The sequence below is a fragment of the Canis lupus genome, chromosome 26, assembly GCF_048164855.1.
Source record: "Canis lupus baileyi chromosome 26, mCanLup2.hap1, whole genome shotgun sequence".
Lineage (NCBI taxonomy): Eukaryota > Metazoa > Chordata > Mammalia > Carnivora > Canidae > Canis > Canis lupus.
Genome location: NC_132863.1, coordinates 29360525 through 29496136, shown reverse-complemented (window position 1 = coordinate 29496136; position 135612 = coordinate 29360525). Strand labels below are relative to the sequence as shown.

General features: G+C 46.7%; 2 protein-coding genes across 5 annotated transcripts; both read right to left on the bottom strand.

Moving 5' to 3' along the window:
• Positions 1-41948: 41948 nt before the first annotated feature.
• Positions 41949-107805, bottom strand: DHX35 (DEAH-box helicase 35). 4 transcript variants are annotated; one of them, XM_072801018.1, is made up of 22 exons: positions 107661-107805; positions 103071-103204; positions 98904-98996; positions 91687-91764; positions 85782-85886; positions 83634-83695; positions 82770-82839; positions 80553-80612; positions 74379-74491; positions 73350-73446; positions 72318-72476; positions 70441-70651; positions 66146-66270; positions 63355-63409; positions 60046-60141; positions 58282-58376; positions 56052-56129; positions 54553-54682; positions 51284-51365; positions 49333-49404; positions 46814-46925; positions 41949-43157 (listed from the first exon to the last, which is right to left on the bottom strand). In XM_072801018.1, the coding sequence occupies exons 1-22, from the start codon at positions 107698-107700 to the stop codon at positions 43113-43115; spliced, it is 2112 nt and encodes a 703-aa protein (XP_072657119.1). In that variant the 5' UTR covers positions 107701-107805; the 3' UTR covers positions 41949-43112. The 4 variants fall into 4 exon arrangements, 3 of the variants coding, with proteins under 3 accessions (XP_072657119.1, XP_072657118.1, XP_072657120.1); XM_072801017.1 differs by lacking the exon at positions 41949-43157 and adding an exon at positions 43164-45944; XR_012018582.1 differs by lacking the exon at positions 41949-43157 and adding an exon at positions 47100-47256.
• Positions 107806-113469: 5664 nt separating this feature from the next.
• FAM83D (family with sequence similarity 83 member D) lies at positions 113470-135009 on the bottom strand. The gene is made up of 4 exons (XM_072801016.1): positions 134518-135009; positions 122298-122465; positions 117240-117364; positions 113470-114884 (listed from the first exon to the last, which is right to left on the bottom strand). The coding sequence occupies exons 1-4, from the start codon at positions 134992-134994 to the stop codon at positions 113900-113902; spliced, it is 1755 nt and encodes a 584-aa protein (XP_072657117.1). The 5' UTR covers positions 134995-135009; the 3' UTR covers positions 113470-113899.
• Between the last annotated feature and the right edge of the window lie 603 nt (positions 135010-135612).

Here is a 135612-nt window from a genome sequence, read left to right as displayed (position 1 = left end):
GGTGCACACTTGGACAGAAGGGGAGATTTTTCCCTCATCCTCTTCCTAGGAGGCTACCTATCCTATTGGATTAGGAGCCCACCTTTATGACCTCTTTTCACCTTAATTATCTCTTAAAGGCTCCATCTCCAAGAACAGTCACATTGAGGGTTAGAGCTTCCCCATATGAATCTGGGGAGGCAGGATTCAGTCCATAGTACCTCTAAGCCAGAGCCATGGATTAGATGAGGCTTGTGAAGTGCAGCTCCTCCTGCCCCCCAGCACGAGCCAGCATGTAAAGGTGAAAGCGGGGCAGGCTATCCACAGGAGACACTCCCAACCAGAAGGGAGAGTCCTTGGTTCTTAGCCATACTACAATCTAGCCAGGCATGTGTTCCCAATTCCCTCTGTCTCTGCGGGCAGAGAACAGCCCCTAATTAGGAGCCAGTTGAGCTCCCTAGGAGTAATTCCCTAGTGCGAAAGAAGGATGATAAAGACAGGAGCATCAAGAGTTCTCTGTGGCTCTTGGCTTTCCTTTCTGAATTCTTGAGTCTCCCCCTTCTTTATCATCCTTCTTCTTCCTCCAGAAATGGCTGGTATTTGCAGCTCAATAGTTTTCTCAGCCAGCTTCATGTTCATAGAAAGTTGGGGACTCAAAGGACTATTTTCGTTTTGAGCAAGTACGGGCACTATATAAGCCCAAGCTTGCAGTGTTTTCACTGATACAGCACTCTTAAAAACTATATGGGTTTCCTATGTAGCTTCTGAGGTTCACTCCAGTTGAGACGGGTTTCTCTCCCCCTCCCTCCAGCTCTTCCTCTCTCTTTCCCTCTCTCCTTCCCTCTCTTTCGGGGCCCTTAAGATTCTTAAAAGCCACTTTCTCTCACCAAGAAGGTTTATCAGTACCACCTTATCTTTCAGATCCCTTAACAAGGGAACTTATAGCCGCATCATTGACTCTATCTTTTTTTTAAGATTTTATTTGTTTATTTGAGAGTGTGTGCATGCAGGATGAGGAGCAGAGGAAGAGAGATAAGCAGACCCCCACACTAAATGCAGAGCCGGAGGTGGGGCTCAATCCCACGACCCTGAGATCATGACCGGAGCTGAAACCCAGAGTCAGATGCTTAACCGACTGAGCCATCCAAGGACCCCAAGGGTCTGCTACTTTTGATTTTCTCTGTGCCCTGAACACTCCAAGGCCAGAAAAAAAGCCCACAACAGGTGTTTGCAAAAAGCGGCCTTTGACCTATGAAGGCGACTATGATTAGAGGAGGAGCCAGCAATCTCTACTGCACTCAGAGAAGTAGCTTACATGCATTTATTGGATAGGGCGGGACTAAGAAGGATTTGAATCTGGCTCTGCCAGCCTCCAAAGTGCTCCATCTGGACCACACTATTGGGATGTGGAGGTTTGTATTCCAGGGCAAAGGAGGGGTGGGACCACCCACCAGAACCAGGGCTGACCCCTGGGGGAGCAAGGCCAGAGCACCTCCTTCAGAGCGAGGTGCAGGGAGCAGGGGAGGCCAGCTTTCCAGGGAGCATCTGGAGTGAGGGGCAGAGACTTGGGTTGAGCAGAAGAAGGGACATCCCAGTGCTCAGGGGCCATGGAGGATGCTGGCAATTACACCTCCGGCCATTGCCAGGCCCCAGGCGGATGCACCTGTCCAGTGTCATCTTCACAGCAGCTCTGAAGAGGAACTGTCACCCTCATCCTACAGGTGAGGACATTGAAGCTCAATGAGACGGTCTGGACTCACAAAGCCGGTAATTGCCAGCGCTGGAGTGTGAACCCTTTCTTTCCTACCGGGAGGAAATGTTTGTTGAGCTGCTCCGGAGTGCTATTCTGAGCACGGGGCACACAGCAGCAAACAGAAGCGACAACTCCCTGCCCTCATGGAGTCCACAGTCCAGGGAGGGAGACAGATCATCGTAAGTAAACAAATAAATGGGATGTCAGACGGTGACTGGTACTAAAACAATAATTAATAATAGTAAGGTGGAGTGAGGGTGACCATGTGTGGCAGGCAGAGGCTGGGGCACAGGCATAGAGCTGTTGCCATTGCTTTTTTTAAAGATTTTATTTATTTATTTATGAGAGACACAGAGAGAAAGGCAGAGACACAGGCAGAGGGAGAAGCAGGCTCCATGCAGGGAGCCCGATGTGGGACTCGATCCCAGGACCCCAGGATTACACCCTGGGCAGTTGCTGTTTCACCCCATCTCCTCTCTGACACCTGATCCGCAGAAGGGAGAGCTCCGAGCAGGTACCTAGGAAAGGTCCAGGTGGAGGTAGAGCCAGGGCAAGGGCCCAGAGGCCCTTGAGAAAGAGCAAGCAAGTGAGTTGGCTAGAGTGGGGCATGGGGGGGGGGTGGCATTCCTGGGGGGGCAGGTCAGAGAGGAGATGGGGTTGGTGAAGAGGCTTAGGAGGGTCCCAAAGAGAAATCTGACGGGGACTGAGCTTACCCGGAATGGGCACAGTGAGGCACGGTCCATCCTCACAGGCCTCCTCTGCTTCTTCTCCCTGTGGGCAGGGTCCTCTGGGCCAGGGTGCGGGGGAGCCTGCGAAGACAGGAAGGAAGGCCCACCTCCCTCCCCAGCCTCACGGGGCTCCCAGCCCCCTGCAGCTCTCTCTCCGCCCCCCAGCCCCTCGGCCACCCTCCCTCCTCCTCCCCCGGAGCCACTCACTTCCCAAGACAAATGGCAGCCTCTTCCTGCCCATCCATCACTGCTCCCGGGCCCATCCATTAGCGGCCGCTCCCCGTCCTGCCCCCAGCCCCACCGTCCTTGCTCAGGGACGGGGTCCATTGATCAGAGGCCCATCTGCCGCTTGTCACATCCTGGCAGCCCTGACAGCAGGAGACAGAGCTGTTGCGGGCTGGGCCAGCCTGAGGCCAAGGAAGAGATGAAACTGCCTCACCCCGAGGCCTGGACCTGAGGCCAGGGCCAAGCCGGGCGGCCGCTGCAGGGTCAGGGTGAGGCCCCCCCAGCCAGACGCTGCTGTCCGGAGTCCGCCAGGGCCAACTGGAAAGTGGCTTCCACGGGACAGACCTGCGGAGGCCCCCAGACCCCTCCCACGCCCGGGTCCGCCCCAGCCCCAGCCCAGGGGTGCAAGCCGGGAGGGACCCGAACAACACGTTGAGAGGCCCCCCCAAATCCAGCTCTTCCCAGACTTCTCCATCTGCCTGAAACGGCCAGCCCCGACCGAACATACCCCAACCTGGCCCTCCTTCGGATTCCCCCCAGAAGCCCTCGGACCCCACAGGTCCTGTCGCCAGCCGCGTCCTCACTCCCCTAGGTGACCGAGGAGAGTGACCTACCTGGAGGCACCTCTTGCCCTCTGGCTTCTGGCTGGATTCAGATTGCAGGAGGCACTGGCAGGAGACCTGGGGGCAGGGAGGAGAGAGGCTGGGGTATTGATTCCTGGCCCCTGCCCTGCGGGATCCCTGATGGTCAACGTGGGTCCACCCAAGGCCCCAGCTCTGCCAAGGAGCCCTCTCCATCCCCCCAAGCAACCACTCCCCTTCACCCCAGCCCTGCCGGTCTGGGGTCTGGGGATGGGCGCCGCACCCACCCCGCGGCTCCCTCAGCCTGCCTGCGCGCCAGTGGCCCCTTCATTAACTGGTCTGAAAATGCACCAGGTTCCTGGGGTCTTGCTCGACAGGATTCATACACCTGCGCTTCTCTCTCTCCTCACCCAACACCCAGGGTGCATGCTGGACACTCCTGTCCCTCACCCACCATCCCAACCCCACCAATCTTCTCCCCACGCCTCCATCATCCAACTGTCCCCCTTCTCAAGGCCATTCCCCAAGTGCCAGCATCCCTCCCGTGTCCCCACACAGCCCCCACACTCCACTATCACCCCACCTGATGCTGTCAGCCCTCTGCTGCCACACTGCCTGACTCCCCACCACCCACACAGCAAGTGTCCCTCCTCACCCGCCTCTCTGTGGGGCCCACGCCCCTGTACCCTTTTCTCTGCCACTTCTTCCTTTTGCCCCATGTTCTCCTGCCTCAGGGCCTTTGCACATGCCATGCCCTCCGCGTGGACCGCCTTTCCCGCCTCTCAGGATGTGTAAAAAGTATACCTGCTTGCATTAGAAAATGAGCTGCCTGCCGAGGAAGAAAAGGAGACTTTTCTGAGGGAGGAGAGGAAAGTCCCCTTGGGTGCAGGAGGGGGTGCTGCAGCTGAATGTGCTGCTGGGGGAGGCAGCGGGACCCATAACCCCCCTTCCTACACTTGCAGCTGCATCCGTGATGCCGCATCTGGGTGGCTGGGACCCCCAGGCTCCCTCTCCATGAGACCAGCCCCCCAGTGCCTCCCTCCCAGATCTGTTCCTTGAACAAACTGGAACAGCCACTGCCTTTCCCTTCACACCCCATGTCCCTTGGCATCAGTTCTACTCCTGGACCCAGGCCCCCATCTCTCCAGTCTCATCCTCCACTTGGGGAGTCCATGGGACCAACAGGTCATGCTTTCTGGGAACCCATGCCCTGCTCCCCAGACCATGTTCCAGGTATCTGCACCCCAGAATTCTCTGCTCAGGTGGTTTCACGCTCACTTCCAGGGTCTACATGGGCCTTTCTCCCAGGTCGGTTCTCAAGACAGACATGCTCCTAGCCTGGGGGGCGGGGGGGCCCAGAAGAGCAATCTGGAGGTATAGACGGAGGTTGGATTTGGGGCTGGGGCATCCACACCCATGCAAAGAACACTGTTCACTGTGCAGTGCAGTCTGTGGTTATGTTTGTACTCTTGCTCTAGGCCCTACATGGTGAGCCTACCCAGGGTCACAGGTTGGGGTGAGCCCCTCCACCCCCCAAAGCTGCTCCCAAGCTCTCCCACTCCTCCACCTCCGTGTACAAGTCTCCGCACCCTTGTGGTCCTTCACCCGTCTCTGTCATCAAGGCCGCCTATGTGCTTTGCAGAGCCTGGTGCTAGAAGAAAAGGTGAGGCCCCTTGTTCAGAAAGCAAGAAAAATGTGCCACTCAAAGTACTAAAATATAAAACTTCTTCCTTCCTTCCATGGGCGCTCTCTGTCTCCACCTGTCGTGGCGTTGTGATTTGCTATTCAGTGCTCTCCTCCTGCAGGCACAGGGACCCTGGCTGGGCAAGTGCAGACTCTCAAGCACATGCACAGCCCAGCAGCCACCAAGGGCCTCATCCTGCCAGCCGCTGGACCCAGACACATGCCCTGCTGGGGTGGGGACGTCAGGCTCCCATTCCCAAAGGCCCGCTGCCTTAGCCCACGCTGGAAATACCGTCAGTGGATATTATTATTATTGCTGCTGCTGTTTGCTGGAGCTCAGTGGTTTCCAAACAGGGGCAGTTCAGTCCCTGGCGAAGTCTGGAGATAGTTTTGGTTGTCCCCTGCAGGGAGGAGTGCTACCTAAGGAGTAGAGGCCATGGATGTTGCTAAACATTCTAGTTTGCAAAGATAACCCCTCCCTCAACAAAGAACCATCAGGCCTAAAATGTCATTAGTGCAAAAGTTGAAAAGCTGCTGGAGTTCAGACTGTTTAAACCCTCCCCTCTACCAAAAGAAGCTTCCAGCTCCCACTCCTACAACTCCGCAGTTTCTACCACAAGGTGGCACTTGAGCTAGCACGTCTCTATACTTGGTGGATAATTCTGAGCCTGTATTAACAAATTATTCTCCTCTGTTAGGCTTTTCGATCAAAAACCATCTTCCTAAAATAGCAAACTATATTCAAAAACCTATATGGAGCGGGGCGCCTGGGTGGCTCTGTGGGTTAAGCGTCTGCCTTCCACTCAGATCATGATCCTGTGGGGTCCTGGGATCAAGTCCCTCATCCGGCTCCTCTCCCTCTCCCTCTGCCCCTCCTCCTGCTTGGGCTCTCTCTCTCTCACTCTCTCCTCTCTCTCAAATACATAAAATCTTTTTTAAAAAATCTATATGGAGCTTCCTCTTCATGTAGCATATTACGGAGCACATCCATCCACGTCCTCTCCTTTGTTCCTCAAAACGTTTCTACTTATTAGACCCATTTGACAGAGGAGGAAACTGAGGCTTACAGGAGCAATTCTCTTCTCAAACCAAGTGCCTCCCTAATGGTGGTTGGCTGGGGCCTCCCTGACCCTGGAATTCTGGTTCCAATTGATCTGAAGCCCCAAATAATTCTGAGTCCAGAAACATCCCAGCCTTTGGGAGATGCCCCAGAGCTGACCCACCCTGGCTTCTCCCTGCCTTTGTGCCCCTGCATTCATCCACCAGGACTGCTGGAGGCTCATCACCTGAACCGGATGGTTCTCGAAACACTTTTGCACATTGGAATACCCAGAGGAGCTAGAGAAAGTTCTGGTCCCTCTGTCCCATCCCAAGATTGTGAGTTCATCGGGAGTGCCTCAAAGATCACCAAGTGATTCCACTGTGCAGGTAAGTCTGGGAAACAGCCTTTACTGGCAGCCTTTGAAATAAATCCTCTTCTTTTTCAAGAAGAGGATTTTAATTTTTAATTAAAATCTTTTTAATTTTCCTGAACAGTTGAGGGGAAGGGGCAGGAGGTCTTCCTCTGTCTCTGGGCCCCACAGGCTTACATTTGTTCCCACAAGCAGGAAGCAGGTCCATCTCTGCCTCATTCTACAGAAGTGTTCAACATCCCCCCCCCCACCGCCGGCCCGCCACCCCCAGTCTCAGGCTCTGTCACAGACAGGCTTGTCAAGGAAGTTTCTTTTTCCACAAAAATGCAGTGCTCTTCCCAAAAAGAATTCTGACAAATCGGATTTCTTCATTTTGTCACAATTCTTTGTAAAACAAAGCACTGTGCACAATAGAGGCCCTCAAACTTGGCTGCACATGAGCATCACTGGTTTTAAGAAGACCCCCAATGCTAGGCCATGTGCCAGACCAATCCTTCAGAATCTCTAGGTATTGTCAAAGCCACTGCAAGCAATTCAAAGTAAGGTCACATTTGAAAACCAGTGGTCAAGACCCTGCTATTTTAAGTGTGGCCCCTGGGCTCACTGCATCAGCATCACCCGGGAGCTGCTTAGAAAAGCCACATCCCAGGCTGCACCCCAGGCCTACTGCATTTAGGATTTGCATTTTAACAAGATGATTCCTGTGCACATCAGAGTTCCAAAAGCACCACTGTAGAACCAAAAACAAGTCAGTGCACACACCTGGTTCAACCTGCCCCCTTCTCCACACCTACAGCCCAACCAGTTGAAGTTCTCCACCTGCCCTCCTCACACCCTGACCCCCTCCTGGAAACATACTTTTTGAGGACCACTAGTTTTTTTGGGAGCTCAGGGGAGGGGAGGCATGCTTTCCAAAAGCCACAACATTTTCCAGCCACTTTATTTCAATCATTTGTTCTCACTCAATTTGTTTATATCGAGTGTCTTCCATGCACCAAGTGCTAGGTGCTAGGTGCTAGGTGCTGGGCGTGCCATGGAAGGATACGCCTGTCCTCAAGGTGCTTACCTTCCAAAGGACATTGGGCAAAATACAAGTGAGCAATCAACTCAGCTGTTTAAAACTCACAAGTTCTGAGGAGTGCTGAAGAGGAGACAAGACTGAGAGAAAGAATAAAAGGGGGGGGCTCTCTTCACAACTCTTCGATTTGACCCAATTCAAATTTGATTTTCAAATTGATTTTTGCTCCAAAAATGTTATTTATTTATTCATGAGAGACACAAAGAAGCAGAGACAGAGGCAGAGGGAGAAGCAGGCTCCCCATGGGGAGCCTGATGTGGGACTCGATTCCAGGACCCTGGGATCATGCCCTGAGCCAAAGGCAGATGCTCAACCACTGAGCCACCCAGGTGTCTCTCAAATAAACTCAAAAACAATTTTTTTTTAAAGGAATAAAAGAGGCATGCACAGCCCGAGACAGTGGCCGGCCAGGGTCACTCTGAGGAGAGTTGGACAGAAGCAGGACACAGCCCATGGAGTGCAGGACATGAGCTCTGGAGGCAGAGACCCTCGCCCCTGCCACCACACAAGTGTGGAGTGTTCTGGAAACATTAACAAGGCCAATAGGGCTGACCCAGAGTGATCCAGGAGGCGGGGGACGAGACGATTGGAGAGCCAGGCAAGGAGCAAGACCTAGAAGGAGTAAAGATTTTACCATACATGCAAATGGAAGCCTCCGAAGGCTTCTGAACTTGGGCGGTGTTGGGATTTCAGTGATGTCTCAGAAAGCTCCTTCTGGCTGCTGGGGAGAGAATGGGCTCGGCTGGAGGCAACCAATGTCCAGGGGACCAGTGACAGACTTCGAAGCCAGGCCACCTGGGAGCAAGGGGCCTCCTGGTGCACCAGATGCTGCTGTGTGCACATTGGCAAAGCCCAGTGGGGTATAGAGGAGAAGTAGGAAACCTTGCTCACATTTTCAAAGGCTTCACAGAATATCTGCTACATTCTCTAAATGCTAAGTTAAACAAATAAAATCGAAAGGTCTGCCTCTTTGGAGGCTCTGTTTCCTTACCTGAGCCGGACAGCCAGAAACAGCTTTTTTGAAGACATGCGCTCACTCACCTGCAAACAGTGGGCAGAGCGCTGATGTTTCGAAGCCTGCAGAAGGATCTCAGGTGGGCGCTCTTCTCCTCTCTCCCTGCAGAACCTCATCTCTGCCCTGCCTCTGGGCAAGTGCCCCAGAAAGCTCCAACAGGCAAGGGCTGCGGCTCTGTAGCCGGGGGCTCTGGCCCACTGCTGCACACTGTTCCCCTGGAAGCCCACGTCGGGTGGCGCCCCCTGAAGTTGATGACTGGACCCAGAGCTGCTAGTAAGACATGGGTTCCAGCCGAAGAAGGGGACAGGGAAGCCAAGCCAATGTGTTTGCCAACCGGATGGCACAGGAGGGAGCTTCATGTCTCGAGGGCAGTCTAAAGAAAGTGGACCGTGGGAGGGACCGGTGAGGCTGGCGTTTGGAGAGGGCTGGAGAGGGACGGGAGAGAGACTTTCTTGACATTGGGAGGGTCTTGAGAATGTCTAGAGGCTGGTGGGGGAGGATCTCAGAGAATCCTCAATAAATCCAGAGAGATGAGAAAAGCTAGCACATCATTGGGACTTTCGTTTGTATTTCTCTGATGATTAGTTCACTAGTCAGTGTTGTCCTGAGAAATAGAACCGATAGGATATGGAAATACATATAAAACAAGACTTATGGGACACCTGGGTGGCTCAGCGGTTGAGCGTCTGCCTTTGGTTCGGGTCCTGATCCTGGATTCCTGGGATCGAGTCCCGCATCAGGCTCCTTGCATGGAGCCTGCTTCTCCCTCTGCCTGTGTCTCTGCCCCTCTCTCTGTGTCGCTCATGAATAAATAAATAAAATCTTTATTTAAATAAATAAATAAATAAATAAAATCTTTATTTTAAAAAAATAAATAAATAAAATAAAACAGGATTTATTATAAGGAATTGGCCCACATGATTATGGAGGCTGACAGGTCCCAAGATCTGCAGTCAGCCCGTTGGAGCCCCAAGAAAGCCAATGGTGTAGTTCTAGTCTGAAAGCCAGCAGGCTCAAGACCCAAGAAAAGCCAGTATTTTAGTTTAAGTCCAAAGGTGGAAGGGGAGGAGGGGGGAGACATATTTCCCAGCTCAAAGGCTGTCAGGCAGATGTTCTCTCCTACTCATTGGAGAGTCAGCCTTTTCATTCCATTCAGGCCTTCAACTGATTGGATGAGGCCCACCCACATTGGGAAAGGCAATCTGCTTTACTCTACCAATTCAAATGTTAATCTCATCAGAAACACCCTCACAGACACACTCCAGAATAATCTTTGACCATGTCTTGGGAAGTCCATGGCCCAGTCAAACTGACACAAAATTAACCATCACAACTATTATGGTTGGAAATGTTCTTTATGCTTTCTTCTTCAATGCACTATATGATTTTATCCTTTGCCTATTCTATTACGTGCCAGTGATCTTCTTTATGAATTTACAGACATTAACCTTTGCTGTCACATATGTCAAAAAACATTTTGTCGCTTTGACTTTTGACCTTTATTTAGGGGCTATGTCTTGAAAATATAGGCATATAAATGTCTTCAAAGCTCAATCTGTCCATCCTCTTCCTTGGCAGTTCTACTCAAGGTCAAGGATAAACCCTCCTCAGCTAGAGATCAAATAATTCTCTTTTTATAGTTTCTTCTAGACTTTTATTGTTTTATTTTTTACCTTCAACCATTTCAACCACCTAGTTTTTATTTTTTTGGACTCTAGAATGAGATGAAATTCTAAATTGACTGTTTTCCAAATAACCAGATTTACAGGTAGCATTTACTGAATAATCCATCCCTCTTCTGCTGGTACGTGACCTTTCATTTTTCACACACCCAGTTCTTATTCAGGGCTATCTATTTCATTTCATTGATTTGTCCATCTAGTCTTACGCCAGTAACATACTGGTTTTATTATTGTAGCTTTATAATGCATTTTAATACTTGGTAAGGCCAGCTTTTTCCAAATCGATTTAGCTATTCTCATCTTGTCGGGTTTGTTTTTTTTTAACATGTGTTTTAGAATCTATTTTCATCACCTTTTTCACTGGTCGCCACAGGGATGTGACTTTGACATCTGCAAGGGGAGACATGCTCAGCGGCCCTGAGGGGGTCCCTAACCTGGGCTGTCCTCCCCAGCGGTGAAGAGCTGGCGTGGGGCTCACACAGGCTCAGAGGGAAATCCGGGCTGTTGGGGCAGAAACATGTGTTCCTTCCCTCCTACTACTTTAGTGTTTCTGCTAAATAAAAGTCCATTTTTATTCTTGGAGGAGCTGAGCTGGAAGATGTTTTACACCCTGGTTCTCACCCGTCGTGATCTATGTCCCTTTTACAAACTTATCTCTGGGTTTTTGCTCAGTTTATAAGCTAGGGGCAATCTTTCTTCCCTAAAGCCTCCTTCCGCCACAGTCTGGAGGAACCTTGAGATTTCCTGCCGATGATTTAAAGGACTATAACACTCGCAGGCTAGATTTGTTTTAGTGTCCATAAAACTCAAAAATTTCATAAAACAATTGGTGAAAATAAAATTACCAAAAAATGATATAGTGCCAGCAGACTGTATAATAGTTACGGGAGAAATGGAGACCATGATTCACTGGGGGATGAAAATGACAACGTATTTATTGCAGTGCAGTGACAAGAAACTAATTTGTCCCTTTTACTTTTGAGACAGGGCAAGAATTCCGATTTTTCTCTTCTTGCTCCGACTCTGACAGGGGAGCAGAAGGTGATAGCAAATGGTTCTTGGCTTCAGGGGCTGTGCGCATGTGTGTGCGTGTGTGTGTGTGTGTGTGTGTGTGCACTAACATGAAGGGATTTTTTCTTTTTTTTTTTAAAGATTCTATTTATTTATTCATGAGAGACACAGGGAGGTAGAGACAGAGGCAGAGGGAGAAGCACGCTCCCTGTGGGGAGCCTGATGTGGGACTCAATCCCAGATCCTGGGTTCACAACCTGAGCCAGAGGCAGACGCTGCACCACTGAGCCACCCAGGCGTCCCTAACATGACGGGTTTTGATAAAAAACAGAACTATGGTTTTTGCCTTATCTTGGTTTAAGTCTCTTTGAGCCTCACAAAAGTTTCCTCGACCTAAAATATATGTGTGAGTGCATGCGCAAATGTGTGTATTGCGTGTGTGTGTGCATGTGTGTGTAGATGTGTGTAGGTGCACAGTTGTGCTGTATCTGGCCATTATCCACAACAGTTTGAGAAGGGAGATGGTAGAAAAATGTGCCTTGTTTTTACCCAGGGGGTGTGTGCCCCAAAGCAAAAGAGGAAGAAGAATCGTACCAGCAAAAATAAAAGTAAATGAAAACTTAAGCTGAGGCAAAGTGATTGAAATCAGATCAGCAGTTGTTTGAGGGTGAGGCGGTGGTTGGGAGGTTGCACGAAGGGGTCCAGGGAACCTTCCAGAGTCATGGAGATGTTCTCTGCCTTGACTGTGTGGAGGTTGCACAGCTGTATACATTATAAAAGTTAAAAGTCACTAACCTATAAACATAAAATGTATGCGTTCAGGAGTGCCTGGGTGGCTCAGTGAACCATCCGACTCTTTATTTTGGCTCAGGTTATGATCTCAGGGTCCTTGGATCCAGCCCCATGCTGGGCTCTGTGCTCAGCTTGGAACCTGCTTGGGATTCCCTCTCTCTCTCCCTCTGTCCCTCCCGGCACCTCCACCCCACTCGCCCATATGCACACTCTAAATAAATAAATAAATAAAATATTTTAAAAATAAATAAAGTATATGCGTTTTATTTTATGTAAATCGTGCCTCAATAAAGTTGATTTTTTTTTAATCCTTAGATGGAAGACAGGAAAAAAGGGAAAGAAATTGCTTCCAACCTGATGGATAAGAGTCAAACACACAGTCTGGCACCCAGAGAGTGGTCCCTGAGTGAGTGAGCGAGTGAGTGAGTGAGCGGCCAAACTTAATTCTCTCCGAAGACAGAGTCCTCTGTCTTACGTCAAATAAAGTAAGCTCTGGAGAAGGGCCTCTGGGAATGTGTTGTGATGCCCTCTTTAGAGATGAGGTGGGTGAGGCTCAGAAATTTCACCCGGCTTGACTTGTGCCAAGTCACACAACTAACAAGAGGTAGTGAAAAAGGAAGATGACCCAAGCCTGGGTGGCTCAGTGATTGAGTGTCAGCCTTTGGCTTAGGGTGTGATCCCAGGGTCCTGGGATCAAGTCCCACATCAGGCTCCCCACAGGGAGCCTGCTTCTCCCTCTGCCTGTGTCTCTGCCTCTCTCTCTGTGTCTCTCATGCATAAATAAATGAAATGTTAAAAAAGAAGAACAAGAAGGAGGAGGAGGAGGAAGAGAAGGAGAAGGAGAAGGAGAAAGAAGGAGAAGGAGAAGAAGAAAGAAGAAGAAGAAGAAGAAGAAGAAGAAGAAGAAGAAGAAGAAGAAGAAGAAGAAGAAGAAAGAAGAAGAAGAAGAAGAAGAAGAAGAAGAAGAAGAAGAAGAAGAAGAAGAAGAAGAAGAAGAAGAAGAAGAAGAAGAAGAAGAAGAAGAAGAAGAAGAAGAAGAAAGAAAGAAAGAAAGAAAAAGAAGAAGAAGAAGAAAGAAAAAGAAGAAGAAGGAGGTGACCAAGGCTCAGGTCCGGCTCCAGTTCATCATCACAATGCAGGGGGGTGAGATTAGTTTAAAATGTGGGGCTGATTAGAGGGTTTTCCAGAGTAGAAAGCACTAACACACATGGCCATGCCTGGGGTGCAGGCAGGAGGGGAACAGCCCCCCACAGGCCACGACCTTCTCCCCAGCTTGGCTCTCCAGAGGAAGCCTGTCCTCAGCACACTCCACTGGGATTCTGAGGAGACATGATGAGGGGAAGGAGGACAGGTGTGTGGGCAGGAGTGAGGGCGCCAGACATACAGTGGTGTCAGCAAGAGCCCTTCTGGTCCCTGCACCTGAGGGGTGAGAAGAGGTGGGAGCAGCACCCCCATGAGGGGGGCCACAGGTACAGGAAGGAGCAGTCCTTCTAACCCCAGAAGCCAGACTGCAGGGAGCCCCAGGATCATGGTTCAGGGGGCTCAGCCTTCCCTGGCACACAGAACAGGGGCGAGATGGCTGACAATGCTGAGGCACATGCAGAAAATCTAGAAACAGGCCTTCCTTGGGCCCCCCAGCTCTCCACTTAGGCCTTGATAAAAATAAAGACATTATTTAGGGGTGAGATACAGGCAAATGAGCCGCCATACAACCTGCTCAGAGGTGGTCATGAAGGTTGTTCTGGGCACAGAGGATGTCCTGTCAGCGTTCCGACTCAGCCCAGCCCTCCGGCCTGTCTCAGACCTGGCCTTATAGAGTCAGAGCTAACCTTCTTGGTATCTTCAGTGGTTAATTCTTTGTATCAACTTGGCTGAGCCATAGAGCACCCAGACACCTGGCCAAACAGCATTCTGGGTGTTTCTCACTTAACATTTGAACTGGTAAACTGAGTAGAGCTAATTGACCTCCCTAGTGTGGGTGGGCCTCATCCGATCAGGTGAAGGCCTGAACAGAACAAAAAGGCTGACCTTCCCCCATATAAACAAGAATTCTTCCTGCCCGATGGCCTTGGGACTGGGACATCAGCTTTTCTCCTGCCTTCAGACTCGAACTGAAATAGTGTCTCTTCCTGGGGCTTGAGCCTGCTGATCTTCAGACTGGAACTACCCCATGGGCTCTCCTAGGGCTCCAGCTTACACATTCAGCCTATAGATCCTGCAACTTATCAGCCTACATAATAGTATGAACCAGTTCCTTATAATAAATGTCTTTATATATTATATGCACATATCATATATAAATTAGCCATATATACGCATCCCATCTCTGCTTCTCTGGAGATCCCTAATACGGTGCTCCTTGGTAGCTGGGATGCGAACAGGGCTTGAGGAGCCTAATGCAAAATTTCCTACTCCAGACAATCAACCAAAGAAAGGTGTCAGGGCAAACAGGAGGCTGTGTTCGTGGGTGAGCTCCCGATCCTGGAAGTCAGGGACACTGGCAGGAAGGCAGGGACAGGGTGAGGTCAGCCTGCCCACTTCCATCCCTCTTTGCTCTGTCTGGCTCCAGCACCGGTTCTATGAGATGTCATGTGGTTTGAGCCTGGGCCTCATGACCCAGCACACCTTCCGTGTGAGCACTTACACATGCCTGGCCGGGTAGGTTGCACACTCTGTCTGACTCATGGTTCACACACTCGCAGAGTCAGTCCTGGGAAAGTTTCTGGAACTATGCTGAAATTTTAAAAATCGTCTCTGCCCTGGGTTGCTGAACAGGGAAGGTGTCAGTCTCGCCCTCTAGTAGCCATTTTGACAGAGAAGAACAGAGAAAGGAAGGAAGCAGTGACAGGTGAAGCAGGGCAGATTCCCGATGCCACTGGTCAAAGCCCTGGATCCAGCCCTTCCTGAAGGCGGACCTATCTCTAGATAGCATAGTTATATAAGTCAACAACAACCTGACAGTACAGAGTTCAGAGCTTGGGAGCAAAGCAGAACAGGACTGAAGCAAAGGGCAGAGATGAGGGGCGCAGAGGAGGTGGGGGGCAGGGATCAGTCCTGAGAGATGATCTGAATAAGTCAGGGCTTGGGGAGAAGAGTGGAACATGGGCTGTCCCCCTAGAGTCCAAGGAAGCCCAGCTTCCTAGAGAGACAGTGAAGGGGACACACTCTGGCACTCTTCTCGAAAGCCACCTCTCCGCCGCCAAGGCCCTGCCTGCCTTCTGGAAGCTCAGTGCGCAGGTGTCAGCAGCTCCTGGGAGCCAGCCTCCCAACCCCAGACCGGGGACTAAAGCCCCTACACTCGTTAGTCAAATGCCAGGGGTGCTCGTTATCCTCAGTGAACTTTGCAGAAGAGATGCCATCTCGTTAATTCCTCCTGCGCCGTCTCCTCCCCCAGCCCCCACATTACTCCCTCCAGCTCGACTTCACAGATGTCTCCCAGAATCCCGCATTTCTCCCGGTCCCCACTGCGTCCCGGGAGCACACACCTCTGTCCTCTTTCCTGGACTCCCTAACCCGTCTCCCAGCTTCCACCCTGGTCCCTGATGCTCCAGGGTGAGCTTCCTGATAGGAAAGTCGAAACATGGTATTTAAAAAAGAAAAGAAAAGAAACATGGTATTGGTATTTGCCTGTTACACATCACCCACCCCCCATCCACTGCTCCCAGGAATGTTCCAGCAACTTTTTAAAATTTTATTTATTCATGAGAGATACAAAGAGAGAGGAAGAGACACAATCAGAGGGAGAAGCAGGCTCCCTACAGGGAACCCGATGCGGGACTCGATCCCAGGACCCCGGATCACACCTTGAGCCAAAGGCAGATGCTCAACCACTGAGCCACCCAGGCGTCCCTGTTCCAGCAGTCTTAATCTGCCCTGACAGCCCTAGCGTGAGCTAGTCCCTGCTGATGCACCAGCCAGCGCCACCTGTCACCTTCCCCGTCCCACCACGCCCCAGCACCCCACTGTTTTATTCTCTCTAGTGTGGCTTTTTGTCCTGCACATTTTTATCCAAGTACAGCTTACATAGAGAAAAGGGCAAAAGCTATGTGCAGTTTCCCAAAGTGACTCATCAGTGAAACCAGCACTCGGATCTAAGGGGGGATGCCCTTTGGGGGTACCCATACTCCAAATCCCTCACACCTTCTTGCAGCCCTACGTCCCCACCCCTTAGAGAGTAAACGCTTTCCCACTTTCCGGCCATAGATTACATGGCCTGCTTTGGGAAGCTGACACAAATGTACTCACACAGCTTAGCACCTTTTGTTTCTGGCTTGTTCGGCTCGACATTATGTCCATGAGATTCATCGCGCTGCGTGTGGCAGTACTTCATTTTCACTGCTGCGTAGCATTCCGGTGAATGAACCGGCCACCGTTTAGCCATCCTACTGTTGATAGACCTTAGGACTGTTTTCCAGTTGGGGTTATTACAGATAAAGCTGCTATGAGCATCCACGTGTGTCTGCTTTTTTTTTTTTTTTTTAAGATTTATTTATTTATTTATTTATTTATTTATTTATGATAGACATAGAAAGAGACTGAGAGGCAGAGACACAGGAGGAGGGAGAAGCAGGCCCCATGCCGGGAGCCCGACGTGGGACTCGATCCCGGGACTCCAGGATCACGCCCTGGACCAAAGGCAGGTGCTAAACCGCTGAGCCACCCAGGGATCCCCGTGTGTCTGCTTTTTGACAGACACCAGCATCTGTTTCTCCTGAGTCCTGGAGCTGAGGCCACTTTGCCTGGAAAGGAAGCCCCCCCTCCCCTGCTTAGGACCTCCCAACCCGGGCTCCGGACAGTGTGCCTGAAGGTGAGGAGGGGCGGGGATCCTCAGGCTCCCAGGGAGGAGGAGCCCTCAGCCCACGGAGGCTGCCGGTGAGCTCACGAGAGGCATCCGGGGGAGCCCTGCCCTAATCTCCCACCCACGGGACCGCTGAGATAACTGTTTGCAGAGTTAAGCCTCCTAATCGGGGGATAACTTCTTGCACAGCAATAGGTAACTCACTAGTAATCCTGGTGCCCAGAGCTACCCATGCCGTGTGCCTACGTGCCGTGGACGCTTCCGTGGGGGTAGCCGGCGATGTGCCCAGACCGGCCTTCTACTTCTCAGCAGGTGTGTATGGCCACCGCAAGGCTGCATAGCAGATCCCGCTGATCCCCAAAGACCTAAAACAGCCACTCTTGCTCACGGGCCCGTGGGCCAGCTGTGCCCACTCGCGCCCCTGCGGTCAGCTCTGCTGGCCTGGGCTGGGCCTCTCCTGGGTCCGCAGGGACCGTGGCTATGAGACGATCTAGGACGGCCTCAGCTGGGGTAACTGGGTTCCTCTGCGTCTGGCCTCCAGGGCCCCTCGGCCCCGGCGGCCTGGCTCAGGCTTGTTCGTGTGGCAGCTGTCCTGAGACGGCCAGTGGAAGCTACCAGGCATCCAGAGGCCTCGGCTGGGGACAGGTTTGCCGCCCCTTCCACGTCACTGTGTCCAAAGCCAAGTCTCAAGTCCAGCGGGTTCAAGGGGGCGGGGAAACACACTTCACCTTCCATTAGGAGAAACCACGAAGTCACATGCAACGGACGTGCATTCAAGCAGAAGCAAAGGAGTGAGAATGTTTTTGCGATCTATCCCAGCCACCCAAAGGTGAAGTGTGCGAACCTATTCAACGCCTCTGTCTGCATCTCAGGGGTCCCTGGCACAGGGGCAGCACCCCGACAGAAGGGCCTGTTTTTTGGGTTCTCCTAACAACGTGTACAGCAGATTCGCACGCAGGCAAGCAGCCAGCCTCCAGCCTCTGAGGACAAGCCGTGTGTGAAAACAGTACACACTGACACACGCAGGTTTGCTAGCGATGTAGCCGACGTGTGCCCGTGCTGATGGGCATGCACAGGCAGCTGTTCCTTGCTTTGTCTGCAACGTGCACCCCCACACGCTACCACACGAATGCAGGCAACCAGGTACGCCTAGTTCAGAAAGCACGGTAGGAAGGGTGCACGCACAAGCAGGCACACACAGGTGCATGCACACATAGCTTCGCGAGCCGTGCAGTGAGACCACGATAACCACACACACCCCCGGTCTCATGGCCACAAGGGGTCTGCTGGCTCTGCAGGCACCATGCACACATCCTTGCACACATCCACGTGCACACACATTCCAGGTGGGTGACTCCCGACCAGTGTGTGAACACACAAACCGATCCACACGGAAACTGTTGAATTTGTCTCCATTGGCTGTTTTCTGCTTCCAGAAAGATGAATGTCCTCCTCTCAAAGATGAGCTGCCGACCCCACAAATCACTGCTCCTCGGCTCCTGTGCCCTCCCACCCTCCGACCCTCCCCCATTACTCATCCAAAGGGAAAATGCAAAGAGTAATAATAATTAGACAAGGACAAATCACTGGGCTGAGTTGGGGATGGCTCCACTCAATAAAGGGCCGTTTCCCTGGCAACCAGGGCAGGTGCTGGGAGGCTGGGAGCCTTGGGAAGCCCACAAGGGGTGGGTGTGGGGAGCTGCAGGCCAGGGTTCAGCCCCTGCGCATGTCCAGCAGAAGTTTCGAGAATCTTGGCTCTAGGGGACCAGGCAAGTCCAACCCCAATCCCAGGCACACTCATAAATTTTTCTTTTGAAGCACACATGCAGTGAAAGGGAGATTGATGAAGACCTGTCACGTCTTATATTCGACATTAAATGGTGCAAATCTTATCATTTTTTTTTCAAATGCCTATCTTTTGCTTCCAAAGAGTTAAAATTTTTAAGAAAAATACTTTAAACCATTATTTTATGTACTAAATGCTTGTTTTTTAAAAATGTAAATAATAGGAAAGAATATAAAATAAAAAGTGAAAGTCTCTCTCTTGTTAGCCCAGCTCTCCTCCCCTGAGATCAATACTCTGGCCCTTTCTACAGGCATGACACCCTGCAGCAGAGTAGCTCATCCTACACAGCACTCGCGATGCGCCGCACACTGTTCCAAGCACTTCATGTCCATGAGCTCACCTAGTATTCCCAATAACCCTATAAGGTAGACACTATTATACTCCCATTTTTCAGAGAAGAAAGTTGAGGCACAGAGTCCAACAAGTAGCACAACCAGGATCCAAACCCAGGGAGTCTGGCCCAGAATCCAAACTCTTTTATCTATGACACCCTTATTGCCTCTTGTAATCCCTAAGACACTAATCTCCTTCCTGTTTTCTGCCTTTCTGTACACACTCCTTACGGATGATAGAACTGGATGGTCTGGAGGGTTAGGGCTCCAAGGCTCCCAGAGGAGGAGGCAGAGGAAGAGGAGAGAGAGCTGCACCCTGGCAGGGAGGGCCGGGGAGTGCCCAGGATGAGACCTAACAGGACCCTAACTGCCGTCACCTCAGGGCCCTGGCTTGGCACAGCGCTGCCCGTCGTCACATGACCACACCGTTCAGGAATATCGAAAGGGCCCATCTTCCCATCCCACTGTCCCCTGTCAGCCGGTGGGTTGGGGAGGGTCGAGTACATTCCCAGGGGAGGGTGGACTCCTGACTCCCTGATGGACTGGAATGGGGGCTGTGAACCAGTCACAGCCGCTGGTTGCCTGTGTGCATCTCCCTCCCATCCGTCTCCGCACCCCACCCCCGGCCCTGCTTGGCCCCAGGAAGCAGGGTGGCACCCTGAGGGCCCTTCCCCAGGCCAGCAGGAGGCCCTGGCAGGAAACCAAGGGGCAGTGGGGGGATCAGAGAGGGGTCCATGCTCCAGCTCCACCTCTGCCTTCCCCTTGGTCTGTCTGTCTGCTCCCTGCCCCCACCCCAGGCCCTTTGGGCTCAAGAGAGGGGCAGTGACACACCCAAGGTTGCACCTTTGGTTGCACCCAAAGGTTCTCAGGGAGCAAAAACCTCACTTGTGACAATGGTTTGTGACCCCCCACTCCAAAAAAGAGCCACAGCACAAAAACAGACACACAGTAAGTATATCCATGGCATTGATATTTCACCGGGACAATGTGGGAGTCATTGGGGAAAACAAATGTCTCAAAAGTCTCCTTGCTGGGAAGCGGTGCATTTATTTCCTAGGTTGCCATAACAAAGCCACACTGAACAACTGAAGGATCTCCTCTCTCCTTTCTGAAGGCCAGGAGTCTGGAAGCCTGGTGTCCGCAGGACCACACTTGTTCTGAAGGCTCTAGGGAGACTCCTTCCTTGCCTCTCCTGGCGTGCCTCAGCTGGTGGGACCGTCCCTCTGGCCCCTGCTCCGCTCCCTGTGTTTCTATGTCCTAGAAGGACACCGATCGTTGGATGAGGGTCCACCCCAATCCAGTATAGCTTGTTACAGAAGAATGTTTGTGTCCTCCAGCAAGCCCTACAGGGAAGCCCAATGTCCGACGGAATGGTGTTGGGAAGTGAGATCTCTGGGAAGTACTTAGGTCCAGCTTAGGTCAAGAGGGGATTAGTATCCTTATCAGAAGAGGAAGACTGAGTAATCTCTCCCTGTCTCTCCATGTGCATACACAGCCAGGAGGCTGCCATCTACAACCCAAGAAGTGAGCCCTCACCACACACCAAATCTGCCATCACCCTGATTTTGGACTTTTCACCTCCAGAACTGCTAGAGGTAAATGTCTGCTGTGGTCTTTTTGTGCTTTTGTTAGAGCAATCCAAGTGACTCATACAGATCTCACCCTAACTCGATTCCATCTGCAAAGACCCTATTTCCAAATAAGGTCACAGATCAGCTTGAACAGATGGGAGGTGGGAAGGGGAGCACAGATCAACCTACACCTGGGCAGTGAGGAAAACTAGCGGAGAAGCATGGCTCTGCACCCACAGCTCCTGGGAGCGCCCACTTCCTCTCCTGTCTCCTGGCTGGGGCACAGCCTGGGGTGTGACAGCTCCCCTGCGGTCACTAGTGCCTGGTGCCTGGACAGCCCACCTGCCTCTAAATAGTCTCTTTATTAGATTCTCCAAAATTAAGCCCTGCCGCTCTTCTAAGCATTTCATGTACTTCTCTTTCCCACCAGGACCTTGATTCATTCAATTCAATTTCAAAAACCAGCCAGCCGTGTGGTGCACTGGGAATGCTCGGGGACTGCAGCTCGGGCTGTAAGTGGGTGCAACCACTTTGGAAAACAGTCTGGCTTTGCCCCGTCAGGTTGAAGATATGCAGACAGTGTGATCCAGACGTCCTTTCCTGGAAACTTGCCCTACAGAAGTGTGGTCTGGGTACTTTGGGAGACCTGTAGTAAGAATGCTCCTGGAATAATTGTTTGCAGTCGCCCCAAACTGGAAATAACCCCTAAGCCCATCGAATGCAAAATGCTTCAATTACAGCCATTGTCTTGTTACAATTACAGTACCCTATAGCCAGACAGCGGAATAATATTCAGCACAGAAAAAGAACCGTGGGACGCCTAAGTGGCTCAGTGATTGGGCATCTGCCTTTGGCTCAGGGTGCGATCCCTGGTCTGGGGATTGAGTCCCACATCGGGTTCCCTGCATGGAGCCTGCTTCTCCTCTGCCTATGTCTCTGCCTCTCTCTCTGTGTCTCTCACAAATAAATAAATAAAATATTTTTAAAAGAAAGAAAGAAAGAAAGAAAGAAAGAAAGAAAGAAAGAAAGAAAGAAAGAAAGAAGAAAGAGAAAGAAGAAAGAAAGAAAGAAAGAAAGAAAGAAAGAAAGAAAGAAAGAAAGAAAGAAGAAAGAGAAAGAAGAAAGAAAGAAAGAAAGAAAGAAAGAAAGAAAGAAAGAAAGAAAGAAAGAAGAAGAAAAGAAAGAAAGAAAGAAAGAAAGAAAGAAAGAAAGAAAGAAAGAAAGAAAACCGTGACTACACACAAAAACACAGATGAATCCCCCAAACATGCAGTTAAAGAAGGAAGCTAGACATAAAAGAATATACATGATGGAATTCCACTGATGTAAAATCCAAAACAGGCCAAACTCAACTATGATGTTCAAGGATACATACTTAGGAAAGGAACTCTTTTTCATAAAGAAAAGCAAGGATTCTACAAAATTTCTGACCAGTCCTCTTCACAAGGGTCAAGGTTATGAAGGATAAGAAAAGACTGAGAAACTTTCAAAGACTGGAGGAGACCAAGGAGACACAACAACCAAATGCAATGCAGGATGTTAGGCTGGATCCCGGAACCAAAAATGAACATTAGTGGGAAAAGTATTGAAATAACACCTATAGCTGAGTTGATGGCATTGTTCCAACGTGATGCCCTTCACTGGGTCCACACATCGTGCCTATGGAAGATGTCATCTAGAAAGGAAGCTGGGGGACACCTGGGTGGCTCAGTGGTTGAGCATCTGCCTTTGGCTCAAGTCGGGATCCCAGGGTCCTGGGATCGAGTTCCACATTGGGCTTTCTGCAGGGAGCCTGCTTCTCCTTCTGCCTGTGTCTCTGCCTCTCTCTCTGTGTATCTCTCATGAATAAATAAATAAAATATTTTAAGAAAGAAAGAAAGAAAGAAAGAAAGAAAGAAAGAAAGAAAGAAAGGAAAGAAAGCAAGCAAGCTGGGTGAGGGGTATAAAGGAACTCTCAGTATTCTTTCTGCAATTATCTTGTCAATCTAAAATTATTGCCCCCCCAAAAAAATTTAAAAAATAAATAAATAAAATAAAATTATTGTCCAACCTTCGTGCATTGTTGTTGGGCATGCAAACCAGTGCAGCCACTCTGAAAAACAGTGTGGAGCTTCCTCAAGAAGTTAAAGATAGATACCCTTTGACCCAGTAATTGCACTACTGGGTATTTACTCAAAGAATGCTAAAACACGAATTCAAAGGGATACGTGCACCCTGATAGTTATAGCAGCGTCATCTACAATAGCCAAGATAACGGAAGCAGCCCAAGTGTTCACCGGTAATAAATGGATAAGGATGACGTAGTCTATATATACAATGGACTATTACTCAGTCATCAGAAAGAATGAAATCTTGCCATTTGCAGCAACGTGGATGGAGCTAGAGTATTACGCTAAGCAAAAATAAGTCAGTCAAAGACAAATACCATATGATTTCACTTACAGGTGGAATTTAAAAAACGAAACAAAATGAGTAAAGCGGGAAAGAGAAGAGAGAGAGGCAAGTCCAGAACAGACTCTTACAATAAAGAACATACTATACTGATGGTCACAGAGGGGAGGTGGCTGGGGGGATTGGGGAAATGGAGGATGGGGATTTAAGGAGGGCACCTGTGATGAGCACTGGGTGTCCTATGGAAGTGTTGAATCACTATAGTGCACACCTGAAACTAATATTACACCGTACGTTAACTAACTGGAATTAAAATAAAAGCTTAAGAACAGATTTTTTGAAATAGTCCCCCCAAAGATTAAACAAACAAACAAACAAACCAGTGTCGATTCCTATAACACGAAGCATAGCAGTTACGTCTCGGAGAAATTAACTCAAGAGAAGAACGTTAGGGTGTTAGCAAGGTTTGACTTCTTGACCTGGGTGTTGGGTCCCTGGGCGTTGGGTTCCCGCGTGTTTGCTTTATACGCCTGCGTTAAACCAAACATTTTACTCTCTTTTCTGTATGTGAGCTATTAATTGTGATTTTTTTTAATGTTAAAAGAAAAGAGCAAAGATTATCATGCACTTCAGGGATGGGAGAATAGAAGCCCACCGAAAGAGGGCAGCCCGCTTGGCTCAGCAGTTTAGCACTGCCTTCAGCCCAGGACCTGATCCTGGAGACCCGGGATCGAGTCCCATGTCGGGCTCCCTGCATGGAGCCTGCTTCTCCCTCTGCCTGTGTCTCTGCCTCTCTCTCTCTGTGTCTCTCATGAATAAAATCTTTAAAAAAAAAAGAAAGGAAAAAGCTCAGTGGGGGTAAATGAAACCTTTGGTAGAGAGAGAGAAGGGAGGAGGGCAGGAGGGAGTTAACACTGCCTTTACCTCACACATGGAGCAAGTGCATCCCGGTTGCATACGTAGGGGTGTTTCTGCACAAGCAGGGCACTAACGGCGCACACGACCCTGCTCCCCAGACGCCGCATCCTGGGCCTCTTTCGTGTGGACGCCTGCTGGGAGCCGGGCTCCGTCTTTCTCCTGCTGCACACACAGCCTCCTGAGTGTGCCTCCACCAGGATTCAGCGCCCCCGGCCCCCCATGGATACGCACACTGTCCCCAGTGGCTCACTTGGCACAGGCTGGCCCGCAACCTGCCTCCTCACCTGCGACCCTGTACACCTTGGCAGGGCTTTCCCTAGACTCAGTTCCCCAAGTGCAACATCTGCTTGGGGTCAGAAAGCTGTTGTCAAGTATGAATCAAGATTGGATTTTTCTGCCCTGTTTTTTGTTTTCTTTTACTTATTTTTTTAAAGATTTTATTTATTTATTTGACAGATAGAGTGAGCAAGAGAGAGAGAACACAAGCAGGAGGTACAGCAGAGGGAGAAAGAGAAGCAGGCTCCCCGCTGAGCAGGGAGCCCCATGTGGGGCTCGATCCTGGGACCCTGGGATCATGACCTGAGCTGAAGGCAGGCGCCCGACCAACTGAGCCACCCAGGCGCCCCAGTATTGCTTATTTTTATTGTGAACTATGTATAATGTAACATGTGCTATCTTGGCCATTTCTAAGTGTACAACTCAGTGGCGTTTAGTACGTCGGTGTCATTGTGCCGCCATCACCAATATCCGGCTCCGAAAGTGTTTTTGCCACCCCACACAGAACTCTGTACCCTTTAAGCAGTAACTCCCCATTCCCCTCTCCCAACCCAACCTCTAATCCACCTTCTGTCTCTGTGATTTTGCCTCTTCTAGATATTTCAGAACAGTGGAACACAAAGGCCAAATGTCATGTCAATCCTGTTGCTTTTTGCCCTCTCCCCATTCAGGCACCAGGCTACCACGGGGGGGCGGGGGGGTTGCGGGGAGCGAATGGAACAGAAGAGAACAGAGCAAAGCCAGAGAAATTCTGGCTTTTAGGTTTAAGATGTAAGATTCAGAAGAGTGTGTGTAGAAGGAGCTGTCCTTCCTGCAAAGAGGGAATTAAAACCAGGAAGACTTGGAGAGTTGGGGAGGTGGAGAGTAAGACACTGATGCTGACAGCCTCCAGGAAAAGGTATCATGTGGCACCTGCTCAGGGTTCGTGCTAGGTATAGGACGGGGAAGGAGCACTGGTACCTCAGATGAGACTGGGGATCTGACAGTGGAGGTGACCTGGACCCCCTTGCCACCTGCACCCCTCGTCACGCCAGCAACAATAGCAGAGGGAGATACACAGCCCCAAACCACAACATTCTTGCCACTCAGAATGTCTCTGTGGTTCTGAAAAGTTCAGAGAAGTGAGCTAAGATACCACAAGGAGCTCTCAGCATCATGTGGCGATGAGCAAATGCAGCCAACAAATCCAGGGCAAGTCCATAGGCACCTCCAAGGACAGCATTGGGAATGAGGGCTCATGACCCAGCAAGGACCTACCACATAAGCACCTACCACCCCCAAGTGCAGCACCCTCCCTGCCCAGGAAAAATTGGTAAGAGGAGAAATTTTAATTGGCTGAGAAGCCTCTCAAGTGGTGAGTTCATCTTGAATTATTCTTTTGTTGTTGTTCATCTTGAATGAGTTTGATTTCATTACCTGCCAGAGGGTGAAAGGTATGTGAAAGGGAGCAGGAGGTACTGAGACAGAAACCAAGTTCATGAAAAAATAACCAAAACTTGTATTTCCTGCCCAGCCGAGTTTTGAAGACTAAGAATCCCAAACCACCGCTCACATTTTGTACCTCAATGGCATTTTCAAACCTTTCTGTGTAAGACCTATGCCTGTTCGTGCTCCCCAGATGAACAGGTAAGTGTGCTGTTTCCCCACACCCACGCCAACATCCCCTGCCAATCCGAAAGGGACACTCAAAACAAAATTCAGATCCTTCCTTTACGACCAAGCAATCCGTTACACGCATCAGTCCGTGACATTACGAATTCTGTCCACACCAGCTCCTGGCACCGAAGGGGAAGAGAATATCGAAGCCGTGTTAATGAACTTGGAATCAGCTTCTTGGCTGGGAAAATACTGGGGCTCAGTGAGAGATGCTGTTCCTTTGGGGTTTGTGAACATCACGTCCAAGGCAACATCCACACGGGAGACTTTATCAGAAGATAGTGGGACGGGGCACTGCAGGACGGTCAGTGAGGCTCACTGAGGTTCACTGAGGTGGGAGATGCCACTGCCCGTCCAGCAGCCAAGCTCAGCATCCTCCTCTGCCACAGACCCATTTCTCTTCCAGCCACCTTCTCCAACTCCCAGGCTCCCAGACACCAAGCTGGGCGTCTACTCTTGGTTCTCTGTCAACAATCAGGCTTTTTTTACCTCCTTTTTTGCACCAATGCCTAGATTCTTAGGGCTCGGGAACACCTCAAGGCTGCCAAGTTCAACAACGTAACTGATGCTTTAACTCCCTTCTGGCTCCATCAGTGATGGAGAGCTCCTTCCTTCTCAGCACAGCCCGTTCCATCCTGAACCCCCTGGGTATAGAAAGTCCTCGTTGGTCATCAGGAGCTGGAAGCCAGATATCCTTAAGTTCCACCTTCCTCCAGGAACGCACAGAGTGAGCGCAACCCCCTTTCACATACCAAGACTCATTTCCTCCAGAACAGCATCCTACCCAACCCACCCCCACCCATGTTCCTAGGGCTGACATAACAAATTACCCAAAACATGATGGTTTAAAACAACAGAAAATAATTCTCCCACAGTTCTAGAGGCCAGTGTGAAGGCAAGGTGTTGCAGAATTGGTTTCTTCTGGAGCGCCTGAGGGAGAATCTGTCTGTTCCAGGCTTCTCCAAGCTTCTAGCAGCTGCCGGGGATCTTTAGGATTCCTTGGCTTCTGGATGCCTCACTACAATCTGCACCATTGTCTTCCCATGCCTTTCTCCTCTGTGTTTCTCCTCCTCTGTTTTTCTCTTCCTATTAGGACACTGGCCACAGGATTAAGAGCCCACCCAGATAATCCAGAGTGATCTTATCTTGAGATCCTTGCCTTCTACTACATCTCCAAAGGTCCTCTCCCAGATAAGGTTATATATTCCTCCATTCGGGCTGCCATTAACAAAACACTACAGACCGAGTAGCTTACAAACAATAGAAATTTGTTTCTCACGGTTCAGGAGGCCAGAAGCTCAAGATCAAGGTGCTAAGCAAAGTCACGTGAGGGCCTTCTTCCTGAGTTTATAGCCAGCATCTTTTTGCTATGTCCTCACATGGTAGAAGGGGTGGGGAGCTCTGTGCGGTCTCTTTCAGGAGGCCACTGATCCCATTCAGAAGGGCTCTACCCGAATGACCTCCCAAGGGCCCCACCTTCTCATACCATCACCTTTGGGGGTTAGGATTTCAACATGAATTTGGGGGGCGGATATAAACATTTAGACCATAGCAGATCACATTCACAAGTTCCAGGCCGACGTATCTTTGGGGGCTCCATTACTTAAGCCAATACATCCTCCAAGTTCTTTATTTTGCCAAAAGATAGCCTATCTTCATACCATCCTTCAGATGGCAAAAGCTCAAGTCTGTTCTATTCCCTTTGAAGTAAAATGGGGTATGCCTACACGTACATATGTGTATATACACACATATTTTTCACAAAGTTGTCATCATCTTGTTCTCTCTGAATTTATAATCTATATTTATAGTTATATTTGGAAATCATGATTTAGTAGAAACCTACGGAAAACAAAAACAAAACCAAATGTCTGACAAAGAGGCAGAAAATGGTTTTCTTTCTTTATCTCTCCAATCCTGTACACCCTGGCCTGAAGGGAGCCAAGACCTGAGACTCTCACCTACGTCTGTTTTATCATTTTTTAATTCTGTGAGATGTGCCTGTGGACAATGTAGTTACAGACGGTTGACTTGTAGGCCTTCCCATTTCCAAACTCTTGACAGGCAAGGACAGATGAAAAGATCATAAATGTGAATACACCATGTGACATATAAAACATAATGCATGATACATCCTGCTGTGTATAATTTATTTATATATAAAGTTTTAGCTAGCCATCCATACAGTGAAAATAAATAATAAATCATAAAGCCAGGTAAGGGGATTGAGAATGAAAGAGTGTTATTTTAGGTAAGACAGGCAGGAGAGATATCCCCAGGAAGATCACATCTGTTCCTAAAGGAGTCCAAGTGTGAGCCAAGGGAGCCCTGAGGGACAGCACGTCACCTAAAGAAGAGCAAGTGCAAAGGTCAAATTAGAATGTCCACAGCGTGGGACACCTGGGTGACTCAGCCGTTAAGTGTCTGCCTTCAGCCCAGGGCGTGATCCTAGGGTCCCGGGATCGAGTCCCACGTCGGGCTCCCTGCATGGAGCCTGCTTCTCCCTCTGCCTGTGTCTCTGCCTCTCTCTCTTTGTGTCTCTCATGAATAAATAAATGAAATATTTTTTAAAAAAGAAAAAAAAAAAAAAGAATGTTCACAGTGATTATTCAAGACGGTCTTTTAAATACAGATCCATGGCCCAGTCCCAGCCACAGAGATTCTGGTTAAGCAAGTCTGGGAGGGACCCAGTTATCCCTTTGTTCATCAACACAGGTGGTCCAAGGACCATATTTTGAGATCATGTGATTCTACATTTCTCCCATGGTTTATTTAGATCCCCCAGTGAATCTGTTCTATGCTTTTATAAAACCCCCATAGCTGCAGGGTTTGAGTCCTACACATGTTAGTTAAAGTCAGCTACCAGAGCACAGAGGGTCCTCCCAACACCCTCCTCTGCACCCACATGGCCTTCAGCAATACCCAAGAAGATGGGGCCCATCTGGGGGCTCTGGGATGAAGGGGCCAAAGGTGGGACAGGCTGTAATTCCTGATTGAAGGGTCTGAATGGTGTGCAAGTCAAATGCTCTGCCCTTCACACCAGCATCCTGCTCTCTGAATTCAGGGCAAGGTACAAGGATGAGAAATGCCCCCTCCTCCAGATGTAGACTTGGTCTACCTACTGGGTCCCTGGGCATCCACACTGTACCCCTCAAGGACTCTGAAATAACGACCGAGCAGCAGTAAATTCCAGGCCCACCCCTTGCTGGCCCATGACTTAAGCAAGTGATTATACCTCTGAGCAACAATGAACCCATCTAGAAAATGGAAATAAAAGTAATTCCCATCCCTGAGGGCTGAGGGCTAGTAGGAGAGGACACATGGAAAGGTCTTGGTACACTCTCTGTGCCACAAAGGCGTCCCATAAAATGTGAGCCTCAATGTGAATGATTTCATTATTTTTTTAAGATTTTATTTATTTACTCATGAGAGACATGGAGAGAGAGGCAGAGACACAGGCAGAGGGAGAAGCAGGCTCCATGCAGGGAGCCCGACGTGGGACTCGATCCCAGGATCCCAGGATCATGACCTGAGCTGAAAGCAGATGCTCAACCACTGAGCCTCCCAGGAGTCCCTGAGTTCATTATTTAACCCAAATAAATCCGCTGTCCCACAAGCCCGGTTCTCAGTATGGCGGCACATTAAACAAAACACAGTCCAACACTCAGAAGGTTCCTGGAGGTCATCCGACTCCTTATCTGCTCCCATCCCCAGGGGGGTCAAAGGATGCCAAAAGCACTACCCCTCCCTCACACCACTTCTTAGTATGCCATTTGCACATCCTTTTATCCTTTGACTTTCTCCCCAAGCAGCTACCCTAGCACCCCTCCCGGTCCCCAAACTCCTCTCTCTCAACTCCTGGCCAAAACACTCTTTACCGCCCACCCACACACCCTCCCAATTTTCTCCTCTCCTTCTTCCTTTCCACGTCCACACGCACAGTCTCTCTCTCTACTGTACATCTCAGCCTTTCAGATACAATTTCCCAATCCCCACTTGCCCCTCCCCTCGCCCCGTAATAACCATGACTGTCATTACAAGTGTTGCATCTTTGGAGCTACAGGCAGAGGAAGTGGTGATGTTCGAGGAAAAAATGAAGAGTTTAACCCACAAGCACACATGCTCCTCCCCCAAATGCAAGTGGTGTGAGCTGTAGTCCGAGCACACGGAGGCACACATGCAAGGCACATTTTTGCATCCATGTGCAAATCCACATGTGTGCATGCGTGTCGCATGACCATGGGATGTGCTTGCCATGCTGGCTGTAGTGTGTGCGCATGTGCCCACACACAGGTTGTGGGTAAACAGTGTGAGCTGCAGCGAGTGCACACGCCCAGACACACACTCACACGCACACACGCCCCGTGGGCTCCCGGGTTCCACTGACCAGACCAGCAGTCGGGTCAAGAAACGCTGGCCAAACAGCAGCCAAGCCAGGCCTCGCCCCAGCCAGCCCTCCCTCCCACTGGCCTCAAGAAACAAAGACAGTTTAGCAAGAAGTCCCCAGCTAAGCGGTTTTTTTAAGACCTTCAGCCAGCAGTCGCCTGGCTTAGCTGAACGTCTCACTTTATTAGTGAGTTTGGCCTTGGGTGTCTGGCTGTTTGATCAATCCTGCCGGGGGTCAGTGATATTTCCTCCGGGCCCCCCACCCCCGTGCCTGCGTCTCCACGCACCTGATGAACAGCGGTGCCCCTGGACCGCTGATCGCCTATTGATTTTCTAGCTGGAGGCTGCATCCGCCGCCAGCTGCCATCTCCAGCCCTGTCACCGGGACCACTTGGTGACTAACTGATCCCCCCCGGGGCCCCTTCCCAGCCCCCCCACTACAGACCCCACTCTCCTTCCCGCCGGCTCAGCCTGCCTGTCTCTGTCTGTGTCCAGCCCCTACCCTGACTCTCAGGGCTGAGCGCTAGGGCCACGGACACCAACGCTGAGGTCCTTTCTCAGTAACCACCCCCTTCTCCAGGTGGCCCGGCTTTGAACCCCCGCTGCATGACCTTGGGCAAGTCCCTTCAACCCCCTGGGCCTCGGTGCATCACTTGGAAAGCTGGGCCATATGAGAACCTACTCAGGGAGTATATAAGGCAGCAGTTTCCAAAGTATGATCTGGGGACTTCTGCAGTTCCCTGAGACCCTCCCCGAGTGTCCATTACCATTAAAACTTCATAATAATGAATAATATGCTCATAATAATATGTTCATAATAATGCTCATATATGTTCATAATAATATGAAGATGCTATTTGTCATTTTTGCTCTCAGTGAAAGATTTTTTTTTAACACTCGGTGGAGTGATCCATGGACTACATGACATGTGAGATCTCAAAAACTTGAATGCAAACGCAGCTAGGAAAACGCAGCTGTTTTCTATGAAGCCTGACGTGATAGAGATTTGCAAAAATGTGAAACAATGCCACACTGCCTTCTCCCTACATTTTTTGTGTTAGGAAATGTAGTTATTTTCTGTAAGATGTTTATGTTAACATGTAATGCATTTATTATTGTGATTTTAAATAAATTATAAACCAATATGGTTATAGTTTCTCAGTTTTAACTCTTCACACGGTACATATGACCCACAGTAGCAAGAATTCTGAGATCCTCAGTAATGTTTAAGAGTATAAGGAGCTCCTGAGGCTAAAAAAGTTTGAGAATGGATACAAAGTGCTAACAACACAGTGCCTGGTCACTGGAAGCACTTTGTATTATCATTAGACGTAATAATCAATGGACAATCTCCCCACTTGAGCTGAGGGCTCTCAGGGGTGGGGGGACAGGAGGGCAGGGGTGGGAGGTATTGCCAGAGACCCTGATTGGGGATTTAGTCCCTGCAGCCAAATGGCAGGGGTTGGGGGGCAGTCTCCCCTGGTGGCTTCTAGAGCCCTCCTTGCCTGGCACTCACAGGCAGCTTGGACGTTCAGCGCTCCTGCCAAGCACGGGAGCACTTGGCTGACCTTGGCCCAGGCACCTGGCACTGGCTGCTTCTCGCGATGCATGCGTGCTCAGAGTCACCCAGAGGGAGGCCGTTGGTACCAACCGCACAGAGGAGATGTCCTCATTACGGGTACTCCTTGTTTAACAGCTAAACAGTCACGTTGTAAGCACTTCAGAAAAGTTAAGTCATCTGATTCCTGCAACAAACTCACGCCATTGTTCTAAAATGTACTTGGGATTTTGTTGTAATCGAGTAGAGTAAGATGACAACGGTCTTGAAAAAAGAGACTTTTACTGACAATTGGGAAGAGCAAGGAGCTAGGGACACCAGGGAGGGCCCCCTGGAGAAGAGCAGAGGCCTCGGCAAGCGGGCACCAGGGGGGAGCCTGGACCAGAGGATTTGTTGTGGTTTTCACAGGAAGGAATGGGCAAGGCAAGGTCGGCAGTTTAGGACTGGTCAGTCTGAATAACTTTGCAGGCTGCAGACTATCAGGGCTGCCCCTAGCTGGGCGGCACCTGTGCTGGCCCTGGGCTGATGTGGAGCCAGACCACACTCGTTTGCGTTTCAGAAAAAGGCTGAAGGCTGGGGTATGGGCTCTGGTTGGTCTGTTTGCATATGAAAGGCATGCTCCAGGCAAACTGCCTACTATCTCTAGAAATTGGCAAGTGCTGGGAGGGACAGTCCCTACCAGGCCTGCAAAGCTCCAGGATGTCAAAGCATCATAAAACCCAAAAAATAAATAGCCTGATTAACACAGATACAGTACACTATTATTATCATCATCATTTTAAAGACAAGGAAACTGAGGCAGGGGTTTGAAAAATCATGCCCAAGGCCCACGGCTGGCAGGTTGGTGACAACAGGAGTTGAACTCGGGCCCTTGTGGCTCTGAAACCAGGCACTTAACCACCAGGCCACACTACCTTATGCCAGAGAAGTACTTTCCCACCATGTGGAGCACCCCACTGGCTGCTCTCCAGTAGCCCGGAGCCTGGACCGGGATGGGGCCAAGCTGTGACCATGGTCTCAACCTCACGGCCCCGGTAGAGATGGACACAGCTCCTGGATCAGGCTGTAGCTCTGAGCGCTGTCACCTGGGGCAATGCGTCCTGGTAGGTGCTAGTCCTCCTGTTCCTGGGCGGTGAGCTAGGCATCGTGGCCACTCAAGGCCGTGGGAAGGATGGTTGCAATGGACGGAAATGCAGATATAAGGCGGCCTCATGCTTTGGACACCCTTCTGGCCGCTCAGATTTACTCTGGCACATCTTCTCTTCCTCCCGCCTCAGGCCTGCAAGGTCCCTGATGGTAGAGCAGGGGGCTAGGAGGGCGGCCACTTCCGGGGGCTGGCTCTACGTGCCTCCCCTGCCTGCTCTGACTCTGCCCTGAAAGTCCCTGAGCAGCCAAGTCCGTAATTAGAGCTCCATAAAGTTGAGCTGGCATCATTTCATTTCTGTTGTTATTATTATTATCATATACCAGACCTGCAAACTGGGGAGACTCATGCCTTCCTCCAGGAGGTGGTCAGGATTGAAGGACCTGGTGGGTCAGAGGCCTGAGCACAGTGGGAGAGGCTGGGGCTGACATGGGCGGTGCAGGGAGGCTCCTTGCATTCCGGGGCGCTCGGGCCAGGCCCAGCTGGGGGCCTGGTGGAGAGCGAGCGTGCGCAGGGTGCGGGGGGCAGGGGGGACAGAGGGGACATGGGTCTGGGGGGCTCTGGGCACCAGGTGCACGCAGGACCCAAGGCTGGACAGGTTTGTCCTGGAGGCACAAACGCAGAGCGCCGGCGCCCCCTGCCGGCTGCCGCGCTCAGCGCCACCTCTGCCTGCACCGGGGGCTCCCAGTGACAGTGCCCTCCTGGACCTCCTGCAGGGACTCGGCTCCCGGAGCACCCAGGCAGGCCTGGGGTGTGGGCCCAGCCAGCTGCATCCTCCTTGGGCAAGGCCGTGGCCTTTTGAGCCTCAGTGTCCCCGAAACGTCGTCCTCGAAGGTGGCCCTGCCTTCCCCGGGGGTCCACTTCCAACCCCACCCCATGTGCCTGACACTTTGTGCAATGCCAAGTCCCAGTGTGTCAGCTCCTCCGCTCCGGACCCTGCAGGCAAAATGGTTGTTGCATAAAACATTGCTTTCCCTTTAGAATAAACAGGTCTGGCAGGTCCAAAAATGACAGAACATGGAGAGACCAGGTGAGTGTCACGGACCCCCTGAGGAATCACAGGGGATGGAGGCCCCCAGGCCCCCAGGATGGTTAGCTAGAAAAGGCGGAGGGGGCCATTCTTCCAAGGAAACAGCATTACCAAGGTGGGTTCCATTTCCAGATCAGGCTTCAGAAGCCCATGCAGCCTGTCGTGTGGTAGACTGGCATGGTGCTGCGGAACAATCCACCCTGAAACTCGGTGGCAAGAGAATGCCCCCCAGATCCTGTGGGCCAGGAATCTGTACAAGGGCACAAGGGGGATGGCTTGTCTCTGCCCCAGGATGTCTGGGGCCTCAGCTGAGCTCAGATGATTCGGACGGTTGGGTCCTGGACAATTTCAGGCTGGAGGCTTCAAGATGACATACATCGTCACGTGCATCCTTGTCCCGGACTGTGATGGCTGAGGCTGGGCTCCACTGGGCTATCGGCTGGAGCCTAGACCTACTGGCGGGCCTCCCCAGCATCAGGCCGCAGGTACTTGGCCTTCTTCAGCTGGATGTGGGTCCCTCCATCCTGCTGGACGGAAGATGGCTGAGGAAGGATTCCCTGAACCAACTGCTAGAGCTGGGGGCCGTGAGGATGGTGCCATGGGACGGGGGTGCTGCAGGAGACAGCTCAGACACCTTCATGATTTGGATCTCTTCAAATCCAGGTACTGAAAGAGGACTCCAACTACCTTCATTTTGACCTCAAACTTTCTGATGAAGTTCTCCTTTCTAGCTTATCTTTTAACTCAGGCAAAAGACCCTGAAGGCAAAGCATCCCCTAATGGGAACCAAATGACCTCCTCAAGCAGTAAGAACTGCCCAGAACCAGCAACACCCTGCGGGACTGACCCCAAGACAATGATGGGTCTGACCTTCACTGCCCACCTGCACATACCCACAGACATTTGTCCCACATTTTCCTTATATAAACCTGAATGTATTTTCAGCGCTTCGGAGACAATCTTTGGCTTCACTGAAATAAGTTTCTTTCTTGTTTCACTACCACTCATTTCTCTGCCTTTGGATTTGGTCAGCAGAGAGTGACTGAACCCGGGCTGTTTGGGTGCCCCAGAGCCCGGTGGTCTTGCACCCCTGTGCCCTGGCTACAGTATTGCAGGGAATGGGGGTGGGGAAGGCAGGAAATAACAAGGAGCTCAGGGCACAGGGGAAGAGGTCTTCACACACACACACACAGCCCCCCCCCCCCCATAGTTGTTACTACGCCAGGTTGCCAGGAGCAAAGGACCAAAGCACCCTGCCCCTCAGCAAGGAGCCAGGCGGGACCGCCCCATCTGGGGAGTCACTGCCACTATATGGCCAGCAGAGGGCGGTGCAGCCCCATTCTGCAGCCTCAGAAGCTGCGCAGAAGAGGACTCGATCCACCTGACGGATCCAGGGCCACACTGAGGACCCTCCATACGCCGGCTGAGGATGGGGTGCAGCCTAAATAAGGGATCATCTCCCAGCAACGTGAGCTTCAGGGGAGCAGGGGCTTGGCTGTGTTCAGGGCTGCATCTCCTGGAGCCTGGGACACAGAAGATGATCAATACATATTTGAACATTGGGTTATGCCTGTGTGTGTGCAGTTCTCTGATCTGAAAGTTTTTTTGGGTGTGTAGGATGTGTGTGTCTTACCATGTAGGGCCCGGGGGTGTCCACTAGGTTTGCTTCTGGGTAGATCTGAGTGAGTGTGTGGTTCTGTCCCTGGTGTCACCATTCACCTGGAATATCCTGCAGCCCCTCATGCCTTTGCCTACTCTCTCCTAGGGGAGCCTCAGTGTCCCTAAGGCCAGGGGCACCCCAGGTCAGGCCTCTATGGACACCTCCAGACATATCCCTGCCCTCTGCTCAGGCTCTGGCTGCCTCTGCCCATCTGGGGGTAGGCGTGGGAGCTCATCACTTCATCCCAGTCTTCCTGGGTGTCTTTTGTAAGTCAGTGCAGGATCTGAGATCAGGAGAGGCTAGGATAGGTGTGGCAGCATGAGGCAGCAGGGGGACTCTGGGACACAGTGGGACTGAAGTGGCTCCGGGCCCACCACCACCTTGGGGCCAGCCTTGGCAACGGCGCACACGTGATTGAGTGAATGCTCCAAGTTATTGTTATACTCGATTTACAGACAAGGAAACTGAGGCAAAGACAGGAACTGCATCTTGCCAAGATTCCCATCACTCTCTTTTTGTGGCACTGGGGCTCAAACCTGGTCTTCTCCAGATGCAAATGACTCCATTGATACGAAATTCTAGAAAAAGCAAAGGTAATTCGTAGTACCTTGTATTTGTAGAAAGCAGAATAGTGAGGCTGGGGGCTGCAGCAGGGGTAAAGTTGACAATGCAAGATCATAGATCATGAGGAAAGTTTTGGATGGAAATGTTTTATACCAGACTAAGGCAGTCATCTATGGTATATCTGTCAAAATTCATTGAATTATCTAATTAAAATGAATGCCTCCATCATATATAAATTATACCTCAATAAAGGGCTTTGGTCGCTGCTTTTTAAATCCAGGTCTTGTGACTCAGATTTCAATGCTCTTGCCTCCACCACCTGGGAGACATCCAGTGGTGCTGTCACTGGTGTGTGTCCTTGTGGCCTGCAAGCCCACACCCAGGGGCTGTCAGAGTCTCACCTGTTTGGGAAGCAGGAGAGCAGCCAGGAGAGGGCACTGGGATGCGGGGGTCTTTAATCCCAGTTCTGGCTGGAATGATGCACTAATCAATTGGCAAAAATCAAATGTAAAAATTTTACTCCATCTGGACCCACTCAGAACTGGGCCAGGCATCGTCACAGTTCAGGGGAGCTGACCTTGATTTATAAATCTGGGAGCAGGAAACCCGCCCTGTTTCCCTAGAAGCTGGGTTTTCATGACCCCGCTCACCACTGGGACAGCTAACTGTTCCAGAATCTGCCCTCCTTCTGAGTCTGCAGCCCAGGCTAGGATGATTTATAACACCCTTTCCTCAAGCAATAAAAAGTTTAGAGTGAGACTTAAATTTAATAAGATCCCTGGTGGCCTCTTCCAATTTGCATGTTGCCTCCCTAACCTGGCCCAGATTTCCCCCCCACCCCCCACCCCTCCACAAGGCAATTCTTGGAAAACCAGACACCAGCACTAATTAAACTGGTTCTAAGTGACAAGGAAGCCAACGGTCAGGAGACAAGAAGCCTTGGCATACCCTGCTCGTTTTAGCCTCATAATGATCCAGGCCAGCTCTGAGAGTACGAAGGCTCTGGAAGCAGAGTGTCAAGAGCTGCAATGGAGGGACGACAGTCCCTGTGGGTTGAAAGCATAAATTTCATCTTAAGGATGCTGACCAGCAGGAAGGCCTCACAATGATGTAATCTGTCCGACGAGTTCCTGTCTCGGAGACACGGATGAACTTTGTCCAGATAAATCACACGAGCTACCATCCCCATTCCAGCACTGTCTCTGCCTAAGTCTGGGGAGGACTTCTCCAGAAAATTCATTCATACTAAAAGGGACCACGAGGCTGAGGCTACATGCTTCTCACCCCTTGGTGGTCACACAAGGCCTATTGCTGATGCTGGTCTTCACGTTGCCAGTCAGTTCCACCGTGGGACATGCAGAGTAGGTCATCACAATGAGAACGGATATCTCGGTACAAACGCGCTGCGACGGGGAATGTGAACATCAGGACCTTCCATGGGGTTCGTCAGAGCGTCGCCATTCAGGACAGAAGCGACTCCTGCACGGACAGGAGCTCGGAGTCCCACAGCAGGTTCACTAGGAATACACTTAGGTGTGGCCAACCTCACATAACCCCTGCCTATCTGGGCCACAGGTAAACCTGCCTCAGACCTTGAAACCTGAGGATAAATGCCCTCAGATCCAGGTCTCTGGAAGATGAACACCTGAGGCTCCTTCCTCCATCCTGTCCTGTCTCATTTGTTAATTTTCTTTCACCCTCATTCCTCACTCCTATCTATCCTCCCCCAACAAGCCTTTTGGGCTTGTTAATCCTCCCCTTTTAATGCACATCTGTACATTTTTGCAAACATTGTATTGTTTCCTGTGCACGTTATTTTTAGTGTCTGTAAATGATGCTGTCGCATCTATTTCTTGCTTTGTTCACTCAGCTATTGTTAAGGTCCATGTTTGTGTGTTGTCTGCAGCTTGAAACTGCTCTGTAGTACCCTGTAGTCAGTGCTTGCCACTGACTTTTCCCAGAACATTCTCCCATTCTCCTGGTGAGGAACATGACTCATCCCTCCCCCGGGCCCCACCCCACCCCAATCTCCTCCATCACTACCACCCCTCCCACCACATTCACCCTGCAGTGAGCATCCTTACACATGCCTGCTTATGCACCCGGGCAATCACTGTGTTGGGAACGTTTACCCAGACGTATAATTTCTGGACTGTGGGGCATGCACAGACTTCACTTAATGAGCTGTGCCTGCTGGTTCTCCACGACGGCCACACCAACACTGCAATGTGGTCCCCGCATCTCTGCCGACACTCGGCATTACCCACCTTTGCACTTTTTGCTAATCTGAGGGGTACAAAAAGCTACCTACTTGCTTAGTTTTTGTTCCTCTGATGATTGAGTTTGAACATCTCTTCACAGGCTTGGTAGACTTTGGGGTCTGCTTCTATAAACTGCTCAATCCCTTTACCCAATTTTTCTATTGGGGTTGTCTTTTTATTGTTGATTTGTACAAGTTCCTGGTGTACTCTTGGCAGTTCATCCTTTTCTGGTTTCAACCACTGCAAACATCTTCTCTCAGCTCTCACACCTACAGTTAGGCCTCTTGCCAACCATGAAAACAAATTAAACAGACTAAGATATAAAAGAAGGTGGGTAACAGAAAGGAAATGAAATGGAAAGCAAATTGTCTGGGTGAGTTTAAAACTAATAATATTAAAACGAGAAAAATAATGGAAGAAAATATTGACAGAACAAAAACAAAAACTTAACTGAGGTTTCTTTTTGTACCTAAAAGTACAAAATAAAAGCTAGAAACAAATCAGCAAAGCATAAAAAAGATCAAGAAGCTAAAATCAAGGTTAAGGTAAAAACAATTCTTAAAAAAAAACAAAAAGGAGTATAAAAATGAAGCAGTTCCAACACGTCTGTATTCTTTTTCCAATTTCATGGTAAAAAGGGGAAAAAGATGCAGAAGTCAGAGAGGTGAAGATTAAAAGGACAAAGCACATGCACAAGTGGAAACAAAGCAGTAAGAGATAAGAGTAAACGCAGTAACAGCAGATACTAAGCAGACCTCACTGTACTTCAAAACAGAAAGAAGTGGGAAGGAAAGAAAAGGCTAAAATAAGCCCGCTGAAGGCCGATCGGTAAGTCCTTGGCCAATCCTGCCATCAGGGCCCTTGGAGCCCAGAGGTGAGGCAGCAGGAGGCAGGAGCCTGAGCTACTTTTAGATCATGTGTTTGTCCCATGAGTCTGGGGCCACTGAGGAGCCTGGCCCGGACCTCTTCTGTATTCAGAGCCGCTGTCCAAGCCAAGATCAGCAGACAAGCCCTGGGGGCAGCTGTGCTGGGCCTTTGCCCGGCTCTGGAGATTCTGGGGCACCACCACTGGGCCCCGGTCACCACACCGACTCCCTCGTGAACGCCCCGGCCTCCCCGGCCTGCTCACTGCTTTCAGTAGAAGCCAGGGGGGTGCCGAGGCCACACAGCCCCCAAGGCTGCACTGGGACCTCTTCTGCCAGCAAGGAGACAGCCTGTGTGGACAAGCTTGGTACCACCCAGGAGTGCACAGGGTAACAGCTCTGTGATTCACCAGATAGTGGAACGTCATGCTGGTTTGCCAGAGGGAGCAATGATCCAGGGGACCCGGGACAAGCCCTGTCATGCACACCCTCCAGCTGCTCACCCAAAGTGGCCAGCTGCATGTGAAATGTTGATTTGTAGGAGTTCCTTGTGTACTCTTGGCATTGGCCACTTCCAGGTTCAATGACAGCAAGATTAAATGGACAGGGAATCCAGAGTTCCACCATCCTGTTGCAGCACGAGTCGGAAGGCTAAGGAAAAATCCAGATGAGTCACTGGAGCGTGGAAAATATCTGATCTTATCTGAAGGTGAGGTAAGGGATGTGGAGGCTGAGACCCGCTAACTTGAATCTTTCCAATTATGTAAAGACAGGTAGTCTCCCAGCTGCTGCAAAGTTCACGAGAAAGTCAGCAGCTTGGCAAGGCAGAGGCACTCCCCTAGGGCTGCGCTGCTGGATGCCGACGTCGCCAGCAGGCCTACGGTCTGCGTGGCCCATAACCCGAGGGGCCCCGGCCTTGGGGATCTCTTCAACCAGTTTCCATTTTTGTCTTGAATTATCTTTTAATGGGGAGGCCGATGTAAGATTGTTGGAACTTTATTTTTCCAAGGAAAACATTTCCAAAGTACCATCTAATTATCACCACCATTTTCCAAAAGAAAAACATTTGGCACACACGCAAAAGACTAAGGGAAAGACTTTTACAGACTAACTTAAGCTTTCAGAAACGTGCACTACTGCATGTTCCCCATGTTGGAAGGGCAGTCAGGAAAACACCGCCACGTGACCCCACGATGTCACTGACCAGCCCGTCGGCACCGGGTCCTGCAAAGCGCAGCTGAGTACGGACTAGATGGCCAGGGGACCCCAGACTGAATGGCGGCACCCGACCCACCAGGGGGAAGGTCACAGGCTATGCTGACATCTGACAGCCGTACGCTGGAGCGCAGAGCTGGGGCCCGTGCATCCCAAGTTCGCAGCCAAAGTGAAACATTCAGTGGGGACGTTGCAGGGTGGAATATGAGCACAATCCATATTCACCAGGAAAGGGTCTTGTGGGGAAGCCTCTTCTAGATGCCACCCTGGCCTCCGCCACCCTGGCCTCCACGGTGCCTCCCACTGGGTGGCTCTCGTCTGCCAGCACAGTCACTTGCCACCAGCCCACAGCCCCGGGGCCCAAGCGTTTGCTGACTGACCAAGTCAGCAAGCAGCACCGGCCCACCCTCGGGGAGACGGCTCCAGGAAAGAGCTACCAGCAGAGCAGCTCTAGCTCGGCCCTACAGGTCACCACCACCTCCACCCTGCTTCCAGCACAAACTCCCCTCCACCCCCTCACCTCAGCACCTGGTGTCAAAGACACTGCAATGCTATTGGGAATGTCAACAAAAACACCTGAAAGCCTGATGTGGGCCTGAGGAAACTGGCTTGCGTGGAGCTACGTGGAGCAGGGACAGTCCTGGGCTGCCTGGCAGTCCGGCCGTGCTGGCCGCGGTCCCAGCTCTCTGAAGCCGGCGGGGGCACGACAGACTAGCAAGGCTGCGTGCTTGTAGATAGATGCGGGAAGGGGACCTTCGGCCGGGCCGGGCCTCTGTGGCTGCTGCCTCCCACAGTGAGGGCCCCTCTCCACCCTGAATGGCTGCCCTGCAAGAGGTGGAGGCTCCAGGGGCAGAGGCTTGGAGCCAGGCACTCAGGCAGAGGCGGCCAGTGACCCCATGCTCCCTTCAGTCTGTGCACACCCCCTTCGCCCGTCACCACTTGTTTGCTCTCCCACTTTGGATCTCCAGTCTCAGCCCAGAGGGTGCGGGTCCTGTAAGCCTTTCCTCCTCCCACTCCTACAGCAGCTTATCACCATTAGCCATGGTCCTAAATTCAGACTTCACAAAAATAAATGTTTGACTTTTCTATGGAAAGATCCCAATCAGAAACTGGCAAAAAGTAGCACCGCTTTTGGACTTTATTTAAACTTTATTTAAATGGTGGGTGATGTTTCCCACCATTTACTCTCATGAGTCTAGAGGGCGTATGGTCGCAGTGATCTTGCTTGATGAGGCTCCTTGTGTCCACGGAACCTCAAAAGCCACTGTACCTCTGGGGCATCAAGTCCAGGCCTCCCTCAGAAGAATCCACTGGACCATCTTAAAATATAGACCACAGGGCAGCCCAGATGGCTCAGCGGTTTAGTGCCTGCCGTAGGCCCAGGGTGTGATCCTGGAGACCCGGGATCGAGTCCCACGTCGGGCTCCCTGCATGGAGCCTGCTTCTCCCTCTGCCTGTGTCTCTGTCTCTCTCTCTCTGTGTCCCTCATGAATAAATAAAAACAAAACAAAACAAAAATACAGACCACGAATACCACGAGTAGGGAGGGAACACATTTACTTGAGGTACAAAGGTTTACTATTATTAACAAGTTATCACTATTATTTACATGTTTACAAAATGGAAATAAAAATGACATACATGTTTGGTGCCAAAGTGGCACATCCAAACTAAGATCAGTACAAAAATAAAATTTCAAGCTACGTGTTTTTAAAATAAAAGTCATTGAAACAGTAAGAGGAAAACCTGCATCGGTCCTGTGTTGAAACGCAAACATCATCCCAGCAAAGCCACCCTGGGGCGACAGTAGAACCAGAGCCTGCTGGGAGGGCCGCCCCAGGTTCTCACCGAACCCACACAAAGAAACAAAAAAACAAATATACAAGTTATGTTCCTGAGCTACAGAAGCTTAGAGCCTCTAACTGTTGTGAATTCCTGTGACAGAGGGTTCTGGCCAGGGTGTGAGCTGGCGAACTCACTAGTGCTCAGCTCATGGCATCAGGATGTGGTGTCAATGTGAAGAGAAAGCCAAGCCCCGCTGCAAGAGACAGAAACCCTTTGCTAACAAAGAGCAGTGCACACGAGTCCTGTCGGTCACCAAGCCTTGCAAAGTCTCCTGCCACAGACACACAAGGTCACGGTGCAGAGGGAAAACAGAAGCTGCTTGGTTTGGGAGCCCCTGTGCCCGCCACACATGCCCCTCAGTGATTCTGGCAGAAACCGCAGCCTGGTCTCATCCGTCCTCAGACACGCGCCTGTTCACAGCCGGCAGCAGACTTTACTGGTCAGTGCAGCTGTGGCCTCGCCAGGGAAAGCAGAGCCTGCCCGGCACCCCCCGCCCCGTCCAGCCTGCACAGCGCTTCAGCCTGCAGTGGCTGGCTATCCTCCACGTGCCCCATGAAGCTGGGCCAGAACCGTGTGCCTGCTGGAAGTGGCATGCTGGGTCAGCGGGGGTGCTGAGTGAGCCGCTCCGCCTGGGTGCAGCGCAGCAGGATGCCTGCCCATGCACAAACTCCCCCGGGATCCCAGCAAGGAATGCAGATGCCAAGGGGAGCAGGAAGGAAGGGGCTGATGAACGGGCTATGGCCCACTTCAGAGCCACAAAGATTCCACGTGAGCCGAGGCCAGCTCACCACCCAGGGCCGGGGACCCGCAGCATGGAGGAGAGGGCGCCAAGCCCCCTGCGGTGGTGGCCGAGCTCTGCTCACTGGTCCTGGACCTTGGCCCTTTTGGCTTTGAGGGACAGGTGCTGCAAGAGAAGAGAAGCCATCAGAGTTAGGGGTCACTCAGCAGAGAGACTGGACTTCAACATAACCCTCACATAAACGACCCAACCAGCGCTGCTCTCTGGTTCCCACACTCTGGGGAGATGCTGTGCCCCTCAATAAGCAGTGTGGTGGGAGACAGCCAGAGTGACTGACCAAAGCAATGGCCCTTCAGTAAGGTCCAGCAGCCCAGGCCCCAGCCCGCCACAGCCAACCCTGGTCACGTAGGGCCCTGCGGGAAGGTGGCAATGGGACATGCTTTCCCTGCACCCCAGGCCCCAGGACAGCACCACAGCCAAACCCTGTGCTCAAGGGACTGGGGCTTGGGCTGGACATCACCTCACGTTTCCATGAATTTCTTGTGAATGGTCAAGGAAAGGTAGCCTCTCCATCGGGACAAGGGGACCCAGCATCCCAGCACACATCTCCACATGCAGGTACATGTGCTCGGGGCGCTGCCCTCACAGACTCCCCTGTCAAGCACATGTGCAGGAGAGACACCCAGGAGGTGTCCTCCCAGTACCACGTTTTCCTTTCAGAAAACAGAGCTCCCTAACAGTATGAACAGCACACGATGCATAACATCATAACCACAGGCACCAGGTAATAGGATTTAGGGATACCATTACACTTCACGTCCTAAGATGGACGGATGTGCTAGAAATCCTAAAACACGCATTTAGTGCAGAGTATGTGAACAGAAGCTTTGAATCAAGGATCTCTCTATGTCACCCTAACACACAGTAGGATTTTCACATGAGGAACTCCCGGCCTGACTGCCGGTCCCCAACAGGCTCAGTGCCCAACACCTGCACACCCACGTGGGCTGAGACAGCAAGGCCACTGCTGGTGGGGAACCACGGGCCCTAGAAGAACGTGGGCTGAATTAGAGACAGAACACACCATGAAGTACCTGTACTGCTGACGGAGTGAATGGGACACAAGTCCCATAGAGCAGCAAGAAGTCTCTTTCCAACCACGCATACTGAAAAAAGGACAAGTACAGTTCCTGCAAAGGCCCTGGTTAAGAGGGTTTTTCCTAGATCCCAAGGACACCTCTGAGAATCAGGACACAACACTTTGGGCCTGGAAGGAGAACCTCTGAGCAGGTCACCCTGTTCCCTCTAGCTGGGGTCTTGCTGAATTTGTCATCTCCTTCCTCCCCACACTTTACCCAAGAGGACCCCTCCAACTAATGTTAGACACTCGTGGCCCTAGCTTGGGAATGGGGCTGATGTCATCATGCCCATGCACACGACCATTTTTGGTGCTCATTTCTGAGAAGAATGCTGAATGTAAACACAGCCGACTCTGGACCATTTCAGGCCTCTGTACAGGGTGAGTGACATTCTGCAAACAGCAATGGAAAGCTACCAAAGGTGCCAGGAGCAGAGGCAGGGACCTTCTGAGGCCAGTAGGCAGGGGCATGTGTTTGACAAAGGAGCATCTATCATGCATGGGCAGCCACTGGAGACTTCTACAGCTCTTGGGGAAATCCATTCACTCTGCACAAGTGAACAGAAGTACCTTTGGATTGTTTTAGGTAAGGGGCCACAGTTCTTGAGGGGTTTTGGGGCCCTCGCCTATACAGTGAAACTGTGACAGCAGATGACTTGTAAGATCCAGGCATCTCTAAAAATACTCTGATCTTATGCAGTGATCTGAGTAAGTCAATAAGCTGGATGACAGGTATTTGGAGAGAAGAGACTAATGCAGAAATCTGGGATTGTCATTGTCTTCGAACTTCTGGGACTATCTGCTCTAACTTGGTGGGCCTGAACTAAGATTTTGAACTGAGAAGGGAAAATGACTCAGCTTCTGTTCTCTGAGAGTCTGAATGGATCCACGACAACTTTGGGTTAACCCCCTCTCATGCTCGCATCCCCCGACTTGAACCACCAGCACTACCCAACTGTATTATTCTCCTCAGTTTCTGGCTGGCAGTTCTCCTCACTTGTCTGGACTTCTGAAGTCTGCTGTTTTCCGCTCAAGGGGTTGTGAGGGGAAAGACATTCTCACTTGTGTTCTTGTCAGCCCTTCCAGCCCTTCAACACAGCACAGACAACATACTCTGAATTTTTATAGGTGCCTGCGGCTGATCTCATATCTAACTGAAGTATTGGTATGAGGATATGTGAAGAACTGTAGAGGCTTGAAATAGTTTTCATTTGATTGGATACAATTATATACTTTAAGAAGGTTTTAAAAAGACAATTTCCCCTGACACTGGAGGGATGAGAAGAGCCTTCCATTTACAGGGCCACATGTCAAATGTTTGCAGGAGTCAAACAAGTGAAGCAAACAAGTGAAACACGGCTGTGGCACCCGGACAGCATTATTCACAGCCAGCAGCCGTCCCTCAGCCCCTGCTGATTGCTGCCAAGCAATAATGCAGGCCCAGTGTGGCAGACTGACTTTCTTTTTTTAAAGATTTTACTTATTTGAGAGAGAACAAAACAAGAGAGAGAGCACAGGCAGAGATGAAGAGCAAAGAGAGAGGGAGAAGCAGACTCCTCACTGAGAAGGGAGCCCGATGCGGGACTCGAGCCCAGGACCCTGAGATCACGACCTGAGCTGAAGGCAGGCGCTTAACTGAGCCAACAGGCACCCCTTGCACTGGCAGACTTACCATTTCTTTTAAGAGAAATCTGAAACCCTTATTTACTGTAGAATCTCCCAATTTTTAAATGCATCCATCAATCCAAATTTGGGGTTGAAAACATTGCAGTCTGGTTACAGCCCTGATGAAGTAAAGGTCTGGACTTTGTTTTCTAGGGTAAAGAGTAATATAACTGAACAAAGTATCTAAAGCAACTGTTTTCAGGCAATGGGCAACAAAGAGGATAAGCAGTAAAAAAAAAAAAAAAAGAAAAAGAACTAATTCACACTACAGAACACAATCAGCAAGATGGCAGGCTTCAATCCAACCATATCAATAATTGCATGACATGTGATTGCACTGAACACTCCAATTAAAAACATGACGCAGACCAAACAGAATGAGTCAATGGAAGCTTCTGAACTCTGATTTACCTGTTTTCCTGCCAGCCTTCCAAATATAAGCACCAATTAAAGATCTTGTTAGAAGAATATATAGACTTCCCCAGGCATTCCAATGAATACACCAAGTTTTTGTGTGTGAAAATAAAGAAAACAAAACTGCATCTCCTGCTGGTCATGCCCATGAGCCTGCCATGGAAGAAGGGTATACACAGGAATGCCAATGCTCAGCGTCACCACCTACTACACAAACCACCCTGGGTGTAAGCTTGCACACCTCTTTATGTTCTTTGTGAGGCAATCTTCATCAGAGAATATTTGTGCCACTCCTTGTGAACATGGTCCAAAGTGTGATATAATTTCTTTTGAAGAAAGAAAAGCAGAGGGAGAGAGGAAAAGCCAAAAATACATTCTTTTTGTCTTGTAAGTTGGAGATTTGTTTCTAAATGCACTTCACTATGAGCAAATGCTATAGTGCTTTCACACAGAATGGGGTAGGGATATGGAAGTGGCCTTTCCACTCCACACACTATTGGCGGCAATAAATTTAGGGCTTGAAACTGGAGAATTGGTCTGTACTTAAAAATATGAAGAAGCAGCTAAGAGGTGGTTTTGACAGATAGTCTCTATTCACTCCTACCGTTCCTTGTTGATAGAAGTGTGGAGCCAGCTCCAACAGCCAAGCGGATTCGATAGCAGTCACATCTCTCATGTAATACTTGGAGGTCTGTATAACTTCATTGTAGATAACCCTGAAACCAGGAGAAAACAAGAATTTCCTATACTTTATGGTAAGAATCCAGAACCACAGCAAGCAGAGCTGGTGAGCTTTCCCCTTTCCCCAGTACCTACTCTGTGTGCCAGGGACTACAGTGAACAAATGCACTTGTGCCTCACGACCTGAGCGGTAGCCAAGAGTGTGTTACCTTAGAGGGGAGACCCAGTCTGACAGGACTTCTAGAACATCTCCTTTAGCAGTGCAGGACCTTTCTGGATTCTCAGTCTGCACGTATGGAACTCTCAACAGAGCACGGACTTTATTAGAAAATGTAGAAATACAAGCAAAGGCTGGCTTGCCTGATTCTGAAAAGGGATGGAAATTAACTGTAAAGAGACACAAGGGAACTTTTTAGAGATGGAAATATTATATATCTTATTTGGAACGTGGATTACATAAGTGTACTCAGTTGTCAATATTCTCACTGTAAATAAATTATACCTCTACTTATGGGAAAAAAGGAGGAGGGCCTTGCCTGAGGCTGAGGTAAAAAGACACCAAAGAGACCAGAAGATAATTTCAAATTCTCAGATTTTAGAGTTTGTGTATTGGATAGATACCCGTTTCTGAGATATCTAAAGTGCTGATTCAGGGCTTTCCTAACAACTATACACATCCCGGCCACTCTGCCACCATGTGCTCCTTGAAGCCAACAAATGACCAGCTACTGAAGGTCAGTGCAAGGGAGGGGGCCTCTGCAGAAGCAAGAGAAGAGTGCTCCCTTTGCCACCCTAAGGTAATGGGGCTGCCTCAGGACTGGCTCTGTTCAGCCATGCTCTCTTTGCCCTTCAGGGATCCTTGAGAATGAAGCAGAAAAAAGAAGTCTCCCAAATTAAGCAACTCCCAAATTAGTCAACCCAAAGTCAGCAAACCCTTGGGAAAAGATCTAGAACCAAGGTCTGCTTTCCTCTTTAAAGTTTTTTTTTTTTTTTTTTTTTTTTTTATGATAGTTACAGAGAGAGAGAGGGAGGCAAAGACACAGGTAGAGGGAGAAGCAGGCTCCATGCACCGGGAGCCCGATGTGGGATTCGATCCTGGGTCTCCAGGATCGCGCCCTGGGCCAAAGGCAGGCGCCAAACCACTGCGCCACCCAGGGATCCCCTGCTTTCCTCTTTAACTCACCGTGCATGCTGATGGATGTCAGGTAACATTTCTAAACCCAGAACTGACCAACCAAGTCTCACTCCAGCTAAGCAGTTTCTGGATCTGCACTGGTTACAGGACCAAGTCTTATTCTTAGGTCTCAGCAAAAGGGTCTCAAATGTTGCCACCCATCAAAACCACCTGGAGCGGTTGTTAAAACAGGTTGGTAGACCCCATTCCCAGTTTCTCATTCAGAAAGGCTGGGCATGGCTGGAAAATCTGCATTTCTAACAGGCTTCCAAGTGATGCTTTTGCTTTACCTGGAAACCACACTTTGGAAACCACTACTCTAGGGTGCCAAGTACCTTACAGCAGATCTCTCTGCCCTCTCCTTCATTCCACCATTATCTCCCCTCCCCAGGCGCCCTCTCTCTCCTAGGCCTTTTCCACCTATCTGTGGTAAAGAATCAATTCTTGTTTTTTTAAAATTTCCAGTCCATTGTGAGAACAGTATTTTTACAAAACACAATATTAAAAAATTACTAGAAAAATGAGATTTTAAGACCTACAGAAGACAGGCTCCACTCTTATTATCAAATTGGGCAGACAAAAAAACTTAACCTACTAAAGTACTATTAGAAGTTCTAAATGCCTCCTCTTGTGTGCGCATTTCTTCCTTCACAGGCATGGTCCCAGACTCACCCAATCTCACCTACCTACCACCCTAGGGTAGCCTCGGGCCCGCTGCACCAGTGACTCCCCATTTCCCAGACAGGTTCTCTCACCTTCCTGTGGCTGTGCCTCTGCTCCTACCTCCATCTGTATTCCCTTCACATTCTTTTCTGCTTGAAAACTTCTGTTTGCAGGCCCCAAAGCAAGTGTCACCTCCTCCATGAAGCCAGCCCTGACTCTCCCTGGCATGTGAGGTGCCAACTTCAAAGCTTTATACTCCCCTGGCCCTCAGTCCCTTCTCCTGAGTTGCTGGAAGCTGTCTGAATTTACATCTCCATCAGGACTGTGGCCCGGAACCCAATGTGCCTCCACATCACTGTGTCCAGTGCAAGGTTTAGCCCCTAGTATGGAGGTGAAAATAAATGTTTGCTGAACACATAAGTGAGTAGAGGAATATCACCATGTGCATTAGGAAATCTTTGATAAGAACAGAAATTACGTAGATGACTCAGCATAACAAAGACAACAAACATGTATGCCAGGCGCCAAGCCAGGCCTGGGGGTGAACAAGAAGCAGGCCCTGCCTCCTGAGCAGTTACAAGGCTCAGAAGCAGGTCGTGGCTTACCAGCGAGGCGGCTTCTCTGCGTAGAGGACCGAGGCAGGGTGGATATGTAATTCATGATCGTCACGGATAGTCCTTGCAAACAGAATTTTATCTGAAGTCAGTCTAAAATACTCTCCCACAGATGTGTCTCCTATTATCCAAAAATGCATGCGGGTAGCACTTCACTCAAAAGAACTATTCTCTCCATCTTCTCTAGTGTGCTGGTGGACCCCTCACCCACTGCCACCCCAAAAGTCAAGAACAAGTCATCCAGAAAAGAGGAGAAAAACAGAATGTCGCCATTTAGGAAAAAACATGAAAAATTTACTGCTCTGCTCATACTCATGTTCATGTTTATCTTCCATACGTTCTCTTTCAAAACAGTTTCCTCAGGGATAGAAATAATATATACAGTTACTTCTGTAAAAATTTTCTATTAAACAAAGTTAAATAGTAAAGATAAAGGCTATGGGGAGACAAAATAACAGGGAAAAGAAAGCTCAGTATTGGACGATCCATGTCTCTGAGATAACATTTCAAATTTCAACTCAGATGTGATTCAATTTAATTCAAAAACTCATTACCGAACACACAACTATCAGTAAGATCAGATCACAAGAGAGCATAATAAACAGATGAGGATGTTGCTGCCCAAACCCTGAGTATGGGATGTTCCTGTGGGTGCCAGGGACCTGTGTGTCAGGGAAGTGCTTCGAGCACCATGAGTGAGCTCATCTCCTGCTCTGTGATAAAACCAGCACGCCAGGGTCCTGCTGTGCTACCAGGTGGCCTGAGCGGATCGACACGGAGCTTTTGCCTCAAAGGGACTGGCAGACCATGAAGCCTGTCATGTAGCCCATATTTTTTTAAGGACTCTAGTGAAAGAATTTTCTTAATGCTAGTACAAACTGCTTGCTAATATACCCTTGAGGCAAGTGGGGGAATCAAAAGGACAACAAAATTACAGGACTCACTGCAGACCCTCACAGGCCTCTCCAGAGTTGCCATAAACATTTGAGAGGGGGAGCTCAGGATGGGTAACACTGTCATGGCCCTGAGGAGCTAGAATACTTGGCCTGGAGTAACAAACAGAACATACTAGAGGTAAAGGTAAAATGCTACACTGAGGTTCAAAGAGCTACCAGGATATTAGATGTAAGAGACCTGGCTGCCAAAAGGCGAACAAGAAAGCTCAGTGAAACTCTGGACTCCTTCACAAAGCCCAGCATCCAGGACAGGGAACACTGTGGCCAACTTCCCCTCAGAAAATAGGAACATAGTATTTTCTAAGGGGAAAAAGCTAATGACAAAATAATATATGGAGAAAATGCAAAGAAAAGCTGGGGAGGAAGCCTTTGGACTGCTCCCATATGAAAGAACAGATGCACGTTTAAAAGGCTCAGGTGAAGTGGACCAGAATGAGCCAAGGTCCTGAGGTTATTAGGAGGGTTTTAGTGACCAGTGATTTTCTGTCCAGAAAGTGGAACTGGAAGAAACGGGCTGTGATCTGTAGCAGGAGGCACATGCAGCACATGAAGAAACACTTGCCAACATCCAAATACAGCAATTGTGGCCACAACCTACCTACCGGGTAGGCAGTGGCCTCAGTCCCACAGGTCTCTAAAAACAAAATGAACTACCGAAGGCCAGGGTAGTTTCTCCAAGAAAGGTCTCTTCCAGTTCTATTGTTCTGGTAATTAGAATGGAAATATTTCCAGCCTCCAGACTTATAATTATATCATCCTTCTACAACATAGGGATGAGCTGAATATTTGAGAATCATGTCCATCAAGTAAGATATGATGCTGAAAGCTATGTAGTAAACTTCAACTCATCTTTGGAAGGAGGCAGGAGATAAAGAGAATTTATTTAATTTAATTTCTGTACTCTTTGAGCACATCAGCTTTCTAATGGGGTAGAGATCATCTTTAAGATTTCTCCTTTTAGCAAATGACTCCATGAAGTATGTTACCTATAAGCTCCAGTAGAATGAAACCGTGCTGCATTTGCAAAGAATCCTGAAACAATGCACCTCAGGACTGGATCTGGATCACCTATACAAGGTAGCAAACAGAGTGACGGGTGAGCCCCTTGCCTCCCCAATGCTCTGTGTGCTCAGGCCTGTGCTCTGAGGCCCCACCCCAGACTGCTTTGAGCCACCTTGCAAACCTCCCCGAACCAGCCCCAGCCCCATGCCTCCCGGGGCTGGGTGCCTGCATTGGCACCACCTACAGCTGTTGAGAGAACCATGCTGGATTGTTCCTTTACCTTGGGATGCCCCAACTCCCCAGGCCACAGGTGACAAGACCAAAGCCGGGCACCAGAACCCAAGGGAGTACACCATAGGCTGGCCAATGATCCCAAAACTCCTTTTTTAGGAGAAAATCTTAATGTTTCTCCCATACGTACATCACAAAGTTATTTCTGTGGTTAGAAGCTACAGCACATAATTCTTCACAATTTTTCGAATGTCCCATTTTAATTGGTGTCTGTATTGCTACAGTAAACATCTTCCAAGGATAGAGCCCAACCATTTATTAAATGATTTCCAAAGGATACATTCTATATGATTATGCAAAGGATAATGTCATGGATGTGGCTTACAACATGCCACATTCCATCAATTTTTTATTTTTTTTTTTTTACATTCCATCAATTCTAAGACTCACTCTTTTTTTCCCCTTTAACTTACTGAGATCAGGACAGCATTTTGTAATTGTAACTGGCAGTACTTTTTTCTTAGTGGTACATAAAATAATGGCATGCCCTACAAATGATGGCATCTTAGGGACGCCTGGAGGCTCAGTGGCTGAGTGTCTCTTTGGCTCAGGTCCTGATCCCAGGGTCCTGGGATTGAGTCCCGCACTGGGCTCTCTGCAAGGAGCCTGCTTCTCCCTCTATGTCTCTGCCTCTCTCTGTATGTCGCTCATGAATAAATAAAATATTTAATAAGTAAATAAAACATAAGTTTTAAAAAAAATGATGGCATCTTAGATCCAATGAAATACAGTGTATTGGTAAGTAAGTTCCCGAAAGGTGGTGTAATTTACAAAACCATCAACGGTGCATGAGAGTGTCAGTTTCACCATGTTCTTACTGGCAATGTTATGGCAAAAAGGCACGCCTTCTTCTACTGTATGTTGATCAATTGCTATCTATATTTCTTCTTTTGTGAGTTTTCTGTTCCTTTGCCCATTTGTCAACTTGAAAACTAGTATTTTTTATAAGCATGTTAAATGAACTCATCCTGTGACAAAGTTTTTAATTTCTCATCTATGCTAAAAATATTTTCACTATTTGCTTTTTCTTTAATATTCAGAAATTTTAAGTTTCTACATAATTTATTATTTCTATGATTTTCTCTATTGCTTCTCAGCACAGAACAGATATGATAAATCTCAAATCTACATTTCTAACCACAATCTGATCCAAGATTCAATCTCTTCTCTCCAACTGCTACCTGATAGAAACTCCTATATAGAACATACATTCTTATCAGGGAGACACTGCTTCCAAGGGATGAAAATTGGCTCTTGGGGGCAAGGAAGAGGGGAATCTTAGAAACTGCAATGGTATGGCCTACCAAGGCTCACCCCTACCTTATGAAATCTTATTTCCTTTCATGTTTAATTTCTCTCCTTAGGAAGAACTTAAATTTAATGTCACTTTTCTCCTGAGCGAGAGGTTGATAATGAAAAACAGGTTAAGAAACACAGATGTAGAAGTAAGGCTGCCATCTGTCTGTTAGGCGACAAGCACTAGATCAGCTTCTCCCTAGTCAGCTGACTTTGGAAGCTTCTCGCTTCTATCAATGACACCAACTTTACCCACTCTGGTTTCAATTCTCCCCTCTCCAGTGAGCTTCTTCATTCATTAATATTGTGAGCATCTAATATGTCCCTCACCCCACGCACCTGTCTCCACAGACCCCTGCCCTGTACTCCTTAGTGTAACCAGGCTGCTGGACTGGACCGCATCTCAAGGCCTGCTATGTGGCCTCCCAGGCCCAACCCCACTAGGTTCCCACCTCCCTGCATTCCTACTACATCTGCCACCTCTGTCTACCTCACGTATGGAAGGGTCTACTCCTCTAACTTGGAAGAGAACCGATGACCTCACACTGTAACACTCTATCTACATGAATCCCTCCCTTCACTGTCCTCAGAATCAGAACCATGTCTTCACCATTTTGTAATCGCTTGCCCTTAGGACAGAGACAAAAATAAGGGTGAAATGGCAGGAATGAAACTGCCTGAGTTCAAGTTCTGATTCCACTACACACGCACTATGTGACCTTTAGCAAGTTCTTCTTTGCCTCTTCACCCATTGATCTCATCTATAAACTGGATACAAGTGGCACATATCACTGGATTAGGGTGAGCATTAAATGAACTCACACATGGAAACACTGGCACACTTGCAGGCCTACTTTAGGTGTTAATGGGGTGCTAGCAAGTACTCAGGGCATAGAGGGTGGCAGGGCACCTGGCACGCAGCAGGCACTCACTGGGCAATGGCTGAGTGAAATGAGCAGATGGGTCACCTCCTCAAAAGCACAGGCTATGAGCCACACAGAACTGGCTCAGCTGAATCAGCTGTGTTGTCCTCAACTCCACTGAATTTCTCCCTAAGATTTTACAACTTATCTGTAAAATGAGGACAGTATCACCCTACATCTCACAGAGTGGGCAATTAAGTGAGGGAATATTTGTAGAAACCCTGCCATGATGTCCTCAATTAATGGTGGCAATAGTCACTGCCAGAAGCCAGAGACCCTGTCTTATACAGCACTCCTGTCTTACCCCAGGGACTGTTGAGGCTTAACACACAGACTTGATTAGTAATGTCTGCATTTGAAAATAAAACACACTTTATATGGAATAGCCATAAATACTGTCCTTTTACAAAAGTAATATGTCTTGCAAAGTCTACATGGGGAAATTAGCTATGTAACATGCAATAATGTAAATGTTAATAATCCTGATGTCTTGTCAGGGCTTGTAAATTTCTTTTTTTTTTTTTTTTTACTAAGAACAGCCCTCAGAAATAAAAATGGACCTCCATGGAAAACACATGCTACTTTTACATGCTCAGCTTTTCACCAGCATGGGCAATTCTGTGTGAGCCCGGCGTAGGTACAGAGCACACTGTGTGGACTCACACAGCCCTGCACGGACCGTTGAGGAATGCAAGTGAACAGCACAGGATGCAGCATCACCAGGTGTGGTGGTTTGCTCTTACCTTCACTTGATTTCTTGGGCACTTGGAATTTGACAAGAAGCTTCTTCAACTGCTCTCGCACTGTTGCAGCTCTGATGAGACCCTTGTAATTCAGGAAATGTTCTTGACACCATTGGGAGTTTTTATTGTGCTGCAGGGCAACCGAGACAGAGGGGGAGTGAGAAAAATGCAGACAAGTTTTCAACCGTGGCTACACTACCAGGCAGTTTCCTCTTTCTCCCCTTTGGTTACTCAGTGGGGAAGATCTTCCCATCTTAACAAGCCCCTTCCTGCCCCATCTCCCTAGACAGATGCTGACCCTCATGCATACCATACCATCTGCTCTTCCATCTCACTCCCTGCGCCAAAAGGCAAAGGAGAACATACTGACAAGCAGAGTTGTTTTCAATCTGAAATACCCAACCGACTGGCAAGTCATCAATAAGAACCACTTCCCTGTGGGTCTTGGTAAATTAACTTTGTAAATCAACTTTCTTTGAGTTCACCATTCTGTGAGACTACAGGTGAGCAAGACACTTGCCAATTTAGAAATAATTCACAAATTATTATTATTTAATCCCCAAAGTATGATTTGTCTATCAACAGTGCTTAATTTTATCCTACATTCTTAAGTGGATCATTATGTCTTAAATTACTGCTGTGGGGATGTACCTCTGAAATTCTAAGCCAGACAGGAAGGCATTTTAAATAAGAAAATGTAATTCACAGAAGATTCTCCAAGAAGGCAACTATCCACTAACACGGTGTAAACATGTATCTGCCTTCCAGCAGCAGAGCAAGCTTCAGATTAAAGATAGAATGCTGCACTTACGCAAATGAATTTTAACTGCTGTAACTCATAATCCATGTTCTCAGTAAGAGATGAGGTTTTACTGAAAACTGTTCAATAACTGAATAAACTCCCTTAGATCTCTGGTGAAACAAAAATTTAGTATTTCTCCTCTTCTAAGAGAGTATTTAAGGGAACGAATACAAGATACTGAAATCTGAAATATCTAATTTCCCCCTCTCACCCTTTCTGCTATATAAGAGGTTTCTTATGGTTTTTATCATTTTTAAAGCTCTCTGAAATTTTCAGCAATTTTTAGTGAGAATTTTAAGCCGTATCATTTGCTTAGTTTTACAAAATGTTAAGAATATAAAAAAAATCAACACTGCATTTAGCTAAATACGGGTAGGGCATGTGAGCAGATGCAGGTCCTCACTGCACACCCCTCTCACAGCCAGGTCCCTGGCCAAGCCGTCAGCACATTGCCAGCAGGCCAAGTCTCCAGGTAGGGGACAGTCAGGAGTAACTCCTGTGTCCTTCCAGGCAAAATCATACCACAGACTCAGGCAGCCCCTCCACCCCCCACCCCAACCCCAGTGGGTCAGAAGTACTGGCAATAATCTAATGGGAAACTACAGAGGTCTCTCAGCCATTCCTTTATAAACTGAATTTCTGGAATCCTCACACCTCGAGTGACTGAATGGGCCTTTCGAGGGCTAACTGTGCTTACTTTGATAAATGCTTCATACACATTGAGCATAGTGAGATGATCACCCTCCTCCACAGCAAATTTGCGGTGTACTCGAATCTGGAAAGAATAAAACAACATTTATTCTCACAGCCGACTCCTGTGAGCCTCTGGTACAGGGAGGTAACATTACACGGAATGGCTTGTGGCTTGCAGAGTCACAGACACCTGCTCTGTACCAGTTCCAGCTCCACCATTTCCTAAAAACCTCAGATTGGTAATGTACCCTTTCTCAGCCTCAACTTCCTTATCTATAAAATCAGGATATTAAACCTATCAAGACTGCTGCAGGATTAAGATGATTCACTGTAATACCAGCCAGAGATACAAGAAAATGTTAGTGTCCTTGGGTCTTCCCTCCTCTATCCTCTATCCAGTCAATACCATCTCTCTCAGAAGAACTACCCCCCAACCCACCCCACCAGCCCCAGCTCCCAGGAGAACGTAAGGTTCCGAGAGGGCAGGGGGCCAGCTATCTGGCACATGGTAGACACTGTAGTCGGAAGCTACCACCAGCCGCACAATCCTCTCAGATCTTGTCCCTCCATTTTCCCTTCTGTATGATCCTGGGCAATACCACCCTGTTCCAGTGAGGTGTTTGTTTGTTTGTTTGTTTTAAGTTTTTATTTACTCATGAGAGACAGAGTGAGAGGCAGAGACACAGGCAGAGGGAGAAGCAGTCTCCATGCTGGGAGCCTGACGTGGGACTTGATCCCAGGTCTCCAGGATCACGCCCTGGGCCGAAGGCAGGTGCTAAACCGCTGAGCCACGGGGCTGGGCTGCCCGCTGTAGTGAGTTTGAGGAACAGCACACATGATAAGCACAGAAGCACACAAATATACTTAGTATCTCTAGAATTTTCTCCTTGTATCAAATACCACATAATTAACCAGCCTACCTACCCACCTTCCTGCCTTCCATTCATTTCTTCGTTAACAGGTGTCTCCTGTGCATTAGAGGCCAGGCGCTATTCTAAGCATTTGGGATGTAACAGTGAATAAACAGTGGTGGAGGCAAAAACCAAACAAACAAGCCACATATATGGTACAGCAGGTAGCAGAAGTGCTAGAGGAAAGCAAAGCAGGGGAGAGGCTGGACCGTGGAGGGGACATGCTGCAGTTCCAGGCAGTGGGTGGGACTTCAGGTTCCTCATATTGAAAATGAGTCGGCCTGTGCTAAGGGAGGACCATCAGAAGGACTAATAGAGAAGCAAATGCAGAGCACCTGAGTGGCTCAGTGGTTGAGCATCTGCCTTTGGCTCAAGCTGTGATCCCGGGATTCTGGGATCAAGTCTCACATCGGGCTCCCCACAGGGAGTCTGTTTCTCCCTCTGCCTATGTCTCTGCCATTCTCTGTATGTCTCTCATGAATAAATAAAATTTTTAAAAAAACAACCACCAAAAAACAGTGGAAAAAATGGACAAACTCACCAGGGACAGAAGCAGGAAGATATAATCTATCAAGTTATGACTCTGAGGGCAGAGGACAACTACCCCTAAGAAAGTCTCTCCCCCAACCACACATCCCAGCTCAGCTCCTACATGTGCAAGGCTGCCACTCTCTACTCTTCCTGTGACAACCAGCCCTGACCTCACACTTGCCTGCCTCTGTCAGCACACCTTGCATCCAGGGTGTGTTTCATAGCCTGATTTCTCCACACACCCCTCCCATACTCTCACCCCCGCCCCACCCCCTGCAATCACGCCATCAGTGGTCTCTGGTGCCAGGGCCTCAGGTGGCCATCTCTTAGCTTGGAGTACCCCTCTACCACCACCACCACCAAAATTAACCTGCTGTGCCCAGGCAAGACTCCTTATGCCATGAGGGTGCCACCCAGGTCTCTTCCCAGAGGCACCTAAAGGCCTGTTTCCCTTATGAGGAAGTGAAGAGGGCATGGTTAAGACTGGGGGCTCTGGACTGTGCAACGCAATTGCCCCAAGGCTGGGCCATCACAAATGAGTTACCTAACATTTCTGTGCCTTCATCTCTAAAAATGATGAGAATAGTTTTTACCTCCCAAGTTTATGGTGAAGACACAAGGGAACACGAGGCACATAAAACGTCTGGCAGAGTGTCCAGAACATGACAAACACGCAGAATGCAAGTGGATTCCATTCGCACAGCCCTGTCATTGGTGGTTCCCAGACAGTTTCAATAAGGAGAGCCCACAGTGAAAGAGACTGGTATGAACAGCTTGGGGGAAAAGACCTACCGCCTGAGACTTCTGATTTCCGGGGACCACAAAGATATTCTGGATTTGCATCATGGCTGCAATGCTTAGAATTTCCTGAGAACAGCCAAAATTTCCTATAAAACAAAGAGCATGTCTGATTTCAAACATGTATTGTCAACGAGGAGTGAAAGACATTTTGTTATTTTCCTTACACCATACTACAAACGAAGGTCATGTATTTATACACAGTTTGACTGTTCGAGTTCATCATATATGAACACTTTACCCTGCTGTAATGTCCATATGTGGCCCAGATGAACAGAGGCCCAGGAGGACTCTGAGAAAGGAGATGCTATTGCACTCAGCAGTTGGGACATCGAGGACTCTCGCTGTGTACCACAGTGGGGGGTTGTGTCCCTTCTGCAGTCTCTCTCCTCTTGGACCCCTCTCTGGGGTGGCCTCCCTCTCAGCAGGGCTCACCTGACCTAGCAAGTCCAAGACACACCCGACCAGAGAAGCACTCTGCAGACAGTGGCTGCTCATACCTGGCACAAGGGCTGCAGTCATGGGCGCTTCAGGGCACTGGACAGTGAGCAAACTGCACTGCCCATCCTCCTTCCCATAGTTTCCTGCCTCCTGGCTGATATGCTCCCCCAGCCCCAAAGTTAAGAGTCCTGTTTCTCAATGTAAGCCTAAGGTCGTCTGGGTGTTTAAAGCTGACTCTTATATACTTAGTCTGAAGTACAGCTCTGTAAACTGCTAATGAATATAAAAGCCGAAAACAAGAAAAAAATTCTCATTTCCTTTCCTGGTAGGAGTGGTGGGGGGCCGGGGGGACACATAAACTATACTCTATGATTCTGACTCAACCTCTAGCTCGTAAACTTTTACCCCTTACTCATCTCCTCACAAACATCTGAAGGTGTCAGGGAAGGTGGGACTCCTGGGTGCTGGTGGCTGGAATACAAAGCACTGTGGCCTCTGTGGAAAACAGAATGAGGAGTCCTCAAAAAATTAAACGCAGAATTATTTGATGATCCAGCAAAGAAGCGAAAGCCGGTACTCCAACAAATGCTTGTATGCCAATGCTCACAGCAACCTTATTCACAATACTTGGCAGGTGGAAGCAACGCCAAGTGTCCATCAGCAGATGAGCAGTACGTACACACAGCAAAATACTATTCAGCCTTTAAAAAGGGCATTCTGACATATGCTACAACATGAATGAACCTCAGAAGACAGTATGTCAAGTGAAATCAATCTGTCACAAAAGAACAAATATTGTAAGATTCTGCTAAAGGGAGGTTCCCAGAATCATCAAATTCATGGGGACAGAGTAAGAGGATGGCTGCAGGGCTTGGAGGTAAGAGGGAATGGGGAGTTGGTGTTTAATGGGGACAGAGTTTCAGTTTGAAAAGATGAAAAGTTCTGGAAATGGATTGTGATAAGGCCTGAACGACAATGTGAGTGTACTTAATGCCGCAGAACTGTACAGTTGAAAATGGTAAAATGGTACATTTCATGTATTTTTTACCATAATTAAAAAAATAAAAAATAAAAAAACTTCCCAGTTTCAAAAAAACAAAACAAAACAAATCAGGCATCAGTTCTAGTTCCCCAGGAAACAAACAAAAAGTGTTTAATGGTGACTGACACAGAATCTCCAGTTAACAACATGCCCCAAATCAGACAGCATTAGCTCCTTCACTGCTCAGAATATATCGTGCCCCCTTCCCTAGGGCACACAAAATTCAAGAAGTAATCCTCTGACAGAATCTACGAGAACTGTTGGTCTCCACATACCTGATTCGAGCAGCATTTTTGCAAACATGGGATTCAAAGGAAACTCCGCAACTCTCATGCCAAGTGGTTCAGTTAAGCGACAGTCTTTGTCTAGACCTGCCGTAGGAACAACAAAAATCAGAAGGCGTGAACTAAGGTGTTGGAAGATAGACAGTTATCAGGAGGATAAACGATGATGTACGTTAGAAAAGTTGTCCAAAAAGATGAATCATGCTACCAAACTCAATCTTACATCAGAATGCTATTAAATTAAAAGAAGAAAAGACCGCCTCTGAGCTTCTGAATACCCAATTTTGAAAAACTGATACTTCCAATAGCTTCTATTTAAGAACTTCATTCCAAGGAAATGGCCCTGCAACCTCCTCTCACTCCCCATTCCTCTCACCCAGCCCAGACACTGCTCCGTCCAAGCACAGATGTTCCAGAATGGTATCCCATAACCTCTGATCCTCTCACACTATGAGAGCAATTACAAGGCCAGGGACTGGGAATCTAAATGTTTGCCCAGATCTCTCTTGGATGCCAACACCAGAACCATTCATCCAACTGCCTCCTGGGCAGTTTACTGAACAGGGCAGATTCCAATTCCCCACATCTCTCCTTGCCTCTTCACCACTAACCAATATCCAGGTATGGGATTCCCAAGATGCTGACTACTACTTTATTGCCATTCAGACTATTCCCAAGGTATGCCATTAAAAAACATGCTGCAGAGCTCAGAGTAAGACAGGAAAGGTAATTTCTCTTCTGTTCCCATATAATCATCTCTTGAAAGGTGATAATTCAGCTTGTAACTATAAATTAAGTCAGGTGCCTTAATTCCTCTGCCTTTTCCAGCTTACTTAGGGCAGTGAAGAATTAGAAAATATTTTAACTTTCATTCTGTTGGATTAGAGGCAAATCAATCCAAATGAAAAACTTCTGGGCAGCCCCGGTAGCTTAGCGGTTTAGCACCGCCTTCAGCGTGGGGCCAGATCCTGGAGACCAGGGATCCAGTCCCACGTCAGGCTCCCTGCATGGAGCCTGCTTCTCCCTCTCCTGTGTCTCTGTCTCTCTCCCTGCCTCTCTCTGTCTCAAGAATAAATAAATAAAATCTTTAAAAAAAAAAAAAGAAAAGAAAAGAAAAACTTCTAGGTAGTCAATGTTCTCCCCTACTCATTACAGACTATTCCATGACACTTTCCTTTCAGGGTCCTACTACATGCTTAAGAACAGGGACAGGAACCTATTCTGGCACACATGCACTCCGGGCTGACTTGACACAGACTCACCTAAAGGCCTTTTAATCACTGATGATCCTACATCAGTAATTGGCTATTCTTTTGCAGGGAAGTATCACAAATGTAATGAATGAAAATGGACCCCATACAAAAATTTTTTAATTTTTTTAAATTTATTTATGATAGCCACACAGAGAGAGAGAGAGAGAGAGAGAGAGAGAGAGGCAGAGACACAGGCAGAGGGAGAAGCAGGCTCCCTGCACCGGGAGCCCGATGTGGGACTCGATCCCGGGTCTCCAGGATTGCGCCCTGGGCCAAAGGCAGGCGCCAAGCCGCTGCGCCACCCAGGGATCCCCATACAAAAAAATTTACTCAAAAATGGATCACGGACTTACTAAATATAAGGACTGAAACTATAAAAACTTTTCAAAGAAAACCTAAGAGAGATCTCCATAGAGAGGTTGGGCAATGGTTTCTTAGACAAGACACCAAAAGCACAAGCAACAGAATACATATACTGAACTATGTGAAAACTTAAAACTTTTGTACTACAAACAATTATCATCAAGAAAGGTGAAAAGCCAACCCACAGAATGGAAGAAGTATTCACAAATCACAGATCTGAAAAGAAACTTACACCCAGAACACATAAAGAACTCTTCCAACTCAGTAATAAAAAAAGACAGTACCCCCAAGTAAAAATGAGCAAAGGATTTGAACAGACATTTCTCCAAAGAAGATTTATGAGTGGCCAATACACATGAAAAAGTGTTTAACATTACTAGTCATTAGAGAAATGCAAATCAAATCCATGAGATACCACTTCATTTCCTCTAGGATGCCTATTAACGCAGAAGACAGATAACAACTTGCTATCATCTGAAGCAAGGGGAACCCTCATACACTGCTGGTAGGAATGTCCACCAAGAATTAGCACGTAAATGTTTACAGCAGCTTTATTTAGCCAAAAAGGGTAAACAACCCCAATGTCCATCAATTGCTCAATGGATAAGGATAATACGTGGCATATCTCATCCAAGCAATGCTTTATTAGTCAGCAATAAAAAGGTATGAGTATCAACACACTCTATAACACGGATGACTCTTGAAAACATCGTGCTGAATGAAAGAAGCCAATTGCAAAAGACCACAGATTATATGATCCTGTTTATGTGAAATGTCCGAAACAGGCAAGTCTACAAAGAAAGAGATTAGGTCAGTAGTTGCCTGGGGTTGGGAAGAGGGGAAAGGGAGTGGGGAGTGAGCACCCATGGGTACAGGATTTTTTTTCTTAGGTGATAAAACGGTTTTAAACATTCTAAACTTGGGGTGATGGTGGCACAACCCTGTGAATACATTAAAAACCACTGAACTATACGCTTTAAATGGGTAAACTATATGGTATGTGAATTATGCCTCAACAAAAAAGTTAAAAACAAAACAATCTCAAAGGACAAAACCTCTATCAAAACCTACCACCAAACCAGACATTCTGTTCACTTGGGGCAACATCTGCAGCAAAGATAGGTACTTCCTAAACAGATGAATTCAGACTATAGTTCTCTCTTTCTTAAAGTAAAAACTACATTTTTAAACAAGAGACTACAGGTTCCTTTATAGCTTGGTGTTTCCTTGCCCCAAAGAATTCCATAGGCTGGTCATTGACCCAATTCTTCACAGGGAATTCCAGGAATGGAATGAGGGGGGGAAACAGGGAGAAAACACTGAGCCAGAAATTTCGGGATGGGGTGGAGGGACTGAGAAAAAGGCCTAGAGAAGTAACATCTGACGTACTCTTAGGGAATCTTCTAGATATCTTTCAGGAGTGTGGCTCCAGTGATGGTTATTAATAGCTCCTGATGTCCCAACATGCTTTATGAATTCACTGTCATAACTGGACTTCATGTACTATTAATCTAATTATGGTCCCATCTCTTTATTTTGATAAAGCTTCAGAGTTGTTAAGAGCATCATACATATGCAGAGAACCAGTCCCATCTCTGAAGATACTAAGAGCCCTAACGTGAATACAATCTAACCAATACCATCTAATAATAAGTAGATCAGAGAACACGTAAGACAGGCATACCTCCCAGAGCATAGAGTAACTCCAACGCTTGAACCATCGACTGGGCCGGAGGGGGCTGTAAAAACATAAAAATCCTCCTAATTTCCTCAGATAACAGACATAAAATGTGACTATTCTTGCCCAAATCCACTCTCCCCTCTTATGTGCCCCATAGCTCCCAGACTCCATGCTTGTACTCACATTGGTGCCCCAAATGCCCTTCCTCTCCTTCTCAGTATCCGTAGTACTACTTGGTCTTCAATCACAGCTTGATTTAAACACTGCCCCTTGGAGCCCTCCCTCATGCTCCCCTCCACCAGAAATGATGGGTCCCTTCTTTGAACAACCTCCCTGTTTTCCTACACTCTCATCAGACACTTCTGATTTTTTCCTTCACAGTCTCAATCTTCCATTGCAGCAACCCTGGTGGGTAATTCTGTACCTCTCAGACCCCAGTGCCAGGCCTTGCCCATAGAGGGCAAATGACATACACAGGATCCGAATTTCTGAAAATAGAGAACACTAGGCAATCTGAAGTTAAGCAAAGCTGCTATTGTGACCTTCAGTCTGATTCTCTGGATCTAAATCACATTCCCAGTATTTTCACCCAAACACACAGTATTTCTCTCTGGCCTCATCTGATTTGGGACCATATGCAAACATTATGTATGAACATAGTTGGAAGGACTGTATATGTCTACTTCAGTTTGTTTTTTTCGTATGGTTTTCTGTTTTCACTGTTTTGTTTAATTTTGTTTTGTTTAACCAGAGAAACTTTACAGTGACTACTTGGGATAGCTGCATAATATTCCAATAAGGTCATAATCCATAAAATGCACAACTGTCTTCCTCCTGGGTAACTGAGTTGTTTTCTGTTCTTTGCTACTATAACTAACACTGCTAAATAAACAAAATTATATGTGCCCTGTGATTTCAACTATAAAAAGATAAAAATAAAAATACCACAGTTTTGGGAGAAAATAACCAGAAGGGAATATATGAAAATGAATTTGTATGTATTTTCCTCATACTTCAGTTGTCCAAAAGTTTATGATTTCATTATTCCATTTCAAAATTTAATATACAATGATACTATAAACATGATCATACATGTAAGTTTTCTTCTTCTTTTAAATTATTTTTTCAGGAGAAATTTCCCTGAGAAGAAATATCAGGCATTTCTACAGTTCATAAAATAATGTCAGAAAGCCCTCCAGGACTGAAGTGGAGTATGAAACTGCTTTCCCAAACTGTCGGCTTTGGACTTTCTCATTTTACTGCCTGTTTGATCACTTAACTAATGTGAAGTGGTACCTAACACCTATTTCAATCTGTACTTACTTCTCTTCTAGAGAAGCCACATTCCAATGTCTCTTTTGTGCTGCTTCCTTTCCTTTAGCTCTTTTTTCAGTGGATATTTGATTTATTCCAAATGATGCTTGAAAAGCTCTGCAGTTCTCAAGATGCTGATATGTCATTTTTGCCATTACATGTTTTCTTGCATCTTAGATGGGAGGATTTTCTTAAAGCTTTTAATTTGCATATATTACTTATCTTCTCTGTAATTTCTTGCATACACCAATAATCAAAGAGGGTATTTTTTTCCATACTTATGATAAACACACAGTTGTTTTCTTTGGGAGAGAGACTGATATTTTCTATTCCTTCATTCACCTAGTTCATCATGACATATATAATATTAGGGACTTTACTATCTGAGCATCCAGGCTTGTCATACCACATAACAATGCAGTTGGGACAGAACAAGAGTTAACCTTCAAATCATAAAAATTCAAGAAGAAAATATGACTGAATGTTTACTAACTGACCAAGATGCAGGAAAGTGCTTTATAAGGACAGAAATAATAAGAAATCACAAACAGAAAGATTTTACTGTGGAAATATTTACAATGTCTGCACATTTAAAAAAACAAATTTTAAAAAACCAGTAAAATACAAACAACTAGAAAAACCAGTTGCAAGAAATACTATAGACAAAGGTTAATGTCTTTAATAATTAAAGGGCTCTTAAAAATCACAATAAACACTAATTCTAACAGATAAAGGGCTTAACAACTCAGAAGAAATATAAAGTGGACAATAAATGGAGTTTTTTAAAAGTCTTTGGAGAAATCAAACAATAAGGGACAGATATTTTTCCCTTCCTGCCTTTCTCCCTCCTGACATCAATCAAATTAGCAAAACTCTAAAAGAAAATAACATGGCATGACACACGCACAGTGAGACAGGCAGCACGCACTGCTGGAGCTTACACTGGTAAAGCAATTTGGCCACACATCAAGGATGTACAAAATGACTATAGCTCTTTGACCTTATAACTCCACTCCCGGAAACCTGCCCCCAGGAAATGAGCAGAAAGGAGATCAGCCACGAGGACATCCCCCACAGCTCTACCAAAGCCCTCCTGGCTCCCCTACCTGTGATATTCCCTCAGGTAGGCACCTATGCACACTTGCTGTCCTGGATCCCCCCACCCTCCTGACCTGGTGAAATCCTACCTGGATTTCAAGTCTCACTTTGCACAAGACTGACTGAGCTGGAGGCCCCTCCTCTGTCTCTCAGAGCACTGGGCCCATGCACAGCAATTACCCACTTACTTGTCACCCCCCAGCAGATAAGAACAGGAATTGTGTCTCCCCTGTCGGGCTCTACTCCCCCATACCCTGCACAGGGCCTGGTGCTGAGTGGGTACATGACACACGAACTAAGGGGGGTGGAGAGGGGGACGATGTGCTTCATCTAACGTCCTGACATTTGCCCACGGGCATTCCAGACAGAAGGTAGGACTTACCGACATGAAGTGGAACCTGAGGACATTGTCGATCCCTAGTGCTTTCAGCTGTAGGATGACAGGTGCCAAATTGCTACGCTGCATCTCAGGGACAGTGCATTGAGGCAGCTTGTCAAAGGCTTCCTCTGAGGATAAGAAATCAGAACTGTTTGGGGTCAAATGCCACAATCAAACACAATCATTATGCCCAACGGACAGTTTTCCTTCTCTAATGAGAGGCTCTAAGACTCTAAAATCAGATGCATATGACATCACAACACAAAGTTGTTTCATATTTAGAAAAGACCATTCTATTTAAAAAGTATCTTAGCAGTTTATATCTTTATAAATAATGTATCTTTATAAAAATCTGTTCTCTTACTTTAGAATGCTTTTTTAACACGCTTTTTGTCAGCAAAACATGAAATCAAAGAAAGAAGTATGTGTTGGACCACTACTGGCACCTAGGCACCACTACCCCTGCCTGGGGTTGCACTAAGTCTAGAAGGCAAGAACCGCACATACAAATAAAGAACAATCTCAAAGTAAATCACCAAAATGGTAACCAGAACATAACAAATGACCAAATCGTACAAAGAGCAAAAATTGTCCAAATCTAACTTTTAAAACCAACGAGCCAGGCATGCATCATACTCAGAATCTGATAATGTCCCAAGCAGATCAATGAATGCTTGCATGCCCCATCAGGAATAAAAGATGACTTCCAATAGGAAAAAGCACACAAGATACAGAGGTGCCAAGATGGGAGGGGCAGGAATGGGGGAAGAGAGGAAGAAACTTTGGGAGGCCTTTTCATAAAAGCCTGGCAAACAGGGCAGGGGGAGGAGGGAAAGAAGGGATTAAATCACTTTTGTACATAACCAGAAAGCTTACGGATTATATAGAAGATGCTCCGCCCACAAAAATCCCTCTCACATCAGTCAACATTTTAAATGTGCTCACCCACCTTAGCACTAGAATGGACCAACCCCATGTAGATCATAAGGCTTTAGTTAACTAGAGAAAGAAAACAACAAGTATCAAGAAGAAACAGCACTATCACTGAAGATTTTTTCAAAAAGGTTATGAGTGAACAGACAACCAGTGTTCCGTGGACAGACTGGTACAAATGGCCAAAGGCACAGGTCTAACTGGGAGGTGCTGAAGAACAGGCAACAGCAGAAAGTTCCACATGGGATACTCCCTTTGAATTTTAAGAGCATTTTGGGGAAGGCATTTTGGTAGGATAACCACATTTTCCAAGCATACTTCTGACAGAGGGAGAAGCAAAGTTCTCAGTAACGAGGACAAACCTGCTGAGAAGCCACTCACATAAGGCCAGTGCTGCCCACGAGTTCATGACATTCCATTAGACTCTACTGAGGACCCAAGTGTGTCACGCCCTGGGTCAGGAGCTGCAGGTGCAGCTTCCAGAAGCTTCAGTGATATGAAAGGGCCTAGGACCAAGACCAGAAACAGTAACCTCCAAGGCGGAGACCCAGTGAAGGGAATGGAGGCTCAGGGAAGCAGGAAGCATAGTCACTGCAAAAAGCATTTGAGGTTGCTTCATGAGGGAACTACCATTTGAGAGAAGGATGTGAAGGATAAGGGGGATCTGCTGGGCAGAGGGAACAGCCCAAGGAAGGTATCAAAGATACGAGATGCAGATGTAGGAAAACAGAAAGTATGTTCAGGAAGAGCAGAGTGCAGCTGGGATGCAGTGTAGGGCAGCTGTGTGGACAGTGGGAGAACATGAGCTAGGAAAAGTCCTGGAGGGTTCTGGGAAAGTTAAGGGACTAAGCAGACAGCACTCTGCTCAGAGTTACACTCTGAAAGCTCATGGAAGCCAGTCAACCAAGAAAGCCTAGAGGCTGGAGGACAGTGCGCCCCATTACTGGGGGTGAACCCTACCCAACCCCACTCCACCAAAACTGCTCCTGCGACAGAGCCAGTAACTTTTCAACCAAATCTACCTACCTGTCTTTAGGCTGCATTCTGTACTTTATTTCTTTGGTGCATAAGATAATGCTGGTCATTTCCTCTTTAAAAATCGCCTAAGTTCTTCAAAAAGAATCCAACATAGAATTACTGTATGACTCCACAATTCCACTCCCAGGTATATGCCCAAAAGAATTAAAAACAGGTACTCAAAACACACATTTTCATAGTAGCAACTATCCACAAAAGGCAAAAGGTAGAAGTAATCAGCCAATAAATAAAAAAATTTGTGGCTTATCCATCCATAGAATCCTAGTCAACCATAAAAAAGAATGAAGTACTGGGGCACTCAGGTTGGCTCAGTCAGTTGAGTGGCCAATTCTTGATTTTGGCTCAGGACATGGCTCATGTCCAGAGATCCAGTCCCATGTTGGGCTCTGCACTAGGTGTGGAGCCTGCTTGAGATTCTCTCTCTCCCTCTGCCCCTACCCTCCCTTTCTCTCATTAAAAAAAAAAAAAAAAGAATGAAGTACTAACACAACAGAGACAAACCTGGAAAACATTTAGCATTCATTATGCTAAATAAAAGAAGCCAGACACAAAAGGTCACATAGTGTATGATCCCATTTATATGAAATATCCCAAACAGATAAATCCATGGAGACAGAATAGACTGGTGGTTGCTGGGAGGCAGGGAGAACTGCGGAGAAACTGCTTCAATGGGCACGGAGTGAGGGAAATATTCTGAAACTAGACAGAGGCAGTGATACATGTTGTGAATGTAATTAAATCCCACTGAATGGTTTGATTTAAAATGGTTCATTTTAGGGGTGCCTGAGTGGCTCATTTGGTTAAGCATCTGCCTTCGGCTCAGGTCATGATACTGGGGACCTGGGATCAAGCCCCATGTTGGGCTCCCTGCTCAGCGGAGAGTCTGCTGCTCCCTACGCCCCTCCCCCTGCTTGTGCTGGCTCTCTCTTGCTCATGACCTTTCTCTCTCTCAAATAAATAAATACAATCTTTATAAATAAATAAAAGTTAATTTTATGTTATATGAATTCCACCTCAAAACATCTGTTTTCTCTTCCCCAAATTTCTGGATGCCTTTTAACCTTGGTTCTCTCTTTCCTCTCCCATCATTCCTCCTTAGCACCTTCAGTAAGATGCTCAGGCCTCAGGCTCCAACTCCCCCGCCTCCCATGGACATCCTTACCCACCCACTTCCTCCCTACCAAGTACCTGTACATTCCATTCCCTTTGCTTGGTGCTATCCCTTCCCCCAGATAACCACTGGGTGGGCAATAAGATCAAGCACAAATACTCAAGTGTGAAGCCCTCCCCGGTGGCGTAACTCCCTGCCCTCTGCTTTCAAGGCTCATTCCGGAATGGGAATCCTCTCATGCTATACCATGCCGATCTGTTTGCGGGGTTGCCTCCACTACCTGGCTCTCCACCATGTGCCCACAGATTACGTCTCACCTAGCCCAAGATCTCCAAACCCCGGCACAAAGGCTGGTTTACAGCAGTGTTCTGTAAACATTCGCTACAAGAAAGAACAGAGTCAAGGACTGAACAAGGTGATGGTTATCAGAAGGAAAAAAGAGACAAATAACAAAACCCTAGGATCTGGGAAGTGAGTGCAGATGGATGCTGGACAGAGCAAGAGGATTAAAAATGATGTGAAAATTAAGTCTGGACAAGTGAGGAGAAATCTCAGTGCCATTACCCACAAAGAGAAAGAGAAAGTAGCTCTGGACATATCACTGTCAAAGGCAAGGCTGCCTTAAAGCTAGAGAGAAAGTTTCTGAAGGGCTGGGATGGTCTTTATCATAACTTTATCTTGCTCTTTTAAAGCCTAACATGGCGCCTGGCAGAGAGCAGGAGCTGAACAACTATCTGCTTTCTATCAGTGGTCTCAGGAGAGAACCCGCCATTTTCGCTCTGCAAAGATGCTCTGAACCAGAGGCAAGATGGAACCCACTGTGAGACCCAACAGGAGTCAGGATTTCTTGTTCTTCCCAAAATAAGAAAGCACCATGTTAAGCTGAGGGAAAGGAAAGACAGGACCTGAGACACGTGGCCCAGGCTACAGGGTCACAGGGCTATAGATCTACACTGGGCAGGTCTACACCTAGACATCAAGTTGGAATGGGAATGGCAGTAACGGGACTCGTGGGCCAGCCTTGGCCAATGAGAGCAGCAGCAGAGAACTGCTTCGTTTAGACTGAAGAAAGTAGCAGGGGCAAAGGACAGAGGGCCTCGTGAGGGGGTCTGGATTTTATGTGCAGTTCTGCCCATGAGGGGAACCATCCTGATGCTCTCCAGGGCTCAGGCTAACCATGAGAAAGTCAACAGCCCTGAAGGAGCGCCACACTAACCTGTATAAAGGCGGTAACATTTTCCTGAGCGGCTGCGGCCAGCACGCCCCGCGCGCTGGTTGGCTGACGCCTGGGACACTGGGGCCACCACCAAGCACTCAATGGTTGTCCTGGGATTATAGGCACGGAGCTTCACAAAGCCACAGTCGATCACATACACAATCCCGCTGATTGTAATGGAGGTTTCGGCCACATTGGTGGCCACTATCACCTAAGTCCCCACAGCAAGAAAAGTAAAAAGAGAAGATGTTTGGTTCTTTTCGCTTTTAAAAAACTACTCAAAATCCTCAAAGATCTATTAAAGATATTTCCAACAATGTAGAATCTATAAGAGGCAGCTGAATATGCTGGGAAAAAACAGGAGTTTTAGGGCCAGGGGGTCCCGGGTTTGAATTCTCCCTAAGGTGTAAGGTGGTCCATAAGGACTTTGGACAAATTATTTAAATTCCTGCAGTCTCACATCTACATGTATATCTACAGCCTTCCTGGGCGGGGGGGGGGGGGGCATCAAACGTGAAATACAAGTACAGCCTGGTGCTTGGTCCATAATAAATGCTCAGCAAATGTTTGTTTTTGCCTTCTGTACAACTAAAGGAAATCATCACCTTGAACATCTTTATTCATTCACTCACTCACACCTCAACTATTTCCTGAGGGTCTGTACTCTGCAGGCACCGTTCAAGGTGCTGGGGATGTATGATGAGCAAGAAACACAAGGCCCCTGTTCCCCCAGAGTCTGTGAGTATAGATAGCATTTAGAACTTTTTAAAAAAGATTTTATTTATTTATTTATTCATGAGAGACACACAGAGAGAGGCAGAGGCAGAAGCAGGCTCCTCCCAGGGAGCTCGATGTGGGACTTGAGCCTGTACCCCAGGATCATGCCCTGAGCCACAGGCAGATGCTCAACCACTGAGCCACCCAGGCGTCCGCATTTAGAACTTATTAAAGGCACTTTTACATCTGGCATTTTATAAAAATCTTCCGACCATTTTCATATAGTAGACATTTAAGAATTTATACTAGAAAACCACTGGTCAAAAGTTCTTATTTATGTTTCACCGTTGAAAAAAATGGGGCTTGAAGTTAAGTCACTCATCCAGACACAGAGTAACCCAGGCACAGAATCCGGGCTTCCTGAACGGTTGGCCACAGTTCACGTTTGACTGGGCAGATGAGGTACTGAATCTCAATGGCATGAGGCTGAGCACCTTCTTCTAAGTAGTCCAAATTGAGAATGGGATCCTCAGACCACCCCTCCCCCTACTTACTCTCTGCCACCTGCTGATAAACAGCTACAATAAGCTGGTTTGGGGCCAGTTCTGTGCCTTCCTCATCTAATGGGAAGGAAAGCCAAGTAAGGCCCAGGGGATGATAACCAGGATACAGACTGGCTGCCTGCTGGCTCCTTCCAACAAGTGCTTCTCATCATACCCTTCCCCAACCCAATTTCAAGGCTAAATATTTTTCAGCCACACCTTGAATTAATTGATGTAAATTTGGCTCTATAGGTTAACCGGTACCATTTGTAGTAACTTCTCTATTGTTCCGGACTGATCACAATTCACCTAGATGGTCATTTAAGCCAAGCCAGTATTATGCCATGGGGAAATACTGAGCAGACAGTAAAGAGGCAAAGAGAAATCACTTGCTGTAATAACTACTTCTGTGAGGCAGGTTTAGAAATCTCTGCAATATACTATTTATTGTGTGCTTTTAGATTTATTGCGCAGAAGCATTGACCTAAAGGTCTTAAAGAAACCTTATTTAGAAAGTTTCACTTCAATTAAAAAAAAAAAAATCCTCCTAGTGCATAGGGAAGGGGCCCCAGCATGACAGCTGGCAGCAAACAGCCCTGGTCACTGGGCTAGTCTCACCTTTCTGACACTGCGGGACACCCTTTCAAACACTTTCATTTGCTCAAAGGAAGGCAGTCCTGCGTACATGGGGAGAACTCGGAGGTGTCTCTTCATCCCAGTTCGACCTAGCGCCCGAGCCTGCTCGATCAGCATAGACACAACAGTTTCCACCTCTTCCTAAAAACATTGAACCAGGGACAAAAAAACCCGAGATCAATCTGAAGCATGTCATTTTATCAGACTTGAAAGAAAATGAAAGCTGGGATAAGAATTTTAATTGCGATCAGATTCACGATTTCCAGTGTAATCACACTCTGCTCTGGGGTGGTTTTTAATCAAATGCTACTGAACAGTGGTGCCTATGGGGTGAAAATTTCCAAGTGTCAGATTCATTACTAAAATCTATACTAACTGCGGTGAACAGAAGAGCTCCCAATAAACAAAACCAAGGACTATTTTACTCAGCTTTCATGTACTGTGGCAAACAAAGCATATCATACATATAGACAAGCTGTGACATATAAAATCGCTATAAGCTTTCCCCAGAAAAGATTACTCTACCGTGGAAAGTGTTGATGGTGGAAAAGATTATGACTGGAGGGTGGTTCTGAACAGCACTCTGACCGTAAGTGAGCACTCTGGTTTGTTCAGTTGTCTTTCCAGAGATGTGCCCACTTACCACCTCCAGGATGAGCAGCATCACTGGGAAAGAGGCTTGCAGGAGTAACACACATGCACAAAATGTACCTAACGCAACACTTCATCGTGGTAAACACAACAGCCCATTGACTGCATCGTTTACTTTGGAATCAACTAATGAATCTAAAGTATATCGAATCCTCTGCAGACAGAACAGGTGGGAACTAATGATTCCCTGACAAGCTAGTCAGTAGATGAATGACATCAATCCAAACAATTTTCTACGCAATTAAGTAATCACAAAATACAATAAAACATGAAATGAATGGCCAAGTAAAGTAATAGGCCTTTGTTAAATTTTGGTGCTGCCTTAACGTGTCTGTTCATCAGAGAAAATTCCAGTGGAATTACCTGGCCAGTCAGAAATGCTAGGATGTCTCCATCTCCCTCTGTCTGGTGAATTTTCATCACAGTTTCTACAGTTGATTTGATATAATCTGGAACAGGACTGAAAAGATGTATGAGATACATTCATCACTAGAACATACTCATTAATTATAAATTACACTAACAATCTGGCAGCAAAGCCTCATGAAAGTTAGTCTGGGCCTGCCTGGCATGTAAACAGTACATGAATAAATAAACATTCATTTCCTTTTTTCTTTTTTTTTAAAGGCAGTATTCAAAAGTAATCCATAATTACATGTATACCGCGAAAAGTGCTTTATTTGCAAAGAAATTAAAAACCCATGCAAATAAAAGTGCTATCTTTAGCAAGCAAAGAGGCCTGGTCAATGAAAGTTGGGGGCTGTGGTCCCAGTGCTCAATCTCATACTCTTTCCACTTTCCCTCCTAATCACTGGCAGCATGTCTGAGTAGAGTGTTCAGAGCTAATGGATATGATATCAAGTGAGAAACTCAGAAGTTAGACCCATAACGCTCTGGATTTATCAACCACTGTACCAGGCTTCTGGTCTTTGTCTGTCTGGTGACTAGGTATAGGAATTAGGATGGTCCCTTCCTATCTAAGGGGGTTCCTCCCAACCATGTCAACCAGGCCCCCTTGCTAATGTAGAGCACTAAGAACCAAATGATTCAAATCATCACTGTTGCCCTCATAGACAGGTAGCCTTGTAAACCTCAGTTCTGAAGATTATCAAGCCTCCTCCCTATAATCCTGTTACCACTTTGCTCTTTCGAACTGAGCTACTGGCCACAGACTTAGAAATTGGCACTTCGGTGTCAAGAGTTTCAAAACGCATTCAGCGTGATATTGAGCAGGATTCCAGAACATCCTCTCAGACAGGAGACACAAAACATGCTCCTCTCAGCAGCCCGGCATATTGCCCTTGAGGCTACGAGTAGATACAGTGGCTTCACATTCCATAGCTCAGGCCCCGTTTGCTAATCATCATCGTTAAAAATAAAGTATCATCAAACCTTTGTAGATAAAAGATATCCACTGGAAATGTTCGCCCTTCTACTGTAAGGATCACACATGTATCCCTTGTTGGGTCACTGGTTTCATTCTGATTAAAGAAATCCCGGAATTTCTATTTAAAAAAAAAAAAAAAAAAAGGACACTTCATTTCTCTCAAAAAAAATGATTTGTTGTTACATAAAGAAAGAAAATAATATAAAACTGACAGAGCAGGGGTTGGGTAGTAGAGATTGGATATAACACAGACTATCGGTTACAAAATAACTACCAAAAATCCTATTTTTATTATTGCAATTTTGAGGAATCACATTTCGACAGACTCTTTACTGAACTTTGATAAAAAATAATAAAGGTTAGATTTCAAAACTCTGTTACTCACCAATACATCTGGGTCCACCTATAACTATGGCATTACTTATTTTTATCCCCTGTATTTTATTTAACAAAAAATTGGGTCCAAAGGTGTGATTCAAATTAAATACAGTTTAAATCAGGTTGATGTATAGCTCTAATCTGAAAAGCACATATCTGATTATCAATTTACAAAGAATTTATATTCTTTGTAAATTTATCAATTTACAAAGAAACTTTATATTTCTACAAACACTAGCTATGATCCTAGTGTTACAGTTACAGATATATATTTATTATAACCTTCCCAAATTTTAGGCAGGAACAGTTTTGGCAAGGACAGTGTCTTCTCTATCTTTCCATGCCCTAGGGGAGTTAGCACAACACTTTTAGGGGGGAAGTCATCCATTACACACTTCTCCAGCACTCCCACAGTACACTGTGAAGAGAGGTAGCTCCTGGCAGCTCCTCCAACAGAGGTGGCTACATCTTCTCCCATGGCACTTGACTACCAGACTGGCAGTTTATAAGTAGGCCTGGCACAAGAGCTCTGGCCAAAAATGGGCCAGGAAGATACCACTGATGATCCCTTCTCATGAAATCTGACCTGAGATACACAGAGAAGCTGGCAGTGAGTGCCTGAGGGGGAGCTGCTGTGTCAGTGGCAGAGGGACATGGAAATCCTGTTGGGTCAAGTATGTCATCCGATTCCCACCCAATGATATTCCAGTCTGATCCCTGAACCCTGGCTGGGCATTACTTTTCATTATCCTAGGAGGTCTGGCTAGGAGAACACAAGTCCTGACTCCTTTATTCCTCATGTATCTTTACTGACCATGCTGGTGCCTGCCCTGGACACTGGAAGCCAGGGTACACTGAGGACTGCTTCGCATACAGAGCAATGGATATGGAGGAGCCCTTCTACAAGAGTTGATTGGATTGAACTACAGAATAGTGGGATGCTATAGGATGCTATACGCTGACCTCAAAGTTGTATCTGAGAAGAGTAAGCACAGACATAAAAGTGCTCCATGCCAACACAAGAACCATGCTGTGCTATGAAGAACTCCATGGCACTACTCTTCGCTTCCCTTTTGGATCAAGTGACTTCAGCCCTCCTGTGCCCTATGATGTGATACACAAACAAGTGAGAAAAGACTGCTCCTCTACACCCCAAAAGAGTGAATAATCCAGGGGGGATGGGCATATGAGGAACCAATCAAAATACAAACCAAGGCAGAATGACTACATGACCAGAAAAACCTGTAAGTTATTCAGAATGAAGGTCAACGCTAAGCAGCTTCATGGAGGAAGCAGTACCCCCTGGCAAAGCCTGGAGGGATGAGGAGGACTATACTGGCTACGAAGAAGAGACAACCCTTCTATGGCTGACAGCAGAATGCAGACTAAGATATAAAGGGCTCACCAACAAAGGAAAGAGCCCAAGGTCCAGGGCAGGCCAGCCCCACTCTGAGTTGTTCTCTCATCTACAGAAGGACAAATCGCTATCTACCCTATGTGGGCCTGCAGTCAGCACAGGTCTGGCCTAGAATGTGTACTCAGGAAGTGATCATGCTATCTATCACTCTGAAGGGGCCCGAATGTCATGCTACATGGGCACTTCATCTGATGAGCTAGACAAGGGCAGTGAGGATGGGCATGACATCCTCAGACCTGTGTTCTGGATGCCTGGCTCGAGTGGCCACTTTGGAGGAGGGCAGGGGCAATAAGAGAGTGGAGGCAAGCTAATTCAGGAAGGTACTGGAATAGCTCAGAGGAGAGAATGAAAGCACTTGATTTCACTCGGCAGGGGCCCGGTGAAAGTGAAGCCTACCAGAGGTATGAGTGACGGGGCTGGGCAGTCAGTGAGCAAGAGCGCACACATATGCACGCTGGGGAGGATGGAGTTTCTTCTTTGTCAGGGATAACACCTTCCAAAGCAAAGTAAGTCTTGAGCCTGAATGACCTCAATGAGAGAGGGACTGCCATAGAGAAGCCAAAAGCCACAAGCCTCACAGGGCTGTGAATCTGGGCAGCTGGTGACCAGCTGCTAACAACTCCGGCTGGAGCACAGGATCACAGTCAAGCTGGCCACCAGCACAAAGTGTCGGCTGAACCAAGGGGCCATGGAGGAAGGCAGCCATGAGGAGGAAGACCAGCCAGCAGAGGAATCTGAGGGGGAAGTCTCAGGGAGGCAGGAGAAAGGGGAGACGATAGGTATCCAGAAGCTGCAGAGAGAGAAGGAGGACTTTAAGAACGACTTGATTGAACAGAGCTGCATGTTACCAAGAAGGCAAGCAGAACAGGGAGGATGCAACACCTCATTCTTGACTATGTGGTGCTGAATACAAAAGACAGGAAGTTACCTTCAAGAAATAAATTCAGCATTTACTAAGAAAGTGTGAGATCTTTGTCCTTAAGATATTTATCTTTTATCTTTACCTGGAAATATAAAATACATACAGAAAACTACAAGCTAGAGAGCAATCAGTGGCATACACCTTATGGGCAGAATGAAGGAACAGCAAGAGTGAGGTGAAGGTGAGTCCACCGCACCAGGAAAGGAGAATATGAGTCAGATTTCAACGAGGTGGGCGCACACTGATCCAGACCCACAACAAGGAACATAAAATGACAAAAAGCAAGAGGACAGTCAATGAAACAGAATGTAAATGATGTGGACATCTGTTGGGCCATCTCCCCGGCTCACCAGCTAGCTTCCTTCCCTGGTAGCTACTCAGACCTGACCCATAGAAGTGGGTTCCCAACAGCCATGTCTACACAACACGTCCACCCTGGGCCAATAGTCCTTGGTCCATGCAGATGGGTCCAGAGGAGGACCCCAGCTGATCCCCTATCTCTTCTCTAAGAATCTGGAAAGAGAAATTAGTCTCTCTCCAAGAAGCTGGACCAATGACAAAAAAACCTGCAGGAATTCTCAGCAACCCTATTTTCTGGCATGTGGATGGAAGCAAAAGAAAAACAAGAGCTTGTGATATAATGGTCAATTAATACTTCACAATTATATCTGATTGTGTTCTATAACTGCTCATATAATTAGGCTTACATTAACAAAGCAGCTAACCTAATCAAGGCAATGATGTGATTGGCCCAGTCATATTCCACCTCTGCCTCCTAGCCACCATCACTGGTGTCTTTACCACAAGGCTGGGTCACACCCTGGGCCCTGAGCGAAACGAGAGCAGAGGGCATCTATCCCTCCAGGCAGTGGGGCTCAGAATTAGTGTACCACCCACAGACCTAGAAGCTGGGGTGCCAGGAAAGGGGTGTGGCACTTCTGGGCCTCCACGTCCGACACTGCCCAAGCCACACCCTGCCATCTCCACTATCCTCTCACCCACCTCAGCCCACTGCTTTCCCTCACTCTCTTACTCTCAGGTGGGGACTCCCACCCCCACAACACATACCCTCAGTCACACAGGACAAACTCCTGCCCACTGGGTCCCCCCACCACACACACAGACACCTACACACACACATGCACACCTATACACACATGGGCCTCACTTCCCCCCTCCCAGGGGAGGCAGTGTACAAGGATGGGTGAAGAAGGAGTGAAGGCCCAGCTGATGACTGCTGAAGGCCCAGCATGCTGTGCGTCAGAGCACTTACAGACCACAGCAAGTTTCCTACACTCCACTTTCCCACTTGAAAAAAACTACTACTTCCAGAAAGTCTATCTATACCATGGAAAGAAGCCCTTTTTTTAAATCTCTGTGCCACACCAAAAGACAATGAAAGGATATTTGAAGTGACAAATATTAATGATTCTAAGAAAAGACTTGGACATGATAATTTTCAAACAATAAAAACTGTTAGAAATAATTTTTAAAAAAGAGGGGAGGTTTGATGAAAGAGGTAAAAGAGAGGAAGATGCTCTGTGCCACGGGAACATGGAGGCGATGGTGGGAGGTGAGGCTAGGTATAGCTATCAAACCAGCGTTCCAGCGGGTGCCATGGCTTACGGGGGTGAGAAGTAATTCAAGAGGCAAGCAAAGAGCTTTGGCCCAAAGGTTATCATATGCAAACAGAAAACAACACACTCTTAGAGCTCTATGAGAAGGTCCAAGAAACCAACCAAGCTACACACAGACACTCCTCTTAGCCACGCCGAATTTTTTCTCTTTCCAAGTTGTTCTGCATCCCCGGAGAGCTACAGGGAGACTAGGAGCCAGGCCCTTTTCATATCTCAGCTGGATGACAGAAATGGCCTGCTGCCTGGTATCTCCACATCTACTCTCGTCTCTTCTACACAGCACCCAGAATGATCTTTCTAGAACTCAAATGATCAAGTCACTGCTACACTTCATGCCATCCCAGCACTCCCAACTGGGTATAGGGTAGATTCTTCCTCCTTTCTATGGTCTGTAAGGCCTTCTATCACCTGACACCTACCAACCTCTCCATTTTAATCTTCCATTGCTTCCCATCCTATCAAAATTCATTGAACCTAAAAGCATCTACTCTGTGGTAGACAGTAGATTTAGACTGTTTAGACATTGTTTTAGGTGAAAGAAAAAATAATGAGTAAGACACTCAAAGTCCCAGTCTTCACAGAGCTTCTATTTTACTGATGGGAGACACACGATGAACAAACATCTAGCTCTGCATGTAATGTAGGTAGTAGTAAGTGCTAACCACATCAGAAGCAGCAGACTAAGATGATGCAGGGCAGCAGGGCCCTATTTTAGTTGGGGTAGTCAGGAAAGGCCTCTCTGAGTGGAGAATACATGGTCAGGACTGCACTGAAATGAGGGAAGAGCCATGAGAACATACGGGATAAGGGTCTAGAGAGGGTCCTCCCCAGAGTAAAAGCGTACTTGGGTTTTTCTGAGGAATAGTGAGACTAGAATATAAGCAGCATGGGAGAGACTGGATGTAGATGAAGTCAGAGAGGTGACAAGAGAAATGACTGGAGGGCAGAGACTGTCCCCCACACACCTTGCAAGCAAGGTAAGACTCCCACCTGCACTTGCCTCCGAGCCCCTGGGATGCATGGTTTCACACCCCTGTGGCTCGGTGCATGTTTAGGACAACCTTCGCAGCCCTGCACAACTGGCAGACTTCCATGCATCTTTTGAACCCAAATGGAATATCTGACCTCTGTGAAAGCTCCCAGACATCCTCCAGCCAGCTAGACTTAAGCAGACCCCTCTGTGGCTGTCTCAGCACCCTGACATACTGATCTGTAAACATCTATTTATGTGTCTGCTTCCCAAGAAGTCAGGGAGGGTTATGAATCACCTGTAGCCAGCATGGCACTGAGCATGTGTGTATATATATTCATATATTTATATTTATACACATATTTATATAAAACAAGTAGTCAAAATTATTTGAGTTGAACTGCTGTTTTGAACTAAAATATTAACTGGTAAGAGAGAAAAATAATGTAAAATGAGCCATGAAAATTATAACATGTAAATTATATATGCAGGGAAAACTTCAATTACACACCAAAAAATCTCAACCTAAATGCTACAGTCATAAATAAATTTCAGCAATATAACATACTGAAAAAAAGTAATAAAAGGAAACTGCCTATGTGGGAAGAAACACAGTATGTAGAGAAACAAGACAAGTAGGTAATTATGAACTCAATTAATTACAGGCTAATTTCTACCCACAAGCTAAAAAGGAGTATCCTCTGATCATATGGAATCTAGGACATCAGATGGCCCCATAAGGTAGGTAGGCCATTCTGTCAGAGATAAGCTCTTGCTAGAGGTATGTCACAAGGATATGTCCAATACTTCCAGTGCTTACAGGGGGCAGCCGGGTGAAGTGGGAAATGCTCGTACCTCTGCATCCAGAGTGGCTGAAGCCACAAGCAGTCGAAGATCCCCTCGCTTTCTCTGAATCTAAAAAAGAAGGCATTAGGAAACAATAAAACAGGGTGATACGTACAGAAGATACAGTTTGGTACCTGCAATTTACTTCAGAGTAAATTAGTGTGTGTGTTTTTGAGGGGTCAGTCAGGGAGCTTATAGATGAAACAAGACTGACCAAAAGTTAAAGTCCCAGGTAAAAAGGTGGGTCATTACACTATTCTAATGGTTTAAGTAGTAAATTTTTCCAAAATAAAAAGCTAAAAAAAATGTTTCTATAAAAAGAATAAAGGAGCTTTAAGAATTAAATTTGAATTTAACAAAAGTAAAACCATTTCTTCCTGATACCTGGGTCTCTGGATAGTCAGAATCTACATACACCCAGTTGAAGCATGAGAAGTACATTAAAAGCAAACAAACAGTAAGTGATAATAACACTGAGACAGAAATACTGACAAAACATCTTAACAGTTATTCAAAGAAAGAAATGATCAACAGGCAGAGAAGAAATGATCATATAAACTATAGCAAAAATATATAATAAAAATGACATTACTTTTTCATCTATCACACTGGCAAAGATTCAGTGAAATAAGCCTCTTATTAGACTGTTCCTGGGAGGATAATAAGCAGGTGGGAAAATCCCTCCTAAGTATCAAAAGTATAAATCTTTGGCCAAAGAATGAAATAATGAAAACAACAAGAACAATGGCAACTAACATACACTAAGTTATGTGCCATTCCCTGGTCTCCGCATACAGCTGTGTCATATATGTGCTGCACAAAGATGCCTGGCTGAAGAGGCCAGAGGCATCTGAAGTCCAGAACACCCTCCCCTCCCCTGGCTGTGGGCAGCCTCCTAGTGTGGGCATCTTTCTCTAATTTGTACAAAGGTGAGACTTCATAGTCTCTTTGTGACCCTTAGGTTCCATCCTAAAAATTTTACGTGATCTTATTTGAGTCCCATAATAAAACTAGGATCTAGAGTAGCTCTGTCCAAGAGAGTCCAGTGACGGAGAAGTTTTGCCCAGTGCACTAGCCACTAGCCATGTGTGGTTACAGAACTCTTGAAATTTAGCCAAAGCAACAGAGGAACTGCATTTTTAATCTTATTCTACTTTAATTAATTGAAACTAACTAGCCATAGGTGGCTAGTGGCTGCCATACAGAAAAGTATACTAGCACAGATGTAGAGACTTCTATCATCCCCATTTTAGAGATGAGTAAACTCAGCAGAGCCAGATTTTGAACCCAGGCACTCTGACCCAGAGTCCATGCCTTTAATTACTCTGCTCTACCCCCTCATTCTAGACTCCTGTGATTGGGAATATATCCAAAGAAAACAATCAGAAAATACAGGAAGGGAAAAGGTACAGCTGAAACAAGACTGGCCATGAGTTGTAATAGTTGAATACAGATGATGGGCACAGAGGGGTCATTAAGTCCTTCTCTTACCCTGTAGTATGTTTGAATAAAAAAAATTTTAAAAAAATAGAAATACAATAGATTTCATTACAAAGATGCTCACTGCAATATTATTTAAAATACTTCAAATGTGGGGGCACTTGGGTGGCTCAGTCAGCTAAGCATCTGACTCTTGATTTCCACTCAGGCCACAACCTCAGGGCCCTGGGATCGAGCCCCACATTGGACTCCCCACTCAGTGGAAGGCCTGCTTGTTCTGTCTCCCATTCTTTGCCCCTCCCCTTATTCTCTGTCTCTCAAATAAATAAATAAATAAATTTTTTTAAAAATTTAAAAATTAAAAAAAAAAAAATATTTCAAATCTGGAAGCCATACAAATGCTTACCAGTAAGAGAGTCAAATACTTTGTGGTAGAGACATATGATTATATAGACACTACTAAATATAATGTCTTCAAGGAACATTTAATGACACAGAAAAATGATCTTAATATTAAGTGAAACATACAAGATACAAATTAGCACATACAGTCCAATCCCTATTAAGCCAAAACAGATGCATTTAACACGCAAAAACACAGGCAAAAAAAGAACAGAAGAAACACACCAACACTCCACCAGTGATTGTCTCTGAATGGGTAGAATTATGGATCATTTTAATTTTTTCCTTCATATTTGATTGGATTTTCCAAATTGCTACAATTACTTTCCTAATCAAGCAGTAAAATAAAACAAAAAAACAAAAGTCTGGGCAGCAAAGTCACACCTTTTTCAGCAAGCCAATGGCAATGTCTGTGTATAAGGTCCTCTCATGGGCTTCATCCAGCATGATGGCACTAAGAATCAAAGGGAAGATTTGGTGAGCATCAAACAAACCACCCACATAATCTCATCCAGATTATCAAAGGGACTTCTGCATATCTAATCCCTGAGCAATATACCTTGTATTAAAAGTAGAGCTAAGTAACTTCTCCTTGATAAGGAGGGAAGTATTAAGGTAATAAAAATGGTGACATCAACATATCTTGGTGAAGAAAACAGTACATTTACTGCTATCTTTAAAGAGTTTTACAACCCACGTTGGATTCTAATAGGACTTAATTACCTGATTTTAAATTACAATATAACATATAACCTCAGAGAGCACATAAAAATCAGAACAAGGCCCCTCCAAAGATTGTTAAGCATCAGAGAACAGCTGTGTCATGTGTGTACCCGGGAAAAATGTAACATCCTTTCCCAGAATATCACATAGCCTGTTTGGGACAGTGTTAATGCCATGAATAATGACACACAAAGAGGGAGACAGTGTAAATAACTATCTGGACTCCGCATATCACATTACACAAACACCGTCCAGTAACTATCGATCCTGGGACATAACGGAGGAAAGATAAGTATGACAAGTCAACAGATTATTCAAATAATGACAGGGATTTAAATGTATCCATTTTTTACTATTAGTAAATTCTGAGAAAGCAACAAAGGCCATAAGAGCCCACATAAACAGATAAGCTTTAGGGCAGCTGAAGGCAGTCATTAAGTCCCAGCTATTAACACAACTGCTTCTCAATCTACTTGGGTTTTTTTTGGAACTTCAGGGAAGTTATCATTGGAAAAATGCATTTACCTATATTTTGTTAACAATGGATCAACCATCATTTCCCTGACCAACATTCCATCAGTAAGGAACTAAAAAACAAAAACACAAAATTTTAGAAATAATTCAACTATACAACAATGATTTTTTCAAAAAGTTCAAGTGTAACTAAATGCATACAACCTTCACCAGTGTGTGGACGAGACAATTCTGTGAGGAAATGCCCCAACGCTTTAGTGATCAAGCAATGGAACTGTTCACAAACAAAACTTCCATGTTGGGGTTCTCAGCTGGGGCCTGCAAATTTTGCAGAATTCCACCTGCATTTACTATCTGAACATTGGCTCAGCCCATTTTCTCTGGGCCTATACTACTGGTACTGTGGACAAACAGGCAGTGAAGACAATTCTTATCTGCACAAAGGAAGGCCATGAGTCTGAGATCATTGTTCTTAAAATATCTCAAAAACTGCATACCTGCAGCTCTTGAAGTTCCTAACTTAAGCTTTGACTGCTATTATCTTAAGGAGGCCAGACAGGGCTGTGATTAAGACCAGAGGCCGTGGTGTCAGTAGGCTGGGAACCTAGATCCTCATTCTGCCTCTTACTAGCTGTGTGAATCTTGGGCAAGTTACCTACCCTCTCTGAGCCTGAGTCCTCATTTGTAAAATGGAAATAATAAAAAAGTATCTACCTCAGCAGGTTATTGTGGGAATTAAGAGAGACAGTACATACAAAGTTCAGCACAAGACCAGGCACACAGTATTTAAGAGGATCAGCTGGGCAACTGGGTAGCTCAGCCGGTTAGGTGGCCCACTCATATCAGGGTCGTGGGACTGAGCCCCATGTTGGGTTCTGTGTTCAATGGACAGTCTGCTTGAGATTCTCTCTCACCCTCTCCCTGTGCCCCACCCCACAACTCCTGCTCACCCGCATAGGCACACTCTCCCTCAAATAAATCACCTTAAAAAAAAAAGGAGTATCAGCTATTACTATTTAGGATTAATAAATGCTTATAAAATGCTTGAGAAATAAGCAGGAACATGTTATTACTGCATCCAAAATAACTCAGTACTTGAACAATGTTAACCATCTTCCCCACACTAAGCTGTAGCTTAGTGTTTTTACTTTTTGTTACGCTTTTAAGAACAGGTTACATTTCCATCACATTGTTCTTGGGCCTGGTACCAGTTGCCACACATACAGCAGTGAGAAGGAGGACCTGCTACCAATGACAGGCACCACTTAAGGGCACAGCGCCTATAATGATGACCAAATCAAATACAAAAGCTTTTTGTGAAAGACTCAAAAACAACCATTTGGTTATATAAGCCACTAAAAACTATCTACTTTAAAGATATTTGATGGTACAGAAGAATATTCCCTTTACCCAGCAAAATGAATCTCAAAGGTAACAAAATACAAAAATTTGGAAAATAAGATTCCTATTTTTATAAATCACTACCTTGTCTGGTTCATCTGTTTATTTTCAACTTTCCTCTGTGGAAACTGAGAGGAAACTGAGATTCTTATAACCAGTTTCCATTCCATTGTTTTGCAGTACCATCTAGTTAGAACGACTCCAGCACTGCGCTCCAGGGCGGGCACTCCCCTGATGATATACTGATAACTACTGATACTACTCAGTCCAACAGTAGCAACTGGGTCAAAGAACACCCAAGTAAAATCCACCATCATGTAAACATGGAAAAGTTCTAACTCATGAAAATAATATTTGTGAATTCTACGCTTTATCAATTTATACTGCCTTGTCCCTGTTTTTAAGTCTTTTACAGGCAAGTTTCTAAATTCTGACAGCTATGTGGATTGGTGGAAAAACCATAAAACACATATAAGAAAGGACAGCCTTCGGTCTTGGTTCTACCACCAATGGGCACATATCTCAGGCAAGTCATTCAACCTTCCAGGTCCTCAACCTCTTCATCTGTAGAACCAAAAGCTCAACATTCCTTCCAAAGTCCCTTCTGGGCTACAATTCAAGGACTCTCTGAGAGAGCTCCGTACCTCCCCTTCACGCTAAACTCCCTGAGGGCAGGGTGATTTCATACACTTTCTGTCCTGGTATCAGAGTCCCGGTGAGCAGTGATGCTGCATGTTTTTAATTCTCCCCAAATAATCTTCCTGGTTCATGGTAGGAAAAGCAGAGTGAGCACTTCACCTTGATTCTCGTGGCCAGTGGATCGGTGCAGTCATCAAAGCGGATGCAGTAGCCCACCTCGTGACCCAGCACTGCACCCCTTTCCTCAGCTACTCTCCCTGCAACCTTTGGGAAGAAAGATCATGCTGAAAATAGAGACATAGAAATTACTGCACAGAGCACATACTATGGAAAATCTAGCATTTTTTAAATAAGTATGTGAACACAGTGGAGAATGAGAAAAAAAAAGAGGTCATTAGAGAACGAGCATGACTTATTCACTTGTGTCTCACTCCTTCTACAACTGACTTGGAGCAACTTATTAACTTAATAATTAAGTATTGTATAACAATAAGCAACACGAATGGAATCACATAAAGATGTTACAGATCAGAACCAAAGATATGGCAGATAAAATTCAAAAGATCAAAGCCAATGAGAAAATTTTGAAACAGAGATATGCCAAATTATTTCAGTTGAACCACAAATTCAGCTCGGCATTTTCTGGCAGCCAAAGCAAAGAGAGAAAGAAATGACAAGATTCATCCCAGTAAAGCAAACCAACTGGGGACAAATTTTCACATCTTTGTGCCTCAAAATAAAGTACCTTCCACTGGACCATAAAGGCAGGAGAACAGAAATGATCAAATTCAATACTGGGCCAAGGTCATCTTCTCTTTGGAGGGAAAATAATGATGTTTCCTGAGCCAGATAACCTAAAACAATTTGCAACAGATCCCCAGCTACCCAAAGCATTTAAAGGGGACATAAAGAAAAGAATGAAGGTTAAAAAATAAAAGAAAGGAAAAGAGGGGGTACACGAATGAGAAAGTTAATGAAGGATCCAAGTTAATATAATAAAGTAAAAGCAGAAAACAAAATACATAGTAATATATTACGAAGACCACAAATTACAGATATATTTTTCACTTACCAATATATGACAAATAAAAAGTGAACACAAAAAAGAGAAAACAAAACCCAATGGCAAGAACTCCTACTACCTCTAGAAGGCTATTCAAAGGTTATCAACTTATTAATAGAACATATTTGAAATGATGAATAAACCAAAGTGGAAGAGCAGTAAAAAGAAACTATAGAGTTTAACGTTCATTATTACATAAACTATCTAACTGAAAACATCTCAAGGAAAACCATATTAGAGAGGCTTCCTGGGGATCTGACACACTGTCCCCGATGTGAGGCATGCAGCTGATCTCCCCCTTCCACAGGTGAGGTCACCTCTCCACAGAGTCTGGAACATGGGCTGGCACAGGAGGTGTCCTGAGGCACTGTCCTGCTACTGCCAATGGGCTGCAACAGCCCCAGGGTCAGGAGCCCAGAGACTCCCTGCACTCAGCTTCCCAGGCCAAGCACACCAAGAGTTATCTGGCCACTGGTGTTCAAGAAACTGAAGAGCAGAGGAGGATGAGAAGTGACTCTGTCTAAAAGCCTCAAATCACAGATCTGGTAGGCCAAAACAGAATCAGTTATTACGAAGCTGATCCACACCACACAGTCTTTAAAAGTACCTTATGAAATCAGAAATTCGTCCTACATTATTGGTCTACCTCTGTAGGTTCTATTTCCTGCCAACCAGGATTTCACTGCAAAAATTTTGTTATTGCTTCAATTTCAACTCTACGGATCATTATACTATAAATCTCAGAAAATGGTACAGATAGAAAATGTGTACATAGAGCTACAAGGAGCTATGGGAAAAGAGGCTTGTAACAATGAACCAACCCTCTCCATAAAAATTTTATGGGTTTGTAAGACAAAAGCCAAACATATTTATTCTTATGATTTCACTATTTATATACATTTGCTATAAAATATATTTTATTTTCAAACTCTTTTATTACCTTTTTATGTATGATTACACTACTGGACACTTGAAAGGTCATAATCTATTGGCTTTTTAACAGATTTAACAGATTTTTACCTCTACTATTTAAGTTTTACTCCCATAACTTTATCAATTGGACTGGATAAATACTATCTATTTGACCAAAGCAAATAACTACAGGGAGGGAGGTCAAGAGAAAAAGAAAACCACTCACTGAGCACTTACTACCTGCAGGTTCTATGCTCCAAGTTTTCACAAAATGTATCTCACTAAATATGCATGCAGCCCATGAGGTAGGCAAGATACCCTCATTTTTATAAAGAAAGAAACTGAAATAAGACAGGTTTAGAGCTTGTTTTGAGTCACAGGTCAAGGAAGGGCCTGGTCTGGAAGACAAACCTAGACCCTGTGAGTCCAGCGAACATGCTCATTAGTAAGCACCTCTCATGGAGATCAAGCAATGTCTCATGCCATCTGTTCTTAAGCTCTGTGACAGTTTTCAGAGTTTAGTCTGCATACAGAGTACTCTTTGAGATGTAGCATCTCAAACTTGACAGCTCTATTAATACTCCACCGTTAATTTATACACTCTTTGCTCTTTTCAAGAGAAGGCATGGGGTTTCATGGATGTTATCCATAGCTACACATTTGGAGCTAAATGCAAAGTTAAGAGCTAAGATTCCCAACTACAAACAGGAAAAATTACTCTAATTTCTTAGTAACTGAGTCATCTTCTGGTGACATAAAAGGTTAAATCTAAACACTGCAGTGTAGTTTCCCAACTGTTATCTCTATATTTACTTATGCACATAAGACTTAGAATAACGTCTATCAATAATTTCTATTTTGGTACCCCCCCTCTCTGAGAGCTCATTTAAAACAAGAAAAGAAATTAAAATTAAAAATATTATCGACTAAAACCTTCATCTTCAATGAAAGAAGGAAAGAGCCACAAGCCCAAGCAATAAACTAGGAAGCACAGCTGCCTGTGAGGTCTGTGAGGTCTGACTCCAGAAGAGAGGCTCCGGCCTCCTCTGGCTTTCTTAATGTAGGTATCACCACCCTAACAGCCAGGACAGACAATCTTTAAGAAGACAAGAAGCAGGGATCCCTGGGTGGCGCAGCGGTTTAGCGCCTGCCTTTGGCCCAGGGTGCGATCCTGGAGACCCCGGATCGAATCCCACATCGGGCTCCCGGTGCATGGAGCCTGCTTCTCCCTCTGTCTGTGTCTCTGCCATTCTCTCTCTCTGTGACTATCATAAATTAAAAAAAAAAAGAAGAAGAAGAAGAAGAAGCAGGGCAGCCTGGGTGGCTCAGCAGTTTAGCACCACCTTCAGCCCAGGGCCTGATCCTGGAGACCTGGGATCAAGTCCCACGTCGGGCTCCCTGCATGGAGCTTGCTTCTCCTCTGCCTGTGTCTCTGCCTCTGTGTGTGTGTGTGTGTGTGTGTGTGTGTGTGTCTCATGAATAAATTAAAAAAAAAGAAGAAGACAAGAAGCAACAGTGTGTGCAGGCCCAGAAGACATAGGAAATGTCTCAAAAGAGATCCCTTCCCTCTGCAGTCCAGCCAGCTTCTGCAAGATACTGCAAAGATCCACTTTGATAGCAAACAACCGCAAGGGAGAAAGAACTGAAGGAGAGGCAGGGAGTAAGCAAGTATCAAGTCCTAAAGAAAAGCCCAAAGAATTGTATCATGAGCCATTATAGACCTCTACGATCACTAATGAGTACACCTCCAGATCCTCATCCTCATCCTGCCCCAGCAAAGAAGGATAAGAGATTTGGTAGCAAGCCGTGTACTAGCTAATACGGCACAACCTCACAATGCTGTAGCCATCAGTGGCCCAACTCAAAGATGAGTAATTATTATCAAAGTACTAACACCAGGCCACTGTAGTAAAGCTGACCAAGAAGAAAGACAGGAACACAAGGAAAATAGCAGTTTAAAAAGAAACATTAGTAGTATTTTTCCAGAGAAACAAGTGCAATTCAGCTAAAGGAATCCAGATTCAAAGAAACTACAAGCTTAAGCTATAAACAGTTTAAGGAAGAAAGAGTCAAAGTAGAGTCAAGGAGAAACAAGGTCTGAAATGGACAGGCCAGAAGCCAGCCTGCAGAGGTCCCCCAAATCTCAGAGCTTGGATATGACAGACACCTGAGAGGCTTTTCTCAAATTTGAGAACAATCCTCAAATTTATACAATGCTACAAACAACCAGTTATAAAGTTAAACTCTTCCACAGCGGCAATAATAAAAAGCACATCTAAATCAACTAAGCTGGGGCAACTAAAATATTGCTCTACTCTTTCCATAAGAAAAGAATAGAAAAACACTGTCATGTGAAGAGGGGGCCCATGGGAAAGTCCAACAAATTCAGGAAAAAAAAAAGGTTACAGAAATGTGTCAGGCAGGGAGTACTGTGTGACTCAGTAGGTTAAGCGTCCAACTCTTGGTTTAGGCACAGGTCAAGATCTCAGGGTCATGAAATTGAGCTCCAAATTGGGCTCTGCACTGAGCATGGAACCTGCTTAAGATTCTCTCTCTCCACCCCCCCCAAACCCTGCTCACACACTATCAAAAAAAATAAAAATAAAAAAAAAAAAAGAATGTGTCAGGCAGTTAATAAAATATGCTGTTATTTTTTCTAGATTTTTTTAAATGCTTATAATATTATCAGCTTTTAAAATCTGTAATGTATTGTAGTTATTCTCTTTAAAAAAAAAAAAAGACACTCAAATAAGTGACTATGAGACCCTGGTAAAGATATAAAGGAACTAAAACAGATAGGTAAATAAAACAATATAGGTAAATGTATTTACCTAAAAACAACCATGGACATTGTAGACAAGCTTGGAGACATCTTAGAAAAGAAATTGGGAAAGAGCAAATGATTCCAAAAATGATAATAAATACTAAAAACGGACAAAGGAGATCTAATACACACTCAATTGATGTCCTTAGGAAAAAGAAAATATATGCCAAGATGTAACAGAAGAAAACTTGAGATTAGAACCTGAAGACTGAAAGTCCTTCCATATTTAGGAAAAAATGAGACAGAACAATCAGCATCAAGTTATGTCCTGGCACAAAATCAAGCTTACAAGCATCTAAGCCGGAAAAGTGAGCCAGAAAAGAAGTGGGGAGAAAGCCCACTGGAACTCAGACTTCTGCATATGATTCTCCATGTCAAAAGGCAGTGAGCAATGTCTGCACAGCTCCCAGGAAAGAGAGTGTGAATAAAGAATTTCATAACAAAGACCACAATCAAACATTCTAAGGCACTGAATATAAAATTCAGTCCATTAAGAAATAAGGCAAGATGAGCCAGTCAAGGTTAGCAAACCATGGTAGAGAATTAGTGAGAAACACTGGATCTATGTAACTAAAATTAATCAGTTGCAGAGTTTTGATTACAGAAAAGAACTTTTATTTATAACCCTTGAAATATAAGTCATACCATTGCATCTATAACAAATGGAGGGAGAAAATATAGAAAGAATTAAGTGTGCCTTTGCTCTTTTGCCGCAGGAAACTACCTTTAATAGTTTCAAAAACAAGTAACATCCTAAAGCTTTCTGTATTCTTGTTTCTTAGTTTTCAAGCTTCCATACAGTTTCATGTGGTGAACAAATATTTCTCCAAAGTTCAGTAACTACTCCTGTTCACTTCAGTTTCCCCTTTTGTGGAATTCAACAAAACCAAATGTACACTGGCATATCATTTTTGTAGAATTACTACTACCCATCCAATGCACCATTCACTTTTATGTGAATATAAGAGTAAAGCTTGGGATGATGTTCACAAATGTTCACAAGGCTTTTGCTGGGTTGGTAACATTTTCATTTTCTCATTATTTTTGTTTTAACTTCCTCTGTACTTTATTACTACTTAAAAATCTGTGATGTACAGGTATTGATTTTACAAAAGTAAGTACATCAGAGTTCTTTATAAACTGAAGGATTAAACACTTAAGGAGCCATGCCATATTCACTTGGGGCTTTGAGGAAACAAGAAAAAATAAGTCACTGAAACAGAAGACGCAGATGGAGATTTCTGCAACATGGAAAAGAAACTCACTGTAACAGCAGCCACTCTTCGAGGCTGGGTCACTCCCACCACTCTTCCCTCTGCAGTCCAGCCAGCTTCTGCAAGATACTGCAAATAAAACCACACCTAATTATGCATCTGACACCACTTCTCCAGAAACAATTTCCCCCAAGATAACCCTGTATTATGTTAGAATCCCTGAGAAAGTTAGTACCAGATGGTTCTTATCCTCGCAGACATTTTGGAAATTATTTTGCAAATGAGGGATCTAAGGCTTGGAAATGTTAGGTAACTTGCTTACATTCACATCAGAGCTGATATTCAAAAGATCCAAGGCCCAAATTCAACATTCTGACTCCCCAGTCTTAACAAATTTCCAGGTACTAGAGACGCCTAAAGGAATAAAAACTATCCATGGGCCACAGGGAACAGTGCTAAATCTGTAGAATGAATAATTTTAAAGTACATACAGAGACAACTCAATGTTTTATATCAACCATACAAAACATTTTAGATTAATTAAAAATAACTAGATTTTGTACATGTTTACATAGCTATCATATATTAATACACATAGAATTCAATTGTATTTATCTGATTTATGCATTTATTTGCTATATATATTCATTTGTTATATAGTCATTTGATCGTTACATTTTTAAAATCCAAAGTGGATAATAGTGGCTATCAGTGTTACATGTTTTTATAATGTCTATATTGTTTCACAATGAATATATATTTTACAACAGGAAAAGAAGGTTAAAAATGCTACTACATGTACCTGCTCATTTATTCAAAAGAAACAAAGGAAAAAACTAAAGAGAATGATTGTCTATGGAGGATTGGGAGAAAAATGGAAACAGGGCAGCAGAGGATGAAGAGGAAGTGATAATGCTCTGAGTAGATGTTTTTGGGTAGCTCTGACTCTTAGAGCCAGTCGTGTTTCACGGCTCTTCAAATGCCCAAAACATAAGCAAAACCAACCAAGATGTATGCGAAGAGAAACCAAGAGAAAATACAAACGCTAACAAATGGCCCTTTCTGTAATACAAATGAATTACAGGATCACGCTGAGGGGGTTGGGGGGAGACAGAACCTAAGCAACTGGAAAACAGTATCTGGACTGGAGACTGTAAAGCCAAAGACAGAGAACTGTGATCTAGTTAGTAAAATGTTGGTAAATAGCCAAATGGGGGTATGGTTGGTAATTCTAAAACTATTTTATGTTCATACTAGAATTCAACAATTAAGTTAACATACTGTAAATAATGAAGACTGAGTTTCTCACTGTAGGAGAAAAGTTACAAATAAGGAAAGGCTAAAACGAACCCTATGGTGTTGAATTACAATCAGAAGTATCAGCATAGGGATGCCTGGGTGGCTCAGTGGTTGAGCGTTTGCCTTTGGCTCAGAGCGTTATCCTGGGGTCCCAGGATCAAGTCCCAAGTAAGGTCCCCACCAGAGACCTGCTTCTCTGTGCCTACATCTCTGCCTCTCTCTGTGGTTCTCTCATGAATAAATACATAAAATATTTTAAAAAAAGAAGTACCAGCATAAATTCATGGCTTGTAATACATATACAGATTGCTATAGACATACAGATATTTTTATGTAGGGATTAGTAATCATTATATATATATATATATATGTATTTCCTAAATCTGCCCACTGAGACTTACAGCAATGACACTTCAGTAGCAATGAGCACCCTAGCACCCAATTCTTGATTTCTAAGTGCCATTCTCCAATAAAGGAACCAGGGCTCCTTGGAGAAGTGTTTGATCCCAGGGCTGCTAGTGCAGGGAAAATATAAGACAAGTCTGAAATGTCTGTAGTACTAGAAAGCAAGGATACATTCAAAAAAGGATGGAGGCTTTTAGAAAGAACACAAAGCCTAAATAAAAAGGAGCTCCTAATGATCAAAAAACAAACTGAAAAAGACATTATTGGATTTTAACACACAGAACAAAAAATATATATATATGAATCTGCATTGAGGTACATAAATAATAAATAAATGACAGAGAAAAGACAGTTCTTCCTTAGAGAAGAATCCATTTAATGAAGGAAAAAGGGAAAGAAAAAAAGCATCAAGCAAACTCCTGAGTAAGTGCTGCAGACAAGATCCACTGAGAAAAGCTAAAATGAGAAGGCAAAAACTTGAAGGCAAGGGGAGGATCTTCAGTCTGAAAATATCTCCACCCAAGATACTTACCAACTCCAAAGAGAAAGACAGTAACTTTATAGGCAAATTCTGGCACCTGAACCAAGGTTAACCTCAGCAGTGATCAGACATCAGCATCTCAAATCCTGTGATAGGGTACACTGAGAAGGACACACCACTTCTGTGGTATTCTCTCTCAAATCGCACCAGCTCATTCTACCCTACCCATGAGAAGATATCACACAAATCCAAACTGAGACGTGTCCTATCAAATAACTGCCCAGTACTCTTCAAAAACGTCAAGGTCATGAAAGATGAGGAGGACAGAATGAGGAAACTCTCCCAGCCTAGAGAAGACTAGGGAGAAGTAACAGCAACCTGCAACAAGAGGTCTAGTATCTTAAAACTATGAAAGGACATCAGGGAGAACACTGAAGAGATGCATATGATCCGTAGTCCAGCCGCTGCACTATAGCGATAGTGATGCCCTGCTTTTGATTACTGTGCTAGGGGAAGTGGTGGGAGAGGTTTACGGGAATTCTGTGCTATTTTTGCAGCTTTTCTGTTAGTCTAAAATTAGCTAGAAATAATAGTTTAAAAAAATGACTGTAAGGAACAACATGTTTTAGATGATGTAGGTTTTTTGCTATAAAAACTGTAAAGTTTCTCTCTCTCTTGTATTGAATACATACACAAAACACTACCAACTATGCCAATCAACACAAATGCAAAAACAGAGCTACAAGAAATAATAGCTAAGATTCACGGACATTATTAGGTGCTAGGAACTATGCTGAGCACCTTGCATGCATAAGCCCATCCCATCTAATCTTCACAACAAATCCTATAAGGAAGGTAACAGCATCATCAACAATTTAGAGATAAGCAAAGAGATCACATAACTTGTCCAAGGACACAGATAAAAATCTAAGAGCTGGGATTTAAGCTTGGCAAACCACAGCCCTGCCACATAACCAGGACACATAATTCTACCATCCAAAATAAAACACACATACTTGCAGTCACTCTCTTAGTAACAGTGGTAAGCGAAAGAAAAAGAACTCCCATAAAATAAACAAGCTGCCCATAAAGCCAGTCTCCTTGATACACCTGTGATTCAGACTCCTGCATGCTGATGACTGCTGACATATGGAAATTTAAAGATGCTGCAAAAGCAAGAATAGTGTTGCTATCAAAAGGCAGTGGATGTCATGCTGGATTCCATCTTTCCTCTTTTTAAGGGTCACCAAATCTGATCTTCTCATTAAGGAGTGGGATAAGGAAGCACTCCATCAAAAACAGCACTAATAAAAATTATAGCAAAGAGCTTATTTTCATAGTCCATTGTTTTGACAGAGCTCTAGGAAAAAATATCATCTAGGTTCCACAAATAGTTTGTGAAATTTCAAAACTGGTGTTTGGTGCTTCAGCATGCAGTACTTTTCCAAGGAAAGATATTATATAAATCCAGCAAGTCAGTGTGTTGAGAAAAACCTGCTCCACATTCTTGCCGTGACCTTCAGCTCCTCAGCCTGTCCAATTTTCCTAGGCCATAACTCAAATTAGCGTCACAAGAAGTTATGCTGGTCTCAGAGAAGAGGAACTGCGTGGTGAGGAAAGGAGGATGAGGCTGGTATTCGGACCAATAATATAATCATCTATCACAATGACCTAGTCCATTTCACCAGCAAAGCTCAGGAGATTCACTCTTCACCATTTACTCTCCTGTGCTTTTTGAATTTTGTACCATATGAATGTATTCAAAAAACACAGGGCTTACTCTGGAAAACTGTGTGGAGGTTCCTCAAAGAGTTAAAAATAGACCTGCCCTACGACCCAGCAATTGCACTGTTGGGGATTTACCCCAAAGATACAGATGCAGTGAAACGCCGGGACACCTGCACCCCAATGTTTATAGCAGCAATGGCCACGATAGCCAAACTGTGGAAGGAGCCTCGGTGTCCAACGAAAGATGAATGGATAAAGAAGATGTGGTTTATGTATACAATGGAATATTACTCAGCTGTTAGAAATGACAAATACCCACCATTTGCTTCAACGTGGATGGAACTGGAGGGTATTATGCTGAGTGAAGTAAGTCAGTCGGAGAAGGACAAACATTATATGTTCTCATTCATTTGGGGAATATAAATAATAGTGAAAGGGAATATAAGGGAAGGGAGAAGAAATGTGTGGGAAATATCAGAAAGGGAGACAGAACGTAAAGACTGCTAACTCTGGGAAACGAACTAGGGGTGGTAGAAGGGGAGGAGGGCGGGGGGTGGGAGTGAATGGGTGACGGGCACTGGGGGTTATTCTGTATGTTAGTAAATTGAACACCAATAAAAAATAAATTAAAAAAAAAAACCCACAGGGCTTATAAAAAAAAAAAAAAAGTTCCTTAAAAGTCATTAAATTCAAACGTATATGCCCTTTGATCCAGCAACTCCATAACTACTGTACTGATTCTGCAAGTATACCCATATATGTGCAAAATTATATGCAAATTGACTCACTGCATCAGCGTGATAATACAAAACTGGGAACAACCTAAATGCCTATCAACTAAGAATTAACAAAATAAATTATGTGCAATCTATGTAACTGAAAAATGATACACTGAGTAGGAGAAAAAACAAGGTACATTAAAGCATGTATAGATGCTACCTATTTGTGTTTTAAAAAAAGATACACACACACTTTTTTGTAAGTACAGTGAGAAAAATCTCTGAGAAACTAGTACCATCAATTATATCCGCATAAGGGAAATGAGCATCAGAAGATACAGCAGAAGAGAGATCTTTCTCTTTTGATGTTCTTTCACATCTCTTGGGATTTTAAACCATGTGAACTGGGATGCCTGGGTGATTCAGCGGTTGAGCGTCTGCCTGTGGCTGAGGGCATGATCCTAGGGTCCAGGAACAAGTGCCGTATCAGGCTCCTTGTAGGGAGCCTGCTTCTCCCTCTGCCTATGTCTCTGCCTCTCCTTCTGTGTCTCTCATGAACAAATAAAATCTTTCTGAAAAAATAAACCATGTGAACCTATTAAATATTCCTCCAAAATTGAAAAAAAAAAATCACCTTTGTTTGCTGCCACATTGCCCAGGCTGGATCCTCAGGCCCTGTTCTTTCACCTCCAGGCCATTCTTTGCCTAGACTTGCCCCTGAGCTGGCCCTCTCTGTTCCCTGGCAGCTAAGCCTTGCTGGGGGAAATGACCAGATCATTATGCTATACTGTACTGCGGATCCAAATATCTGCCATCCACCCCTGTGGGAGGATTCCACATACTACCACCCCAAGGCTATCAGGCCTGGCAGTGAAACCAGCATTGTCCAATGAAACATGAGCAAAAGTGCCACTTCTAGTCTCAAGCTCTAAAACTTGAACCATCTCTTAATCCTGCCATCTACCCCAAGACTCCCAAGTTCCAGATAAGAGCTGGGTCATCATCCTCAGTGACCATATGGAGCAGTCATCTTGGGTCATCACCCCAAGAAGATCACATGGTAGGAGAAAGAAATAAACCCTTGTGTTCTTATGCCACCAAGATTTTCAGGTTCTTTGTTAACATAACATAGTTATGTTGAGCTGACTGAATAACCATACAGACTTACTCCTAAACAAACTAAGACCATCTCTCCTCACATGGCCCATCTTTCACTTTCTATGTTCCCTCCTCCACATCACTGCTCTCTAACATCTTCGACTGTCAAACAGATAGTATCAGTGCCTGCCTCGCAGGGTCACTGAGGATTAAATAGATTAATACGTGTTAAGTGCCAACTTTATGTAGCACTTACTTATTACCCGTTTGATGATGATCGTGGTAATGATTATTACTGCCCTCTGATAATCTCTCAGTAATTCAACATGGCCCTTGTCCTGTGTGTCTCTGCAAGAAGCTAAGTAATTGGCTAGGGTTTTGATACCACCCGCACAAATGTTCTCCCTCCAGGCCACTCTGTGCTCTGTTGTCCTTTCTCTACTGCTGTCCATTCCCACTGCATACCCCTCCCTAGCTGCACATTACATAACCCAGGGACCTTTTAAGAAATAACTGTGTCTTGGCTACAACCTAAATCCATTATTGGGTTGGGCAGAAGAAGCCATATTATCTCTTTCTACAAAGTTCAAAAATAGAACTAATCTATGGTGTTAGAAGCCAGAATAAGGGATACCCTTGTGTGTCGCATAGGAAGCAGAAAGAGAGGGCAAGAGACCAGAAGGAGACACAAGAGGACTTCTGGGGCTATGGTAATGTTCTGTTCCATTTCTTGATCTGGGCGCTGGTAACATGTATTCGCTTGTTGAAAGTTTATCACACTGTACAATTATGATAGAAATAATCTGTGATATACATTTCATACTTCAGCAAAAATCTACATTAAAAAGGAAAGAAAAATCTGCAATGACTCTCATCCCTGACCACTTATACAGCATTCTTCACTCTCCAAGTTAAGCCTCGTAAGACAAACTTTGACTTCACCTTGTCTTTCCATTCTTGCTGAGTCCCAGACCCTTCTCATACCCCAGTATCTCTGACCACAATACTGCCTGGATGAGAGTATCTTCCCAGCCAGCTCCCACTGATTGTTCAAAGTCTACTTCAAGTGTCATTTTTTTTACAAGGCCCTTCCCCCCAATCCTTCTGTTCACATTTGTCCACACAAGCAGAGGTTTGCTTGATAATAGGGGCTCCTTCCACAGCACCATGTGATTCTTTGGTATTCCATTTTTATTTACAGCTAGAGCAGCAGTCATTCATTTCACCCTCCTCTTCAACTGTGACTACTTGAGGACAAAAACCAGGCATTATACCTCTTTGAAGGAATCCCCACAGTTCCTTTCAGAGCTTGGCTATTCAATCATTATTTTGGAATTATAATAAATCAAAAATGAATGTTACTTTGAAGCTAATCAATCACAAGAACCAAAAGTTGAATAAAAAATATCTAGTGGGATTGAATATTTTCTCTACGACAAAAGATCTTTAAAAAGCAAATTATAGTAAAGAGAGTTCTCAAGTTACAAAATCCTTCCAGCCAAATATAAGTACAAAGACACATTTAAGTATATACTCACTTGTGGGATCTGCGTGCTTTTCCCACATCCCGTCTCTCCAACAATCACCACTGTCTGATAGTTTTCTACCAAGTACAATATATGATTCCTAAGCTGAAAAATAGAACCATACATTGTAAAGAGCCATGCATTTTCTCAAAAGACCTAAACAAAGATATTTAAGCATTATGAGATGAGCTGTTTTCCAAAGTAAATTTTAAAAAGAACTATCAAAATATATTTCTAACTTGCAGTGCTGGTGTCCAGATAAGCTGAAACAAGTGCAATTGAGAGCAATAATTTACCAAAATATACAATGCACATACCCTTTAATTCAACACTTTCACCTATATGAAGTTATACTACAAACATACTAATGATACATATGAACAGAGGTATATATACAAGCATACTCACTGAAGTGTTCTTTATAATAATTCAGTCTAAATGTCAATCAACAGGGTGATAAATCAGTTATGAAACACTCCATTAATGGAATATACACAGGTATAAAAATAAAAAATGTCCATAGGAAACAAACAGAGTTGCTAGAGAGAAGAGGGTGTGGGGGGATGTGCTGTGTGATGGACGTTAAGAAGGGCATGTGATATAATGAGCAACGCATATTATATAAGACTGATGAATCACTGAACTCTACCTCTGAAACTAATAATATACTATATGTTAATTAATTGAATTTAAAAAAAGAACGAATGTCTATTTGATATGGAATGGTCAACAAGATATGTTAAGGGAGGAATGTACGATGCTAAACAGTAAATAATACACTATTTGAGTTTTCAAAAAAAGGACACATATATGCTATGTACAAGCTATCTTGCAGAAAATAAAACAAAACAAAAAACTGGTCATTGTACCACTTCCAGGAGCAGAAGAGGGTGGCCAAGGAGCAAGAGTGTGAAGAAGACCTTTACATTTTGTACAAATTATGCATTGTATCTAATTATAAAGTCGTTCATTTATTAACTGGGAAAAATAAAAAAGCCAAAAGAATATGCTGTTGCCTCTACCTCTAAATCTAAGTTCAGGGGCACCTGGGCGGCTCAGTCAGTTAAGTGTCTACCTTCAGCTCAGGCCATGATCCTGGAGTCCTGGGATGGAGCCCCACATCCAACTCCCTGTTCAGTGGGAAGTCTGCTTCTCCCACTCCTTCTGTCCCTCCCCCAACTTGTGTTCTCTCTCTCTCTCTCTCTCTCTCTCTCTCAAATAAATAAAATCTTTAAATAAATAAATCCAAGTTCATAATAAAGCACCTATAGGTTACATCTATATTTCAACTGAGCCTTCTTTTTTTACCCTTTTAGTGTGAGCAGAAAAATTCAAGAGATCATTCCAACATTCTATCTGCTTAGCTTTAGAGTGTATTTTTGTCCCTACATTTGCTAAGAGATGTACCGGACGGTCTGGAAAGTCATAAAAGTATTCCATAAATGCCTGGTCTGGGATGAAGTAAACCCTGCCAAGGCCCCTTACTCTGTCTACTGCTCAGCCTGTCTGACTGGGTACTGACAATGTGCTGAGGACTGGGAGAGTGAACATGCTGCCTAATTGGCTCATAAAGGTGTTGGATGCTTTGGGTTTTTGAATTTGGCATTATTTGGGGTCTAAATATATAGTTCTCACATCTTAGTGTGAAACCCTCTTAGAATATTTGCTAAAAATGAAGATTCCTAGCCCTACCCACAGGGTTTCTGATTCAATAGGATTAGGGTGGAGCCCAGGAACCTGCATTTCTCAAGCCCCCACAGCAAATCCTGCTGCAGATGGTCTGCTGACCAGTCTAAACCCTTTTTTGTAGGCTGCCTGGACTTGGTGCTTTCTTTCATTCTGGGTAGGGAAAGGTGAAAGGTTTGAGATCTTTGCAGGTATTCTGTGAATGATAGATCCAACCAGTGGGTGGATGGATAGACAGATAGATGGTAGATGGTCAAGGAAAACCTGAAAGACAATCTGATTACAGACAGAAAGAGACAAGGCATTCCAGGAAAGGGAAATGACATCAGCAAAAGAAAGATGGAAACAAGCAAACAGTACAAACTCTATGCCAGGGGCATCATCAAAAGCCCACAAAAAGCTCTAGGTGCGGTTTGGAAATGAGTTAGAGTAGCCCGGGCTTCTCTATGGAAAGCCGTGCAGAGTCAAGGTCTGGATGGATGGGCTGTCAGTGCTGTGAGAAAACCGGGCGGTGGCATACAAGACTGAGCAGAAGACTGAAGGCAGTAATTCACACCTCACATATTAGATACAAAGGGCTGCACACAGAGAAGGTGAGACATTCAAGAGGGACATGACAACATTTCCAGTTTGGAGACTATGAACAGCAGGGAAATGGAGGAGGGTTGGTGGCGCAGAGGGGACTAACCTTCAGGGAGGCGGCGTGTAAGAGTGTGAGGACCACCTTGCACAGCAGTGTCCAGGCCCCAGCAAAAACGCCAGCCTACCAGAGGCAGTCGAGGAGAAGGCCGCCATGTGATGGCAGCAAGGAACAGGGATTGACATTATATATATCACCCCTTTAGTTTCAATTTGTTTTTAAAGCTACTTTTAGTTTTAATGGAGGAAGGATTGATGAATGGGTCACTTTCACCCTTTTTGTCTTCTAGATTTATCTTTCATATCTCATGAGAGCCTAACTATGCTTAAATTCCATTTTACTTTTTACCAAGAACCCATACCATTTTAATTTCCATCAATATGTTAAATCTCGATTACTTTTTCATTTGTTTCATTTATTGTATCTCATAAGTTCAGTTGGAAGATGAAGAAAAGTCAAAGGACCAAAATTAAATACTTAGTAAACAATAATTATCTGTGTACTTAAACATTTACGATATGTCAGGTACCTTGCTAAATGCTCTACGTGGATTATCTCATCTGGGCCTCCTAATGATCCTCTGAGGTACGTGTTATTAGTCCCATATTAGAGATAACACAGAAGCTCAGATGGTGAAGCAAGGTCACATAGCACAAAAACAACGGAGCTTGGGTATGGACTCTAAAGTCTAACTCCAGAATCTTGATACTTCACCACAGTTCAAACTGTGTCCCTCACCAGTGAGGCAACAATGGTCAACCTATAATCTTATCTCCTGAGGGCCAAACTGGTTTACATTCACACATACTGGACAAGGCTAATTGCCTGAGGGAAAAACCCAGACTCAGTGAATGACTGAAATGTCTGGAGCCTCATAAAACTCTAATCAAGGTGACTTGGCTAAATTAAGAAGGATTCTGTTTCAAATCCATTTGGAGAAAGCACATATTAATAGAAGAGAAATTAACATGGTGTAGACAAAGGGACTCCCTTAGCGTAAGAACTTGGCAGCTTTTCCCCAGCACTGGCCAGAAGAGAGAGAGCCATAGGTACTGGTGGCCATACCTACTGAGGTCATTCCAGGGGTATCACGTGAGGCTGGGAGGGTGCATTACCTTTCATTGGGGGCTATATGAAAAAAACATTCTTCAGCTCTATCTAAATGGCCTTTGGCCTACAGCTCACTTCCTGATTCCAATGTGGCTTCCCATGTGGTCTTGGCAACAGGGAGAAAGCAAGTCCATGGACCATGTACGTCTGCACTGGAGAACTACGGCTATAAATGAACATATTCTAGTTTATGCTTTGGTCTCTTGTGAGATGAACATACGTCCATTCCATAAGACCAATAAAATCAAGTGCTGGGTGTGCATGCAATATAGAAGCATCCAAATGCCATCACTATGCCAGTGGGAGTTAACTTCTTCCACAGAAACCTCCTTGGTTACCCAATTCGTCTTGTTTAAAGAAATTGCCTTTAAAAAGCAAGCTAATGTTGGTAATCTGTTGAAGCTGGAGGCATAGACGTTCGTTGTACTATTTCCTCTACTTTTCTCTATGTTTAAATTTGTCCATAATTTAAAGCAAAGAGGAGGTAAAAGAATGACATTCAATCCCTTCCAGTTTTTCAATACATAACATCCAACAAAAAAAAATGTTACGGACTTTCGAGATTTACTTATATGGTTAAGTAACACACACATATTTTGAAGTTAATCCCCTCAGAAGGGCAGCTCTGAGCTCACCGTGTTCTACAGAAGTGATAAGAGTAAAGACACTATTCACTTCAGTACCAAGTTTAAGGCCGCCGCACCGGGCTTCAGGCCGACCAACCGCGCATGTTCACTCTGTACCTTGAACACAGGCAGCTTCTGCCTCTGCTGCTCTATAGAAAGGGCAGCATAGGGATTGTAAACAACAGTTGTCGCAGAGTTTTCAGCTAGACTCTGTCTCTCTTCAGAGATGCTGACACCTGGTCCCTCTGTCCCTGTAACAGAAATGCTTTTTTCAGATTCTCTGATGCAACCAATGGACAGAAAAATGTGCAAACATTACAAATTCAAAGGCGAAGACATAACACAAGCAATGCATTTTACCTCAAACTACTAAGAGATACTCAACTTCAGGAAAGCCTCTAGGAAAGGATCTGGGGAGAATACAAAAATCTTCCCTAAAAGCTTCACCGCAAGAACAGAGAGGAGAGTCCCACTGGGCTCCAAGTTGGCCGCACATAACGGTGTATTACAGAGGACCAAGTTTTCAGGTCTGGTCCCCACATATTACTACTCATTACTACTAATACAAGTGACAGAAAGCCACTGGGAATTGGCTGAGGTGGAGGACAAGTGCTACTACCGCAGGACAGCAAGGCCCCGGCCCCCAGATGCTGCCTTGGCTTGCTCCTTCTCATCTCAGTGCCTCTCCGCCTCTAAGTTTGGCTTCTCAGTAGGAGCTGGAATCAAGGCCGCTCAGGCTCACAACCTCCCACCATCCCTTCACATCCGCAAGGTCTAGAGCGCAAGAGATACCTCAGAGCGACACCCTTGGGCCGCTTACTTGCTTCTTTTACTTCTCCTCCTAAGAACACAGTTTAGTGCAGGGAGAAAGTAAAAGACTGAGGGAGGGAGGCAGGGTGTGTGTGGTCTGGAGGCCAGGAAAGAAGGCTTCTCTTCTTCCATCTTAGGTCCAATGTCCAGCCTGATCCAACCAACCATGGCCAGTGGAGCGGGATGCAGTAGACAGCGGCCCCCATTTGGAATCACAGAACCAGAGTCGCTGGTGTGTGAAGTACTATTCCAAGAAACCACTGTGCTGAGCAGATGAAACAAGAGCTTTCCACAACAGCTGCTTGGTAACAACAATGACAAATTGGTGCTCAGGATGGTGAAGAATAGGGAAGCCACATCCCATTATATAAAAGTCTTTAAGGTACCATGGATTTTAGCCTGAGAAGGAAAATGCCTTCAGAGGAACGTGGGTTCAATTTTTATGATCAGCTTCTGTAACTTTCATGCCAACTGGTTTGGGTAGCCCCTTGGACAGAACTAAGAGTAGTAAGTGATATAGGACTTGGAATTCAATGGATACAAGCTTTTCAAAAGCTAGAGCTATTCAGCACTGGGGTGTAATGCCTTTGTGAATCATAAAAACCCTCCCTGGAAGTTCAAACACTGGCTGCAGAGCCTTCTGTTGGGGGCACTACAGGGATGATTACCCCCAAACTATCATCTCCCAGGCCTTCTGCACTCAGAGTCTGATGCCGTGTGAAAGTACAGGGGCTTTATGACAAGCAACTTTAGCCCAATGATTTATTTTTACATTTTTGGAGGTCCCTAATCCCTTCAGCAAATCTAATAAAGGCTCTGGACTCCCTCTCCTGAAAAATACACCAAAATGTAACATATTGGTCCATGGACCATGGTCATAGACCCATAGGTCTATGGTCCATAGACCCCCTAGGGCAAAGTTTAGTCATTGCCACAGATCTCTAATTCTTTGTCCATTTATTTCTAGGAACACAGTTATGTTCCAGAGGTCCAAGATTGCCAAAAATCGGGTAAGTGGGGCACTGCTGTATTGTTTTTGCCAAAATGCTGACCTTCCTTTCAACAAGATAAAAGATAGAAGAGGACCTGGAACAAAGCCTGTGCTCAAAGAGGCAAGTCTCCTTTTCTTTCTTCCCTTATTACTGCCAATTCTTAATAACTATTTGTAACCCTTCCCCAAGAAAAATACTGCAAAGAATAGCTCATCCTCATCAGCTCTGTTTTTGTCACAAATTCCCTCCTTTCCAAAATGTTTTAGACCTTTACAGTCTGTTTGGACTATGTTAGCATTACTCCTGCAAGGTCTCTTCCTTCCTCCCACACCAGGGTTTAATACATCCAGGTGTCTTCTTCACTACCCCATCCCTCCCTGTCTGTAACCTACAGCCAAGTCCACCTCAGTATATTTTGTTATAAGATGTTTTACAAGAGCTACTGTCAGTCAATAAAGAGCATGTCTCCTCCTTATAAGACTTCATTCAGCCAAACCAGTACTGCTTCCCTCTACTACATCCCACCATCCATTCTGATTGCCCAGTGTTCCCTTTCCCTCCGGAGTAGTCTCTATACTTAAGGGAGTAACAAGTTTGCAATCTTGCAAACCGTAATGCCTTCATTTCTCCATCTACAAAACAAGGCTGACAGCTGTACTGCCCAACCACCCCCACCCAGCATTCCTTCTACTTTCATTTTTTTCAGCTCGGTTTTTCAGTTTAACTGCTGCCCTATTAGTGGATTATGAAGTGAATGTAGTGGGATCATGATCACCATTTTTTAAAATAATGAAATAGAAATAGAATAATGTTATCGCCTGCTTTGCCCCAAAATATACCCTATCACTTAACAACATCTCGCTATTCAATTATTTTGGTTTTTTGGACATTCCCGAGACACACATCCCACTTTGCCTTGCTCATGCTACACCCTTTGCCCAGAATCCCATACTCCTACCTCTCCATGGAACAGGGCCTTATTTGTGCTTCAATGTTCACTCAAAAACATCACTACCATTATGAAGTATTGCCAATCCATACATTCAATCTTTCCCTCTCTTCTGTTGGCTTCTATGGAATTCTAATAGTTAACATGTATCCAGTACTAAGAGCTTTACATGTATTCTCATTTAATCCTCAAAACAATCCTTTGGGGAGGTGTTGTTATGCCAATTTACAGATGAGGTCACTGAGACTCTGAGTACTCAAGTGACTTTCTCAAGTCACCAGGTTAGTAAATGGCAGTCAAGGACAGCTTTACAGTCTGACTCATAAACCTATCTTCCTTACCACCACTTCTTTCTGCCTTGTTTTAATAGCTCAAGGACATCTAAATTCACATTAAAACTGAGAAAGAGAATAAATATTGAGAGCGGAGCCCCAGCCTGATCATCTCTATTTGCCTCTCGATCACAAGGTTAGGTGTTCAGTTAAGTACACCCTCAACAAATGAACTAAATAATTAAATAGAACTCTTCAAGTAACCACATGCTCTTTAACCAAAATAGTACCCTGTCCTAATTTGCAACAATTCATTCAGGCCTTTATTATACTTAACACTTTGACCTGTTATTAAAGGCTCGAATAAATAAAATAGAGGGTATCTCATCACCTAATGGGATCTTAGTTCCGGCTGTAAATAAAATTCAGCATGGATACCTGGCTGACAATCTGGAATACTGAGTAGAACGGTCATGAAGTGGAAAACTACAGATTTTTAAAAAGAATGAACGCATCCCTTGCTTTGGCTTATCTCCCACATCACTTATATGTATGGTTAGCATTCAGGGCATCACTCTAAAATACTCTTTAAAAGTTTTCCTTGGGGCAGCCTGGATGGCTCAGCGGTTTAGCATCTGCCTCCCGCCCTCGTCGTGGTCCTGGGGTCCCGGGATCGAGTCCTGCATCGGGCTCCCTGCATGGAGCCTGCTTCTCCCTCTGCCTGGGTCTCTGCCTCTCTCTCTCTCTCTGTATCTGATGAAATAATAAATATATAAATAAAATATTTTTTAAAATAAATAAATAAAAGGTTTCCTTGTATTACCTTCTCTGTCTCATTTCATTTTTTGCTGCAATGTACTTTGCACATCCAGGTCTGCAGAAGTGCAAGTGGTGGAAGAAGGTAAGCTGGTTAACTGGTAAGAAACGTAAGGGTTTTCACAGGGGAGGGGAGGAAGTAAGGCATCTAACAGGACCTGGTAAGTACACATTCAATAAAATCCTGATTAATGGGTAAATTAAATCAGGCAAAGCGTTTTGTGACTAACGTTCGTGTTTGCCAGACGGAGGGAAAGTGGGCGGCAGCCCATACGAAGGAGGGTGGTCACTTTCCGGCGGACACCCAGGATGGGCAAGAATCACCCTAAAACAACGTAAGATACTTTCCCGTTTCATGAGCGCTTTCTCTGGGTCCGACAAGGCGCCGTGTTCGCTTCCCAGGCCCACACGACACTTCTTAGTCTACCCATTTCACAGGTGAGGAGACTAAGGCTCACGAGAACCAGGCGGCTTGCCCGAAGGAACCCCGCTCCCTCGGAGGGCAGAGCCGCAGAGTCGAACCCAGGCAGCGCCGACTGCGCGGCTCGAGCGGCGGGAACCGGACCCACGCGGGCGCCCGGCGCTTTCCCAGCGTCCGGCAGGGCCGGCAGCCCGAGGGAGGAAAACGAGGCCGGGGGAGCCGACGCCGCGGGCCACGGGTTCCCGCGCAGGCGGGGTGCGCACGCCGCAGTCCGCCGCGACCACCGAGGGCGCCCGAGCCGCGGAGCCCGCCCACCAGTCCGGGCGGCGGGGGCAGCCCGCTGAGGTCAGGCCCGCAGGCAGGTCCGCAGGCCCCAGGGCGCCGGCGGCGGGGCCAGGACCAGAGTCAGGCCGCCGCATCTGCCCAGCGTGGGCCAGGGGGCCTTACCGGGTCGCCAGAACCTCACCGGTCCCACGGGCGCAGCCATGCTGGGGTGAAAGGTCACGAGGAGACTCCACCCCTCCGCGGCGCGGGAGCACCCGGAGGGGCAGGGGGCGTGGCCCGCGAGGCGGCGTCCCCCGAGCCACGTGACCTACGCCGGCTCTCCCGGAGCGCTGCGGCCCCGCCCCTGGCCCACGTGACCGCCCGCCATGTTGGGGGGGATAGTGTGACGTCAGGGTTCCCGGCGGTCTTCCCCGGGGCGCCCCTGCACCTCGGAGGGGCGAGCCTCGGGGGCGCGGGGGTCCTGCGCCTGCCCGCGGCGTCCCGGATTAACCGCTAAATACCGATTGCGTTACAGGCTGTCCCAGCTTTACTGTCGCCTTTTTGCATATCTCCCTATTTGCAAATGAAGGTGAATAGGAACCACCTCGTGGGTTTGCTGGTCCAGCAAATGATTATCGGGGGCCCAGGGTTCGCCCGGTGCTGCAGGTTCAGCCCCTTCCCGCAGCTCCTGTCCGAGGCGAGGGTGAAGAATGAGTGAATGCATGCGTGCTCCATGACCCGCAGTGTTTATTATTAGCAGCGAATAAAGCAGCGGGAAGGGGGATGGAAGTCTCCCGGAGCCTTAAGGGGAATGCTGAAAATCAGCTGGGAAGAAACGGGGGGGAGTAGGAGGCCTGGAAATGGGCGCACCAGTTAGGCTAGGGCGTTAACCCGGTGTTTCCTCCAGTCCGCGCCCAGGATCCCAGTGCTTGCTAAAAATAGATTCTTTTTTTTAAATTATTTATTTATTTTTTATTGGAGTTCGATTTGCCAACATAGAGCATAACCCCCAGGGCTCATCCCCCCAAGTGCCCCCCTCAGTGCCCGTCCCCCAGTCACCCCCACCCCCTGCCCACCTCCCCTTCCACCACCCCTTGTTCGTTTCCCAGAGTTAGGAGTCTCTCGTGTTCTGTCTCCCTCTCCGATATTTTCACTCATTTTATCTCCTTTCCCTTTATTCCCTTTCACTAATTTTTGTATTCCCCGAATGAATGAGACCATATAATGTTTGTCCTTCTCCGATTGACTTACTTCACTCAGCGTAATACCCTCCAGGTCCATCCACGTTGAAGCAAATGGTGGGTATTTGTCATTTCTAATGGCTGAGGAATATTCCATTGGATACATAGACCACATCTTCTTTATCCATTCATCTTTCGATGGACACCGAGGCTCCTTCCACAGTTTGGCTGCTGTGGACATCGCTGCTAGAAACATCGCGGTGCAGGTGTCCCCGCGGTCCATCGTGTCATGCTTAGCACCCTGGACTCTAAAAATAGATTCTAGAGGCACCTGGATGGCTCAGTGGTTGAGCGTCTGCCTTTGGCTCAGGTCGTGATCCTGGGGTCTTGGGATCCAGTCCCACATCGGGTTCCCCCAGGGAGCCTGCTTCTGTCTCTGCCTCTCTCTCTCTCTCTCTCTCTCTCTCTCTGCGTCTCTCATAAATAAATAAATAAATAAATAAATAAATAAATAAATAAATAAATAAATAAATAAATAAAACCCTTAAAAAAAAAAAAAGTACAGATTTTACACCCTGATCCAATCCCGAGTCAGAATCTCCAGGCGCATGCAAGACCTGCATTTTGTAGGAAGCTCCACAGGTGGTTCTTCCAATCAACAAGCTAGAGAAAGATTCCACTAATCCAAAGAAGGGAGGAAATATTGTATGGGTAGACAACTCATTTGGAAAGAAGGGAGACACTTCAGAATTTATGCATTTTTTACAGCTGTGAAGAAAACTCCGCATTCTTTAGGAGTAATGGCACAGTTATGGAAAGATCAAGGGCTTTGGGGATAAGCAGACATGATTTGGAATCCTAACTGCCATTTCCTGGAGCCTACCTGTCATCTAATCTTAGTTGTAAAATGTCTTCAAAGGTTCTGTTAAATGAGATCACATGTAAAATACCTAACAGGGTATGACATAAGCATTCAGTCAACGTTGGCTCTGGTTAACTCAAATACAGCAAATCCACGGGATGGGGGCGGGGGGGGGGGATCAGAATTTACATGCATACATTCATTTTCCAAATATCCCCTTTATTTCCATAATAAATAATAAATAATAATAATAATAATAATAGGGCTCAATACATAACCTCTCTGACAGGAAATCTTCATTCATCCTTAAAATACCCTTACATGGGCAGCTCTAAGAATACTCTAAATTCACTGGCTTCCCCCTCTGTAGACTCAGGGCCTGTGTGCTCACCTTTGTGGTAACTTTTAGTTGAACTATAGTTACATCTGCCTCCACTATTAGCGTGGGGGAGCTTAAGGACAAAGATCATGTCACATTCATACTCAGAGCCCAATAACAAATTTGGTACCTGTTGAGTAATGTATATGTGAACACCATGGTTTATATATTATTTTTAATTCTTCATGACACTGATCCTCCCTGGCTATATTTTTTTTTCACTAACAACTTAAGTATAAAAAATGAGGTTTATTCATGAATACAAGGGAAAATGAAATGAATGCCACTTTTTATTATTTCTATATCTTATAAATTACTCTGACTTATGTGAAGAAGTCTTCCTACTTTTAAAGAGACAGCAGATTGGCCATGCCCAAATTACTGGATCATAATCTTAAAAGCTGGAGGAGACTTTAGTCAATGTCTAGCCTAAATTCTTTTTTATAGAAAAAAAAAAAAAAAAAAACCCTTTGGCTCATTAAAAGGGAGTTTAAAAGGACTTGGTCAGACTCAATGAGCTAATTTTCATATCAGAACTGAAACTAGAATTCAGGCTTTCTAATCTCCAAGCCAGTGGTTTTTCACCCACATGGGCCATTTAAAACCATCAGAGCTTAGCTGTCCTAGATGAGAATTAGTTCATTGGACTCAGAAAATTCTCAGGGCTTGGCTGGTCCTTAAAGGGTTGTTTTGCTCTCACAGACTTTTATAGAGAAAACACCTAGTAACCTAGATGCTGATAGGGTGGTTGTATTGTCACAAACTAGGAGTGGTCTTAATAGACTCTTATCCTTCTTAACTATTTTCAGAAAGACTGACCTAAAATAACTACTCTAAAATTAAAACTTGTTTCTTGAGATGGCATCCAGAATTTACTCACTTCATTGCAAACAAGTCCTTGAAAGTCTGATCATTTTGTTACATGGGGGTATATTTTACAACTTCAGAATGATAATTGGTTTTTCATGAAAGATAATATTCCCCAAAATCATGTTGCATGGATACATTAAAGAAGTTTCTCTGTGTCTATGGTAGTTAATTGTTCCTTTCTGCTTTGAAACATTTCCAGTCTGACCATGTTGGCCATGTTTTAGGAGGCACAGGATTTAGGGGTTTTCATCCTTATATCCATTAAGGCTTTTATATAACAAGTGATAGAAAACCCAATCTGTTCTCTCTTGTGCAAAAATGGCTCGTACAATTTAAAAAGTCCAAGAGTAGTTCACAGCTGAGACACAGCTGCATCGGGAGAGATAGGACATAATCAAGACTCATTTCTGAACATTAACATTCTGCCTTCTACTGACATGAGTGTCACATGGCTACGTCAGCTGACATCCCTAGCATCAAGCCTCTTTCTGAAAAATCCCTAGCCAAAGTATCTGACTGACCGTATATCCATCCCTGAACCAATCACCAGGGCTGTGGGATAGGACATACTGACTGGCTTAAACCTAGGTCACACATTCCACCCCAAGTCAGGTGTGGTCAGCTTCACCGGAACCACACAGACCCAGAGTTACAAACAGAAGGTTCCTCAGAGGGAAATCTCAGAGTGAAATTAGCAAAGATGCAATGAAGGAAGCAAAAATAACAGATGTCCATTACACCACCGCTCAATTCTGCGCTAGGACTCTTGACTTCCTAAGAAGAATCCTAACTGCCCTTGGATCTCCTCCATGAAGCCAGATCAGAGAGAGCTCTACCCGAGCCTGAAAAGAAATAGTCCTTTGCAGAATTACAAGACACTGGGATTTCCCCCCTGGGTCTAGGTGTAGCCCTCTGCAACTTGTAACATCTGCAAACCTGTCTGGTTTGTTGGCTTACACACAAACGAGCAAGTTCACACATGTATTAGCATAAGCAAAAGTGTAACTTAGCCGCAAGGACTGAGTATAGAGGTATGGAGGTCCACCAGGAAAGAGACTTGGCTACCAGGGAGTCTCTGTATGTTGGTCGGAGAGACAATGCCTATCTATACAGTTGGGATGAGTTGGGGAGGGTTCAGACCTGCCAGGTGCTTTCAAGGTAGAATGATAGTATGCTTAACTGTTCAAACTGGACATATCTCTGACCGAAAGGGGGATCTCACAGGCATAAACTGAAACTCTGCCTGGCAAACTAGGGTATCTTTCCAGGCATGAGGCACCAGTGAAACTAGTGTAATAATGCTTATGTGAATATATTTGACATAAGGTACATGGTCCATGATCACAGAGTATTCCTAATATAAACTCATTCATAGCTTTAGACACCTGTCCTGGTGGATCAGTGTCTGGGCACACATCAGAGAAACGTCATAGGGTTTATCATCAGGTTTCTGTCTGAATACTTCACAGGGTCATCTTTATTTTTTTTCCAAGTTTATTTAAATCTCTACACCCAATGTCTCAGTTCATCAGTGTATTAACTGCCATTTCTCAAGGTACACCCGGTAATGCCTCCACACTCCCTGCAGACAGACAGTCATACAACCAAGTACTGGACTCACAATCTGAAAACCTGTGTTCAATGCCTGCATCACTGTTAATCAGCCTTGTGACCTAGTATATGCCGCTTCATTTGAGCTTCAGTTTCTTTGCCTGGTTATCGGGAATAACAGCTATCCAGTGATACTTTGCTGTGAGGTCAAAGACAGAACATAGGAAATTATTTCAATCTGCAAATGGTTTCAACCAACAATATGCCTGTGTGAGGCTTAGGCCCAAGTTGTTTACACCCAGACATGAACCGGTTGTCTGGCCAGCCTCAGCCCAGATTAAGGCATGAACCCAGCAAATAACCTGGTGACCATAATGGAGGCCTGGTGCACACATGAAAACCCACAGGCATGCTCACAATTGGGTGCATTAGCATGTGCCTATGTGGCAGACAACACCCTTCCCTGTTACAGATCTCTTTTGCTTTGGCCAAATCAGGAGGAGGAAGCTACCGTTTAATTCTCGTGCTTTGGTCTGTCCACACCAACAAGACTGGGCAAAAACAGGATTCCCCAGCCATACCGATCCTGATTAGCAGGGTGTAGAAACCAGTTGCATGGCCTGCCACCGGACCAGGAATCTGGGATAATTGTCAGTGTCCTCTTCTGCCCCTGCTCCAGGATATTAGATTGCTAAATCATTGTCAATACACCCATCTGATGAAATGAGGCCCATGGGGCCACTAGAATTAATATCAGGGATGAATCCAGGAATGCACATGAGGCCGCCTTGGACAGAAAAGCAGAGAACCAAGGTTCTTGTCTAAATAGCTCAAGGTTTTTCCTTGAAGAAAAGACAAGCAGAGCACATGAAAAGACCTGCAGTTCCTGGCAAGTTCCCTCCTTCGAACTAAACAGTAACACTGACATTCCTATCACTAAGGAAGGCACGACCCTGACACTTAATTTTATGTCTTCTAACTTTTAGGTGGGTATTTTCTCTTTCAGCACTTTGGATCATCTACTTCTTCCCCATCCCAACACTATTTAAAAAAAAAAACCCTGCAAAAATAGCTATTTCATGCATTTACTTGTGACACCCCCAGGGTTAAAGGGAAAAGTATCAGATGGGAAAAATAATACTCGAGCAGTCACCACACAAAGGTTGTTTATATTTATTTAATGCTAAGAACATAGATATCTTAAAGAAAAGACAGACAATATGGTGTCTTCTAAGCAGGATTTTGATCACAAAAATTGGTGTTCAAATCTCTAAAACAGAAGAGCACACAAATCTAGAAAAAACAAAACAAAACATATCTTCTCTCTTACCTGAATTAACCTGAGAACCCTAAACACTCCCTTTAAGAGTTATCAATATCATAGTGCAAAGAAACTGAAAACCCATAGTGTTTCAACCATAAAACCAACACCTGGTTTATACGTGACAAAAATAGGATAAAAACATGTAAAATAATGTGCAGTTTATAGAACTCAGAGAACATCGGAGTGACCAAAGGTCGAGGGAACAAGCTGTCAAGGTGGGTGCCTGGAGGACCCAGAGGGCTGAACGCTGAGCTTTCACTGGTAGGTGGGATACAACGCGATATCTCTCACAGCCAGCAGATTCACCGACGCTCTGGTAACATTTCCGGAATGAAAACCAAGGTAGTTCTCAGTCAGGAAGGTTCTCCTGGAGAGCATGGACAGCATGTTGTTGAGCCGGGACCTGATGCCAGCAAAGTGAAACTGGCGCTCTTGATTCAAGTTCCTAAAGGAGTCTCGTAAGCACAGATCCAAGTGAGGGGTGCCCCAGAACTTGGCATGTCCAGAGGGGACAAGGTCAGCAGCTCTGCTGGATGCTTGGGAGCCCAGTGAGCTGGCCACTGAGCCCTGGGAAGACACAGAGGAGGAAGACCTCAGGCTGGAAGATCTGGACACAGACATCCTGGATACTGGTGATCCTTCTTTAGACTGGGTGCCCTGAGAAAAGAGAACATTCTCGTCCACGTCAGTCTGGGTGGTGGCTGACGTGGACCGAACCACGGTTTGGGAGGTCGCGGCCCTGGTGGTGACCATGGTCTGGGTCCCCGCACACGCCGTGGCCATGCTGGCCTGGGTCGCCACATCACTCCTGCTCACTGCTGGTGCCTCCTCTCCTGGCTCCGTCTGAGTGGCGGCCTCGGTCATCCTCCTGCCCTCTGGTTTGTCCCTGAGGCCATTGAGGTCCTCGTCACTGACAGTAGAGGACTCGGAATCATGGCGCCTGGCCTCTGCCTTGCCTTCAGCAGGCGCCTCATACCCCAGCTCGGCCTTCTTGGGGGTGCTTGAGAGCCGGGCCAGCCGCAGGCGCAGCAGGCCGCCCAACGTGAGCTCCTTAGCCAGGGGCTTCCGGTCGACTAGATGGTCGAACCTGCCACTGATCTGGAAGTCAGAGAGCAGCTTGGAGCTGATGGGCTTCGACTCTGCGTACAGGATTCGGAACTCCAGATCAAAGTGTTCAACCACTTGGCCAGACAGGATGACCAAGTTACTGCTATTTAATTTGCCATCTGTCCATGTAAAACTTAATTAAGGATTAAAAACAAACAAAGAGAAGCTGGTAAGGATGAGCAATCTCTTTAGGTTTACTTACTGTCAAACTGAACAATAAACCCCAGGTATCCTGCTCCAGGAGTCACAGCTGGGTGACAGCGCACACCTACCATGCAGTGTAAATCCAACTGGCCTCACTCCAGTATACAACATAGGTATGCACTAAGAGAAGTTAAAAGGCCAGCTGTTTAACCAACACACTAAGACCTACACCTCCTCAGCCTCAGGATTTCTAAAAACTAGAAAGGACTAGAAGTGAGGAAACTAGCTAGTGATGTCACAATGGGAAGCTAGTGGTAGACCGTAGACTAGACCCCAGTCATTAAGAATGGCTAGCATAGAGCAGCCCTGGTGGCTCAGTGGTTTAGCAACACCTTCAGCCCAGGGTATGATCCTGGGGACCCGGAATCGTCCACGTTAGGCTCCCTGCATGGAGCCTGCTTCTCCCTCTGCCTGTGTCTCTGCCTCTCTCTCTCTCTCTCTCTCTCTGTGTGTGTGTGTGTGTCTCCTGAATAAATAAATTAAATCTTAAGAAAAAAAAAAAAAAAAGAATGGCTAGTAGAGTGCTCCTCCAATACTGCTACTTCCAAAGGGAGATGATATTGTCCTTCTAAGGATGACACTGTTGATTCAGAATTAGTGGTCCTGCCTGTCCAGCATCCCTTCTCCTTCCTCTAGTACCAAAACCCTACCCACCCCAACTAATTTTTCAAGGACTGATGACAATGCAAACAGAAAGAAAGTCTCTCTCTTTGGGAGATAGCTACTAATGGCTATGTAAGTAAGCCTGGATCTTTGCCTTCAAAGGGATAGCCTGACTGAGAATAAAGATCAGCTAGAGAAAAGCAGAGCCAGGGGACAATATTCTGATAAATGTATGCCCTCCAGGTCAAGACGAGCTGAAAACCAACTGCACCTTTCTACACTTCCAAGTTATGGGACTCAATAAATTTTACTTTGCATAAAGTAGTTCAAACTAGCTTTCTACACTTGCAATCACCCCAGTGATAAAAAAGTTTGTATTAAGAATAGGATGTTTTAAATGAGAGATCATAGAATATAGCATCATCTCTGTCTCTGGCAACCAAGGATCCCTGCTAATGCAATTCTACCTTGAGAATGACCTTCGAAGCCTTAGAAGAAACACTCTTTTGGAAACCCTCAGTGAGGGTTGAAATTGAAAACCCTCAATCATGCAAACAAGACACCTACCCAACACCAGGATCATGAAATGCTCTCAACCAATAGAAGCTACCATCCTCATCCTCATAGGTAGCATATTTTTTTTATAGAGAGTAATGTAATTTTTATATATTTTAGAATAGCCAAAAACCATTCAAGACTAAGTTTGCATAACATAGATAAAGCCTATTTTGGGTGAAAATCTAGTTTCCTCCAGTTATTTATAAACGTCTTATGAAAGGAGGTCTCAAGGAAGAGTGTGAATTTTGCTCTGAGCAACAACAGTACTGTCTGAAAAGACAGGCATTGCAAGTTTCTTGATCCAACCGTCTCAGCTTCCACAACTCTTTTCGTGTCTGCCTTTACCCAGGGCTGACACATAATCATAACCCAGAGATGCATGTTTTTTTAAAGGAGTTTTTCTTTTATAAACTCAAGACATACCTCATGCACTCCACCAATCTCACTCACAGACACACCACCAACAGAACCACATAAGAAAACATGGTATGTCTTCACTTCTGGAGATCAGTGTTAACCATTCATCTCCTCCCTCTTCAACTTCCCAGCACCCTGCTGTAAAGTGCTACTGCCAAGGAGAGACTTCAAAGGTAGGGCCAGAAACAGGGACCAGGACTTTTGAAACCCAAGCACTAGGTTACCAGGCTTGAAGGAAGGTGAAGGATTTAAGGGTAAGGTGACAGCTTCGGCTGTCCTCCACACTGATGCCGAGGCCTGCGACTGCCCCTACCTACAAGTGAGCAGGGACAAGGGGTAGGGGATGGTCAAAGGCCCCAAGGAACAGAATTTGAGACCGCTCCTGTCACTGGTGACCCCCAGTGACTCCCACTATAGGCCTGACCAAGGCTGGAATCAAGGACTCGTTCACTGGGGGTCTCCAGGCAAGTTTCAACATCTGTACTTTAGTTTTGTGGCCCATAGGGCAGGGCAGGTGACCCCACACCCAGACCACCTTCTGCAAGAGGAGGCTCTGACTCATGTACTCAACACCCGCAGATACACACCTATCAGAATGCTTGGCCACAAAGGCTCCCATTGAGAGGAAAAAGCCATTTTTACCTTTATATAGCACACACCTCCTCCAAAGGTTAGAGTAGCAAGCATGGGCAGGCTAGAGACTTACCTATAGGAGCCCGTAGCCACTCGAATGCCATCAATCAGCGTGAACTTTTCATGAACCTGCCCAACTATCTTAGTTCCTGACCTCGCATAGTATGTATTTCCAGTAATGGTCCGAACAGTCATCAGCTGTCAGCAGGGAATGGGAGAAAAAGAAACAATCCAGTGAGCAAATGATTAAGAGGGCTTGGTTTACAATTCCTGAACAGACACGCTCGTTGGCAAAGGAGCGGCCCCCAGTCCCCTTCAGTAACAGCCTACCCGGCACACTAGCAGGCATGCTTGTGACCCCAGTAATGCGACTTGGCTGAGTCTGTCTTGTGTGCCCTTGGCTTACATTGATTTTTGAGACTCACAATAGAAGACTCACTTTTGAGGAAAGGACACAAGAGAATCCAAGAAGTGATTCTGAAACAAAATGTGGGGAATAAAATCCTCAAAGAAAACATGCTAGTAATAAGTATCATTTTAACAAAGGCTTAAAGAAGCTAAGCTGGTATTTCCCCTGCCCTTTTATTTAACAGCATCAGTTAATGAATAACAGCCCATCCCCAGGTACCCCACAGAACAGGACAAGCCCTAACACAAGACTTCCGAGGCTGAACACTCATAGCACACATGGCTTAATTAGCAATATCACATCTCTTATAAGAACAAGTTTACCAAAAGGGCACCAATACATTGGGGCCCCACGGGGCCTCTGTAGGCATAATTACCCTCGTCAAAGGATGCACAGAAACTTATATCCAATGGTATGTAAAATATCAAGACCATCTGCATTCTTTGGAGCAAATCAGTACCATAGGAACTATATACCTTTAGAAATCCTACATGATCCAAAGGAAATGTTAAAATTTTTCATTTAATTCTCTCAAATCCTTCAGTGAGTGACTGGTTAAACAAAGTGTGCTACCACCATACCACATGTATCGACTCAGCAGTAGAAACAACAAGCTACTATACACACAACAATTTGGGTAGATCTCAAGGTACTGTGCAGGATGAAGAAAGCCTATCTACAAAGGTCACATACAGGGGCGCCTGGGTGGTACGGTCAGTTAAGCATCTGACTCTTGGTTTTGACTCAGGTCATGATCTCAGGATCGAGAGATCAAGCTCCATGTCAACCTCTGTGCTCAACACAGAATCTGCTTCAGATTCTCTCTCTCCTCTTTCTGCCCCTTTCCCCTCTTGCACACGTACACTCTCTAAAATAAATGTCTTGAAAAAAAAACCTCACATACTGTATGATTCCATTTAGAGGACATTCTCTAAATGACAAAATTATAGATGAGAAACAAACTACTAGTTGCCAGGGGTTAAAAATGGGGAGGAGGGCACAGAGAGAGGAGGAGATGCGACCATAATGGAAGCAAGAGGGAGATCACTGTGATAGACCAGTTCTGCATTGTGGTACACATATGTCCACAGGTGATAAAATGGCATGGAACTTTAGGCACACATTGTACCAATGCCAATTTCCAGCCTTTGATTTTGTATTATGGTACATAAGATGTAACCGCTGGGGAAAACTGGATGAAGGAAACATGGAAACCTCAATCACCTTTGCAGCTTCAGTGAATCTGTCATTATTTCAAAATGCAAACAAAAGACAAAACAAAAACACTATGCTATGACATAACATCACTTCTGTGGTCTTATCAAAACAAATAATCTGAAATTGGCCATGAGGCAATGTCAGACAAACCCAAATTTTATAGAACACTGGCTAGTGTTCTTCAAGAGCATCAAGACCCTAAAAGACAAAGGAAGACAGAGGAATAGTTCCAGATGAGAGGATGCTAAGGAGACATGACAACCCAATGGGGGATATGGTCCTGGGTTGGATCCTGGACAAGATAAAGGGTATTCGTGGAATGATCAGTGAGATCAGTAAGGTCTGTAGAGGAGATAATAGTATTAGATCAAATTTATTTCTCAATTTTGAAATTCACACGAAGGCTTGTTAATATGTTAATATTTAGACAGTTTGGGCAAAGAGTATTCAGGAATTCCCTATATTTGGGGGCACCTGGCTGGCTCAGTTGATAGAGCATGTGACTCTTGATCTCAGGGTTGTTGAGTTCAAGTCCCATGTTGGACATAGTGTCTACTTAAAAAACAAATTTTTAAAAAAGGAATTCCTTATATTTGTAACTCCTTTGTCAATCAAATTATTTTAAAATAAAATTAAACAAACTAGGAACTTCCATAGAGGTACACACTGGAGCAGGCGAGGGCAAGGTGAGGGGCTTCCTGGAGGAGAGGCTGATTCCTGATCCAAGCTTTATAAGCATTAAAAAATATCACTATGGGGGTAGCTAGGCATGGTTGTGTACATCTTTCCCTTTGGCACTTACCTGAATATAGTACAGGCCTCTGTGATTGTGGCCAAAGCACTTTTGCATGTCTACACACAAATATGTGACCAAGTTCCTACAGACAGGACACTCGACATTCAGAACCAGTTGCAGAGCCAGGGGCACAGCGGAGGTCAGCCCCCCTGGATGAGGGTACAGATTCCCCAGCAGACATACTCCAGTGAGAGAAGCACCAGAGAAGACGGTGCTTCTCTAGGAAGTAGTTAAGACACTATGAATATTACTGAGTCCAATGGTACAGACCCTGCTTCGACTCTTCCCGAGGGCAGCAATTAATAGTGTGCAACTGAGTCGGTAGGTAATGCTAGATTTCTGCCGAGTAGACGGTTTGGAGCCAGTCTCCCGATCAGAACTGTGGCCAGAGACGCTCCGTGATTTTCCCACTGCTAGCACACATAGCACACACAGCCTTAGTTTCAGACAGGGAGCCTCGGGGTTCCACGGTGGCATCCTGCATTGCTTTGCCTGGCTCTGGGTAAGAGCAGTCACAGTCTGGATGATAATGTGCTTTTTCTGTGCTCACGTGCATTTTCCTGGAGTCCACCTGGCCTTTGGTTTCAACTACTGCTGGGTCACACGGCTGGCTCATTTCATTCTGGCTCCAAGCTCTAATTCTACCTTCACCATGAATTTGCTTTGTAGCAGCAGCATCAAGTAACTACCTAATTAAATCCAATCCTTAGGTTCCTCATTAGGGAAAACCACCCCCAAAAACTCTTGGAGAAGTTAAATGGCCAAATTTTGTAGACCAAGTTACTTGATAATACCAAGGTGGCAGGCTGACATCCACTATGCAAGTAGCCAGTGGCCAAAGCCCAAATTCTTAGTTTGGTTTGTTTACTGCTTTATTTCCAGAACACTTAAGTGGCTCAGAGAAGGTGACGAACCAATGATGAATTAAGCCCCAAAATCAGGGCTCACATTAAGATACCTGATTTAAAAAGATGAAGAACAAATATGATAATTTTTCTTGCCTCTTTCCACTACAGAGAACAAGCTAGCTGACTTATGTAAGCTTACATTTAACTACTTAAATTCAAATTACTTTCATGCTCAGAGCAAAGGACATAGAAAGCCTTTTTTTTTTTTTTAAGATTTTATTTATTTATTTGAGAGAGATAGCATGAGGGGGGAGACAGGGAGAAGGAGAAGCAGGTTCCTGGCCCATCAAGAAGTCCCACAAGCGGCTCTATCCCAGGACCGGGGGACCTTGACCCAAGCTATAGCAGATGCTTAGCCGACTGAGCCACCCAGGTGCCCTAAGCCTAATTTTGGAATAACAAGAACCGACAGGCAGCACCTGACATGGTCAGGAACAGTGGCACTAGAGGCAGGCAGGTCCACCCACCCTATCCCACTCCTTTCTCATTATAGACACTGGACTCTCTGTGCCACCACTTCCCCAACAGAGTGGCCGTGAGGACTAAGTCACAGAGCATTTGTCAGGAGCCTAGGACAGTGCCAAGAACAAAGCAGGGGCTCTATCAGTGGTGGCCCTGCCCCTGCTTCTGTCAAAAGCAGCATGTTTCAGGCACCTCACGCTGCCAAGAACTGAGCTCCTGGTTAGGCGGGAGCACGACACGAGGGGCAAGGCAAGGTTTGAGTCCTGACTCTGTGGTTTCTTTTTTTTTCCTAGTCGTGGTGGTAATTTTTTTTAATTTATTTAAATTTAATCAACACATAGCATATTATTAGTTTCAGAGATAGAGGTCAGTGATTCATCATCTCATATAACACCCAGTGCTCATAACATCACATGTCCTCCTTAATTCCCATCACCCAGTTACATATCCCTCCACCCCCTCCTCTCCAGCAACTCTAAGTTTGTTTCCTATGATTAAGTCTCTTATAGGGGCCTCTGGGTGGCTCAGTGGTTGAGCGCCTGCCTTTGGCTCAGGGATCCTGGGATCCCCCAGGATCCTGGGGTCCTCAGATCGAATCCTGCATTGGGCTCTTTGCAGGGAGGCTGCTTCTCCCTCTGCCTATATCTCTGCCTCTTTCTCTGTGTCTCTCATGAATGAATAAATAAAATCTTAAAAAAAATAATCTCTTATGGTGTCTTCCTGTCTGATTTAATCATTTTTCCCTCCCTTCCCATATGTTCCTGTTTTGTTTCTTAAATTCCACAAGTGAAATCATGTGATAGTTGTCTTTCTCTGACTGACTTATTTAGCTTATATAATGCCCTCTAGTTCCAACCACATTGTTGCAAATGGCAAGATTTCTTTTCTTTTTTTTTTTTTTTTTTGATGGCTAAGTAATATTTCATTGTATATATATCATCTTCCTTATCCATTCATCTGTGGATGGACAGCTGGGCTCTTTCCGTAGTTTGGCTATTGTGGACATTGTTGCTATAAACATTGGGGTGCAGGTGCCCCTTCAGATCACTATATTTGTATCTTTGGGGTAAATCCCTAGTAGTGTAATTGCTGGATCATAAGGTAACTCTATTTTTAACTTCTTTAGGAAACTCCATACTGTTTTCCAGAGTGGCTGCACCAGCTTGCATACCCTAGGGTTTCTTTTCTGTGAGATTTCAGGCATATGGTTTTGCTTGTGGCCTCAGCTGCCTCTTCTGGAATGGAGATCCCCCACCCACCACCGTATAGACCGTGTAGGTCTCAGACATTCAGTCGTCACTGCTGATTGTGGGGAGACTAGAAATGTGTAACACAAACCTTCTCCTGCTCAGGATGCACTTTCAGATCCATGCACATATCCAAAAACTGCGAGAGCAGAGCCTGGTCCAGAAGGATGTAGACAGCGACTCCCTGTTTCCGACTTATTTCCTGCAGGTCCTTGAAGATGTCAATGTCCGTGAAAACATCCATCACCACCGCAATCACCTACAGAGTGAGGCAACATAGGGAAGAGCAAGCTGTCAGCTCATGGGAACACCAGCTTACAGCTTACTGACCAGACTCTGGAGCCCAACCCAGAGCCGGGAAAGACTCCCTGCCCTACAGCACCCCTGCCCACCTTCTGCACTACTGGTTTGTCCACAACCATGGATACATCCATCTCCAAAGACACTCAGGCCACCATACCCTATACATCCAGACTTGGCTCAACTTAACCCCCAGACCACCTCCCAGCCACTGTCCTCCGCACTGCCTCGGACCAGTCCTTTCTTGTCCCTAACACCATATCTCCATTCATGCCTGTTGCTCAATCTTCCACACTCAGCATCAGTTCACAGCTGCCTGAGCCATGCAGCCCTAGGCAGATTACAGTTATTTCCAACGTCTGGCCCTGAGTCTGCAAACTAAGTGTACGGTCAGAATTAAATGACTATGTTACACAAAGTGCAAGGTACAAAAGACCCCTCAAGTATCTGTTCATTGATTCCTTTCACCAGTCCAGGGTAGGAGCCATCCAGACAGTTCAACACAGGAGGCATTTGCCAGCTCCTGGCTTTCCTTGCTGGGAACAGGCTGCTCCCGGGGCCAAGCCTCTCATCATACCCTCTGCAGGTTTAAGAGTGGGGCGTTCAGTGAAGTCCTGGCAGGGCTGTGGTGTGTAGGCTTAGTACAAGTCCCTGAAAACCAAGCCAGAGCCAGGGCCTGAGCCAAGGCCTGGAGCCAAGGAGACAGCTCCCTGAGCCAGCATTAGGAGCAGCCTGGGCTGGAAGGGGGGTCTCCCTCCTCCTCACTTCAACAGTGAAAACTGTGTGTCTTCAGACATTAACTCCTTTTCTGAACATTAAGGCATTTATTTATGGGTCTCGCGTCTCCTACTGGAATGAAGGCCCTGGAATGGGATGGATTCAGCTCTGTGTCCCCCAGAGGACTCAGGACAGCACCTGATAGCCATGATCCCTTAAGGAGGGGAGTGTTCAAGAACCAACACAGAGACAAACAGGAGATTCTCTGGTCTTTCTCCAACATCCTAGTCTCACTACCAGGATGAGGGACCATGAAATGCCAGCCTCCGGAAAGTCACTGCTATGAGGAGTCTGGAAAGACCAATTTCTCTCTATGGCTGCCTTCCCCACGGCTTCCCACCCCCCCCCCACCCACCCCCCAGTGTTGATGAAGCCCCAACTGTTGAGCTATTATTGGGGAAGGGTTTGGCTAAAACCCCCGGACACAATTTTTTAAAGTAAGTGTTTTTTGTTTTTTGTTTTTTAAAGTAGGCTCCATGCCCACCACGGGGCTTGAACTCACAACCCTGAGATTGAGAGTTGCACACTCTGCAGACTAACCCAGCCAGGTGCCCTGAAAATCAGTGTTCTCTCTGAATTGGTGGCATCATCAGAAGTTTACATCCTCCGTGGGATGTCTGGGTAGCTCAGCGGTTGAGCACCTGCCTTAGGCTCATGGTGTGATCCTGGGTTCTGGGATGGAGTTCCACAACAGGCTCCCCACAAGGAGTCTGCTTCTCCCTCTGCCTATGTCTCTGCTTCTCTCTGTGTCTCTCATGAATAATTAAATCTTTAAAAGAAGTTTACATCCTCCCATGTGGTTTTAGGCACCCCATGCAGAGTTGTATCCAGGTCATCTAACATAGTGGACAAAGGTAGAAAGGCCTGGGCATCAATCCAAGCTCTGGAGCACACTAGCTGTGTGACCCTAGGCAAGTTCTTCAGCTGTCTGAGCCTCAGTTTCCTCCTCTGGAAGAGATGGATAATAACAGCATCTACGTCTAAGGGCTGTCGTGAGGATTACATGAGACAAAGACGAAAAGGGCTTAGCTCAGGCATAATGCAGGTGCTCCATCAAGCAGCCAGCACCTCTTCAGAGTCTGCTGTGAGCCAAACCCCGGGCTAGGCAGAAAAACAGCTATAAAGAATCTGACAGATACCAGACTTATCTGCAAAGGGGGGACAAGAGATGCAGGCAGGCAAAATGAGGCAATTTCATCAGGGGAACTTGAGGACAGGAGGAGACAGTGAGGCCCCTCCCTTGCTGTGGTGCAGGTGCTACAGGTACTCAATTGTTTACCAGAGCAAAGAAGGATTCCTGGAGAAGAGGGCCTTTGAGCTGAATCACAAATAAGGACCCAATTTAGACATTTTTATTTTTCAGATTCAGCAATGTTTAGGAGGACTCACAGCTGAAGAAGTGAAGAGGAGGGCAATGGAGCAGAAAACCATGTGGCAGCAGAGGGAGAGGCAGGAAATGATGGGGTAGGGGCCAGTGTGGCCAGAACAGAGAACATGTGTGAGAGGAAACAGCAGGATCTGGCTGAGGGGCCTTCAGGTGAGCCAGATGGTGGAGGGCCTGAGTGCCAACCAGAGTCATCACCAAACAGGCAATGGAGGGGGAGGTTTAAAAAGAGAAAAGGGAGGGGGGGCAGGGGAGGACGCCTGGGTGGCTCCGCAGCTGAGGGTGTGATCCTGGGATCCGGGATCCAGTCCTGCATTGGGCTCCCTTGGCGGGGAGCCTGCTTCTCCCTCTGCCTGTGTCTCTGCCTCTCTCTGTCTCTCATGAATAAATACATCTTTAAAAAAAAAAAGAGTAAAGAGGGGTGCATGGGGGGCTCAGTCGGTGAAGCACCTGCCTTGGGCTCAGGTCATGGTCCCAGGGCCCTGCGTCAGGCCCCCTGCTCAGCAGAGTCTCCCTCTCCCCTTTCCCCCTGCTTGTGTTTTCATGCACTCTCTCAAATGAATAAAAAAATCTTTTAAAAATGTAAGAGTAAGGGGCTCCAGGGGCACCTGGGTGGCTCAAACACCTGACTCTTGGTTTCGGCTCAGGTCATGATCTCAGGATTGTGAGATCGAGCCCCGGGTCAGGCTCCACAAAGATTCTCTTTCTCCGTCTGCCCCTCCCCATCCTACCCCCCAAAAAGAGTAAGGAGTTTGAAATGGTGAACCCAACAGTAGTGGCTACTAGAAGATAGGTTGGTGCAGGCTGGAGGTCTGGCCCCATCTCCTACAACCCAGAAGGCACTCAGATATTTTCATTTTTCAGATTCAGCAATGTTTAGGAGGACTCACAGCTGAAGGAAGAAAAATCAGTGGTAGAGGCTTCCATGACAGGCCAGGCAGGAAGCAACAAGGGCTGCAGAGAAGGGAAGGAGCCCATGCAAAGAGCCCGGCAGCGGACTATGCAGGCTGGAGGCGAGGGGGGGTATGCTGGGGGGAGGTAGAGGCACACTCATCTCCACATAAACAGAAAACACCCAACAGGCCTGAGAGAAAGGCTATGGAAGGCATCGGGAGCAGCAGTAAAACCTTCAGAGGACTGAACGTACTCATACAGGATTGTGTGCAGAGCTCACAAGACAAAGCTCAGGGAAGACAGAGCCAAGGCTCATTCACTGACCTCAAGAAAGCCAGGCCGATGAGGGACACAGAGGACGCCCAGTCTCATGGGGCTGGTGGTCGTGCACCCAGCTTGCCCATGGAAGGGACCGAGAAACCCTGCCCGGCTGGCCGGCTTAGAAACCGGGACCCAGGAGCAGGGCCCAGAGAGTAAGGCGCCTACTAAACTGGACTTTGATTCACCACTTATCAAAACAAATGTACAAACACCGCCTTTGTTAGGTGGTGAGTACGTATCCAATTAGCTATTGGTTTGTTTGGTTTTAAAGGCCCAGCCTTTCCTGTACGTGTTGAAAATAATTGGATTTGAACGCTAGGTGTTTAGAGGGTGGATGGAGGTATTTCTCTCCATACCTTCCCTGTACCCATCCCCTCCTGTCTTACCAGAGCAGAAGGCTTGCAACAGAGAAGAGCCCACCCCACTCCCCCATCACCTCCCCACTCCAGCCCCGTGCAGTCAAGTCCCGTAGACTACACTAGACCTGAGGTCCCTCAAACCTCTGAACGGACACTCTCTCCACCAAGCTCAGCAACAGCCTGGACTCATTCACAGGCCAGCTGAGTACCTGCTTTCCAAGGCTAGACTCGTGTCCTAGGTGCTACTTTCCTGCTGCAGGTCGCTGGGCCCTGGAAGGACACCTGGACTTGGAACCAGCCATTGCTCCCACTCCCTGACACATCACATGGGATGGACAAGGGAGAGACACATCTGGAAAGTGGGCATCCCATGCCCATCAAGCCCTTCCCCCCACCCCAGTCACTATCCCAGCCTGTGCTGTAAAGGGCCTGCCCAACCTCTAAGGGTTAGAAAGCTCTAAAAAGGGGGGCTTCTGAGTGTCTATTCAAGGTCAATCCCCATTGGCAACTCGGTGCGAATCAGTCACTATGTAATATGCAAGGAGGAAACATCCAACTGCCAGAAGCTGTCACCCAGTACCCTACAGTTCCGGCACTTCTCCGGCCACATCTAGAGCAGCCACACCTGTGTCAAGTCCCACAGCATGCTCACAGGTAACAACCCTCATCCGGTCACTCCAACTACCCCTTGGTGATTTAAACCAAGGGACCCAGTGATCCACGGCTATACAGCAGCAACTACCGTGCTATTTTCAGTCTTCGGGATGAGCACAAACCATTTCTGTTCATTTTCACATGATCTGGGAAGCTTTTCCATCGGCTTTCTTGCATAAAAGCTCTAAAGAGATATCTCGGGATTTCAAAACCCCAGTAATTATCTCTGGTTTCCTGATGAGAAAAATAAAGCTTGGAGCGGTTAGGTAACTTGTTCACAGTGACACACTTAAGCAAAGGCGGGAGCTGGAATCCCAGCCCAGGTCTGGGCGACTCCAGAGCCACCTATTAAGAGTGTTAGATTACATAGGATTCTAAACAAGTCTAAGGTTTAGTGTCCAAGGGGTTGAGAGCTCGGAATACATCCTGAAAGGATCAGTACCGTATTTCACAAAGGACATGGGATGGATCCCATCAGGAGACGATGACAAATGACACGAAATAGTTCACAGAAGGAATGTTAAGGAAGCCTGGAAGCCCCAGCCCTAGAAGGGAAGCCCCTTCTCTCTGCAGGTGGTACTGCCGAGTAACGGAGAATGCACTTCATCAGGAAACCTGGGGAACACAGGCATTGGGTGAACGGGCTGCAGAGGCGGACCTAGACTTGGGTGCTGGCTCCTCCACCTTCCAGCACGATGGACCCTCCGGCAAGATACTTAAGTTCTGCTTCCTTCTGTTGTCTGCAAATACTACAGCCTGTTCTGGAGGCTCTGCCGCGGGTTCAGCCCAGAGAGAACCCCGGCCGGCCCCCAGCACACAGGAAGCCCTCACACGGCAGCTTGTGAGTCTGATCCCCAGTTTTGCCACTATCCCCAGGCAGGTGGTTCTCCCTGAGATCAGCGCCCTCTAGCTGGGTGGTGTAGGGCCCCTCGTTCCAGCTCTCCCTCTGCCAGAAGCGGGAAGTTCCCGTCCATCACCCCTTCTTCCCACACCTGTCTCCCCTCCTCCCACCGCAGCCGGAAAGCACGGGCACGTGAGCCACATGTGTGGAGTTCTACCCCAGGTCTGTGCACACTCGGAGAGCCTCGGCCTGCCCGGCGACAGCCCAGCTGCTGAACTTCACACTGACCACGTGCCACTCAGACCCAGTTCCCTCGGTCCCCCGGTGCCCTTGCCACCTATGCTTCTGGACACCCTCGTGCTCTCCCCATTCATTACAGGTTTTAAATAGAACAGATATCACCTCCTTGAAATTTCTTGAAAAGTGTGTAAGTGACTCGGTATTATCTTCAGGGTTTAGAAACAAAGTGACAAAGTAAATGTCCACCACGACCCGGAATTAGCGTGTGGGTGGTGTTTCCCCGCAGTCGTACAACTAACCACAGAAGCACCGGGACGGAGGCGCTGGCATGGCCCAGGTCCGCAGTGTGCACCGCGCCTCTCCAGACAGGCAGGGAGCAGCGCCTGCCCTCGCGGACCCACCGGCAGCTGCATCTCCTCCGGCGTGTTCCAGCATGAAGTACTTAGGCCAGCTAGGCTTTTAGAAAGCAGCAGCATCCAGAGGGGTTGGGGGGACTCAGGGGGCTATTGTTCTGAGTTCTCTTTATGTTCTATTTATGGAAAGCACTTACCTGGTTCCAAACTCCGATCTACAAAACAGGGTGTTTCCAGAGTCACCTACCCCCCATCCTCATCCCTGTGCCTCCTTTCTCCATCACGATAGTGACTTTGATCTGTCCTTAGATGGTCTTGCATTTTGCTAAATATAAATAAGTATGCCTACGTATGTACACACGTACTTTACCATCAACGATGTGTATTACGTATACACATGTGTGTGTTCATGTCCCCCCTGCAGGTAAAAGGCAGCATGTGATACACCACATTCTAGAGCAGTGCTGATCAACAGAACCTTCTGGGACCACAGAAATGTTCTGTCTGTGCCATCCACACGGTAGCCACTAGCTACCAGCAGAGACTGAATGCTTGAAATACAACTAAGATACACAGGAACCGGATTTTTCATATTTCATTTGAATTCATATAAATTGAAATAGCTACAGATGGCCAATGGGGATGTCAATGGTTGTTGCAGCTCTAGACACTCAGTCACAGTAAATAGAACAGCTCCTTTCCTAGGGCCACCCCGCAGATGGGTCAGTTTACTCCCTGCTCCTCTACTTCCACTCCTCCAGTCTCTCACTGTTGTAAATAGTGCCACAAACAAAAAGCCTATTGCACGTGTCTATTCATGCTTCTGCCGGTGTGTCTCTGGACCAGACACACAGGTGCAGAGTCGATGGGTAAATGCAACTGAAATGTTCCTGGATATTCCCAAATTCCCCTCCACGGGCTCTACCACTTGCATCAGGATTTTTACAAAAGCCTGCATACTCAGTACTTTTTTTGGTGAGAGAACTGATCCCATATCCACAAAGGACCCAGGATGATCCTGCAGCTTCTCTGCTATGTGACAGACATCAGAAAAGAACGAAGGAATAACAGCAGACAGAGCAGAAGGGTGGCTGCACTGCTGAGGGGAAGGGGGTGGGAGTCACTGTGCAATGGAGACAGAGCTTCAGTACGGGAAGATGACAGTCCTGAGGTGGACAGTGGCCATGGCTGCAAAGATGTGACTACAATTAATGCCACTTCATGGTAAAAATAGTAAATTTGGTGTATTTTACCACCACCAGACTTGAAAGAAAGAAAAAGAAAGAAAGAAAGAAAGAAAGAAAGAAAGAAAGAAAGAAAGAGAAAGAAAAAGAAAGAGCCATCAATTCCAAAATCCTTCACCTGATACATAAAATCAAAAGAAGAGATAAAAAGTAGCAATGCTGTCTGCTGGGGTACATCCTACATTTGTGCCTCTGATAGACTTTCCAGGCCAGTGGTTCTTAACCAGGGGCAATTTCCTTCCCTAGGGGACATTTGGCAATTTCTTTAAATTGTGGTAAAATATATGATAGATCTGCCATGCTCATGATTTTCAGGGTATTTTCAGTGGCATTAGTTACATTCACAACATGTGCAATCACCAGGTCTGCTTCCAAAACCTTTTCATCACCCCAAACAGAAACTCTGTAACCTTTAAGCAATAGGTCCCTATCCCTCCTTGGGAGGGAGACTTCTTGAATATCCTGACTATTGGCGGGGGATGGCGTTTCCAGCATCTAGTGGGTAGCAGCCGGGGATGCTGCTCAGGATCCAATGCACAGGACAGCCCTCCAGGACAAAGAATTATCTGATCCAAAATATCAACAGTAGTAATATTGAGAAATCCTGCTCTGGGCTGACTGGGGCATCCAGAACAGGAACTGATCACACCGGACAGATTCTACTGGAACTCAGAGGAGCATTAAGCAAGATCAGGAGGGCCCAAATTCTGATACATCCGCATGCACACCAGGGGCCTCCAACAGATTTCTCAGCGGCTACTCCTCCTGACAGGACGCTTCGTCACGCACTGCTTCTACTAATGCTCAGGTTATCAAATGGATGCCCAAGGGTGCCTCATTGCACAAGGGCCTCTTTGGAACACAGGCAGCTGGTAAGAACCGTGCCTCTGAGGGGTGTGGAACCTCCTGGCAGGATGAGCTTTGCCCAGGAACTCCCATTCAAAACCAGAAATACCCCTCAAGGACCACTGCAGAAACCCATCGCCCATCGAGGGCATGCAGCACTTCCAGGGAAAGTCTCTACTCCAACCTGATTCACAGGGGCCAGAGTCCAGCCACACACCAATTCACATGGCAGCAGAGACAAAGAACAAAATGATTCATCAACTAACACAGTAGAGTACAGGGAAAGACTCCAGAGTAGGTGTGTCAGGGAAAAATCTTGTTCGGCTCCAAATTATTCTAAACGTTCCTTAGGAAGCCAACCTCTTGGCTCTCAAATGCAAAGCAGTATTTCCTCCAGCTTTGGTGAAGCTCAAGTGAGCACCGGGTCAGTAGTCAGCCTGCATTCAGAAGCCACGCTGCACATACATCGTGCGTGTTTTAAACGCCGTGTCTCACTCATGTGGCGGAATGCCCAAACTTTGAAAGGCGCACAGAAACTGAGCCAATGGAGGGCCTGGCCGACTCACAGCCCCAGTCACACCTACTCTGGGACGAGAACTCGCCGAGTGGAAAGGCAGGTGGAATCGCCCAAACGGTTTTGCCATCTTCTGTCCCGCCTCTCCCCTCCCCGCCAACTGTGCCAGACACCCCACATGCAGCAGGAGTGCTGGGTGAGGACGAAACGGATCCAAAAACTGGCCGTCCGGGCTGCAAAGCTAGGATTAGACACTACCATTTCCCAAGTGCCTGCATCCTGACCACTCCAGGCTTCTTCCCCACAAGTGCAGAAGTAGTACTGCCCTAGTCGTTTTGCCGATTATAGGACATGCATCGCGGAAACAAAATGTCCAGATCTTCAGAAACTGCTAAGAAGCTTCGGCCTGTTGAAACTTGTCAGGGTGCCATGAAACTTGTCAAGGTGCCAATCCTCCCGCATGGCAGGGAGTCCGTGTGGAGCAGTGGTTATGAGCACGGACTCCAGAGCTAGGCAGGCAGGCTGGAGCCCAGATCTGTCCCCTACTAATCCTGTGATCTTGGGCAAGTTAACTGCCGGGTCTCTTCTTTTTTTTAATTTTTTTTTTAATTTTTTTTATTTTTTTATGATAGTCACAGAGAGAGAGAGAGAGGCAGAGACACAGGCAGAGGGAGAAGCAGGCTCCATGCACCGGGAGCCTGACATGGGATTCGATCCCGGGTCTCCAGGATCGCGCCCTGGGCCAAAGGCAGGCGCTAAACCACTGCGCCACCCAGGGATCCCCCGGGTCTCTTCTTAATGTGGCCTCCTCCTAGCGGCGAGAGGGTAAATGGGAGAATCCTGGTAAAGGGGTTAGCACAGAAATTGACCCACTAGAAGTGCTCAATCCTACCAGCAGGTGCCTTCACCATCAGGACACGGATGCCTAATGGCTTCTCGTCTCATCCTGAACCAGCCTAAGACCTGCATCCTCACTGTCCTTGCTGCCACAGGTACATCAAAGGATGTGGCCAGAGTGACGGCGCCACTCCTGTGTCCACAAAGCACAGCTCTACCCAGAGCTGCAGTACTGGCCGAGCCACCAGATTAGCAGTTACCTCTGACCCCCATAGGGCCTGTCCACCTGAGGACAGAGACAGTGCCTTATCTCCACTTGGCACAAGGCGGAAAGTGGGGGCTGTCAGTGGCTAAGGGCTGCCGTTCCTCAGTTTGCATCCGGGCTCTGTCTCTCCCTAGCTTTGTGACCTTGGGGCAACTTCTCTATGCCTCGGCTCCATCGCCTGTGGAGTGGAGATAAGTGCACCTACCCTGGAATTATTTGGAACATTGTTTAGCAGAGAGCATTTAGAGAGCAGAGAGGAGATGGTCTCTGAGGCCTCAAGGTTAGCATGTCTCAAAGCCAACTCCTCTCCTGGTCCCAACTCTCAGTCTCACTCTCTCCTGTAGACTAACTTGGTGGCCTCGCTGCCCACCCAAGCTAAAAAACCTCTCTCCTCCCCAACTCTGCCTCTCCCGTCTTCTCCTTGCCTATTCTCCTACCCCATTCCTCAACACCCTCCCAGGCTACTGAATGATCAAGTCCTGTTATTAAAACTGTTCCCCTACCCAACCGCCCAGCACTGCCTTAGCACCCCCCTCTTATCAGTAGGTCCTTGTGCCCTCTTCCCTACAAGCACCCCAGACACCAGCCTCAGCCCTCTCTAACCCATCCTCCCTCATGCCCCCACCAGAATTACTGTTCAGGGACACCAATCTAATGACACTCCTCTGTCAAAACCTTCAGTGGCTCCCCATTGCTCTTTAGCAGGCAAACCCTGGCTCTGGTCTCCCTTCAGCCTCCTCTTCTACCACTAACGCTCACATACTCTCTGCTCCAGCTGTGAGGAACCTGGCTGCTGTGTCCTTTCACCCTTCTGGGCCAGTCTCTATCCTCTGGCCTGGCAAGCCCCCAGCATCCTTCTAGACCCAACTCCAAGGTTACCGCCTCACCTGACACTTTCTTTCCGTCTGTAGCAACTTCCTTACCCATTCCATCAGCAGACTGTCAACTCTCAAGTGCAAGCATCATGCCCTTCACCTGTGGCCCCAGCCCCTGGCACAGCATCCGACACCCAGTAGGTGCTGAATGAGCAAGCAGTGTGGCACCTGGCAGAGATGCTGAAAATATCAGTATCAATCAGATTTAAAGGTAACGTACCACCTTTCTCCACTAAAATCGCCCAGGTTCCAAATACAGAATCTTAAAGATATGAGTATGTCGCTAGACTACGGCACAGAACAGGGCAGGAGGTCCTAACCTGGAATGCCAGTATTATAGAATGCCCTCAGAACAAAGGGAGGCTGAGCACCAGCCTCGAGCCCCTTCCAAGGCCAGCACGTGAGTTGAGTTTTCCCTCTGGCCTCAGCCCCAGGGCCCCTTTGCCGCCAATAAAAAGTAGAGCTAGGCCAGAGGTTAAGGCAATTCCTCCTTCTTTCACGGGGAGATCTGTTCATAATTCTTTTAACTTCCAAGTGCCCAAATTTTCCTCCTGGAAGCGAGCTCTAGAAATTCACCCCACCATCGTGCCTTTCTCCATCTTTTTAATCTTGTCAAGCATCTGCGATGTCAAAAGGACCTTCAGCCTACCCACCACACCTACTCCCTCAAAGGCAAGGCACTAAGCCAGGCTACCTTCTACCCAATGCAACCCCGTCAGGAAAAGCACAGAACCCTGGTGAGAGTCAGGGCTTGTTCCCAGACCGGATGCAGAGATCCTAAGCCACAGGTGCCCTGCTGAGTGTAACCAAGGCCCGGGGCCTGGGGCTTTACCTGCCCGTGTGTCCCTGGCACAGTTGACAGCCAGGAAGATGGGCGCTGCCAGTGGGCAGCTAAGCTGGGCGGCAGCGAACAGGGCTCTGGACTAAGGCGCTGCGGCCACACCCACCCTGCCCCCCCCCCCCCCCCCCGTCGCGTGCTGCACGCTTTCCCCCAGATCCCTGGGTCCCCAGCACCCTGCTGCAGTCAGACCGCCCACCCCACCCACAGTAAGACTCCAGACAACAGCACCAAAACCCACTGTGAAGAGAGATGACCCAAAGCAGGGTTATCTGCTTTTTAGGAGACCACCAACCGGGGCAGCCCCCCTCGTTCACAGAGAGGGCCATTCCTCCTCTGGCCTACGGCCGGAGGGAAAGAGGCAGGCTTCTCAGGTTAGCGCTGGAACGTGTGTGCTTTCTACAGGGTAGGACCCGGAGCTGTGGCTGGCGACAACGCCAACGCCCGCCGCGGTTGTCCTGAGTGCGACCTTTCTGGACTTCTTCCCTGGGGAACGCAACTCTTAGGAGCTGGGATCCGGTGTTGGCTGCCGGCCAGGAAAATTAGCAATCCGGTCTCCGGTTTTAACTGAAATGCAGAACTGGGAGTAGTTCTAGTCCCCCCCACCCCCCGCCCCCCGGGATGTGGCTCTCGGGAGCTGGACCTCGGACGCCGCTCCCGTCCCTGCGGGCTGAGGCTTCCCCCATGTCCCTGTGAGCCAAGGGGCGGGGGGCGAGTCGGGGGCCCCCGGAGAGGGCCCCCCGCGCCGGGGCCCGAGGCGGGCGCTCACCTCCCGCGCGGCGCGGAGCTGCTGGCGCAGCGCGTCCTTGCAGCCGTGGGGGCCGCCCGAGCCCGCGCCGCGGGGCTGGAAGTGCGCCTCGACGCGCGTGGCGCCGCGGTAGGCGCCCCGGTAGAAGGCGGGCCAGCCGAGCTCCAGCGGCGGCGGCTCCAGGTCCGACTGCTCCGGGAAGTAGGTGCCGGACGAGCAGTCGAGCGACGAGCCGAAGGAGTCCTCGGGCCCCGCCGCCGCGCCGCCCCGGCCCGGCCCCTCGGCCGCCCGCAGGACCGCGCGCACCTCCTCGCGGCTCAGGAAGCGGCCGAGGCGCTCGCGCCGCAGGAAGGCCTCGAAGGCGTCGGGGCCGCCCGCCAGCAGCTCCTCGAGCGCCAGGCGCCGCGCCTCGCTGTACAGCTCGGCCGGGTTGGGCGGCCCGCAGGGCGACAGGCAGCTGGCGGGCAGCTCGTCCAGGCCCTCGCGGCGCTGAGCCATCGCGGCCCGGGACGGATGCGCGGGGTCGGCGGGCGCCGGCGCGGGCCGCCTTATACGCGCCTTTGAATCCAACCGGCCCGCGGCCCGGCCCTCCCATTGGCTGTCGGTGCCGGCGGCCCCGCCCCCTGACCTGCCATTGGCTGCCCCGCGGCCTGGCCCCGCCCCCGCCTCGGCGGCGGCGGCGGCGGCGGCGGCGGCGGCGGCTCTCGAGCGTGAATCGCCGCGTGGGATTGAAACGTGGAGACCCCGCCCCGTCTCCGTCAGTAGTTCCCGCCGCGGGCCCGCGGGGAGCCGAGCTCTGCAGGGTCAGCCGAGCCCCAGGGGCGGCGCTGCCCAGGGCGGCGGGACGGAAGCCGGAGAGCCCGGCCCCCGCCCTCCTAGCGCGCCCCCTGCTGGCCGCGCGGCTCCTGGGCCCTCGGAGCTTGGGTGTGTGCCCCGCCCCGGAGCCGCATCCCCCGCGTTTTCGTCATTTGGAAACCCCTTCCGAAAATACCCGCCCGTCCTAAAACCTTCTCCTCTGATCACACCTTCAGGTAGCTTTCCCTTTTCTCATTCCATCAGGTTTTTGGCCTGGCAATACCCGCAACCCCGCCTAAACCCCACTCTCCACCGACTTTC

Coding starts and splice junctions, on each gene's coding strand:
- DHX35 (XM_072801017.1), bottom strand. CDS start 107,700: ATGGCTGCGCCCGTGGGACCGGTGAGGTTCTGGCGACCCG. Junction 70,652..72,317: donor TGTCCCGCAGTGTCAGAAAG/GTGAGACTAGCC, acceptor GTGGGGACTTAG/GTGATAGTGGCCACCAATGT. Junction 60,142..63,354: donor GTTACTCTATGCTCTGGGAG/GTATGCCTGTCT, acceptor TTCCTACGGCAG/GTCTAGACAAAGACTGTCGC.
- FAM83D (XM_072801016.1), bottom strand. CDS start 134,994: ATGGCTCAGCGCCGCGAGGGCCTGGACGAGCTGCCCGCCAGCTGCCTG. Junction 122,466..134,517: donor AGCTCCGCGCCGCGCGGGAG/GTGAGCGCCCGC, acceptor CTCACTCTGTAG/GTGATTGCGGTGGTGATGGA. Junction 114,885..117,239: donor GTGGCTACGGGCTCCTATAG/GTAAGTCTCTAG, acceptor TCCTTAATTAAG/TTTTACATGGACAGATGGCA.